Source organism: Paroedura picta, chromosome 10 (assembly GCF_049243985.1).
Source record: "Paroedura picta isolate Pp20150507F chromosome 10, Ppicta_v3.0, whole genome shotgun sequence".
In the NCBI taxonomy this organism is placed as follows: domain Eukaryota; kingdom Metazoa; phylum Chordata; class Lepidosauria; order Squamata; family Gekkonidae; genus Paroedura; species Paroedura picta.
In genome coordinates, this window is record NC_135378.1 from 26,467,960 (window position 1) to 26,571,558 (window position 103,599).

General features: G+C 45.0%; 1 protein-coding gene and 1 non-coding gene across 8 annotated transcripts; both read right to left on the reverse strand.

Annotated features, from left to right (window-relative positions):
* Positions 1-14,658: 14,658 nt before the first annotated feature.
* RBM47 (RNA binding motif protein 47) lies at positions 14,659-103,148 on the reverse strand. 7 transcript variants are annotated; one of them, XM_077301749.1, is made up of 5 exons: positions 102,973-102,993; positions 30,938-32,091; positions 25,802-26,005; positions 22,112-22,308; positions 14,659-20,457 (listed from the first exon to the last, which is right to left on the reverse strand). In XM_077301749.1, the coding sequence occupies exons 1-5, from the start codon at positions 102,984-102,986 to the stop codon at positions 20,203-20,205; spliced, it is 1,824 nt and encodes a 607-aa protein (XP_077157864.1). In that variant the 5' UTR covers positions 102,987-102,993; the 3' UTR covers positions 14,659-20,202. The 7 variants fall into 7 exon arrangements, with proteins under 7 accessions (XP_077157864.1, XP_077157863.1, XP_077157866.1 ...); XM_077301748.1 differs by having other exon boundaries at positions 25,802-26,008; XM_077301751.1 differs by lacking the exon at positions 102,973-102,993 and adding an exon at positions 101,674-102,185 and having other exon boundaries at positions 25,802-26,008.
* On the reverse strand, positions 76,694-76,765 carry TRNAC-GCA (transfer RNA cysteine (anticodon GCA)). Its single transcript has one exon. It is a non-coding gene; the product is annotated as a tRNA-Cys (tRNA).
* Positions 103,149-103,599: the final 451 nt, after the last annotated feature.

Sequence of the window (103,599 nt, forward strand, 5' to 3'; positions counted from 1 at the left end):
GAAAGCCAGAGTGGTATACAGGTTCAAAGCTACATTTGGCCATGAAACTCACTGGGTAAATTGGGCCAGTAATGTTCAGACTTACCTGTGTCCCAGGATTATTATTGGGAAAACAGAGGAGGGAGAACTTTGTGTTCCACCCTGAGCTCCTTGGAGAAAAGGAGAGATAAAAAACAATAGGCCTAATCCATTATGTCACAAATGGCACGTCCCTTCACACAATTTCAGAGCCACACTTAGCTATAATGAAGTTCACTGGATGGCCTTGGGAAGTCACTGTCTGTCACAGCCAATTCTGATTTCGCTGGCAGCCATCTTGTGTTTAAACAGCTCAAGTGGCTGGTCCACATGCTTTAGCAGCATTACAGGGGAGCTGTAAATGCACCCAAATGCACCCTGTGCCAGGCTGCCTTATCAATGTGAATGGACATTGTATTGTGTGAGAGTCCAGTCCAGGGGTAGTCAAACTGCGGCCCTCCAGATGTCCATGGACTACAATTCCCAGGAGCCCCTGCCAGCAAATGCTGGCAGCGGCTCCTGGGAATTGTAGTCCATGGACATCTGGAGGGCCGCAGTTTGACTACCCCTGGTCCAGTCGATTGCCGTCAATAAACAGACGTTTCCTGAAGAAAATCTGTTATTGAAAGTACAACAGAGCACACATGTCAACTATGTTCGTGCTGAAACTGACGCTCCTGAGCTTCATATGCCCGTATCTACCTTAGACCTGCAACAATCCCGACTCAAGTTTGGGCGTGAAAGTCCAGGTGCCATGCCTCTTTGCCCAAACTGAAAGTTGTCTCCTAACTGGCATCCCAAGGACAAGGGAGAGATGACATATTCCCACAACATTAGAGACTGGAAAAATCAGGAAACCAGAGGCCCTACATTCACACACATGCATTGTACGACCAGGACTTTAAAATGCAAGTCAGCCCCAGGTTCATAATTGACATGTATTTTGACATTATATGTATTTTGTATTTTGACATTGTAGCTATTTTCTATTTTGACATTTGACATCATTGGCATTGTATTTTGTAACTTGCCACGAGCTTCCGGGGTGTGGCGGGATATAAATTTATTTAATGATAATAATGATAATGATAATGATAATGATAATGATAATGATAATGATAATGATAATGATAATGATAAGTGTACAAATGTGCACAAAATAACAATTCTGTTTTCAGAAGCGGGGTATCAAAGCACACTTACTTTGCCCCCTGTGCTATAGTGGGCTAAAGAAAAACATTTCTGCAAGTTGCTACAGCAGGATGGGGAAGCAGGAAAAATCCTGTATTGTGAAATGTACTATTATGGATCCCTTACACACTTCCCCTTACTAAGGTAAAATGTTTCCCTCCAAAGTGTCATTCTCTTCTCTGTCTGAGCAGCTCAAGCAGTGTGATTCCTTTGTTATAAAATAATAAAGCTGACTGTCCCACTCTGTCACTGACAGTAGATTTGGCTTTAGTTCTGGAACTTTATGGGAAGATGTAAGAGTCCTTTTAATTAAACCCTGAGATGATGTTAAAATCCAACAAAAGAAAAGATTTTATTTAAGACAGAGGGAAAGGGTAGATAGAATGAGGAAGTAAAGCTTTTAAATTTAAAAATCCAGTTGTAATTCTCAGTTACTGAGTTTTCAGATAAGCTTGGCTGTTTATCAAAATTCATCTATTCTTTTTTGTGTGATTTCCACTGAACTCCTCTGGCTTTCTTTTAAATACCCCAAACTCCCTTCCTTAGAAATACCAGTTTGCTCTAATTCTTGAGGTGTCTGAAGCCAGTCCAAGGAAATCCTCAACTACATAATTTGCCATTTTAACTGGGCAGGGATCCTTCTTCTCTCCAAAGAAGATTACTCTCCTTGCCTTTGGCTTGATTTGGGAGTCTCACAACTATTACCCAAATCACTCTACGAAATATCAGTCCCAGTTCACGCAACTGTGTAGCTTTTTATTCCAGACTGTGTTCTCTGTCTAAAATTTCTCCTCAGAGTAGTCTTTTCTTAGCTAAGGCACAGATAGAACTTCTCTGGATACAGGTTCTTCCAGGATAAGAATTAACCTCTTAGCAAAACAATTCTAATACTGCTTCTCTCACAACTATTACTGGCCTATCAGAGCACTTGGAGCAACCTGCCACTCAAACACACTGCCTCAGTAAAGAATTAATCCTTCACTTCCTGGTTTCCTGTTACTTTAGCACTTGGAGCCCGGCTTTCAAGGTGCTGTTCATTACACCTACTGATAGTTAGGGTTACCAATCCTGATTTCTCAATACCTACTACTCCTCTGCATATTACACCTAATCCAATCAAGCCTGCTATTGTCATTTGCCTGTTTATATCATTTGGCATCTAAAATCAACCTATTATATAGGACGGACTTATATTCTAGTTGCATATGAAGAAATTCGTTTTTTGTTTTTGTAACTCTTTAAGATGCTACGTAGGTCTTTCTCTTTTCTACTAGTGCGAGCAGACTAACTTAGTTACTCATCTTGATCTAGTCTCCTTTGAGATAGACTACCTGTTCTAAATTACCACACAGAGTAGTTGTGAGACAGACTTGAGTTCCTTGGAAGAAGAACAGCATGCAACTGTAACTATCAACAAGATTAAATTCGTGAAGAATCGTTTTTTTGCTTAGGAACTTGGTTAGTAGTCAGATTAATCAATGTCCCTTTCTGCATGTTAAACAACCATAAATCTGGGTTTCTGTGCTCCCTCTGCCCGTCGCCAGTCTTTGCTCCTTGACAAGTCTCATTTATGCGGTGTAATAAATTCTTTCACCTTGGCAGGTAGTTTTTTCCTACTGCATTTTGAAAACATTATTATAGTTAGAATAGGAACTTCCTGATATTTTTCTAATAATCTCCTCCAGTGTCCTGATTGACTCAGTTGGAGACTTCCAACTCCTTTGAGCACGTTACCTCCCTGCCTGCTTCCAGAACAGACAGAATGAATAGAGAACAGAACAGTTAGACAGTTAGGGATCTCTCTCTCTTTCTCTCTTTCTTCACAAAGTTGTTTCTCTTCTAAATAAAATTATTATTTTTAAGCAGCCTCCTGTTGCCCTCCTCTTTTCTTAACTCTGCCAACACTCATTTTATAACTTGAGGTGTTGTGATCCTTATATAAAAACTGGCTTTAAATCTTCTATCTAAGGCCAAACTAGGATATCATTCATATGTCTCCTGAGTTAATATATAAAGTAAGGGGAGGGGTAGGAGGCCTTACTTTAACAGTAAGAAGGATATTGAACCCTTCTCACTAGAAAAGGAGGAGCATTTGAGGCTCTTTTGCATGTTCCTTTTTTCCTTTCAAAGTAAAAGACACACAGAGATCTAGACGTGATTGCAACAGACCTTTAAATGAACCGCATGACTTTTTACATCATTTCTAGTTTGGCCCTTGTTTTTGGCCCCAAAGGCAAATGTGTCTCTTACTCCCTTAGCCCCTGGCTTAATTATTACGGACTTTAGAGATTACACTTCTTTGCCCTGCAAGCTGAAGAATCTTTAGACTTTGGACTCATTTATGCTTGTTTCCTCTATTAAAGTTTTGCTTTATAACCAGCTTTAACACTGCTATCTTAAATCTAGGAATGTAGGCGGGTACCCATGGGTTGCTAAGCTGTATATTCCTTTCAAAGAGCAAATCTTCAGGGACTCCAGACCTTCTTAGACCTCTTCTAGAGTGCTTTTGTTTAAACAGGGAGAAAGCCTAGGTAGATTTACTCAGAAATCAGTCCTAGGCCTAGTCTGCACACACAGGATAATGCACTTTCAATGTGCTTTGGCAGCTGGATTTTCCTGTGTGGAACAGGAAAATCTACTTCAAAAATGCATTGAAAGTGCATTATCTATTGTGTGCAGACTAGGTCCTATTTTATTCAGTTGGACTTACTCCCAATCTTAGGGTTGCAGCCATGACGTCACATGGAAAGTAGGATCTATTGAATCTAATTACAAGGCTGCTATATATTCCTCAACCTTAATGTGGTTTTGAGGGATTTTATGGATTTGAACAAGCAAAGAAACTGATAATAACTTATTTAAAGCACAGACATCTTTTGTTTACAATTGTGTATTAAAGCCAATTAGTTTTCCTTATGTCTAATAGCAAAAGGCTAGTTCTTATGTGGATCAAAACATTCTTATATCTGGACCAGTCATGGCTATGAGTTAGGTTTCTGCAAACATGTGGGAAACTCTACCTTTACAGAAGAGTATGATTTGATTTAAAAATTGGGGAAGGACCCTCAAAACATAAGAGCAACAGAGTTTAAATGCTAATAAACATGACATTGGATGGGGATTTAGCCCTACCTTTCAATAGCTTAATTTATTACTATAAGAGTTGGCTTGTTTTGTTTCCAGCCAGCTTTTTCACCTACAAATCTCATGGCCTTTGTCTGTGCAAGTTCTATGATGCCATCAGAGCTCTTTGGTGGCCAGAAGGTGTCCTCTTCCTATTTTGCCAGTGGAAAAGCTTGATGGATCCGAGTCACTCTTTTTTTTTTTTACCACCTCAACTGTCATGGTTTTTGCTGTGTCTGTAGACTTGCCGAGGATCTAGGTTGAGGTCCAAGGTAGGATCGTAGTTTACAATGTAATTGACCAATGTATGGCTAGATCCCATCTGCCAGATCCAGTCAGTTTAAACTGAAACTGACCAATAGCATACACTGGTGGGAGGATCCATTGTTTGTTTATGTATGTAAGTTGTTTTTTTTCTGAGGAGTTTGGGTTCAGTTCAGTTCTTTGTTGTAGCATGCCCAGGTCCCAATAAAGAGCTCAAATAACTTCCGGTGTCCGTGTCCACCTCTAAACCTATGGATTTAACAGTTTTCCCCAAAGATTCCTAAGATTTGCAATGTTGGATTTGCTGGGAGTTGTCTGTTGGAGATCTTCAGCCTCCGCCCTCAGAACTACAGTTCCCATGATACTCTGGGACAAGGAACAACCAGAAACCTACACCTGTGCCATGTCCATCAATCCTCAGAGGTCCTTGGTGTTCTGAAAACGTGTGTGTGCTGTACTGTATTGTTCTGTCTGTTATGCTGTGTTGGTTTCTAGAACGAAGTAACGGCCTATACAAAGCTGCCCTTTGTTCCTCTCGTTTATGAAACAACCAACTGGCAAGCTTTCCCAGTTCCCTTTCGTCGTATTATTTCTTTCTGGTTTCATTGAAACAAACCCCTTTTAAAACTTCCTTTTCATAGCATCTTTTGTACCGCTCTGTCTTTTGCTAATGGGAAAAAGGGTTCGTTGGTTTAGGGACCGGGTTGAAAGGTAATCACAGGTGTTTGCAGTGTATGGATATCTGAATATACTGCTGAGGGAGTGTAGCAGCCTGTGAAATCTCAGCTGGATGCAGATGTTAAGATATTTCCCAAATTATTCTCTCGCTAGCCTTGCAATATTTGCAATTGAATCCCTGGCACAGAAAACGGAGTCCCAGTTTTAGAAGCATTTGGGAACCTAGAAAGATGAAATACTTGTAAAAATACATTTCTTTCCATTTATTTATATTCCATTTTTCTCCCCGTGGGAATCCCAAGTAGTTAACAGTACCTAGCTTTTTATTGGAGCCAGCTTGCTGGGAGGGCAGTCCAAAAATCTAATAAACATAAACGAACAATAAAAACAGAATTAAAAAAAACAGTAGTAGTAGTAGTAGTGGTAGTAGTAGTAGTAGGTTTTTATACCCCGTTTTTCACAATCCAAAGGAGTCTCAAAGCAGCTCACAATCATCTTCCTTTCCTCTCTCCACAACAGATACCCTGTGAGGTTTATACCCCACTTTTCATTATACCTGAAAGAGTTTCAAAGCAGCTTACAACCATCTTCCCTTCCTCTCCCCACAAGGGTCACCCTGTGAAGTAGGTGGGGCTGAGGGAGCTCTGATAGAACTGTTCTGTAAGAACAGCACTAATAGGACAGTGACTAGTCCAAGGTCACCCAGCTGGCTGCATGTGGAGGAGTGGGGAATCAAACCATGCAGATTAGAGGGTGCCACTCTTAAACACTACACCAAACTGGCTCTCAGAGGCTTTGAACTGTGGAACAGGCCCCTGTCTCTGACAGCAGAGCTTTACTTCTGCTCTAGGCTACGAGCCAGAAGGATTAGAGGCTCATACCTCTGGGCAAACCCAGGCTTTAAGTAACTATACAGTAACTGTACACACATACACCAGCCCTTCCTGCTACTGCTCAGCTGGGCAGTGGGGGAACAGGGGGGTGAGTGGTAGGGCAATCAGTGTCACCCTAGTGTGGTGATATCATTTCTGCCATGATCCAGAAGTGATATCACAAAGTTGGATGGTGTCACATTCAAGGCTATGCCTGGTGGGTGCTGACACCGCCTCTGGTCTCACACAGGCAAAGGTAATAAAATCAACTGTCATGTTCAGGTTGGTGCCAGACGCTTTTACTCTGCCTGGGAGTTTCCGGGAGGCCCAGAGGCACTCACAAGGCGGTAAAGTAATAAAGCAGAATTAGCTCCACAACAGGGCTGGGAGGGAGCCAAATGCTCTGCCCAAGGAAGCAGGGAGGCTCACTGTCCACAAACAAGGTAGGTATCAGGAAAGGCCTTTCTTTGAAAATAAGCACAGTAACAAGACACAGACAATACTCTGTTTTGCGAAGAGTCTAGGAGGACGGAGCGGTAGTTGTAAAAATTGCTTCCGCAGTTGGCTCTGTCAGCTTCTCTGCTCTGCTGACTCACGAGGAACCCTGGAGGCGAGAGACAAGTTGATTTCTGTTCCTTTGCTCCCTGCCAGAAAGAACAACGTTCATCCCCTGAGGTTTCTTTTGCTGGTTCTCCTCAGACTGGCATTCCACTGGTGCAGTTCTTGATTCCTCTATCTCCTAATTCTCAGAGAAAAAGGCACCTGGTTGATCCGACTGCCCACTCCAGCAATCTCAGTATGAGCGGCTGCAAATAAATCTGTCAGGCTGCCAACCTCCAGGTAGGACCTGGAGAGGGGATCTGATAATCATCTTCAAGTATTTAAAAGGCTGCCATGTAGAAGATGGAGCAGAGTTGTTCTCTCTTGCCCCGGAGGGACGGACCAGAACCCATGGGATGAAATTAATCCAAAAGAAATTCCGTCTCAACATCCGGAAGAAGTTCCTGACAGAGCAGTTTCTCAGTGGAACTGGCTTCCTCGGGAGGTGGTGGGTTCTCCATCTTTGGAAATTTTAAAACAGAGGCTGGATAGCCATCTGACGGAGAGGCTGATTCTGTGAAGGCTCAAGGAGGTGGCAGGTTACAATGGATGAGCAATATGAGTGTCCTACATAGTGAAGGGGGTTGGACTAGATGACCCATGAGGTCCCTCCCAACTCTATGATTCTATTATTCTATATTTGGGAAATAAGATGCTCTCCAGATACAGAGAACTTGGAGAAAATGGATGTCTTGGAAGATTTACTGTATGGCATTATATGCTGCTAAACACCTTCCTCTCCCCAAACCTTGCCCTTCCCAGGCTCCCCTGTGCCATAAAAAGCTTCAGTGGCCCATTTCTACATGTGAAGTCTCCATTAAAGGAACAGGCCATTTTTCTCCATGACTGTTGGCAATCCTAGCCAGGATCCAAAAGACCTTTGTCCACTAAGGCAGTGGTCCCCAACCTTTTTTGGGAGGGGGGAGAGGGGGACGTGACGCAAATGCGTCCCAAACGCGGCTGAGCACTGTGCCATGGGGGGGGGAGGCGTGCTTGCTGGTGCTCCGGTGCCCACACCTCCCCCCCCCCACGGCCCAGTACCAGTCCGCAGCCCGGGGGTTGGAGAACACTGCCATAAGGGGGGCAATGCATGTTCTTGAGCTTGTATTGGGCAAGATGCAGGGGAATGCGTGGGAGGGGTTGCATGGTCCAAAGCAATTGGCCATTGGAAACCGTATTGAGGATGACTCTTTTTTTACAACCTCTTCTGCAGAGGACCCAGATTTCCGCCATAGAAGAAATGCTGAGGCCCAGCTGGTCCCTTTTGCTTTGTGAAGATTTGAACTGGGAAAATGGAAAGTTATTCCTGGAAATTCTCTTCTGGAATTAAGGGGAAAGGAGGAGGATATCAAGATGAAATTTCAAGATGGAACCTCTGTTCACGTTGCTTTGTTACGGGGCAGAGATGCGGTAAATCCTTGCAGAGAGTTCACCAGCCACGGGGTTTTTGATTAGTAAAAGAAGCCATTTTCGGTTCATCATCTCCACTGCTGTGGGATGGCTGTCCTAGACCTTAGTTGATTCCCTTCCCTGGAGAAGGTTGTTAGAAGAGCCCAACACTCTTGCAAACTCCCCTTGTCCGGATCACACCTCTCACATGCACAATGAGAACAATGGGGCTGAGAATGACAACGGTTTTGTTTGGTAACAAGAACAAGAAACAGCCACCCGCATCAGAACACAGGCTCAGTTCGGCTGCCGGGATTTGTACAATTTGAATCAAAAAGGACATGGAACAACCAAAGCGCTCTCAAGACTTATTGTGCACATACACTCTTAAACCTGGCTCACAATGACCCCACAATTACATGAACATTTTGTACAGCGTGCTAAAGGAACACAACTAGAACGAGGGATGTTGCTTATGAGGACTCACAAGAGGGACTAACTTTGTAGGAAGTCAAAGGAGCTGGGGAGGTTTCTCCCAACACCCGCCCCTTCGGTTGAACGCTGGTATGGGCTTAATTTTGTTGTGTCAATAAATAGTTATGGAAACGTAAGAGTAGAACTATCCATGCGGGGGACAGATCCACAGGAGATACCCACAACATTTTGTGACACTTTGAGATACCCACAACATTTTGTGACATTTTGAGATACCCACAACATTTTGTGACCGCTTGCCAAGAATTATTTGTGCTAGGCTCAGTTGTTCAGTACTGTGCGATCCTTCTGGCTAGTTCCAAATATTTTGCTGAGATTTTTAATCTCCGAGAACATCTTTCCACATCAAACTGCTATGTCACCTATTTGCCCTAAATCATACTTTTGTACCTTCCTTCTTTCTCCATTAATCTGCAGTAAAACAGCTGAAAACACTTGGTGTACTGTGGACGAAAGGAAATATAGAAAAGGTTTCTTATAGCTTTGCATCTTTAGGTTGTGCTTCTAGTTTCTGTAAAACCCTGATGTCAACCTCTTGCTTACATTTCTGCCATATGAACAAGAAGAAGGTTATTCTTTTATACCAAATGTTTTTTTCTCTCAAGAATAGTTTGGATCTCTTCTGAATATTGCCAACATGCAGGGCTAATTTATCCATATATCACATGGAGCACCTGCTACGGACCCCGCTCTTCCAGGGACCCCATGTGGTGCCTCCCCCCCCCCCCGATCAGTGTTGTAGCCTCTCTCCTCCCCCCCTTTAAGGACACTCAGGGTGACACCCCTTTCCAATGTGGGAGGCCTTTCCACCTCTAGTCTGTCTGTTCCCACTGCTAGGGCCCCATACATTCTTAAACTAGCTCGGGTGCTATGGGCCTTAAGCCTCTCCTGCCAGCATGGGAGTGGTATATTTGATAGGCTGCTTTTCAGTGATTTGTCCTATGCTGAAATAGGGTTGCCGCCAGCTCTAGGCTGGGAAGTGCCAGAGGATTTTGGAGGTGGAGCTTGGGGAGAGACCTCAGCAGGGTAGAACGGCATAGGGTCCACCCTCCAATCAAATTGTGTTTATAGACCAAAGATAAAGTATTATAACAAGGTCAGTCTACAGAAAGATGACATCGAGATTTATAGATAAAATATCAAAATCAAAATAAAAGTAATGAAATATAGAAATAGAACCAAAAGCAGTAATTTAATTTAGAAGACCACAGATCCTTAGATTGTGATACTTTGGCCCTTACAAGCTGTATATACTGACCAGGGAACAAAACTATACAACCTGTCTCAAAATTGAAAAGTTTTCATCTACCAAGAATTTTCCAAGCCATAATATTTCTGGTAAGGCCTTAGAGGAGGTGCGTGTCTCATGGCTTAAGTGCCACTCAGCACTTAACACCCACTCAGGGCAGCTGTCCCGCCCCTGAGTGCCTCTTCCTCCAACCAGCTTGCCTGTCTGTCCAGTGGCCAGCCAAGTGCCTTCCGTCCCCCACCCGAGACCACCCCCTCCTCCTTCCACCACCCTCTGAGGCTTGGAGGCTGCAGATCCCTGCCGAGTGAGAGCTGCCCCTGCTGGTGAGTTCCCTAACAGCTGCCTGCAGCTTTTCCAGGTCCTGGGGGGAGTGGGAGGCCGTCTGCAGAGTTCTTCCACCCACCCACTCCCAATCTAGTGCCTGTTGTATTCCTAGTTCTATCAGAAAGTCTTGAAAGCTTGTTTAACAATAACCAAATAGTCCTGTACCACAACTTGCTGTGGAGCGGGCAAATTAAAAAAAAAAAAAAAACAAGCTCCCAGATTTCTCCAAGGGGACATGGGCAAATTCTTTCAGACTGTGGAATCCTCTTTTATTTGGCACCCATGTCAACCAAAGGCAAGGCTGCAAGTCTAGACAGAGTCAAGGCACTTCTGAATTTGTTTACTTCTAGAAAAGCGAGGTAGGAGGCTGGAAGCAGTGCTTGGGTGGTTTGAAACCCAAACACTGACCCTACTGACCCTACCAGCACATTTCTGACCTCAGTAGAGCTTCAAGGGTTACCAGTCCTATTGATTGACAGAGTTGGAGCCTCATTATGTAACACCAAGGTGTGGCAGTTCAGAGGCAGCCCTGAGCCTAGCAGGTGGTTTGTGTTAGCTGCCGTGTTTCTTTCATCAACACCCAAAGGCGTCAGTAGAGGGATAGGGAAGCCAATGTCTTGGGGGAAACAAAAAGCTCTGCAGCGTTTTCCCCTGAGGGAAGGAAAGCCAACAATGCCCCTGTGTTTAAGTTCTTGTAATTTTGACTTGAGGCTTCTCAGGCAACACTGTGGCAGTCCTGAAGCCTTTCCACTCTGCCGTGCAATTATGCAAACAAGGGAAGGACTTGAAGGAGGAAGTGGATTAAGGGTAACCAAGGCTCTGAACGCACATGTCAGGCTCTGGCACCCTACAGGAGTCCTTCTTTTGACCTTGCCCATTGAAAAAGGGCTGCCAGGAGGAAGACAGGATGAAAAGGCAGGCGGGGGGGGGGGCAGAAGAAAAAGAGTTGGGTTTTATCCTCTGCTTTTCTCAATCTTTTAAAGTCTCAAAGCTGCTTCCTCTTCCTGTAACAGGCACCTGTGAGGTAGGAGGGGCTGAGAGAATTCGGAGAGAACTATGACTGGCCCGAGGTCACCCAGCACCTTCATGTGGAGGAGGAATGGGGAATCAAACCTGGTTCTCCAGATTAGGGTCCACCGCTCTTAGCCATCTGTGATAAGGTAATGGACCCCCATTTAGAAGAAGAGTTAGTTTTTCTGCCTCGCTTTTCACTGCCTGAGGGAATCTCAAAGCAGCTTACAATCGTCTTCCCTTCCTCTCCCCACAACAGACACCCTGTGAAGCAGGTGGGGCTGAGAGAACTCTGATGGGACTGCTCTGTGAGAACAGCTCTAACAAGACTGTGACTAGAGTCAGTGTAAATCTGAAAGGCTCCTCCTCACAAGAATAAACAGTTGGCTTACACCATATGCCGGAGCTTAGCGTGCATTGTATTTATTAAAATGCATAGACTATATGTGAAAATGATTAGTAGTTCACAATAACTTTCATAAAATAAAAGCCAAAACTGTAATACTGTCCCAGGTAAAGCAATTCACACTGCATAAACAGGGGTGCCAGGCCCATTCACGCTGCCAGCAGGGGATAGGGGGTGCTTACCGGGAGCTCCCCGATGTGCTGACATCACACAGAAGTGAGATGTAAGGGGACGTCACTCTGGCTTTTGGGCAAAATTCTATGGTAAAATTTGCTTCAAATCATAGAGTTTTGCTCCAAGACCAGAAGAATCCCCATGACCCTGGCATGCTGATATCACTTTCTGGCATACTGACATCACAATGTTCTTCAGTGTTTCAGAGAGTTGGGGAGGGCAAGATCTGCCCCAAAAGAGGGACATCACCACTGGGATCACTAAACCTAGCAGCCCTATATATGAATTTGACCAAACCTTGGAAACCACTATTGCAAGGAACCATTGTTGCTGTAGTCAAAATTCTTATACCTTCCTGGAGTTCCTATGGGCAAGTACATAAAAAAAAAACACATGAAAAATAGCCCAATATTTCTTTAAAGATCAATTTTTGCTACCAATACTATTGATCTCTTTAGTTTTTATTTTTGAAGAGGCCTGGTTATCTGTTGGCGCAGCCTAGTTCTTTGGGCAAGGATAGCCTTCTCTCCTTGCCACAAAAGATTTAACCTAGATTTAACCTGTAGGGTAGTCATACAGTAGAGCAGGTATTAACACGTGTGCCACGGTTGGGAAGGGTCTGTAGACTGGGTTGGATCTAGACATTTCTGCGGGTTCAAGGATTTCTGCTCATTGGCTCAACTGCCCTTTAAGTGGCTACTTGTCTCTCTGTCCCCATTCCATGCTCTAGCTTGGCATCCTCTCCAGAAGGGGTGGCCAAACTGTGGCTCTCCAGATGTCCATTGTCTACAATGACCATGAGCTGAGTACTGGCAGGGGCTCTGGTAATTGTAGTCCATAGATATCTGGAGAATCCCAGTTTGGCTACCCCTGCTCTACAATTGGAGAGTACATTTTGCCAAATGTTTCATAGGAATTGTAACTACACTTGTTGGCAACAGAGAATCTCAGAGCACAATTCGCAAAACAATATAATCAAGTTAACTTTTTATCATCGGTAGTGCTCAAAATTTGAATGTCAGGGCAGAATTAAAATAACCCTCCTATTAAATGGATTTTCAAAGCATATTACAAAGAAGCCTTTTGGGAGGGGAGGGGAGGGGCGGAGGGAGCAAGCCACTAAATAGCCACGACTATATTGAAAACACACCTTCCTTTGTGGAAGGAAAAAAGATTATAATTCTTGGCTTTCCCCCTCACATATCACATGACCAGAGTGACCGTAAAAAGTTGAAAAACGAGTTTCAGGTTGGACTAAATGCCAGCTACGGGACGTTTCCTTATTCTCTGTGGCCTGTGTACTGGCAATAAGGACACGACAGAGTAACAAGGAAGTTTGCTTTCCTTGGGAGGTGGATTTAATTGACTAGCAAAGTTTAAAGCAGTGGTGATTACTGTTCAACAGAATCCTATTTGCAAAGTTTCCAGTTTCTTCTCTAAATCCCAATCACAAAAAGAACAGCAAGGAAACAAAAGGGACCAAGATGAAAAGGGAGAATCCGCATAAAGATGCCACTTTCAAACAGCCGTCTTATGTTGTGGTCTTTCTTAGTTAGAAGATCTACCTTGCAAGACAGAATGGATTCCTGTCACTTATATATAGGGTTGCCAGCTCTGGTTTGGGGAATGCCTGGAGATTTTGGGAGTGGAGCCTGGGAAGGGCTGGGTTTGGGGAGAGGTTTAGGCAAAATGCCATAAGAGGCTGCCTTCCAAAGTGGCCATTCTGTCCAGGTGAACTGATCTATATTACCGGATGATCTGTTGTAACAGTCTAAATTATGTATTGTCAGAGGCTACCACGCTCAGTTTTTGCCCAACTCTACATCAAGAGTACATTTCCCTTTAGAAGAAGAAGAAGAGTTGGTTCTTATATGCCGCTTTTCTCTACCCGGAGTCTCAGACCGGCTCACAATCGCCTTTCCTTTCTTTTCTCCACAACAGACACCCTGTGAGGGAGATGAGGCTGAGAGAGCCCTGATATCACTGCTCGGTCAGAAAAGTTTTATCAGTGCTGTGGCAAGCCCAAGGTCACCCAGCTGGCTGCATGTGGGGGAGCGTGGAATCAAACCTGGCTCACCAGATTAGAAGTCCGCACTCCTAACCAGTACACCAAGCTATAGATTAATTATATTTGTTTCCCGTCACTCCCAGGCTGGCTGGCTTGTGGCAGGTTACAGAATAAAACCCATTTAAAACTTACCTTTACAATCCCCAGCAGGGAAATAACTAAAACTCTAAGCCTTTCGAATCAGCTCAACAAGACCGCCCAACTACATGTGTGTGTGTTAATAGCATGATGGCTATGCTAAGGAGGGGGCTGCAGATCTTTGCTCTGGCCTCAACCGAATGCCTGGTGGAAGAGCTCCATCTTGCAAGCCCTTTCAGCTACAGAATGAAGCATAAAAATATTGCCTGGAGCAGGTGAGGAGGAAGAACAAGAGTCTGGTCTGGCTACCCTCTCCCTCTCCCTTCTCCCTGTACTGCAGGGATGGCCAAACTGTGGCTCTCAGGATGTGCATGGACTACAATTCCCATAAGCATGTGTTGGCAAGGGTTCATGGGAATAGTAGTCCATGAACATCTCGGGAGCCACAGTTTGGCCACCCCTGCTCTACTGCATGTAGGAAGAGGTGAGTTGGTGGGCAGGCACTAGGGAAGTCAAAACAGGTGAATCCAGAGGTAGCAAAGGGGAGGAGCCATTGGGATTTCTTTCCCCCTACTCAATCCTTGTTTGCCTAGTTTTGGCCTGAAAGATCACGTGATGTTTCCGCCAGTAATTGAAAGATCCATTCTGTAAGCCCAGGAAAAGACATTCAGAAAAGTGAGGACAAGTTCATTTAGACATTTAGAAAAGTGAGGACAAGTTCAGTCTAAGGCATGTTTTATTTACTATTTCCTAGGGAAGTACTTTTAAATGGAACAGCAACAATAAATGAAAACACAAAGAACAAAATACAGCAAAAAACACCTAAAAACAATAGCACATATCTCAACACAAGGCAAACATACGCATATCTTTTTATAGTTTGTTCTTAACCTACAAAAAAAAAAACAGAAGAAGAAGTGTTCACATTTCAAGTCATAAACTTGCCTCAGTAGTGTATAAATGAAATGGTTTTGAAACTGTCATGAAGCCAGGCCACAAATTAGGCACTTTTACTGGTACCTTGACAACTTTGATGAACCAGTTGCCAGTTGCTGTAGTCAAAATTCTTATACCTTCCTGGAGTTCCTATGGGCAAGTACATTAAAAAAACAAAACACGAAAAATAGCCCAATATTTCTTTAAAGATTAATTTTTGCTGCCAATACTATTGATCTTTTAAGATCAATTATTGTTGCAGATACTACAAATGGATGTGTAAAATACAGCAAACGCTTTAGTTTTTATTTTTGAAGAGGCCTGGTTATCTCTTGGAACAGCCTAGTTCTTTGGGCAAGATTTGGAACTAGAATTCTGCCCAGCTGAGATTTTTAAAAAGCCGTTGTAGAAAGAAGTTAGCAGCAGTGCTCTGTGCTCTGCTGTCTGCCACTGACCTCTGTTTGGCTGCATGGGCTAGACCAGTGGTTCTCAACCTTGGGGTCGCGACCCCATTTGGGATTGCTTGGCCCCTTCCCTGGGGTTGCCAGGTTGCCTGCGACTGCAGCTTCAGCAGAGGCGGGCAGCAGTGGCAGGTGGTGGCCAGTAGCTGGCGGCGTGGCGTGAGGGGGTGGGTGGTGGTGGCAGTGGCTGGTGGGCGACAGCAGCGGAGCCATGGCAATGGCCGCCTCAGTTGTGGTGCGCATGTGCGCACATGCACACACACCTGTGCCACCTGTGCACACTGCGCACATGCATGCTGCCGCCACCGCACCAGCTGCCGCTGAGTTGGGGTCATGGAGGAGGTAAGGTTGAGAACCGTTGGGCTAGACAAGAAATGTTTCAAGAGGTGGCAAGCCAAAGACAGACATCGCTTGATTCTTTTCCCCTTGTTGCTTTTCCAGAGAGGGAAGACGGTCTTCTAAGCCAGTGGCTGTTTCAAGTTGGGAACCTCTTGCCCCTCAGACAAGGGTATTGCACCCTACACTGAAACATGGGTCAGATGCCACTTTGAGGAACAGTGTGCAGAAGAGCCACAAGGGGCACGAAGAAGAGCTACACGTGGTTCTCAAGCCACAGAGTGATTTATCATTGTTGCCGATCAAGATGGGTAAGCATGTTAGTCTGTAGCAGTAGAAAAGAGCAAGAGTTCCAGAAGTACCTTAAAGACTCACAGAATGTATCATTGCCCAGTTCTTCAGTTCTTCAGTCAATGCTTACTTCTTCAGTTCTGGGGTAGATTAGTTCTGAAGAAGTAAGCAGTGACTCACAAAAACTCAGAACTGAAGAAGTGACTCATGAGTCAGGAACGCTCATTCCCTGCCACAATTTTTGTCAGCCTTTAAGTTGCTACTGAACTCTTTGACCTTTTCTGCACAAGGAATTTGGCCCGGTCCAGTACTCGTCTAGTCGTGGGGCCAATTTCCACTTCTGGATGATGTCGGGGCCAGTCCGGAACGGTACAAGGCCTGGTGCGACACAAGACATCAGTTGACCGGATGAGCACTGGGCCATGTCTAATTCCATGTGCAGAAAGGGTCTCTGTCTCTCTCTGTCTCTCTGTCTCTCTGTCTCTCTCTCATTGTTGTAACCCCTGCACCAGGGGTGGGCAAACTGTGGCGCTCCAGATGTCCATGGACTACCCATCCCTGCCCTACATCATACAAGCTGGGAACTGGTTCAGATGGAGAACGCATTCAGTCAAGTGTGTCCGATGACACAGCCCAGCTCTGGACTGATGTTTTCCACTCTACTGAGAAACAAGCCATGGCTATATTTGATAGAAATATATCCTCTCTCGTTATAACTTTATTTTTAAGGCCTTTTGGCTTGTCAGCTTCAAGCAATCTAGTTCCAGACAAATATTGCAGTAGGAACGGTGGCCCTTTGAGGTAAGGTACAGCAACAATTCCTGTATTATAGAGAGATGCCAACTCCAGGTTAGGCAATTCCTGGAGCTTCAGGATGGATGGGGAATCATGCCTAGAGCTCTCACTCCAAAGCAGCCATTTCCCCCCCCCCAGGAGAACAGCTCTGTGGAATCTGGAAATCAGTGGTCATTCGGGAAGGCCCACCTTGTGCTAGAGCATTTCAGTGTACAAAACACAGTTACCTCATTTATCATGTAAAATATACTCTCAAAAAATATTAGTCATCAGACATTCGCATTGCAGAAGGACTGCCCAATTTCTAAAATCTGAGAAACTGCATATAAACACAGCGTATGTATTTAAACATAAACTGAGTTGCCAGGCCTGGCCATTGGCGGGGGGTGAGGTGGGGATCAGGTGGCCAGATCCAGGTTGGGAAACTCCTCGGAATTTGGGGATGGAGCCTGGGGAGGACAGGACCTCAGTGGGGTACAATGCCGTGCGGTCCACCCTCCAAGGCATCCAGAGGAACTGAGGTCTGTCCTGGAGATGATCTATAATTTTGGGGGATCCCCAGGTCCCGCCAGGAGACTGGCACCCCTACTCCTGGTGCATGTCATAAAACATATGAACCACACACAATGCAAAGTTTACTGTATTTTCCGTTCACTTCACTACTAAATAAAGCCTTTAAACAGGCCACGAAACACTGCAAAAATTACTTAACATGACCAACGTTTTAAAAGAGAAGCTAGATAACAACATTGAAATAAAATGCCGGCGTTTGTGGCAAGCCACACAACCACGTACAGTAGCAGAACAGAATGACTTTAAAAATGTTTATGTGAAGCTATTTACAAGCAGTTTCTTCAAAACTCAGTGGTCTGATTTCTTCCTTTCCTGATGTGCATGCGTTACCTCCTCCTCACAGGAGGTGAGTTTGGAAAGAAAAATAAGGCAAGAGAAGAAAACCCTCAGAACTGTATTTGCTTAACCCCCTCGCCACAGTAGTTTTTTGCTTTAAATCTAACGCGACTTAAAAAAAAAAAGAAAAAAGAATAATTCTGCCACCCACAGCATATTTGGTCCTGGACTATATTAGCATACATTCATTTTAAAAAGAATAAAATAACTAGCATTTGAAACTCATTTTTATACTGGAACATGAAGCTTGTTCACATCATTAATATTCACATCTAAGTTGTGAGGCAAAGGGCGAGAGAATTCATAGGTCAAAAAGGGTCTATAAGAAACAAACAGCTTATTTCCCCCCCCCCCTTTTGCATCTTTGCACGAGTAAGTGCTTGGAGCAGGTTGCTAGCTCCTATTTCTGTCTCCCCATCTGCAGAATTACCTACTGAAAGCCACTTCCAGTTGGTCCCCTCTTAAACCAGGGCTGTGTCTATAGGCCACAATTATGCACACATGCAGAAAAAAGCCTCATGCTTGGGAAAACGGATTATTTCTTTCTTTTTAAAATTTATCATTAGGATTATATCCCTCCGCTTTTTGAAGACTATGCAGCTCTCCTTTAAAAACCAAGACCCTTAGTATTGGAAAAAACACATTTGAAAGGGGTATGCATGCCATGGTCTGAGGAAATTTCAAAAAGTCAGTGGGATTGCAGAATAAGGTTCAAGGTTCCAAGGGCCATCTATTTCTTCGTCTCTCTGGAGGATGATACACAGTCCAGAACACAAATGGAAAATGCATCTAGCTATCTGGCCTGGCCAATGTTTGCCTACCCTGCCAATAATCTAGAGACGGTTTGCTTGATGGTTAGTATTTGAAGCAGAAAAATTTACAGCCATGTAAGTTCAGTACCTCATGTAAATACAGACTATTGTCACTTTTTGACAGCTCTTCGGAATGATAAAAGTTGTGCAGCAGGTAACTAAGACTGCTATGGTCATACTTTAAGGCTGTGTCACTCCTTTTCAGAACTGTAACCCACGCTGGGTCTGAGGAATGAGGTTCAGCTCTTGACAGAAAGTTTCTATAACCTCTACCTCAGTGGCAACATTGCCTATTAAAGGGTTTTAAGATATTTTAAGAGCTCCTGACAGACTACCTGCTTTAGAAGGAAACAGCCCTAACTCCTGCTTTTGTAGACAAGCACACACTGTTGTCGAATCTCAAGTAATCAACACAATGGATTTCATTACATACATACAGACAAGTTTCACTTTGACCGTTTACGCACGGGGAACTTCACTGCCCCAGCTCTCGTGCAGGAGCACAATCGGGGCTGGATGAGGTGCACCGGGCCAAATGCTCCCCCGTATGGGTGCAGGAATTAGTGGGGCAGCCTGCCACGACTAAAACTCCAGCCCGCAGCCTGGCATGAAACCTCCAGTGCAGAAACGCTCTAAGACTGTCATGAAAGAGTGTGGCTAAATACCTCACCATTCCCAACTTAGCAAGGCATCGTTGCTTCAGGTTAACAAACTTCTTTTTCAGCTGAAAATATTCTTTCTTCTACCAAAGGAAGAACACTAAAGCATACTTCTGCAGATAGGCTTTCTGAACATCTACATAATCATAAGTAGTCACTCGTGCAGAGCTTCTACAATCCTACACTTTTACCCCAGGGCAACTATTCCTGTAATAAAACAAAAATAATCTCTCCATGAAATATAAATGATATGTTTCTCTGTGTGTTCAGAGTCTGAGAAGCAAACAGGAAAATGGCCATATGGAAATAAGAAAACAAAAAATAAGAAAATAAGAAAAGCCTTCTCTTAACATCGAGCACAATTTAAAATGGGCTAATTTGCTGGAGCTTCTTTATTAACAAATGGTGTTTATTTGTGGCTCTAGCTAACAAAGAAACCATACAAATGCTAGGACATAATGCAGAGGTCTGTTGCTTCAAAATTGCACTTTCCAGTATTACTTTTAAATAAGACACACGTTTGTGTATTTATATATATATATATATATAAATTTTAAATCTATTGCATGTATTCTTTAAATATTGAATATATTCTTCAAAATATATTGTTTAAAAACTTTTCCCTAGCTGCTCAGGTGCACTTTTTAATATTTAGTTGATATATTATTAAAGGCACTACAAAATAGATATCTCTGGAGTGCAGAACTTACTAAAAATAACCTTCATACCACAAATATATTGAAAATAATTGCTAGAAAAACCCCCACTATTCTGTATAAACCTATATAGAGGGATGGGCAATGGAAACAAGCCCTTTTTAGAAATGTAGGAACACAGGCAATATTAAACCTCTTAAAAACAGCCTAAAAAGTTAGTAAAAACTTCATACGTATAAAAGATTTCAAACATGATGATATATATTTGATATAAACTTCTTTTCCAGGTTCTGTTGTCCGTCGACTGACATCCGACCGTACTCTTCCGCAGTAGGTTCTTTCTTCTTCATAAATAGTAAAACGTTCCTTCAGCGTGACCCCCGCCCACCCCACACTGGCCAGTGGTCTCAATAGGTTGGATAGACATCATGTATCGGAACCTGGATAGTCGCAGCTGGAAATGCTTGAGGGATATAGCCCGCGTATCCACCGTAGGCGGCAGCAGCCGCGGCGGCAGCGGCAGCATTCTTCTGTAGAGTGGCTATCGTCGCTGTCGTGGCAGCCGGAGCAGCAAACGGGACATAACTTGCACCATAAATCCCAGCAGCTGGAATTCTCTGCACATTTGGAGCCATGGTGTACACAGGAGTTATGGGGCGGCCCTGGAAACAAGAGTTTTGAAAAGTCAAAACCTAAGAGGAATTCTCACTGAATGTGCTACGAAAGAACCCACACAATATTGAGTAGGAATATATTGGTTAGGAACCACGCAGCCTTAAGCCACTGGCAAATTAAGGCTTTACAAACAAACAAGCCAGAGTTGAATATCTCCCTTCTCCAATCCCCCAGCTTCACAAAGCCATGCTGCCCTATGAATCTCAGCCCTGCCCCACCCCATTTCCTAGTGTGTATTTAGGTCAGGGGTATAATTTTTAATGTATTGAGGAATGTCCTGGCAAGTGAGCTGGTGGGTGTTGAGCTCCTCTGTTCAAAGATATCCCAGACATTTATCTGTTTTTCTAATGAATGAATTAATTACTGTTATGTTATGATTATTGTTATGGTTACAGTGTTACAATGTATACCCCTGTGTTTTATGTAAACCACCCTGAATCTTACGGGAGGGCGGTATAGAAATGTAATTAGGTTTTACTATAGCATATTTCTATACCGCCCTCCCGTAAGGCTCAACGTGCTTTACATAAAACACAGGGGTATACCTTGTAACCGTAACAATAATCATAACATAACAGTAACAATAACAGTAAGAACCAGTGTTGAACAATAATATGACAACTAACAACACAAGAGAACTTTTTAAACAGAGCCCGTAGGGCAGAGGTAGTCAACCTGTGGTCCTCCAGATGTCCATGGACTACAATTCCCATGAGCCCCTGCCAGCGTTTGCCGGCAGGGGCTCATGGGAATTGTAGTCCATGGACATCTAGAGGACCACAGGTTGACTACCCCTGCCGTAGGGGGTCAGTTGGGTTCAGGATGTGGAAGGATGCCTGTGATGTCTGGGGGGGCAGCTGAATGGTGTTAAGTCTGTCAGACTCAGCCGAACGCCGGGCAGAGGAGCTCCCTTTTACAGGCCCTGTGGAATTGCAGGCTACGGTTCTCAAAAGCCCTGCCTTGCAGGTTGGGGAGGGGGTTGAGCAATGGAGATCTAGCTTTGCCCCTCATAGACCGTTTATGCACTGGAGGTTTCATGCTGGGCTGCAGGCTGGAGTTTTAGTTATGGCAGGTTGGCCCACCTATTCCTGCACCCACACGGGGGTGCATTTGGCCTGGTGCACCTCATCCACCCCCGATTTGTGCTCCTGCACAGGATCTGAGGCAGTGAAGTTCCCCGTGCATAAATGGTCATAGTAGGGAACCTCTTCCTTTGTTGGAGAGGGGCTAGTTGGCTGGCCTGTAGGGAGGCCTGTTTGAATATGGTGAGCCATCAGATGACCTCTTCCTTTCAACATAGAGTAGAATGACCTATGTCTAGGAGCAGAAGGTAGAGAGGGGATTATCTCTAAGATTTTTACAGTAAACGTATCTTTCATCATTTTGTTGAGCACCTCATCAATGTTGGCACTGAAAAGATCAGTGCCAAGCTAGTTGCATGCTAAATAAACCACTCGACTTGTAGAGAAATAATTAGCATTGCTTTTCTTAACAAGGAATGTGTTTCTCTTAACAGCAGCCTGTCAATAAGAAGTAGTCAGGCTTTCTGTGTTAGAAGAGAGCAAGCTAAGCTGACCAAGCTCCGCCAACATCCTGAATGCCCGGAAAAGCAAAGCACCACCCACATGATAAATACGTTACCTGAAAAGGAGGAGGGGTCGAAACAGCAGGTATCACCGCGGCTGCTGCAGCGGCTGCGGCCGCACTAGCCGGGTCCTGTTGGACAGCAATGGGGCTGATGATGTGCTCCATGGCATGGATTTTCCCGTCTTCTAGCATCTTTGCCGTCGGAGCTGCTTGAAACATGGAATATTGGGTGCCAATAGCCGGAATTGCCACTAGAATAAACCGGACCAAGATATTGTCAGATGACAACTGAAAGGACCAAGATGCTCTCTCTAACAGCAGACTGCATTGTCCCTATGCAAGCAGAACAGCCTAATGGGACTAAGGATGCCAGCCTCCAGGTGGGGCTTGGGGATCCCCTAGAATTACAGATGGTCTACAATGTCAGGGGTAGTCAAACTGTGGCCCTCCAGATGTCCATGGACTACAATTCCCATGAGACCCTACCAGTGAACGCTGGCAGGGGGTCATGGGAATTGTAATCCATGGACATCTGGAGGGCCACAGTTTGACTACCCCTGGTCTAGATACTATGAAGATCAGTTCCATGGAGAACATGGATGGTGGACTTTGTGGCATTGTACCCCACTGAGGTCCCTATCTTCCCCAGGCTCCAACCCCAACTCTTAAGGAGTTTCCCAACCTGTATCTGGTAACCCTATCTCCCCATTCCCTGATGGTGGCTGGGGGACTTGGCAACCTTAGGGACCACTCACAGACAAAATAGAAATCTATACCACCTTGGGGACCCCCTAAGGAATGCAGGAAAATTATAACGTTGTAAATTGCTTAATAACCCTCAAAATGTAGACAGAAAAGGACTGAAAAGGAAAAAAAAAGGACTGACAAATAGGTTTCCACCCAAGAGGCCATGAAAGCATTTCCTCCTCTGTGTCACTGTCTTCAAGAATGATCAAGAACCAAAGAATGTCCACTATTGGCTTTAGCTATCATTTAGAAAAACACGAGGATGTCTAAAATCAACAGGAGGGAACACTTTCGTGGGTGACCACTTTGGAAGTGACCAGAGAAAGCAGATGTCAAATAACATCTTCTGACACAAGAAAGCTAGAGGCTATGCTCTGAATGGGGCCCAGTAAGGTCATGCCTCAGTGCTTCAGGGGAAATTCTGATGTGGGATGCTGGGAGATCCCTCAGCAGCTGAAGGGTACTGCCTAGAGATTCTGTCTAAAAGTCAGGATAACTAATAGTCTTTCAGTTATCAAAGTGGGAAAGGAAACAGCCAGATTTGCCTTTTCTATTCAGGGTATTGCTGAGATACTATTTATAACTGAGCCTCTTGTGGCGCAGAGTGGTAAGACAGCAGACATGCAGTCTGAAAGCTCTGACCATGAGGTTGGGAGTTCAATCCCAGCAGCCGGCTCAAGGTTGACTCAGCCTTCCATCCTTCCAAGGTCAGTAAAATGAGTACCCAGCTTGCTGGGAGGTAAATGCTAATGACTGGGGAAGGCACTGGCAAACCACCCCGTATTGAGTCTGCCATGAAAACGCTAGAGGGCGTCACCCCAAGGGTCAGACATGACTCGGTGTTTGCACAGGGGATACCTTTACCTTTACTTATAACTAGAATCGACAGCATGCCTGAGTAGGAAAGAATGGGATCAAAAAAGCCATGCATTGACTAGAGCCAGAAAGATTTTTAAAGAATTTTCCAAGCAGATCCAAATGAAATTGTAAACATTCTGTCTAGATTAATTTGTTAAATATAGTACATTGTGTGTAAAAATTTCTGAGGGACCTCACAGATCAACACTTTTTTTTCGAACTATTTTGGCGAGAGACCCCAGTCACTAGCTCCTCAAAGAGTTTATTATAAAGTCAGGGTACCCTTGGGAGGATCATGTTGTGGGGTAAAATATGATTCCGGTGCCGTCAACCAGCCCAAGAATGAAATAGCCTCCAAGAACATAGAAAGAGAACTGATAGGCTCTGAGCTGGCAGTGACTGAGAACCAAGTGGGCTGTAGTGAACAGAAGAAGAAAAGCTGTATTTTTATACCCCACTTTTCTCTCCCCGAAGGAGTTCCAAAGTGGCTTACAAACACCTTTCCCTTCCTCTCTCCACAACAGACACCCTGTGAGGTAGGTCGGGCTGAGAGAGCTGTAAGAGAACAGTGAGTAACCCAAGGTCATCTAGCAGGCTGCTTGTGGAGGAGTGGGGAGTCAGACCTGATTCTCCAGATTAGAGTTTTAACCACTACACCACGCTGCCTCCATGAAAGTGTCAACTAAGTGTAGAGCAGTGACAGTGTATAGCTGAAGATCTGGAGACAGAACCTGGAGTGTGTGTGAGGGATTAGGGGAGGGGAAGGGGCCATAGCAGGTTATAATACCATAGAGTCCATCCTCCAAAGCAGCTAGATGCTCCAGGGGAACTGATCTCTTTAGCTTGGATATCAGCTGGAATTCTGGGAGATCTCCATGCCCTACTTGGGAGGTTGGCAGCTAGAGTCAGTGGGCCCATGGTAGCCCATTGACCTGCATGGCATCTATTCCACATGGGCCCTTGAACTCAGGGGATTCAACCTTTCTGGGGTCAAAGTGACTGCTGAAGGGGAAGGAAAAACAGGAGAAATCAGCAATCCTTGCATGAAGATCTGCAGTCTTTGGACCAGTAGATTGCTGGGTCCAATCGCTCTGTCCGATTATTGTCTCACCAAAAATTGCAGAAGGGGATTAAAGTGCTCGAAGTGCCTTTCCCATGAGGAAAGCAAAAGAGTTTGGGGCTTTCCAAAAGATAACTAAAGGGGGAACAAGAGAGAGGTACACCAAATTATGGATGGCGAGGAGAAAGTGGACAAGCCTTTCCATAATACCAGAATTTAAGGTATTCAATGTAAGCTGAAGGGCAATAGATTTAGCACAAACCAAAGAGAGTACATGTTCATTCAAAGTCTGAAAAGATATTTTATTAGGAGCAAGGGGTGAAGCCACTAGTCTTTTTATTGTGTTACACTGCAAGGCACACTGGTTTAAACAAGTGACACCTGAGTGTAATGGGATTTGTGATTCCTACAGCCATACAGGTGTAAGGTGGTTGTTCCACTGCTTTTGCACTTATCTTCTCAAGGAAGGCACAGGGAGCTCTCATGTCTCGCAAGAGAGCTTCCAAGGTACCACGCTTCCCCAGCAGCCAAAATATTTTTGCAGGAATCTAACACATTGCCAGGCCATTGTGCTCAAAAGGCTTAAATTAGCTGACTTTTTCAAAGGCCTGTTCTGCACTTGTTGGGATAATGTACTTTAGAAGTAGATTTTCCTGTTCCACACCGGAAAATCCAGCTGCAAAAGCACATTGATAAGTGAATTCTCTGAAGTGTATGCATGGGACAGAGATGGTGAGGTGGATCTAACCAGCTTCTCCACTCCATCTTCCCTCCATCTTGCTTCTAACAGCCTCATCTCCCTTGGTTTTGTTCATGTAGGTCCAATGATTCCCAGCAAAACCTTTTTTGTCTGGGCAAAAGGGGACCCTTCCTCTCTTTTTCTCAGCAGAAACACTGTTTGGATCCACCCCACTAGTTCTAAGCCCTTAACATGCATCTCTTCTATAAGATGTTTTCAGTTTCATTTCTAGGTTTGCGGCTGCTCATGCTGAGGAAACAGATGTTCTAGAGCACATTCAAACGAATGGTCATTTCCTTGCCTTGCTGATATTTTCCCTCTCCCCAGTGATCATACTAACCTGTGCCAGGTTTAATGGCAACTGGGCTGACCGTGGACAACTCCAGATTAGGAACCAGCTCATATCCTTTTTCTTGCTGCTTGCCTTTCCCTTCGTGATATCTGCTATATATGCCACGGCCTGCGGAATATCCCCCCAGGTAAGAACCTCTTGGGCCAGGTGCTCTGTTGCCTGCCGCACCTCGTCCTCTGCCTCTAATGCTGCCTGCTTGTAAATAAAAGAATAATAAAACTGATAAAGCACACAGTTAACTAGGGAATACACCAGATCTAAATATCTAGCAACCTTAGAAGGGGGGGGGGGTCAGGGTGGGAAGCGTGAACTGGGCCAGGGTATGGCATCTGTACGGATCACGACATCAAATGATTATGCACTTTGCATAGTTTTTGACTCTAAATCACTCCTTACTTGTTTCTGTTAACAACATTCTTGGGTTATCTGCTAAACGGGAGTTCAGCTATTTCTGGAGGAATTTCAGGAACCAGTCAATGAAGGGAAAGGTGACGAGAAATGGGAGCATAAGGAAGCTTTGGGGTCAGAAGAAGAGGTGGTTTTTATACCCCGTTTTTCTCTAGCAGAAGGAGTCTCAATGCGGCTTACAGTCACCTTCCCTTTGCTCTCGCCACAACAGACACCCTGCAAGGTAAGTGAGGCTGAGAGAGGTCTGACAGAACTGCTCTGTGAGAACAACACTATCAGGGCTGTGAGGAGCTCAAAGTCACCCAGCTGGCTGCATGTGGATGAATGGGGAATCAAATCTGGGTCTCCAGATTAGGTGCCACTGCTCTTAACCACTACGCCACACTGGCAAGGCATGAAAAGGAGGGGGGAAGCCATAGAGAGTAGTGGGGACCATGAGTTGTGGGCGCTGAAGATCACAGCATCCCAATCCCAGCCCTGATGCTTCAATCCACTGTGTGGAAATCCCATTTCTGTATGCAAATATTAGCGGTACAATCCCTCCCCTCCAAATAAAAGCTTTGCATAGAGAAATCACTGAAATGCTTGGGGTCCTCAACCAGAGACTTCTCAACCAAAACAGCATCAATAATATAAGAACTGAAAACCCATTCCAAATATGGCAACAGTGTGAATTTGTGAATCAGTTTAAATAGATGTTAACCCCCTGAATGATCTCGCCCCTCGGCTTCATGGTAGGGAAGGGGGGTGGCGATCCTGGTCCGGGAGGCTTACTCCTACAGGGCTCTCCCAGTGCCATCGATCCTGGGGGGTGAATGTGTCAGCATAAGATGGGAGTCAGTCGAGACCTTGGCCATCTGGTTAGGGTACCATTCACCCACTGCACCTCCGGATGCCCTGTTGAGCCTGCTGGAGGAGGAGGCCACCTGGGCATTGCAGTTCCCTAGATTGCTGATTCTGAAAGATTACAATGTCCATGCAGACACACCATCCCCAGGACTTGGCTCGGACTTGGTATTGGCCATGGGGACCCTAGGGTTCTTGATCTGATCTTTGGCGCAGAGGTAGAGGTGGATCTGGTGATGAGTAATCTTATCCCATGGTCAGACCACCATGCCCTGAAGGCCCAGTTGAGGATACCCCCTCCCCATTTGGGTGATGGGTATATTTTAGCCTGCTCATGAAGATGTATGGAATCTGAGGGATTCCTGAATGCTCTACAGCGGGTAGTCAACCTGTGGCCCTCCAGATGTCCATGGACTACAATTCCCATGAGCCCCTGACAGCATTTGCTGGCAGGGGCTCATGGGAATTGTAGTCCATGGACATCTGGAGGACCACAGGTTGACTACCCCTGCTCTACAGAACCCTATGCTCTCCAGTGCCTTGTTGGCAGCCTTGATGGAGGACTGGCTGTCCTGCCTTAAGGCCACTATTGATGAGATCACTCCTCAGTGCTTTCTCTTCCCTCGCCTCAAGCAGGCTCCATGGTACTCCCAGGAGCTTCATGAGAGGAAGAGGGAAGTGTGATGGCTAGAGCGAGTGTGGCGGAAAACTCATGACGAGGTGGCAAGAACATCTTATGGCATGCTTGTGAGGGTGTATGTGATGCCAGTGAAAGTGGCAAAGCATGAATTCTTTGCCACTAAAATTGCATCTTGCCTGGTGCAATTATTTAGGTTAGTGCGATCACTTACTGCCCTCGAGGAAGGGTGCCAAAATAGTAATAAATTGGACTTGAGCTCTGAGGCATTAGTGAGCTTTTATTGTGGACAAAGTCTTGTTGCTCAATCTGGACCTTCTGGCCACAATTGATACAGAATGTGAACTGGGAGCTCCTTGGCCATTGCGGGGGATAATTTTAATGGCTTGAGATGGCTCTCTTTAACCAAAGTGGAAAAGCTGTTGGGATCAGTGAGGGTGACCCCTTGCCACCTGGATCCCTGTCTAACATGGCTGCTCAAATTGGGTAACCGATGGATAGGAGACCCTTTGAGGGTGATTGTCAACCTCTCCCTAACATTGGGTGAATTCCCTGAAGGGCTAAATGAAGCAATGAAAAAAACATTGCGGGACCTGCGGGACCCAGCCAGCTACTGCCTGGTTTTGCATCTTCCCTTCCTGGGAAAGGTGGCTGAGAGGGCTGCCATGGACCAGCTCCTGGCATTCATGCAGGAAACATCGGCCCTGGACCCATACCAGTCTGGCTTCCATCCTGGCCACAGGGTGGAGACTGCACTGGTCGCTCTGGTGGATGATCTCCAGCACCAGCTGGATTGGGTAGTTTGGCTATCCTCGTGCTTTTAGATCTCTCGGGCTGCATTTGATTTAGTTGCCCATGAGCTGTTAGCCCACCACCTCGCCAGGATGGGGATCAAGGGCCGTACAGTGGCTGGTCTCCTTCATTAAGAATCGGACACAGAGGGTTGCAGTGGGGGAAGAGTTCTCTGACCCCTTTGTGCTCCCTTGTGGAGTGTCACAAGGGACAATACTCTCCCCCATGCTTTTTAACATCCATATGCACCCTGTAGCACAGCTGGTCTGGGGTTTTAAGCTGGGGTGTCACCAATATGTGGATGACACCCAGCTCTATCTCCTGATAGATGGCTGTCCGGACTTTCCCATGGAAACATTTGTCAGATGTTTGGAAGCAGTGTCTGGATGGCTCAGGCAGAGTCGTCTGAAACTCAACCCCTCCCTTGCCTGGACGGGGTGCAGCTTATGCCTGTATCTGCGACTAGGAATTTGGGGGTGATCTTTGATGACTCCTTATCTATGGAGTCTCAGATCATGAAGGTAGCACAAATTGGTTTACGTACTGGGGGGTTTATGTGGTTTTAATGTTTTTATGTAAACTGCCATGAGCCAGCTGGGCCGAGAGTGGCGGTCAATAAATATAATAATAATAAAAAATAAAAGTGGCAGAAAAATGTGACACACACAAAACAGAAATGCAAAATCATTGGTTTTATCTTTTCTGGCCTGCAAGGCAGTGAGTAATATGCTTGACGCATCAGCAAAATCCTATAGAAAGGTATTTCTACCATATTGACATAGGAAATACTTGTGTAAGCTCAAATGCATGTAGTCAACTATTTTGTGGGGGGAAAATATTAAAAACAGTATATTCCTACCATTCAAACATTGTTAATAGGAATAAGTAGTGTATACATTAGTCATCTAGATATCTGTTTTTCCCGTCCTCACAAAAAAACAGAACTGCAGCATGGGGGGGGGGGACCAAGGCAAGGAATTGCTCAATTACTTCTGTTTCCTCAGATTTTGGCATTTATGTTTTGCTTACTGTTAGGTCAGGGCAGGCCTTGGGTTTGAGTGGGTGGTTTACCACAGAATGTGCTACAACGTCAAAAAGACTGTGACCCATTTTTTTTGCAAGATTCAGGTCTGTAGCTGTGTTGGTCTGAAGCAAAGGAACAAAGTTTGAGGACAGTGGCACCTTTCACGAAAGCATAGACCAAGAATTAAACTTTGTTGGTCTTAAAGGTCTTAAACTCCAGTTTTGGTAAGCTTTGGGAAAGATGATTCAGATAATAAAATATAGGTTTAAAATATAGGTTTAAAATATAGGTTTAAACATCTCCCCTCAAAAACTGTTTTTGGACATGCTTTTTAAAATCTGTCCAGCCCTGTTATGTCCAATTTTTAAGTGATGACAAATGAAGAAGTGTTGGTTTTTATACCCCACTTTTCACTACCTAAGGAGTCTCAAAGCAGCTTACAATCACCTTCTCTTCCTCTCCCAACAACAGACAATCTGTGAAGTAGGTGGGGAGGAGAGAGCTCTGACAGGACAGCTCTGTGAGAACAGTACTGTCAGGACTGTGATGAGCTCAAGGTCATGCTGGCTGCATGTGGAGGAGCGGGGAAACAAACCTGGTTCTCCAGATTAGAAGCTGCTGCTTTTAACCATGACGCCATGCTGTACTCATCCACAGTCTCCCTACAGTATAGTTAAAATCTAAACTACCAATGTAATATTATCCAGAGTTACTCCAGTCTAAATATGTTTTCCTCAATGGGCTTAGACTGGAATAACTTGGTGAAGGATCGCAATGTGAGTCTATCCAAGTGTCACGCATATAATTAACCCCAAATACCATCTATCGTTAAGTGTGGTGTAATAGTACAGGGACAGTCAGTGTGACATATCTTTCATGTTGTGCCATTGAACTAGTGGTGGGTTTTACCTTTCTACAAGAAGTCGGAACAGATATAACATTTTAAAATTTAACTGCATATATTTTTGATTCCCGTTACTATGGATTGTCAGTTCTTATATTGCCAATGCAAACTGGCTAAGAAGTTTCAAAGGCTTCGTCTAACCAATAAGTGGCTAAAATGTGGAATTTGCTGCCAGAGGATGTTTTGATGGCCACAGGTATAAATATCTCTAAAAAGGGATTAGATCGACTCATGCAGGATAGGTCTATCACTGGCTACTAACCACCGTGACTAAAGGAAACCTCCATGTTCAATGGCAGTAAATCTCTGAGTACGAGTGCTAAGAGGCAACGTTAGGCCTAGCATCTACACCTTCTTGTTGGACCTCCAGAAGAACTGGTTCGCCACTGTGTGAGATAGGATGCTAGACTAGATGGACCACTAGTCTGATCCAGCTACACTCTTTCTACGTTCTCAATGTTCAATCTATAGCCCACTAGGCAATAACAAACATGCCCAAAGCAGTATACATACCTTTCACAAAATATTCTCGATTAGGACCAATCAGAGCATTGTACGGATAACCATAATATGCTAGTGTATAGGGATCACAAGAGTAAACATAGTTCGGTTGCTGAGTAACTTCAGTGGTACCTCCACCTTTAGCCGCTTTCTGGTACCGGGTGTACTGCTCTTTATCCACTGGCTTGGCTAGGGTAACTTCCAGACAGGACCCTTCAAGTTCAGTGCCATTGAGATTATTCATGGCATGAACTGCATCTTCTCGGCTCGTGAAATGTACAAAGGCGTAATCGCGTATTTTTTTAACCCTTTCTACACAGCCGTGGTTGAACTGGCCAAAGACTTTTTTAATCGTATCCTCTGAGGTTTCGATCATTAAATTCCTCACATACAGGATCTTTACGGTCTCCATGACATCTTCATCAACATCTATTTCAGGCTCCGCCCAATCAACTGCAATCTGGTGGCCCCAAAGCTGGATTCTCCCGGGCATGAGCTTCCGTCTTGCCATGGCTGCCGCTCTGTGGCTTTCATACTCAATGAAGGCGAATCCTCGATTCTTCATTTTGTCCGCTGCACTGGCATACACAATGACGTCTAGCACTCCTTCTGTCACTTTAGAGATCTCTTCTAAAATTTCCTCCCTTTTCTTCATCTTGGGGATTCCTCCAATGAACAGCCGGCAGTTGTCCACGCTGCAACACACCCCTAACAGCCTGCCTGGACGGATTTCATAGTTGTTCAGCTCTCTGACGGCACGTTTGGCTTCATGTTTCTGAGTGTACATGACAAAGGCATACCCACGATTTTTCCCATCAAAATCCATCATCAGGCGCATTTCGTAGATTCGGCCTACGGATTCAAACACAGGGACGAGTTCATCTTCATAAACGTCACGGGGAATTTTGCCGACAAAGACTTCACACCCACGAGGAGGATGCAGCCCTTCCCAGCTTGGAGGCGGGCCGCCATATTTGCGCTGCCCATTCTCTTGGACCATGGTATATCCCGTACGCTCTATTAGTGCCAGCAATGCAGCCTCATTAGGTGCGCCAGCGACGCCTTCTGGCACTTTGTTTGTTGGCATGTTGGCAGAATCGTTACTCATTCTAGCCGCGGAATCCTCAGCTGTCATTATGTCCAAATCATTCAAAGTGTGGGGATACCTAAACAAAGACAATAGGAAAGGATTATGTTAATAACATGGCATTCGACAAGATAGGAATCTTTCTATAAAGGAAGCTGTCTCAATATTAGAATGTAATTTGCTGTTGTTCGGTGCGAAGTCGTGTCCGACCCATTGCGACCCCATGGACAATGATCCTCCAGGCCTTCCTGTCCTCTACCATTCCCCAGAGTCCATTGGAGTCCATTACTAAGAATGTAATTAGTAAGGTAAATTCCACAAACTCTTTCCTGAACTCGGCTGTTTCATGAACTTAGGAACTAGATGTCTGCAAAATCTCTCAAAAAGCATGGTTCTGAACACAAATGGAAAAAACAGAGAAGATCGTATCATTTACATGACCTCAGTTTATACCCCCTATACCCACTCCCACACCTCTCCATTGCAACACTGTCAATTGCTCCCTGGTCAGCATCTTCACTCAGGACCAATGAAGTTGGAAGCCGGTTAGTTTTTATTTAGTTTCCTGGTTGTTACTCTTTTGATGATAACTGCTTTTATTATTTGTATTGTATTGTATTTTTAACAGTGCTGTTAGCCATCCCAAGATGCAAGCATGGCGCGGGATGTAAATTTAATAATAAACAGTTCCGCAGGGCCTGCAAAAGAGAGCTCCTGCGCCAGGCATTTGGTTGAGGTCAACCCAAGCCATTGCTTCCAATTGGCCCCCAAGCCCCCCCCCTCCTGCTATGACTGCTGTAAATCTACACAACTCACTGGGTCTCAGAAAGAGTGGAGCTGAGGCTCCTTTGCAGTTCCATTATTCTCTCATGTTATTGTTATTATCATGTTAATGGTTATTGTTGTTATAATGTTATAATGTTATAATGTTATTGTTATCACCAGTTACCATAAGTTATTTGTATTTTTTTCCTGTTTCCTGTAAACTGCCCTGAGCCTTCAGGGTATATAAATATAACAAACAAATAAATAAAAATAAAATAAAATGTGAATACTGGCATTTCTAATATACAAAAAGGCAGATTTGCTTACTATTTTATTTATGCAACCATCCCCATCAATTAAATATCCGTACTGCTCCGTTCTTTCCCCTAGAGATGTTAAATTTCACTACAAATTTAGCATGCGGTGAGAGAAAAAAATGCACCAGGAGATTTTGGGAACAGTTTCTTTCCAGAATTTCATACATTTGAGTCACCAAAGGTGGCGGGAACAAGAGCTGTATGTGGTCTTATCAAAGCTATCCTTCAGATAAGAATAATTTCAAATCAATGGGCTTAGCCTGGATCACTCTGCATAGAACTGCACTGTATGATATCCGAAGGGCAAAGAGAAACAATGTGCATTATGGTAAAGGTAAAGGTATCCCCTGTGCAAGCACCGAGGCATGTCTGACCCTTCGAGTGATGCCCTCTAGCGTTTTCATGGCAGACTCAATACGGGGTGATTTGCCAGTGCCTTCCCCAGTCATTACCGTTTACCCCCCAGCAAGCTGGGCACTCATTTTACCGACCTCGGAAGGATGGAAGGCTGAGTCAACCTTGAGCCGGCTGCTGGGATTGAACTCCCAGCCTCATGGGCAGAGCTTTCAGACTGCTTCCTTACCACTCTGCGCCACAAGAGACTACGTGCATTATGGTACAGTTGCATTTTTCTACAGTACTCTGACAATGTGCCAAAAAAGGAAAAAGAAATAAAAAGAGTTTTCAGCCAGCATTACCAAGCCATATCCCAGCCTTCTTTTCCAGCACTGAAAAGCAGCATCAAGCGATTCAGTGACAAAACCAGCACTGGCAGGCGTGCATTGCAGCAATGGGGCTGTACCACCAGAAGAAGCAACAGGGCATTGGAAAAGATCAGATTTCAAATGATTCAACCATCCCTCCATCCATTGAATTTGTTGCCTGGATATCTTTCTTAGAGGGTTATGCTCCAATACACTCCTCTACCCTTCTAGTCATATGCCCTAGGTCAGACTTTTTCAAACACGGTTTCATGATGGCCCCAGAAGGGTTTTTAAAAATGTATCTTAAATGTTATTTATTTACTTATTTGTTTACTTGTTTGTTTGTTTATTTATTATTAAGCTTATACCTTACCCCTCTCAACAAGTTGGCTCGGGGCATCTTACAAATAAAAGGCAACTAGCGTTTACAATAATAAAGACAATAAAAACACTGAAATCAACATTCCCCCCTAATTAAAACATAACAATCAAACCCCATGAGTGATAGGACCGTATATGGTCATGTTGACTTCCTTTCCCCCAATGATGGGCCTGGAGGGGGTGGGGAAGGGAGGGGCACTGGCCACACAAATCCTTGCTGGCAGAGGCTTCTTGCACACGGTAGCAACTGGAGTTCAGAGAGGTAAGTACTCTCATTTTAACTTAATGGCAGGGGAGGTGCCTTCCTTATGCCTTCCTCCTTACTGCCTGTTCACAGTTTAAACTGGAGACCCTGGTTGTCCCTAACTCACCCAGAGGGGCCATGTGTTCAGATCCTGGAGGCTAAAATTCTTGCTTTGAAAGAAACAAAAAATGCCATGCAGTATTTTCAAGCAAGCTTATCAGAATGCGCCATTTGGGGATGGCGAGGCAGAGAAGAGAGACCGATTGAATGTCTAATACATCAACACAAAGACATTACGCAAACTCCAGGGCCAATCTCAGTTGACCGCTGTTTCCTCAAGGTCATTTTCCTTGGAGCAATTTTGCTTTCAAAACATAATTTGTACCACTAGATGTAGTACATTAACACAGAAGGACGTTTAACATTCATGAACATCTCAACCTTGTGCTCAGAATACTCAAGTCTGCCCTGCAGTATTTTTTCTTTTTTTTTTTTGGCAGCTGCTGGTGAAGTTTTCCCATCTAGCTAGAGTGCCAATAAAAAGGCAGTTGACAAAAGAGGGTATGTAATGTTGACACAGCAGAGCATTTGTGTATGACCTTCCCATTTTATTTGGTTAAGATTATTTCTGTACAGTATTTATGATGCTGAAACTTCGATGGAGCGCTTAAAACATTCTAATTATATATATATATATATATATATATGTATGTATGTATGTATGTATGTATGTATGTATGTATGTATGTATGTATGTATGTATGTATGTATGTATGTATATTCATTAACTCCCATCCATTCAAGAAGAAGAAGAAGAAGAAGAGTTGGTTCTTATATGCCGCTTTTCTCTACCTGAAGGAGGCTCAAAGTGGCTTACAGTTGCCTTCCCTTTCGTCTCCCCACAACAGACACCCTGTGAGGGAGGTGAGGCTGAGAGAGCCCTGATATCACTGCTCGGTCAGAACAGTTTTATCAGTGCTTTGGCGAACCCAAGGTCATCCAGCTGGCTGCATGTGGGGGAGCGCAGAATTGAACCTAGCATGCCAGTTTAGAAGTCCGCACTCCTAACCACTACACCAAACTGGCTTGGAAGGAAACCCTTCCAAGGCTGTCAAGAAACCTCAGGGTTTCATGGGACCTTGGTTGAGAATGCCTGACTTAGAAAGGCAACTAGAGTGTTGTGAGGTGGGAGAAGCTGGAGAGTTTTCTAAGATGTTGATAAGAAACAACAAAGAGCTATGATGGAGTCTTCACAATTGCATTTCATTTGTTCGAGGGACACCAGTCTCTCGGTGGGACCTGGGGATCTCCTGGAATCACAGCTCATCTCCAAACTACAGGCTACAGAGCTCAGTTCCCCATAAAATGGATGCTTTGGAGGGTGAATGGTATGGCATCATATTTCACTGAGGTTCTCATCCTTCTCAGGCTCCAACCCCAAATCTCCTGGAATGCAGCCGGGGGGGGGGGAATATGACCTAGGAACCCTAATTTGATCCCACCAGAAATAAACATGGGGGGGGGGAGAGGAAATAGTTTTTTCAACTCGTACTATACAAAGATCATAATACTGGGCCACAGCATATCAGTCCTGACTGAAACTATAAGCCACACCAATGGGACTATAGCAGGAGACCCTTGGCTGGCAGTCCCTTACTGCTGCTCCTCAGGGTGGCAGCAGGAAGAAATCATAGCCCAGATTTCCAGTGGGATCCTAGAAAAATGCCCCGTGGCAACGCTGGCACTTCAGAGTTTGCCCCAGGAATACTGCTATACCATTAGGGCAGGCTTTCTCAACCAGGACTTCATGAAACCTTGGGGTTTCCTGATAGCCCTGGAAGGGTTTCCTGAATGGGTGGGAGTTAATTTTTAATATATTTTAAAAATCTGTTAAACGTTTATCAGGTGACATGACCATACCCCCTCCCAAAGTGGCCAATAACGGGCCTGGAAGGGATGGGAAAGGGAAGGGGCCCTGGGTGGGCATGTACACAACTCTGCTTCCCAACCATGTTCTACATGATAGTGCCACTTCTGGGGTTGCCTGAAGAATGTTTCTGGGGTTTCTCAACAGTAAAGTAGTTGAGAAAGGCTACATTAGAACAACAGCAGTTTGCTTTTACCCACCCTGTCCTCTTGCCAATTGCCAGCACAGCTGGCAACCCTACTGACACATGCTGCAATGCATGTATGAATGCTTCTCTCAGCCCTGGTTTAAGGATTTGTGGGGCTCCTAGCACCAGAGCCAGTTTAAGGCCTTAGCAGAGCACAACTGGTGCTATTATGGGTGCTGTAATGGTGGGGACAGTTGGAACTGTGGGAGCAACTGACTTCTTCTTTTGTCTGCAAGCTGCATAAGGATGAAGACCCCCTAACACAGGGGTAGTCAACCTGTGGTCCTCCAGATGGTCATGGACTACAATTTCCACGAGCCCCTGCCAGCAAGTGCTGGCAGGGGCTCGTGGGAATTGTAGTCCATGAACATCTGGAGGACCACAGGTTGACTACCCCTGCCCTAACATACATGCAATGTTTTCTCTCTCAAATTTGGAATCAAAGTTTTACAGTAAAACTACTGCATTTTTTCTTTCCATGGCTGTCCCAACCTGTTTGTTTTTGCATCACCTGGTCTAGGATAAAAGTGTCAAGCAGATGGGATTTTAACACCAACTACCTGGCCTCCTTTCCAGGAGGGTGACAGGTTCCAGCCTCCTGTCGAAGTGTAACCAAGATAAGAAACAAGAACTGCTGGGAACAACAGTCACCTGTAAACAGGCTTGCTTGGGTTAGATGTATTTAAAGAACAGAACGGGAATGCGTCGGTCTAGACGAGAGGCAGCACGAAGCTTTGGCTAAAATGCCAGAAACTGAGGGAGGGTTGTCAAGGTACAGCAGAGGCCTTGGATATTTTTGTACCAACACTGGGGAAAAACACACCCAACAACAATATACCCTTGACCAAAGAATGGAACATTCCTTCTATCTGGGATGGTTGTCTTCTTCTGACCAAAGAATGGTACATTCCTTCTATCTGGGATGGTTGTCTTCTTCTGACCAAAGAATGGTACATTCCTTCTATCTGGGATGGTCGTCCTCTTCCACTGAGCATGCAGCTTCGGGAGGGATGCACATGGAACAGTGAGGGAGGTAGGGGATACTTGTCTAGCCAGCCAGCCAGATCAGCAGAATCAAGGCTGGCGATCAATGGGGTGACAGATGTCGCAGCCGGATTGACCTCACATCCCAATAACAAGAATATGACAGTTCTAATGCCCTCCATTTTAGACTGGTACTCATCCCTCCACTCAACAGACGGAGATCGATGGTCAGAAAACAGCACTCCCTTTTGAATCTTTTGCGCATATGCTACTGCTTCATACTAAAGCCTTCCCTCTTCCTGCGTCCATAGTGTTAAAATTGCTCACACATTTCTGATAAGGTTGTTGTTATTTAAATAGTCACAAGTGATGATTCTGATACTCCAGGTAATAGTTGGCTCAAAAAGAGATGCCTATCTCCCTCATGGGGAGAAAGAGCCACATCATTTTGCTGAGGGCTGGACATTAGGACCCTCCCAAGCTGCCATTTCCTTCAGGGAAACTGATCTCTGTAGTCTGGAGACTGTTTACAACTCCAGGAGAACTCCAGATCCTATCTGGAGGTTGGCAATAACAAAAAGCAAGCTTTCAGGTCCTCCAGAATTGTTCGTAAAACTGAGTTCATCCTACCCAAACTTGCTCTTCAGTTGGATGTTTCTGTTTTTATTGTTTGCTTCTTCTTCTCAGAAAGTCTAGGAAGAAGTCTCACACCAGCACAATTTGTACCGTTTGGCTCTTAACACAGTATATTTACTGATTAGGAACTTAAGGTCACGGTCTGAGATTTCTCAATTCTCCACCCCCACTCTTTTTTAAAATATGCAACCTGATGATGTATTCTGGAGTATTTGAAAACTTGTACCCCGTATCTTGTGACTTGGGTTGGTCCTAATAAAAGAAATAACATGACTTTTGGTTTGGGGACGAATATAGCTATGCGAACACCTTCCTTTCATGAAAAGTATAACATGTTCACAATAAGAGGGTCCCCACGGTCAATCACTGGCATCTTCAGGTAAAGGATCTCAGGTGACAGGTGTTGGAAGGGCTTTGCTCTGCCTGAGATCTTAATAACTGCTGATAGAATAAATATTGAGATAGATCTGACGCATATTCATGTGTCTGAGGTAAAATTTCTTTCCAGGCCCATATATATTTGAAGGCACAACATGAGGAAGAGTGGGTTAGTCAAACTGCGGCCCTCCAGATGTCCATGGACTCCAATTCCCAGGAGCCCCTGCCAGCATTTGCTGGCAGGGGCTCCTGGGAATTGGAGTCCATGGACATCTGGAGGGCCGCAGTTTGACTACCCCTGAGGAAGACTGTATAAACATGCAATATTATGCTGAATGTGTATCTTACATAGTATCTATTAATTGAGTATTGGAAAACCATGGGGGCAACCCAAACCTTTGCTGATTCTAATATAAGGTCAGAGATCAAAGCTCTTTCCAAAGTGGTTTACTTTCTACATGCAAGTAAACGTAAGAACTCTGAAATTCGAAAGCAAGTGAGAGTGCACGTTTTCATTTTATATTAAGTTTCTCATCTGGGAAATCCCATCTGTCATATGCTTTAAGAAGCAGGTGGCTATCTTTGAATTCCCTTTCATTGTTATATATTAATAATCCAGACTTGTAATAAGTTTTCAGAAGTTAAAATTCTGTGCACATTAAATTATGTTCACAGAAGTGAAAATCTACACAAACACAATGCAAGAACAGAAATGTGATGCAAGTTGGCATCTCAATATTTAGAACATTTTAAGGCAAATAATTTAATTTCCTGTTGCATAGGAATAATGGAATAATACTTAAAAACAACAACACAGAGTAACGTCACCATCTTAGGGTCATCATCTTAAGGCAGCCTTTCCCAACTTTATTACCATTGAGACACCCCTGAAACATTCTTCGGTCTTCAAGTAACCCAAGAAGTGGTGTGATCATGCAGAAAATGGTTGGGAAGCCTGGCCGTGTACGTGCCCACCTGGGGCCTCCCCCCCCCCCGGCCCATCATTGGCCATTCTTTTTTTGGAGGGGAGGCTGACATGACCATATATGGTCATATCACTTGATAGATGTTTAACAAATTAAAAATATATTAAAAATTAACTCCCATCCATTTGGGAAATGCTTCCAGAGCCATCAAGAAACCCCAGGGTTTTATGAAACTCTGGTAGAGAAAGCCTGTTTTAGGGTCACCAACTCTGGTCTAAGAAATTATGGAGACATGGGGATAGTAGCTGTGGAGGGGGGAACTTGTGGAAGGATTTCACCCAAAATGTGTGGTTTACCATAGAATCGGCCTTCTGAAGGTACCATTTTCTTTTGGGGGACTATTCTTTGTACTCCGGCAATCAGCTGCAATCCTAGAACTCCGGTCCTCACTTGGAGATTGACAATCCTGCATAGTCTACAAATTATCAAAAGCTACAGAATTTACATCTATTCTATTGTTATAAGATTATTTTTTATGCAACTATGTTTTTATATATATGCTGTGAACCGCCGCAAGCCCATTCACTGGGAACGGTGGTATAGAATTCAAATAATAAACAAACAAACAGGGTACTGTAATTGGTTATGTTAGATCTTAAAATCAAAACAAGTCCCCACAAGGACAACTGAAGGCTCACTTGGTACCACTTACTCCCAGTTCACTGCTTGAGTGTGTGTTGATTAGTAGCTGAAGTATGGTTTGACCTCAGTGCTCTGAGGAAGAGGTCAATGCCTGCTTCAATAACTATTATGCCTCAGTTTTATTTTCCCATAATCTCCCATATAGGACTCTACAAACACTCAGCTCACCAGAGGCCCTGTTCCTTCATGTTTCTGGTGATGATGAGAGGTAGGGCGTTCCCAACCTTAACGGCAAAGTCGCAGACCCTTCAGCCTTTCCTCAGAGGGAAGGTCTTCAACCTATCTGGACATAGAACCCACCTAATGGGAAGCATGGGGCCAACTGAGGTGCAAGTACATGACAATAATCACAGAACAATAATGCGATAGGAGGAGGAGCTTGAGTTATGACCTCACCAATGGGGGGGCTGACATTGAGTATAGGTGACCTGACTAATGGTGTGTATGTGTGTATGTGTGTGTGTGTACAGAGTTGCTACCTCTAGGTTGAGAACTTCCTGGATAATTGTGAATGGAGCCTAGGGACTTGGGTTGCCAGTTCTGGGATGGGAAATACCTGGAGATTTTGGGGGTAGAGCTGGGACAGGGTGGGATTTGGGGTGATGAGGGACCTCAGTGGAGTCTAATGCTATGTAATTTGCTCTCCAAAGCAACCATTTTCTCCAGGGGAAACTGATCTCTGTCACCTGGAGATAAGCTATAATTCCAGGGGATCCCTATGGGACAATGGGGTTTGTGGAGAGATCTCAGTGGGATATAGTGCCATAGAGTCCAACCTACAAAGCAGTCATTTTCTCCACAGAAATGGACTTCTGTAGTTTAGAGATCAGCTGTACTCAGGTATGACAGCAAAAAAAAGATAAAGAAAGTGATGAGGACCCCTGAACTACCCTGTGTACCACTACATTCTGTGCTGCCACCATTAAGATCTGCAAAAAAATTCACAAAGAGCTAATTTTTATTTGCATTTTTATAATAGTCTTAACTTTGTACATTTTATATAAATTAGTTCTGTGTTTTTTATGATGGCTTTATATCTGCTTTTGTTGACTTTACTCTGGTGTAAGTTGCACTGTGCTTCCTGGCAATGGAAGGTAGTGACCATTTCTGCACAAGGAATCTGTTCCTGGACAGCCTTTGAATGCTGGTCTGTTTTAGAGCCCCCTCCACATGACTTTGCCTGCATCCCGAGGCTGTCAAGGAGCTGAGTCGAGTTTTGGCCATTTTTAACTTGCGATTTTGTGAATTGCCAAAACTGCATTTACCACCCTCAAACGTATGTCCCATTGGTGAGCAACCTGTTAGCAACCAAGGGCAAGCCCTTATGGAGGGGGAAAGGTGCAATAGTCTCTGCAGCATTGTGCTGCCCTCGCACCCGGCCTCCCCTCTCCATTTCCTGCAGCCTTCTCACAACTCAGGCAGGCAAAACACAGCCCCTTTTCTGTTTTCTGGAGGTGGGGAATGAGGTGGAAAAGGGGGTGGTGGGTGATCAAGCATCCTTCTCCCAATCATACAGGGGTTTGAGCACCTTGTTTTTAAGCCAACCATTAAAACTAAATGTGTTTTTGGGCTCCAGGGAACATGTTCAGCATCTCAGAAATCTACCCAGACAGAAATAAAGTCCCAAAGAACAGGAATGCCCCCCCAAAAAAGTGTGTGTGTGTGTGAAATGCTGTATCGTTCTGGTGTTTCTCCATAGCAATGTTTTGCCCCTCCGTGAAGAAATGGTCAGTGTATTAATATGGATGCAATGATGGAACAAGCATCTGAATTTCAAACATATTTAGCACAGGCACAGGCAATTAATTCCACTCATTGCTCCAAAAGCCTTCGCTATAGTTCTTTTTAAAATCTTTCTTTCATAACAAACCAGCAAACAAAAGAGCAAGAAAGGGAAAAACCCTAAAAATCCAACAATTCATAAAAAAGGAAACACACCCCCACACATAGTAGAAACAAAAATATGGCAACAGTGTTGGCAGATCTACATGAACCAGAGCCCAGGCCTTCTCAGCCTTGGCTCCAGCCTGGTGGAATGAGTTAACAGCCGAGATCCGGGCCCTGATGGAACTACTTAAGTTTCTCAGGGCCTGAAAAATGGGACTCTTCCACCAGGTTTATGGCTGAGGCCAGAACAAGTAAATAAAATCGTTCCCCTCTCCACAACATCCCACCACTGAATACATATCAAAAAGTAGGAAAATGAGCATGGGGTATTTATTTTTTTATTGTATTTCAGACTGAATTTTAATATGCCGTGAACCATCCCAAGCCTATTCGCAGAGAGGTGGTCTATACATTTAATAAATAAATATCTTTTGTTGGGGATCAAATCTGTCAGACCATCTGCTAACATTATATTGCTAATACTGGTTTATAATATAACACATTAGGCTGATGATTTGTTTGTTTGTTTGTTATTCGATTTATAGACTGCTGTTCCCCAATTGGGCTCATGACAGTTTACATCATAAAACACTAAAAGACAATAAAACCCCAATAAAATCTTCCCAACTTAACATCATACAAGTAGCAGCGGTCATAATTCCAGTCCGATTCCCCTTTGTTCAGTCGATCTGATAGATCTTAATATTGGAGGGAATCCTCAATTGGACTATTGGGAGACTGCCCTGGCCTCAACCATACACCTAGCAGAAGAGCTCTATTTTACAGGCTCTGCCGAAAGCTGGTAACTCTGGCAGGGTCCTTAGCTCTTCCGGGAGCTCATTCCACCAGGTTGGGGCCAGGACCGAAAAGGCCCTGGCCCGGGTCGAGGCCAAGTGAATATCCCATGGGCCCCGGACAACCAGCAAATTCATACCCGCAGAGTGCTCTGCGGGGGGGGGGGGGCATAAGCAACCAAGCGTTCCCACAGGTAAATGGGACCCAGGCCACATATGGCCTTAAAGGTCAATACCAAAACCTTGAACTTGACTTGGAAACAGACTGGTAGCCAGTTCAGATGACAAACCACCGGCTGAATATGGGCCATCAGAGGTGTTCTAGTGAGGACCCTTTTATTTGGATCACAGTCTTGCTTGCTCAGACATGGGGACTGTTCCAGCCCAAAGCAGCCAACACTGCGGCGTGCAGGGGGGGGGGGTGCCGGTGCGCCAGTTGGCGCACGCACGCATGCACACATGCACACACACATGCACTGACTGGTGCACTGGCGTCCCCCCTGTGCCACAGTGCCCCCCCCCCCCGTGCCACAATGCTGGCTGCTTTGGGCTGGAATGGCCCAGCCCTAGATGGAACCTCTCTCCAAGTGAGTGCACTTAGAATGGCAACAGATTCAGGTTGGTAGCTGTGTTGGCCTGAAGCAACATAGTGTGCATGCACACAAAAGCTTCTATCCAGAACTAAACTGTGTTGTTCTTAAAGGTGACACTGGACTCTGTTCTTAGGATGGCCATGTTAGCATTCAGATTACTTCCACCCTCCAGCACCTTCCCCCATTAACTTTCTGGTCTCTTTCATAACAGCCACCTTACACTGCTGAAACTTTAAACATCAGCTAGTTACTCATTAAGCTCAGGTGCCAGTGGCCACCTAGCACATGCCATGCTGTTTTAACTGCCCAGCATTGCCAATGTGCAAAAGGGGAGGGCACGGGAAAATAATAATCAGAGTTGTGAATTTATCGCATCTGCAGCACCGAGTTGCAACGTACAGCAATTTTTGCCTGATCTCTGATCTGTGAAGTTTGTACAAACCTTTGAACCTCTGGCTGAAATTGAGAAATCCAGTTAGTAGCTCTGCTGAACAAGTACCATATTAGGTTCCCTCTGCCTGTGTTAATGCAAAATTTTAAAAAATGTTTAACTAGGAAAGGGGACCTTTGAAAGGTGTGCTTGTATTTTGGATAAACCCTGGCACAAATGACGGCGCAAATTCACACCCTGTTGAAAAAAGTGAAAATCACCCTGATTTTTGAAATTAGTATTTCAGCAACACCCTGAAGGGAGAGAGCCACATGAAATAGTTATAGGGTTGTCTAAATTAACAATAAACTGTGAAAACTCTTCCTTTAGTTGAATTTTGCCAATATATCTCCACCCAGGCATTCAATGCTCTGGTAACAGGCAACACTCGAGACTTGAGATTGTGAGACGATAACAAACAAACAAGCATTAAATATCTAGGGAAAATCCTTACAAGTCCATTCCCTGACTGGTCTTTCCGTAACAAGAATCTATTGGTTCTAATTCAGTTAAGCATTTCTCTCTCCAATGAAACTTAATCATTCTACATGTTTTTCTTAAACTTGTAATGGTTGCCCATTATACGGCTTGACATCTATAGGACAACCTTGACAAATAAAGGAGCCATTTTGTAGAAGTAGTAAGAAGAAGCAGAGCTAACTAGCTTTTCGTGTACCTAAGCCATCCTTTACTATTAGTGACAGCTTGTACCAGGTGAGGACAGAGAATTAGAATTTAAGAATTTGTATCAACTTTAAGTCACATTTGCATCATTTTCTGTCGTATATGATGCCAATATATACAGGTTAAATGATGGGTAGTGGAGGGGGAACAAGATTGAACCTGTTAAGAATTGAACAAATCTTTCCTACAATTTTTTAACAGAACATGGGCCTGTCTCATGCTTAAGCAGAGTTGTAATGAGTTTTTCACTACATGAAACTTCCTGTACAATACACCCCTTTGGAGGATCTTTAAAAGCACATAAATTATTTGAACTCTGACATCTCATTTTTCTAACCAAAAATGTTCATATTCTACTTAAACATGGCAATAAAAAAACATTTTTTTGTGCAGAACAATCAAAACTTTTGTGTAGAACAGCCAATAGTTTGCTTCATTGTACAAAGTCCCCAAATCTAAGTATTCCCATTGTTTCAGATCTCAATGCCAAATGAACTGTCATCTCCCTGAAGAATGACCTACTCCACAAGGTCGGCAGAACGAGATCCAAGAAAAAACACAAAAGGTAAATTAATCTCGTTTTGCATGGCTGGCTTAAAATAATGACAAAACTCTTCCATACCAAATGTTTTGGTCTTCCAACTAGAACACATTTTCAATTCTAGGCTTAATTAATGTGCTTAAGGATGTCCAGTGTTATGGGCGGGGGCCTACTATGAAATCTGCATGCATTGCTTAAAATGAAAAATTAGACATTTCTGTATCATAGCCAAAGGTATTCAAGGTATTGCTTCTATACTTAACACACTGAGAACATTAAAAAAACTAAGACACAAATGTATGTTCAAAATTATTTAATGAAAAACAAGCAAAAGCCTCCAGAAATGCATAAAAGTCCTCTTACCTTTCTAGTCTTGCGATCACAATTGGTTAGTTCTGCACCTTTGCTTAAATAACCTTTCCTCCCAATCACGAGGTCTGTGCAACTCGGTTATACAGTACACACATATCTCTTTATTGGTCAAATGAGCGTTGACTATTTAAATTCCATGGAAGCAATTTGCTAAGGGCACCTCAAAGTAGTTTGAGGGGTGGGACAGAAGCGAAGGAGATGTTGAGACTGCCCAAGCGCAGAAAGTTTGTCCTGGCAGTTCGGGGGGGGGGGGGGAATTAATCGAAAGCCCCATCTGTAACGAATGGATTTTTTGTGGGGCCAGTTTGGAGCTTAAGAGAAAGAACAGGAGACAGACACTTTGGCATTTTGCACAGGGAGTGAGGATTCAAAAGCCGAAAAGGTTTAATGCAGCCTCGACTGGGCAGAAAGGGGGAATGAATCATATACAAACAACTTCTTCCCAGCACAAGGCGTTGTGCAAATAGTTTGGGCGACTCAAAACAGATAAGATAAGGAAGAAGGCGAATTCTGCTTAACAGTGGGGTTTTTTTTTTGTCTATGTATCAAGTTCTATTTTTATGCTGCAGGATACTCTTGATGATCAATAACAAAACAGTGACAGTGTATTTCAAAAAGCCAAGACAGAAAGTCAGGCCGAAGAATCCAGGAAGGACAGAGAAAGCTCACAGGTGCTTGCTAATTCTGCAGCAAACAAGGAATCAGGGAGAAAGGGAGAAACGTATTGATACCATAGTAAAAACCCAAAGGAGGCAGTGAAACATGATTCATAACCTTAATATGATCTGTACTTAACATGAGGCCCCAGAAGCACTCAGGCAAAGTAAATACCACACCTTTGTGAGCAGTTAAAGGTAACGCAAACCAAGCCAAGAAACTCCTCGGTGATTGAACTTGTAAGCACAGCGGGCTAAACACAGCTAATGTGGGATAACGAAAAGCTTGTTTTGGGATAGGGTCTGTCTGAGCGTCTGCATCCTTCTACACAAACAAGAGTAAATGGGAACACGATAGCGGGAGGTGTCGGCAAGTAATTTTTCTTTCCATAAACAGACAAGAGCCATTGCTTTGATTGATTGATTGATTGATTTATCTCCTGCCCCTCCCACGAGTAGGCTCGGGACGGCTCACAGAATAAAATGGGCCCGATGCCCACACTAAAACAGTAAAATAAAAAAACAACCCCCCCCCGCCCCATGTTAACTATAAAACAATGTACAACAGCAAGATGGCGGGAAGAATCACACAGCCTCCCAGTAACTCCCCCTGCTGTCTGTATCCGGCCAACAATATTATATTCAGGCTGTCAGGTGTATTTGCTATGCCTCTAAGCACGGCAGGTGACATGGGTGGGACCCACAGATCGAGGCCTGGGCCTCCCCTTCCTGGGCATTTATATCACCACGGAAACTATTTTTCAAAAGCCTGGAAGGCAAGAGTCATGCATGCCACCACAGTGCTGCAGAGGACAAGTAGTAGAGTTGCCAACCTCCAGGCTCCCTTAGAGAAAATGGCTGCCTTGGAACATGGACTCTATGGCATTATACCCCTTTGAATCATCTCCCCTAACCCTGCCCTTCTCAGATATTTCCCAGAGACTTCCCAATCTGGTGCGGGCAAGCCATAACAGACAGGATTCAATTACACTAGCCCAGCCTTTTCCAACCTTTTGACCATGGAGGGGCCCCAGAAATAATTGTTCAGGTTTTGAGGAGCCCTGGAAGTTATGTCAGCTGGCCACAGTTCCCTACCATGCCCCCCAGAAGACCTGTCACTGGAAGTGACATCACCACCGTTAACAGGCACACTCGAGGAAGACTGGGTGGGGGGAGGCAGGAGATGGTTTAGGGTAGGAGTAGGCATACAACCTCTGTCCCCTCCCAGGCACAGACACCATAAGAGAACTCACTCACGCTTGGGAAGGAGGAGGGAGAACAATGGAAATGACCGGTTCCCTCGCTTGTGGCCGAGTCCATCAAGATAGGAGGGGAAAAGCTGTGGACCTCCTCCAGAACTCCTGTGGACCCCTGAGGGTCCACGGTCCCCTGGTTGGGAGGAATCTGCACTACACATAAAGAAGGCTTTCCTCAGGCACAGATTCATGGCGTGAGCCACTGTTCTAGCTTCGTCTGCAATTTTGGGCTTGCCTTCCTAAGATACTGTAGGGTATGAGACAAAAATAGTGTAGCTGGAGGGCATTGTGGTTTTGAAACAAATGATGTTAGCCATGCATTTGCGTCCGACTCTTGGCGATCCTATGGCTCAGCTGCCCCCACATCTTTCCATCTTGCAGTGCTTCTTTTAGTTGTATAATGCTATGGCATTATATTATACAAACTCCTCTATGAGATGTAAATAAGGGGAATGGATCACCCCAATGAACTCTAGGGAGGAGGGGTTGACGCGATGTCATAACCCCAGGTTTTCTTCCAGCCTTAATCAAATGCCTGGTGGAAGAGTTCCGTCTTGCAAGCCCCGAAATCTCCATCAGAGCCTGCAGCTCTTCTGGGAGCTCATTCCACCAGGTAGGGGCCAGGATGGAAAAAGCCCTGGCCCTGGTCAAGGCCAAGTGCACCTTCCGGGACAACCAGCAAGTTCATAACCACAGAGCTAAGAGCCCTGCGGTGGGCATAAGCAGGTAAGCAGTCCTGCAGGTAGGTAGGACCTAAGCCGCGTATAGCCTTAAAGGTCAAAACCAATATATTGAACTTGATCGGGAAGCAAACTAGCAACCAGTACAGCTGTCTCAGCAATGGCTTGACATGGGTCCTTCAAGATAATCCAGTGAGGATCCGAGCGGCTGCATTCTGTAAAGGTAAAGGCAAAGGTAACCCCTGTGCAAGCACCGGGTCATGTCTGACTTTTGGGGTGACGCCCTTTAGCATTTTCATGGCAGACTCAATACAGGGTGGTTTGCCAGTGCCTTCCCCAGTCATTACTGTTTACCCCCCAGCAAGCTGGGTACTCATTTTACCAACCTTGGAAGGATGGAAGGCTGAGTCAACCTTGAGCCGGCTGGTGGGATCGAACTCCCAGCCTCATGGGCAGAGCTTTCAGACCCCATGTCTGCTGCCTTACCACTCTGTGCCACAAGAGGCTCTTTCTGTACCAGTTGCAATTTCCAGGCTGCATTCTGTACCAGTTGCAATTTCCAGGTCAAAGACAAGGGTAGGCCCACGTAGAGTGAGTTACAGAACTCTAATCATGTTCACCTTTTATTGTTGCAAATGCCAGAGGGCATAACAGGAACTGGACACGGGATGCTGCCTTATACTAAATCAGACCACTCAAAGTCAGTGCTGTCTATTCATGTTGGCATAGCGGCCTACTACAGAGTTAATCTCTAATTTTGTGGTTGTGGTGCTACAACTTATTTTTTTTTTAAATAAGTGTTCTTAAATCAGGCTATAGTCTCTGCCAAGGGATTTCCCCATCAGGACTAGAGCATCTTCCTGTCCCAGAGATCTTATGGATATCAGTGATCCATCTAGGAAGAAACAAAATCTGTGTAATACCTTTTCGGGGGGTTGACCTGAGGGACACAAATAAAACGAATAACATGGGTTTTGTTTGTTGTCCTGGATTTTGTGTGGGCCAGTATAGCTGTTTCCAATTTTTTCCATCTGGGAAGACAACGGTTAACACTAGCATAGAAGCACAAATTGTGTTCCTTTTGATTCTGGACAAAAATGCTCTAAATAAGGGTAGTCAACCTGTGGTCCTCCAGATGTCCACCTCTACTTGTGATCCTCCAGATGTTCATGGATTACAATTCCCATGAGCCCCTGCCAACATTTGCTGGCAGGGGCTCATGGGAATTGTAATCCATGAACATCTGGAGGATCACAAGTTGACTACCCCTGCTCTAATGAGCAGTGGTGTGTCATCTGGGGTAAAACTATCTTGTCCTCTGAATTGCATTTTTATCAGTACAACATACAATTATTTAAATCTTAGTTTTATCTATTTTCATTTACACCTGCCTTGAACACTGAACACACAAAACAGCTTTTTAATTCTCTTCATCTCTATTTTATCCTCTCACCCCCCCAGTTAGGCCAAGATCACCCATTGAAATTTAAAGGCACGGGTCAGCCTGTTAGTGAAGCATTTGCTGAACTATATCAACACAGGAATACAAAAAGAATTCTTTGGAAGGTACTTTTCAAGAATGGTAAGAAATAAGCATTTGTTTTCCCAGTAGGAGCCATATTTTTACCCCTCAAAGAGAGAAAGCAAACATTGTATGGTTCTTCTATTAAAATGAACACTCAAGATTTTATATTCACTATCAGTGTATTTATTTACAGAGACAAAAATAGAAAAGAGGTGCTTTTTAGGTGAGAGTTCAAACCATTTTCTCTGGAGTAACTAGGGTTGCCAGGTGCTCCCTGATTGCCAGATCTAGATTGGAAATCCCCTGGAAGTTTGGGGACAGAGCCTGGGGAGAACAGGGACCCCAGTGGGGTACAATGCCATAGAGCAGGGGTAGTCAACCTGTGGTCCTCCAGATGTCTATGGACTACAATTTCCATGACCCCCTGCCAGCAAACGCTGGCAGGGGCTCGTGGGAATTGTAGTCCATGGACATCTGGAGGACCACAGGTTGACTACCCCTGCCATAGAGTCCACCCTCCAAAGCCCCCAGTTTCTGCAGAAGAATGTATCTCTTTAGGCTGGAGATGGGCTGTAATTCCAGGGGATCTCCAGGTCCCACCTGGAAGCTGGCATTCCTAGGAGTAACTCTCCATAACTTTGTAAAAAGCAATTGCAGTGATGCCTTTGAGGATCACAACCTTAGGCTTGTAGTGGATTTCAGTTCTTTTTCACTTTACTTTGTAATCCACACCTACAGTTCCAGAGTAAAGATCAAGAATTTTTCCAGGCTGTTAATTCATATTTGGAGAAACCCACTCTTTGGCTAAATCACAAAACAGCCAAATTAAGGTGGTGTGTGTGGAAACCTGCTCTGTGACTGTTGACTTAGAAGTCAAATGAGACATTTTGTCCTCCTCTTCAAAACTACTTAGCAGATCACCGAACCCCTCCGGAGAGTTCAAGGGTCAAAACAAGCAGCGATCCCTTTTTGGACTCGGCAAAGTGAATCTTGCAAGGAAGCAGGGATGGAATGCCAAGCTTGTTTTGCAGGTAGCAGAGCCTAACACAGCATTTAAATCTTCTCTGAACTGAAGCGGGAATTTTGCACAGCCTGCCTCTCGCTCAGTGGCAAAGGGGCTGTTTCCAGCTGGACTTCCCATAAGTGCAGCAGTATTTGTCTGGTTGCTACGGCAAAAGCTTCTTGCAGTAACGTTCAATCAAAGCTTCTTGCAGTAACGTATAATCCAAGGAGAGAGGGCGAGGCAGACCCCACCTCTTCATTTTGCTGGCTACAGCCCCAGTTCAGTCTGTGTTGGGCACACCTTCCTCTTCCTCCCTCTAACCAATGCTAATGGCACAGGGCCTGGTCCCTTGACTGAGGTTTCCCCCAGATATGTGCGCGATCTGATTTTGAAAGCTCCAGTTTGATCAAAATAAGTCGAGAACTAAGCATGTTTAGATTTGGATTCACTGGTAATGTGAGGAGTGCGTACCTCCTTTTCCCCGCCCAGTGTCAGGGCCAGTTTATCTACGTAGCACATGCTGCGGGTGCCATGCTTGCAGGGGCCCTGAGTGGTGCCCCTCCAAGGGATCATGGTCATAGTCTCTCTCCTCTCTCTCCTTTTCCCTCTTTAAGGACACTCGGCGTGACAGTCCTTTCCAATCCTTCCACCCCCAGTCTGGCTGCTCCCACTGCAACTGTACTCTGCTAGAGCCCCACGAATCCTTAAACGGGCTCTGGAGTTAGACTTCGTGAATCCTTAAACCACTCCTGCCCAGTGCTGTTCCTGGGGAAGGGGCACCCAGCCTCGGTGGAGGGTATGAGGTCTGCAGTGAGAAAAGGGGAAAATCAGCAACAAACCACTCCTCCCCAATTTTCCAGTGGAACCAAACCCTAGTTTGTAAAAAGAAAAAAACCTACGCATCAATCCAACATTAATCAGGCAACTATTGACACTTTGAACATGATATTTCCTAGAAGTGATGATAAAATGATAAGAAAAGGGGGGTTAGCATCCATGAACCATGTGGCAGCTTGTGTAGTTGTCATCTTTGGGGCATTTGACAGGATAGACGCACACACCCTTCTAGGAAGAGCCAGCTTGGTGTAGTGGTTAAGAGTATGATCACCTACTTAGAATGCGGTTATCTAAAGAGAACCAGTTTGGTTAAGTGGTGAGGAGTGTGGACTTCTAATCTAGCAAGCTGGGTTTGATTCTCCACTCCTCCCCCACATGCAGCCAGCTGGGAGACCTTGGGCTCGCCACGGCACTGATAAAACTGTTCTGACCGAGCAGTGATATCAGCGCTCTCTCAGCCTCACCCACCCCACAGGGTGTCTGTTGTGGGGAGAGGAAAGGGAAGGCGATTGTAAGCCGCTTTGAGACTCCTTCAGGTAGAGAAAAGTGGCATATAAGAAACAACTCTTGTTCTCTTTTCCCCCAAAATTCTTGTTGGGGAAAAGAGAAGTCTTTATGTCTGTTATTCACATGCAGTGAGAAGAAATATCAATTGCTTCAGAACTTTTCTTCCATTTTGAAGACCGAGATGTAAAGGGCCCATTTATTTTTCCCAATGGAAATAATAGGATAACAACAACAACAACAACAACAAAAACAATTATTATTATTATTTAATGTATATCCCGCCTCCCCCCTGGAGGCTTGAGCCTCTTGTGGCACAGAGTGGTAAGGAAGCAGACATGCAGTCTGAAGCTCTGCCCATGAGGTTGGGAGTTCAATCCCAGCAGCCGGCTCAAGGTTGACTCAGCCTTCCATCCTTCCGAGGTGGGTAAAATGAGTACCCAGCTTGCTGGGGGGTAAACGGTAATGACTGGGGAAGGCACTGGCAAACCACCCCGTATTGAGTCTGCCATGAAAACGCTAGAGGGCGTCACCCCAAGGGTCAGATATGACCTGGTGTTTGCACAGGGGATACCTTTACCTTTAATGAAAATAAAATTATAAAGCGTTCTTGGGCCATCCCATTCTAAACCATGGGCTGGATCTGGCCCAAATCTCCCACGTGCGCTGGAGCTCCTGGACAAGCAGAAATGCCAGAAAAGGACTGTGGTGTCCACAGGCATGCCGTCTAACTTCATGTATCTCCACTCACATTTCTGCTTGTGCAAAATCTTACACAACCAGTTCCTTGGAACTATACTGGAAAAGGAAGAAAAAGCTAGGTGCAGAACGAGTTCTTGTACAAACAGAACTGTGGTAAGTCCATTTATGTTTCTGCTTGCGCCTTGCTGGATCCAAGACAGGGTGCGGAAAGCATTTCTCGGGGCTCTTTTAATTGGCAATTGGGCGGAACTACGAAGGTGACCACGGGGGGGAGGGAGTCTTGGGCAGATCACGCTATTGTTAAATCCATAGACCAAGGGGGAAACAGGCACTGGATGTGACCTAAGCTCTTTATTAGGACCCCACCATGGTAACAGGAAGAGAGCAAGACCGAACGAACAAACCCACAACCAACCCCGACTTCTATACAAAAGCCCCACAATAGATCTTCCCACCACTGCACGCTATTGGTCAGTTTCACTTTGAACTGACTGGATCCCTCAGACAGGATCAATCTGCTCATTGGTCACTTACAAGTGCAGGCTTACAATCGTGCCTCAGACTTGGTCCTCGGAAGAACTACGGACGCAACAGCTATAACATGCAATTTCCCAAGAATGCTCCAATTTTTGATCCACAGCTTTTCACACGGGCTTTGTATTCTTTTTTCAACGCTGAATAGAAGCTCTGACAAGCATGGTCCAGGCAAGTCCAATCCTGTCAGATCTTGGAAACTAAACTAAGGCGGACCATGACTAGTATTTGGATGGGAGACCACCAAGGGGGGTAGTTCCTCCAAGGAACCTTAGGGGTCATGGCATGGAGGCAGGCAATGGCAAACCTTGGCTACCAGACAATCCTTGGGTCTTCTGGCTACACTACATACACCATATGGTAAAGGTAAAAGGTAAAGGTATCCCTGTGCAAGCACCGAGTCATGTCTGACCCTTGGGGTGACGCCCTCTAGCATTTTCTTGGCAGACTCAATACGGGGTGGTTTGAACTCCCAGCCTTATGGACAGAGCTTCAGACTGCATTTCTGCTGCCTTATCACTCTGCGCCACAAGAGGCTCTACACCATATGATAACTAATAAATAAATAAATCTGAATAGAAGCAGTGTTTTTAAGCTTTCAGGAGTGGGGAGGGACCTCAGTGGAGTGCAATGCTATTTAGTCCACCCTACAAAACAGCCCTTTTCTCCAGGGGAACTGATCTCTTTAGTCTGGCAATGAGCTATAATTCCCGGGGATCCCCAGGTCCCACCTGGCATCCCACATTCTAGGCCACATTAGACTGAAAAACACGAGGTATGCAAGAAGTTAGAGGACAGCTGATTACAAGGAAGGGAAACTTGGAAGAGAATAAGGCCAAAGCGGAAAGTCAAATTTCTGGAATAAACAGCAATTCAAAACATTCCAGCTCTCTCCTCTCCCCCGTCCAACAATATACAGAGCTGCTTGTCAACAGTATAGCCTCAATTCTTTGGACAGCTTTCTCTAGACAGAACAACATGGCTTCAACATGCAACTGGTTAGGCCACTTGTATAAGGAGAGTCTGTGCACAAGTGGAAGAAGGAACAGTTTCCAAGAAAAAGAGTTTCCCACGCCTCAAACTGACAATTTGATTTATTATTATTATTATTATTATTATTATTATTATTATTATTATTATTATTATTATTATTATTATTATTTCTTGTACATTTCCCATCCTTTCTCTTTGGATTCAGGGCGGGGTACATAATAATAAAACATACAAAACAGATAAATATCAAATATTTAAAAGTCTAAAACATCTAAAAACAGTCGTATCATTCATTGCCTGTTCTGATAAGTACCATGGATAGGGAGGAGGGAGGTGTGACTTGGAGATCCCTTGAATTACAGCTCATCTCCAGGCAACACAGATAAGTTCCCCTGGAGAAAATGGCTGCTTTGGAGGGTGGACCCCATAGCATTATGCTCCACTGACGTCCCTCCCCGTCCCCAATCCCACCCCCAAAGTCTCCCAATCCAGAGCTGGCAACTCTATTGGTGGACCAGCCGTTTTACAAGTGGAAACGTTCAAAGTCCCGCAGGGCTCTGATCTCAGGGTGGAGCCTGCTAATGGCTCACTAGATGATGGATTTGCCAGAGCGAGGATGATGCGTTTGCTCAGCTCCCAAGCAGTTATCTTGGGCTCAACCAGCTGCTCTCTGCCCATGGCTCTGTCAGGCAAACCCTTTAAACAAACAGGAAAAGCGGACCACAAGGAAATACTGTGCCGCAATATGATGTATCAGTCAAGACTTGACACTTACAAATTGATATCCATTTTCTCCTCCTCCCTACCCATAATGAAAGTCAAATCAGAATATATGGAAGGCTCCCAGGAAGTTAGGGCCTAGATGAGAGCAGTCCCAAACATGGCTGCTTCTGTCTCACAGCTCTGGGTTGGGAAATACTTGGAGATGGTGGGGGTGGAGCTGGGAATAGGAGGGGTTTGGGGTGGGGAGAGACCTCAGTGGAGTATAATGCTATGGAGTCCATCCTCCAGAGCAGCCATTTTCTCCAAGGGAACTGATCTCTGTCTCCTGGAGAGGAGCTGTAATTCCAGGGGATCCCCAGGTCCCACCTGGGGACTGGCATCTCTACCTTGGGACTACAGCCTAAGGACTCTTGTGTTCTGCTCACAATAGAAAACTACCCCACATTCACTATTCTGGGTTCTGAGCCTGAACTATCTACCTCTGCCATCAGATCACTAACATAACTAAAATCCTTGTTTTCCACAACACGTTGCAGAAAGATGGACAGACAAGAAAGTGTTCCAGATGATGCCAAAATTAACATGTAAAAAGTCACCGGTTTGGAGGAGAAAGTCAACATCTTCATTTGTGGAGCACACACTTTGGATTTACCCCTCCGCATCTTTAGCTGCAGGGTCTCTTGGAGCAAGATTAGGAAAGGCCTGAGACACTGGAGAACTACAGTCAGTCAGGGTCAGTTATTACAGCTATAGGGACCAACTCCTTCAAAAAACAGTTATTTTTGTTGAGATGATCTAGGAAGTCATTCTTTTCCAGCCCTAAAGCAGTCAGATTAAAAACCCTTTCGGTGAAGTTTCCCAAGGCAGATCTTTGTTCTCTTTCATGTTTCATTTCCTCACATGCCATTTCTGTTAAGGTGGAATCTGGCATTCCCCTGCAGTACTTCTCTAGTCTCAAGAACTTGTCCTCCCTAAAAAGTGCTGCTTCTGGATGCTGTGAAGATGCCTCCATGCTTGAGAGGACCTAATGCAGTTTCACAGGGCCTGCAAAAGGGAGCTCCTCCACCAGGCATTTGGTTGAGGTCAATCAAATCTAAACAACATCTACTTGGGTCCCTGAACTTCCCTCCCTTGAACCCATGCAATGGATATGACCAACCCTGGGCCTGTAAGATTGTTAGCTACGTTAAAATGTTATTTCTCTGTTTATTGTTGTTATTATTGTTATCTCTTATTCGCTATAATAACTGTTTGATGTATTGCTCTGTTTAGTTCCAGCTGAACTGCCCTGAGCCTTAGGGGAAGGGTATACAAATGCAATAAATAAACAATGTAACTGAATGGATAGAGCAAAAGAGCAGAGGCTCAGCTGACTACCGTTAAAGATATGTCTGCCCATAACTCTGCCATTTTGATATATTTATTTCCTTTGCTATGTTTTCCAGCCGTTAAGAGCAGCCAACTTTAATCTGGAGAACTGGGTTTGATTCTCCATTGCTCCATGTGCAGCCAGCTGGTTGACCTTGGGCCAGTCACAGTTCTAGGGTATTTTCACAGAGCAGCTCTGTGGGAGCTCTGTCAGCCCCATCTATCTCACAGGGTATCTGTTGTGGGGAGAGGAAGGAAAAGGTGTTTGTGAGCAGCTGGGTATAAAAAGCAGGGTACAAAAAAAACAGTTCCTCTCTTGTTCTTGTTCTTCCCCTGGAATTGAAATGGTAACTTAAGAAACTACGCTTGTTATCCCTGTTTGATTCTGGAATCTGTTAAACATTTTCATTATGCTGTATGTTAATTTACTGCCCACATGTTGTAAATATAGACTGGTAACTCCCATTGCATTGTATCTGAGGAGGTGTGTGTGCACATGAAAGCTTAAACCTTCCATTAAACTTTGTTGGTCTTAAAGGACTGAACTTTGGCAGAGTGTGGGTAGGTGGGCAGAAAGGGCTGTGTTGGTGCTTGGCTCTTGTGGTGCTTTCTTGCATGCCCAGGGAAATGCCAATCACCACTTTGGGATCAGGAAGTGAATTTCCTCCAGACTGGCCCAGGTTTCTGTTTTTTGGGGGTACATCATCTGGGCATGGAATTGAGGCTACTGTGGGTGGACAGGTAGTTGTGAATTTCCTGTATTCTGCAGGGGGTTGGACTAGATGACCCTGGAGGTCCCTTCCAACTCTGTGATTCTAAGGTGCCATTGGACTCTGACTTTATTCTGCTCTCCGTTAAACCACTCTGGCTTCATAAGCCTTCCTAGTGGAATTTTTCTAGTTGTGCAAAGCAATGTGTTGAAATGAAACTTAAAGGTTCCTTGCTAATGAAACATTTCCCCACCCCTTTCACACATGCGGAACAAGACTTTTTGGGTATACTTTCGATGCACTTCAGCAAGAATTTGCAAATGGATTCTGCTGTTTCACACTTTAAAATCCAGTTGCAAAGTTCATAGAAAGGGGAAGTGCGTCCTCATATGTGAAAGCAGAGTCAGCTCAGCTGCAGAAGTAACACCACCAAGCAGCTGCTTGGAGTGAAAATATTTTCAGAGGAAGCAACACATAGTCTGAGAGTTGTGTAGTCTTGTCCCTTTTATGTTTCTCAGCATCTTGAGGCCCGCTTCTTAGACAGTGGACAGCAGTGTGGGCTAGAGCAGCATTAACTTCCACAACCATGAGGTGCCAAAAATCACAAGGGGCATTTTTTTTTTAAACCTCTGTAGCATAGTCCCTTAAGAGGACAATGACTTACATTGGCCCTCAAGCTAGATTTCATTTTTTCTTTTTCTTTTAATTCCTTGGCTTGGACATCACCTTCACTCCAAACAAGAACCTGTGCTGTTTTTGTAACACACCAGGTCTTTCTTTACATAAACCTCTCCTCTAAGCCCTACGAAGCATGCTTCATCGGTCTCATAGTATTTTTCCCCCAGAGGGATTTAATTGGTCTGCCCACAGAAATTCATGAATCCTACTGGACCCCAGAAGGCTCTGGGGGATTTTAGGCTCCCAAATACATACTGAGGAAGCCATGGGAGTGTGGAATAAGAATATCCTTGAAGTTATCAGCAAGGCCACCCCTAAAAGACCACTCCCATCTAGGGATGTGTGTTCGGATCTCCTCAAACCAATGATATACCAGAAAAATACCTTATCAGTATCTTGGGGATATATTTCACCATCCCAAATGATTCTGGGTTTAATTCCTGAAAAAAAACCCTGGATATATTCAGGAATTACCAATAGATCCAAGGGTTGGGGCATTCTAGAATTCAAAATATAAATAAAAAATAAAATAAAAGAGTAGATCCAAAACCAGCTATTTGTCAGGCTTTTACTAGAGTTGGCTTCTGGTATCTAATACCAATCACTAATTCAGGGCACTTTTTCTTTATCTCAGACTATTTATTTATTTTTATTTATAATCACATTTATATCCCGCTACTCCCACAGATGTGGCTCATGGCGGGTAACAACAGACAACCCACAACAAGATCCTACTGAAACAATGATAAAATCTGTCTAACCCACCCTCTGGTGATGAAAATTTCCCCCTCTCCCCTGTACCCCAGACCCTGAGATACAGTGCCTCGGGGGATCGTTCCAGCGTGGACCCGTCTAGCCAGCGTGGGGGCCAGATCTAACCGCCCCAGCCTCAGCCTAAGACCTCGCCGAAGAGCTCCGCCTTGCAGGTCCTGTGGAACTGTCACTGATGAAATTTTGAAAGTACCAACAGAACCGGGGGTGCTTTGGCAAGTTGTCTTTTTCAAAATAAAAGAAAAGATGTATTCACTGAAGATTTTGTGGCAGCATCTATTCCAGTGCTTTTCTCTTCTTTGCATTTTCCAACTGAATGGCTGTCAGTGGGATAACGCCATAACTAGAAGAAGAGTTGGTTCTTATATGCCGCTTTTCTCTGACCGAAGGAGGCTCAAAGTGGCTTACAGTTGCCTTCCCTTCCTCTCCCCACAACAGACACCCTGTGAGGGAGGTGAGGCTGAGAGAGCCCTGATGTTCCTGCCCGGTCAGAACAGCTTTATCAGTGCTGTGGTGAGCCCAAGGTCACCCAGCTGGCTGCATGTGGGGGAGTGCAGAATCGAACCCGGCTCACCAGATTAGAAGTCCACAGTCCTAACCACGACACCAACCTGGCTCTCTCCAAACTAGGCCTGAGCTCATCCACTGACAATGCACATTTGGGAAACAACCAATGCAGCCTATGCCTATTGCTTCCCACACTGCTGATGGCTGGAAAATTAACGGCACTTCAATCCCTGGCAAAACACAGAATTCCTCTCAACAGTAGGGCCATTGTCATCCTCTGATAACAACTATGTACCGCGAGAGCCAGAGCTTCCGGCTGCCCACGGAGTCTGACACGCATGCTCTCTGCTTGGACCCGAGAGTTGGATATTGCGCTCTGCCCTGATAGCCTGAACCAATATTCTACTCCTCTTCATCGTAAATCCTGATAAAACGCCAGCCCTACACAAGGAGAACCTATCCCCTGGTTCCAGAAACCTCACCCAGTTTGTAAACTCCTCTCTCTCTCTCTCTCTCTTGCCCCCACCATTCACTCCACCCTCAGTGCTGGGTGGAGTGATTTAGTGCAGAGCAATCACTTGCATTTTCCAGGAATTGTACAGTTATACTATGGCCTCATAGGCCTGAGAACTACAAACATGTTCTTCTCTCACTTCTTCAAATTAGGGATGCCATCCTCCAGGTGGGACCTGGGGATCCCCTAGTTTTACAGCTCTTCTCCAGCTGACAGAGATCAGTTCTCCTGGAGAAAATGGCTGCTTGGGAGGGTGGACTCCATTGAGGTCCCTCCCCACGCTGAATCTCGCCCACTCCTGGATCCACCCTCAAAGTCTCCAGATATCTGCCAACCCAGAGCTGCCACCCTATCTCCAATTTACCTCTGATTTTGCCCATATGGGGGAAATTTTATATATTTTTGCAAAACACATCCAAACCTTTTAGGAGAAGGTTGCTTGCAGTTTCCTCTGTGTGACACTGAGGGTAGGACTGGAAGGACCATCGGCCTGATCCAACATGGCTTCTCTTATGTTCTTATTTTGCAACTCTCCACACTGCTTTTGCGTTATGGTGCCATCTCACCACACCCAACAAAACCCCACTCTAACCAAGACATGGAAATCATTGACACAGCGAGGATACCACATAGATATGTCACTGTTGACAGGCCCAGTTCAAAAAGTTTTTCATGAACTATAGTGGCCATTTTGCTCCTGCCACACAATACACCAACTGCAGTCATGCACATATACCAGGGGTGGCCAAACTGTGGGTCTTCAGATGTCCATGGATGACAATTCTCATCATGGGTGGCCAAAACTGTGGCTCTCCAGATGTCCATGGATGACAATTCCCATAATGGGAATTGCAGTCCATGGACATCTGGAGAGCCCCACTTTGGCCACCCCTGCCATATACAATGGAAGAAGAAATCCTTTTTTAAAAAATTGCCCTGGCCACAAAATTCACGCAGAGTACGTACTCCACACACTCTTAGAGATAGTTTTGCAATTCAAATATGTGTAGTCTTCCTAATCTCTCTGCACCTCAACTTCAGCCCAGTTCTGCTCTTGCTTTGTTCTTCTACTGCATCTAATGCCAGTTCTCCATTTTGCATTAGCTGTATTTCTGCGGAACAAAGTTGGAGTCCAGTCACCCCTTTAAGACCAGCAAAGTTTTATTCCTGAGTACCAGGAGCCATTGGAGTCAAACGTTGTCCTGCTACTTCAGACCAGCATGGCTGCCCTCCTGAATCTGTCTTTTTATGGCTACCGAAAGAGCTCCTCCCATTTCAATCCACTTCTGCAGGCAGTTCGGGGGAATTTACACCTTGCATCACAATTGGGCCGTTATGTTTGTGTCCCAACGTCCTGTAGTGCTTCCACAAGTGAAGCCAGCGATTTTGGCTGTCTGTTCAGAAAGTCGCACTTTTACTGGCTATTCCCACTTTCAACAACCGACATGGGCACCAGATACAATACGTGAAACTTCTCGAGTTACAATGAAAACATAGTATTTAATATATAGTAACTTTTGGTCCTTGAAGACATCAGTTTTAAAGCCAAGGCAACAAATGGAGCAATTGCCATATGGAAAATAGTCCAAAGGCTATTTTCCATGTGGGAATCGCAGCTGGTGCGTGCTGCCATTATGAGTCTCAGGTGCTCTGCCTTCAAGGCTGGAGTGAACTTGACCCGGAGCTTCTGAAGAGAGGTTAGGGAGTACCAAATGACCCTTTTCTAACCTACTGCTCTAAGTGGGCTAGTCTTTTTTTTTTTCTTTCTTTTTTTTTACCAGATCTAGGTAGTGGAATATACGCTGGACATTCCTTTGGATCACCAGTTCAAGAACCAGCATGGGTCCCACTTCTCAACTGCTCTCCACCAAGGAGATGGCGTCAACAATTACCCCTCTGTGCACAACACAACACAAATGCACACATTCTTTCTGATCACTCCCTCCTTTAACTCCAACTTTGTCTTGCTCTTAGTTCATTCTTCTGCCTCCTCTGATGTTCATCCTTCAATCTGGCCTCCACCTAGTCCACAACTTTCCATGCCCCCAGCTGTTCTGGCGACCATTTGGTTTGTTCCAAGTGCCTCAATCATATATCATATTTATACCCATCTGCTTTTAGTACAATGAAGAAGAGGAGGAGTTGGTTTTTATACCCAGTTTTTCACTGCCCAAAGGGGTCTCAAAGCGGTTTACAATCACCGTCCCTTCCTTTCCCCACAACAGATACCCTGTCAGGTAGGTGAAGCTGAGAGAGACAGCCTCTAACAGGACTGTGACGGGTCCAGGGTCACCCAGCGGGCTGCATGTGGAGGAACGGGGAATCAAACCTTGCTCTCCGGATTAGAAGCCGCTGCTCTTAACCACTACACCATGCTGGCTCTCAGCACGCTGGATTAAAAACGTGGGAATCACACCAGAAAAACACACACACTCTTCAGTTCTTTTCGTTCTTCCCTAGGGTCAGAATAATAGCCTGACCGAAAGCAACTGAGTGAATGTTCGGCCACGAAGGTTCCATTGCGAAGTCTCGCTGCTTCATGTTTCTTTCTAAGGCCTCTTTGTTCATTAAGTAATAGGAAGTCCAGGTTTGCCAGTAAGTATGCCAGACTGAACGCCAGCCAACACTGTTTGACAGTGTTCTTATATAACTTTAAAAAAGAGTAATATCCACCAGTTTTTAAAGTGTCAACGTATAGTGTATATCTACCACTGTCCATTCTTACAAAACTACAACTCTGACATGAGACACTCAATTATATGCTCTCAAGAAGGGAAGCCCCTTAGAAGTTGGTGGTAAACCGGCAGCTGGATTTATGTATTTCTTTTCAGCAAAAGCTGAGCAACGTCTGATGTGCAGAAGCATAAACAGGAGGACTCACCTGACATAGAAGATAGTTTAAAATGAAACTGAACTTGGCAGGGATCTATTCAATAGCTTGGGGCATTCTGTCCTTTGACTGTACTGACTCTGTTTGAACAGGAGGTGCATTAATTAACACAATAAACTAAAACCTAGCAGGGCACCGTAAATATTTCTGACACCTCAGCTTGCCATCTTGATGAAGATGACTGTGCCTATACTTTTGAACCAGCAGGTGTGCAAAGCTGCTAGGATCTTAATATTATTTCCTTGGGCGGTTTAAACGGTTCTAACACTTCCAGTTCTTGTATTTTAGCACGTAAGAAACTCAGCTGTTGTGTTTAAAAGATCTGGCAGTCCTGGAAATCATGTCTTCTCTCCAGTCAAACTCAGAGTAAAATACTGTGCAGAGTTTTTCTGGTCTAAGCTCACCAATTTCAGTGGGTTTAGACTGGAGGAACTTTACATCGGATTGCAACACTGGCGTACCCAGGCCAATTCCGCACACAATGGTTACTGCACTTCCAATGCGCTTTTGAAATAGAATTTCCTATTCCACCCTGGAAAATCCAGCTGCAAAAGCACATTGAAAGCGCATTATCCTTCAGGGGCAGAATGAGCCCTAGCCTATCTGGTGGGTAGGCAGAGTTGGGTGACATGGGGGTGTGGGACAGGTTGGTGGGTGGGGCTTGGTGACACTGGGGTAGGAGGTAGTGACCAGGCAGGCTCTGCAGCTGCAAACACACACCTGGCCACCTCGCCATGAGTTTCTGGCAGCAGTCAGTGATGGCTTGGAGCAGAGCAGCATGTGCCCTGGGTGCCACTTGATGGAGGCACCACTGTGCATCCCTCCAGTTGCTGGGGAGATGCTGGGCCCTGTCAAGGTACCATGGGTGGTGGGAGCCATGATATCCCAAGCAGCCCTGAGCTTCCAGTTAGAATTCCAAGGACAGGTTTTGACCTATAATGACTTGAACAGCCTGATCCAGGGTGTTCCCTGGACCACTCACATTCTCCCCTTCTTTCGCACCACCACACTATCTGAAACAACAAGTGGGTGGTGGCAGGTCATAACACTTTCTCAGTCATAACACTTTGCCTTTGAAACATCCTCCTCCAAATGTCTGCAAGGTTCTCTTGCCAACGACTACCCAAAGGCTGTCCAAAGTCAGTATCTTTTGCCAGATCACATACAAATGTATTGAGCAAAGGTTGGAAAAGTGCCAGAAGGTCACTGTATGTTGAGGCGGTTAAAGGTAGGAAACTAGGTTATTAGGGGTTATATTGTAAGGAGAGAGGGGGAGGAACGGCAGGTAGAGAAGGGATGATATGTTAGAACAGGGGTTGTCAAACTGTGGCCCTCCAGATGTCCATGGACTACAATTCCCATGAGCCCCTGGGCATCTGGAGGGCCGCAGTTTGACTACCCCTGCGTTAGAAGGTGGTAAGATAGGTAGATAGTTGATGGGTTAAAAAACAGGAACGATTGGGAGGGAGACTGAGTTATGAGGTAAATTGAGTTATTGTTAATTGAGTTAATATCCTAGATAATTAAATCTGACAGGATAGATTGATCATCCAGTATAACCGCCCAAACAGATTGGTTGTTTTGGCCTTACTGGTTCAGTTGGTTCTGTTGGGGGGAAACAACACTCTGAGGGCAGGATATGGGGTGGGGTTAAAGGGGGACCTGAAGGGGCTAGGGATCCCATGCTACTGGGGTCACAGCAAATATGGTGGTGGGAGGAGACTAGGCAATAGAAAGTCTGTGAGAGGCTATGGCCCTGATCCATGGGGGGAAGGCACTGCGCAGGGCCTCTGGAAGCGCGGGGACCTTAGTATGTGCAATCTGGTTACTTGGATAAACTGGCCCTACTGCTCCCAGGAATCCCCTGAGCAAGAGCTGGCAATTCTCTAGAGCAGGGGTAGTCAACCTGTGGTCCTCCAGATGTCCATGGACTACAGTTCTCATGAGCCCCTGCCAGCAGATGCTGGCAGGGGCTCATGGGAATTGTAGTCCATGAACATCTGGAGGACCACAGGTTGACTACCCCTGCTCTAGAGAGAAGATTATGAAAGTTCTCTCCTGCAAGTTCCGTTGCCAAACCCGTTAACGTGAGAGACAGCAGAGTCTCGAATCAAGCAGATATACGAGGTTGCATGCACATAAAAATGATGATTAAAAACAAGTATTTCCCCCCCTCCCCCAAACACACACTTTCTCCACAGCCACACTCCACGCCAACAAAACATTTTACTGTCCGAATCATTTCACTCTAGCATGTGTGCTACCTCTGTACCTCTCGTGTATTTGTACAGGTGTAACCGATTGGAACTTGGTAAACAAGGATACCGATGACGACTACCATGGCATGAAATCCTTCTCACTCATATCCTTAACTGGTTTGGCTGTGGGAGGCTAACAGAAGCATATAGGCACATATTTTTACCAAGCAAAGTGCAAGAGACTTCTGTCCATTCCCCCCCAATCAACTGCACTTCCTAAACAGATTTCTTCTAATTCCGTGGAGCTCCGTTTTAAATGGAATTCTCCGTCCAAAGCTCATTTCAATGCCGTCACACTAAAATATAGGAAGCATTTAGCTGCTTTGCAAATTCAATAGACCCTGTGCTGTTCTTCTAAGCTTAAACACCGATTCTGTCAATGCAAGCACTTTTTAAGAAGAGAGACTTCCGGTGAATTCCAAAGTTCTTTCATTACACTTCTTCAAAATAATTTCTGACTCCAATAATATTTTACACATATTTGAGGACAAGTGGTGTTGAAATTCATGATCGTGTCTTCCGAGTTGAACACGATAAAGATTAAGGAAATATCCAAATGTACTGAATCCAGCAAACGTTTAACATAAAATCAGGAAGTTCTACCAAGAAACTCAAAGCACAATTGTGGATTTTCATGCTACAATTATCACGAAGGCTTTGTGGTCAGGGCCCAAAATAACCACCAAAAATTCTGGCCTCTCTGCTGAGAAATGGAGAGACTGGCTCCTAATGTCTATAGCCACTTATCTGATATGATTTTAGTTTGGGGAAACCAGATCGTTTTGTCTGTTAATCTAATTGTTATTTTAAGATGTTGTTTACCCACCCTGGGCTGTATTGGAAAATATATATAGAAAAATATAGATTTTAAAAATTTATTTATGCACTTAATTGTATCAAAGTACACTGCTGTGATACTAAGAAGGGTGAAAGGTCCAGAATATGATCCTATGTTTAATTGGAAGGACATCTCCGTTAATTGAATACTTCCTTCCGGTGAGTGTGAAAGAGACTGCAGCCTCAATTATAATTCTGAATCCTCTAATTTTCTGTTATGGTGACCAGCATGAAAACAATGGCATCACATGGCCAGTCACAGCATTGTTACCACTCTTGCGGTATTAAACCGTGTCCCTTGTGAACCAAGAGATAAGATCTCTAAACTTTAAAGACCACGAGAGAACTGGCTGTGTAAGTGAGCCAACCCCAACATTGGTGTAGCCAGTGTGGAACAGTGGATAAGAGTGCTTCACTTGGAACAGGGAGATCTAGATTTAAATCTCAGGTAAGCCATAATGCTTCCTGGTTGCTTAACACTGCCCGTATCCTTTTAGCCCAACTCATTTCGCAGAATTGTAAGAAGGGCAGGGAGTGTGGGGGTGCCCCGACCTTGAGCTCTTATGAAGAGGGGCAGAATTAAACTGCAATAAAGCCCAGCATATTGTGAAATGAATATACAGCTGTAAATTGAGGTAGACAGAAATAAGCATAACATTGTTTTGCTGTATCAAGAGGCACAAATCACAGTTTCCGTTTTTTAATTGCTGTCATTTGGGAACCTGTGTTTTCCAATAAAATTTTGCCTTAAAAGCAGGCCTGGTTTATCCATGTAGCACATGCTATGGGCCCTGTGCTTCCAGGGACCTCCAGAAGTGCCTTCCTGCCCCATGGATCAGGGCCATAGCCTCTCTCCTCCCCCTTTCCCCCTCCCCCCCCCACTGTCCACAATTGTACTCTGCTAGGGCCCCGCAAATCCCTCAACTGGTTCTGGTGCTAGGGGCTCCACAAATCCTTAAACCACTCCTGCTTAGAAGACTTTCAGTTATACCAGGGGTAGTCAAACTGCGGCCCTCCAGATGTCCATGGACTACAATTCCCAGGAGCCCCCTGCCAGCATTTGCTGGCAGGGGGCTCCTGGGAATTGTAGTCCATGGACATCTGGAGGGCCGCAGTTGACTACCCCTGAGTTATACGGTTATCAGACTGCAGTTGTACTGGTCTTCAATCCTTAGGTTCGAGCGACTGATAGGACATACTCTGTTGCTCAAGCAAGATTTGTAAAAAAAAAAATCCCATACAACTTTTCTGCAGGTTATGTCTAAATGACATCACCGTAAAGACAGTTAAATTAGGATATTGTCGATCAGATTTACATAAAGGGGAAACCAAATAAATCTGACGTGCTATTCAAAGCGACCCTTCAAAAAAGTACTGCTTTCAAGAAACTGTCATCCGGTTCTTCCCAGGCATCACAAACTCTGAATCTGACATTATAACGCAAAATACACAAAAACACATTTCACTTTTACAGCTAAACTTCGCATGACCTGCCTGTTCTGCAGGACAGGGTGAAAATACAGCTGCCAATGGCACAACCAGGAGAGTTTGTTACAAGACGATTACCATCTTGATCCCACTATAGGTAAAAAGTTGTTATATAACATTCCCATGTTGAATATGGGGAGAGGTTACCGATCCCTATGTAAAAACTCCATAGACATTGACTCAAATTGTCCGTAGTGCAATTCTTCCTCGGACTACTCTTAAAATGGTGGAACTCTCTTAAAAAAAAAAAACTACCCTTGGAACCAGGGGGACAAAACCCTAGATGTGTTTGTGTGTAATATGGGGGCATAAATTGAGGCATACAGGAAGCATACAGAAAGCGGTGTTTGTTTCTCAAGCAGAATGAACATTTTTGAAAAACTTTGTACAGGAGATACATTTTTACCCAGGCTCCTGTTAAGGAGACACCTATTTTTACATTGCAAGTCAAAGCTCAAGGGCTGATTTTGAAGCATCGATTCCCCCCCCCCCAAAAAAAAACACTGGCAGTTCATTGAGAATCTTTCTAAAGTGTAAAGACCCCAGGTTCAACTATGAATGTCAGTATGGATCGGTGCCTGAATTCATATTTTGCAAATTGTTCATAAGCCCCCCCCCCCACACACACCTGATTAAGAGAAACCTTTGCAAGTAGTTTCATTTCCTGGTCCAGCTGTACCATCTGAACCCCTTTCTCAAGCCTCTGGACAAACATGAAAACCGAAATATTAAAAGGGTACCTGGCGTTCACTCTCTTTCCGTGAGCCTTCTTTCTTCTCCCTCTCTTTCCCCTCCCACGGGTAGCTTGGTAATGGAATGCCCTTCAAATCTATGGCTGACTGCTTTTGGTAAATGTTTTACAAGACGCTAAACAACCTTTCGTCCCACCCTCCATACAAACACGATGGAGAAAGCAGAGCAGATTGGTAACAAAGAAACCAGGTACAGCATTCAGGGAACCCAACTGCTGCAGTGGCACCAGATTCCGAATTTCCCTCCCAGTACCCCCCTCCCTGCTCCCTAATATTTTTTCTGCGGAAGGGCGGAAAGGAACCCTTGCAATATCAAAGATGATTGTGACGCATGTATCACGATAACGTTCCCCTTTTATTGTTCAGTCTGTCAACTGTCTACAAGCCTAGGCTTGTCAGGTTGGGAAAAAATGACAAGGAGCGGCAAATAACGAACGGTATATTTGACTTCTGAATAAATTTTTCAGTGCGGAGACGGAGACATTTCATTGACAGCTGGGTCTTTTTTAGAGTGGGCAAAACACAGCGAATCCAATTGAAAGATGGAAAAAACCCAGATGTACGCAGGGTGGGTGGGTCACAAGATGTTCAACACAAACACACACACACTCACTCACACACACAAAACCGATATCAACCGCTTTCTGGTAAGGAAGTGAACCTCTTTCTAACCTCACTTCTCCCCATCTACTGAAAGTTAAAGTTCTACTAGTGTCAAACTGGAGTTTTTGCATTCCGTTTAAGTTAACAATTACAGAAGGATGAGAGGAGCAACCAGAGGGGCCTCTCCGTGGTCAAGGCACTTCCAGTACTACTAAAATGTAGTGTCCTGAGAGCGGAAAATTTGGCCCATGCAAGTATGCAAGGCATTATTATAGGAATCGATGGCTTAATTTCATTTCTACCCCACCTTTCTCTCCAGTGGACAGCCAAAACAACTTGCATCATTCTCTTTGCCTCCATTTGATCTTCACAACAACCCTGCAATGTAGGTTAGGCACAATGGCTCAAGATTACCCAGCAAGCTTTCCCAGCATGAGGGGGAGATTAGAACCTGGGTCTCCTAGAATCTAGCGTGAAACTCTAATCATTACACCACCACACTGGATGATTGGTGGTGGTGGTCAAAATGGACTGGATTGACTGTGGGAATGCACAAAAATGAGTACCAGAACAGGAAGGAAGTAGGAATGCCATCCTCCAGGGGGGACCTGGGGATTCTCTGGAATTATAGCTTATCACCAGGTGGCAGAGATCAGTTCCCCTGGAGAAAATGGCTGCTCTGGAGGGTAGACTCTATAGCATTCTTCTCCACTGAGGTCTCTCCCCATCCCAAATCCTGCCCACTCCTGGCTCCACCCACAAAGTTTCCAGGTATTTCCCAGCCCAGAGCTACCCCCTCTATAAGGAAGAGGGGAAAATGAAATTCAACTGGAAAATCTGGTGCTGCACATGGGTTTCTCCACTTATGCACTCTGGAAATCAAGGCTAAGAGGCAGCTTTCCAGAACAGTGCCAGGGCCTGGCTGGAAGCAGCTGGGTCCAAATCTAGAAATAGTTAGTGTGGGTTCTCCAATCTAGTCACATGCCAGAACTGGGGGACTGAAGTGGAGCTAGAGACAGGGCTTGAAGCATGTAGGATTTCGGCAAGGGGAAAAGCCAGTCTCACAGCATTCATGTCATGCCTGGGGACTTCCAAGCTTCATACAGTCCGCCAATGACAGAATGCACAGGGCTCCAAGTTCTGAGCGTACACAGTTCTAGGTTCCAGATTCAGGCCATACAATTCTGGGTTCAAGGCCTGGAGGTTTTGAAATGCTTGCAGGTCAGACCCACAAGGATTTGTGGGGAACATCTCCTCCCCCCCTTACTATTTCCTTTTTCCTTTCCCTGAGACAATGTAGAGTGGTGGTATAGCAGTTGAGAACACCGGCTTCTAATCTGGCAAGCCGGGTTTGATTCCCCACTCCTCCACATGCATCCAGCTGGGTGACCCTGGGCTTGTCACAGTCTTGATAGTGCTGTTCTCTTTCAATTTTATCTACCTTGCAGGGTGCCTGCTGTGGGGAGAGGACGGGGAAGGCGATTGTCAGCCGCTTTGAGACTCCTTCAGGCAATGAAAAGCAGGGTATAAGAACCAACTCATCTTCTCCAGAAGGCCCCCACAGCACCTTCTTCTTTCCTGCTTCCATTTTCCCCAACCTCCAGTCAAACTACGTTTATTCAGCTCCCTGTCTTCAGCTTTCCCTTCTTCCCTCCCCCTGGCAGCATTTGCCCACTAAGTCACAAAGTGGCTTACACACACCCTACGTCGCGTAGGAAGCCAGCACCGCGGTGCAGAGTGGAGGGGCAGTGGCGATGGCAGCATGCCAGCTGGTGGCTGCATGCAGGAGCAGAGCTCTGTGCCTGCGTGTGGCCGCCAGCTGGTGCACCACCACCACCGCTGCCCCTCATGCTTAACAAAAACGGAGTCAGGCACATGCGTTGGTGGGCACTTAGCAGTGGCGGCATCTGCTGGGGCCATTGGGAAGCAGGGAGGGCAGGAGTCACGCATTGGGGTCCCTGGGTCAAGAGGCTTCCTTGTGAGCAGCGGGCAGCAAATGGAGAGGGAAGGGCGGGTGCAAATGCGAGTGCAGCACAATGCTAAGGACACTATCACATGATTCCCCCTCCATACAGTCTTATCCCTGGTTGCTGATTTGGTGCTCATGGATGGGACATGCGATAGAGGGTGGTAAATCCACTTTCCTGGATTTACTGCATCATGCTTTAAAAATGGCTGAATCTCAACCCAACTATTGGTCAGCATTAGGATGTTGGCAACGTCGTGAGAAGGAGACTCTAAAAGCCGTCAACATTCGAAGGCTGTCCAGGAAAATATTCCTCATGTGGAAATGGTTTATATTACTGCAGTTGTCTGAAACAGGATTTATTGAGCCACATTTTTTCCCTATCCCTTTCTCACAAGTGACATAGCTGCTTATATAACATCACCATATTTCAGGGGGAAATGCCTAGAGAATTCTTAAGCAGAGATGAAAATTCTTAAGGCTAACAGTGGTCAGGTGCAATTACCTGTGTAAATTAGAGCTTGCAAAAGAATTGCCTCTAGCAGATTGACACCCGGAAGTGGGAGAGACATGAGATCCCAATAGGATAAGGAAAAGAAATGAGGCAAATACTTGTTTATAAACATTTGTATGCTGCCTCTCCAGACTATCAATCTAGTATATTTCTGGCTTTGGATGGGGAGAGTTACAGCCTTATCTTTGAGCAAAACGTGTTTCAGAGCCTTCTGTGGTTTACCATGAGAAATTGTGACTCAAGGTAGATCACATTTAAAACAGAGAAGCCAAACGAAACAAACCTCACAACCTATAAAATCAATCATTAAGTCAAGTTGCCTTTATTGACATAAGAAAAAACACAGTAACATAATAAATCAACAAGAGAACTCTAGGGGCCATTTCGCACGGCTTCAAAGTAGCAGAATGGTTGCTATTTGGAAACGCTACTAATTTGACATAACCCACGACGTCGTAGACAATCTGCAACAATCCTGAAACCAATCAGCAAAAAGCGCTTCGTTGTGGCGCTTTCAGGGGAATCCAGAAAAGTGGATTCACCCTCCGGATAGCGATACACTCCTGCAACCAATCTGCAACAGTATCGCTAAAGATCTGTGCGTTACCATTGTTGCTGGTTCTTCAAAGTCCCTCCCCCTGGCTCTCTCCTCCAAACTTCCGGCGAAGCGATCGCCATTTTTTTTTCTCCGAGCGAGCGGGGATAAACGCACCGGCGTGCCTCTTTCTGTTTAGAGGCTTCCCTGGCTTCAGTCCTTCACCTTTAATCACTAAGCACAAACAACTGAAAAGCCCGTTTGCTGAAATAAAGTCCCTTTATTTTTTACAAATAAATTCAGCCGAAAATCGTGCCCGTGAGAGGGGGGGGGGATTTTTTTTTTTATCACTCGAGGCAGCGTGCAAATGATCATACAATCAAACGACAGCTCACATTAGGCAGCTGGATGGGTCTCTCCGTAGCAACGAATCTACCTAGATTCATTGCTATGGGTCGTTTTTTTTTTTTTTAAAAACCTTTCTTAAAGGGAAAGGGGCTGTTTGGGAGCATGCTAACGGCTGCCCATTGGCTGCTTGACGGCCAGGGGCGGGACGAGCTTGGCAATAGCGCTTCCTTTCTAGCGATTTCTGCCGAGACCGGAAGCCTGTGGGAAACGCTAAAAAACGCAACTGATTCCACTACAAAGGCAGGTATGCATAACGACGAATTCCACTATTTTAAATGGCGATTTTTCATTCCGCAAACAATTTGCAACAAAGATCCCTGTGCGAAAAGGCCCTAGAATTCAGACATCAAATTATATAACTAACTCAGATCGAATAATTATAGCATCATAAAAGAACTTTGCTACAATTTCTGTTAATAATAAGACAATCGGGGGATTCTGCTGAATGTATTAAAATAGGGTTTAAAAATTTAGAATGAAGAAACTGATAAAAGGGACACTGAAGAACACGAGAAAAGAGTGTAAACAAGGTCCTTGTTTATTGTGACTCAAGGCAAAGCACAGTTAAAACAGGGAAGCCAAATGAAACAAAACCCCACAACCTATAAAATCAATGATCAATAAAACATGACCAATAAAAAGCAAGTCATAATATAAAAGTGGTTTAAAACAAAGTAGTATAAAATGATGTTAGTAAAACAGTGCCCCCATAGATTAGGAACAGACCAACTGAAAAGGATAAAACCTCTTTTTAGTTAAATCCTAAGATAAATGTTTTGTCTCAGTGACTAAAAGAGAGTAAAGTAGTTTCCAGTTGACCCCCAAGGGGAAGGGGCCAAATGCAAAGCTTCACCACCAAAAAGACCATCCACCACATGACATAAATTAATCATAGAATCATAGAGTTGGAATGGGCCATACAGGCCATCTAGTCCAACCCCCTGCTCAACGCAGGATCAGCGCTAAGCATCCTAAAGCATTCAAGAAAAGTGTGTATCCAACCTTTGCTTGATGACTGCCAGTGAGGGGGAGCTTACCACCTCCTTAGGCAGCCTATTCCACTGCTGAACTACTCTGACTGTGAAATTTGTTTCCTGATATCTAGCCTATATTGTTGTACTCGTAGTTTAAACCCATTACTACATGTCCTTTCCTCCAGCCAATGGAAACAGCATCCTGCCCTCCTCCGTGACAACCTTTCAGATACTTAAAGAGGGCTTCCTTCACAACTTCCACGAATACAGCTTCAGAGTCTGATTGTGAACATGATTTTACAATGCAATCCTAAACACAGTTACACCTTTCTACACCTACTGAACTTAGAAGGCTGTATGCATGTTTAAGGTTGCATGATGTTTGCCACCAAAACAAATCTAATGCTCAATTTCAATTATCACACGGAGGTTTACACCTGAAAATTTTAGATGATATATTTCCAACATTTCAGTCAGCTTCTCTTTCACAGGACTGCTGCAAGCTTTCTTGCAACCCCTCCCCAGAGATCTGTTAGCCCATTTAAGACCTAAAGGTTTCCCAGGCAAAAGAACGCTTCTTGTCAGTTCCAAACTTCCCCTTTCTCTCGCTTACACAAGTAACAAAATAAGCAATTTTGTTATGAACGAGCCAATGACAGAAAGAAGGCCTGACTCACTTTTCCCTTGGCTCCGAGCAAAGGTTTTTCCAAGGTCAGCTTAGCACATGAATGTTTACTGATCACACAGGGAGGGAGGCCTCAGAAATTAAATGTGTATTAGATCCAAAATGCATGTTATTAAAGGTGCTACCAAATAATATTAGTGTACAGTGAACTTGACAAGTATATGGCAACAGTTGCAAGGATTCAATGATGGGAAAAAGAAACTCCACCCGATCTTATGGACTATTCCAGGGGTAGTCAAACTGCGGCCCTCCAGATGTCCATGGACTACAATTCCCAGGAGCCCCCTGCCAGCGAACGCTGGCAGGGGGCTCCTGGGAACTGTAGTCCATGGACATCTGGAGGGCCGCAGTTTGACTACGGCTGGACTATTCAAACAAAATGGCTGGAAATGTGGCAAGGGCAAAACTTATATCTTTGACTTACATCAGACTATTCAGGGGTGGCCAAACTGTGGCTCTCCAGATGTCCATGGACTACAATTCCCATGAGCCCCTGCCAGCACATGCCAGGACATCTGGAGAGCCACAGTTTGGCCATCCCTGAACTATATTGATCAGTAAAATGAGTTGGAAAGAAATACCTGAGTTATAAACCGTCAACCATAAATGTATACAAATGGAAAACGATCAGAATGCAGTATTTGGTATGAGATGTGATATGGGGATGTAATATTATGAGTCTTTTCTTCCCTCTTCTTCTTTTTCTTGTAAGCTGTCTTCTAGAAAAAATACTCTTTTTCTTTCGTATATTATAAAATAGCAGCCTGATGCTTTTAAGAAATAGTAATTCTGTAACGCGTAGTACAATATTTTAAAATAAAAACAACTATATTTTTAAAAAGAGACTCTGAAATGCTTGGAGTAGCCCTTTTCAGCGTAGTTGGGTAATCCCAGAATACTTTAGCAAGACGCAGAATTAATTGGGATGGGGAGGGGCAACTTGCAAATGTTCACAACTCTATAGCCTGGTCTTTTAAAACAGATGACAGGTGTGTGACAAATATTAACCATTTCAGGGATGAAATCCTATAGCAGGACACATCTGAACCAGAGCAGAGAATCTGGCTGGCTTTTCATTATTCACCACCGGCTGACGGAGTATGTTGAAGGATGTAAATGATTGTTCCACGACTCTATGGGGTATAGAAGCTTTTGGCAGAGAATCCTTTGCCCTTTACAAATATGGCTTGGAATATCACCACCATTCTTCATATCTTGTCTGGCTCAATCTACCCCTTTTAGGGTTGCTAGCTCTGGATCAGGAAATACCTGCAGACGTTGGGGTTGGATGAGATTGGGGTGGGGTGGGAGACCTGAGTGGAGTATAATGCTATAGAGCAGTGGTTCTCAACCTGGGGGTCGGGACCCCTTTGGGGGTTGAATGACCCTTTCACAGGGGTCGTGGCAGGGCAAGCAGCTTGGGTGCGGGGGCACCCCCACTGTTGCCGCTCCTCCTGCAGGCCCCCGTGCTTGGCTGTCTGCCACTCCAGCAGCGCCCCCAGAAAAAAAAATTATATACACTCATGAATGATGGATCTTCACATCACTGGTCAGTTGGGTTTAGTTTCTGTGAAAGAACACTTGCATAATTTTATGGTTTTATGATTCCACAACATGAGGAACTGTATTAAAGGGTCGTGGCATTAGGAAGGTTGAGAACCACCCATTATGCACGGGGGGAATAGCGCACATTTGGGGTGGAATGGCAGCGACTAAAATCACCGATAACGCATGGAGCCGGCTGCAACCGGCCACAGATTTGGTGCATGCCGCCGAAAAAGCACCGTTAGCGAAACGTCCCGTGCATAAGCGGTTTGCTTCGCTTCTTCCCCCTCCACGTTTTCCATGTGACCCGCAATCGCCGTTTCGGCGGCCGTGCATAATGGGCCATATAGAGTCTACCCTCCAAAGCTGCCATTTTCCTCAGGGGAACTGATCTCTGTGTTGCCTGGAGATGAGCTATAATTCCAGGAGGTCCGCAGGTTCCACCTGGGAACTAGCATCCCTAACCCTCCTTGAACGTTACAAATGCCCTTTTCTGACATTCTTGAATTTTAAACAGGATAATGCTCAAACCCCCATCACAACAGAAGCATCCAGCAATTCATTGCTATACTGCAGCCATCATGGTGTTGTGGTTAACAGCACCATCCCCTAATATGGAGAGCCAGGTTTGATTCCTGACTCCTTCATGTGAAGCCAGCTGGGTGACCTTGGCCCAGTCACAGCTGGATGATGGTTCTCTCAGAGCTCTCTCAGACCCACCTGCCTCACAGGGTACCTATTTTGGGGAGAGGATGGGAAGGTGGCTGTCAGCCACTTTGAGAGACATGAGGCCTTGGGTCAGGCACAGTTCTCTCAGAGCTCTCTCAGCCCCACCTGCCTCACAGGGTGTCGATTGTGGGGAGAGCAAGGGAAGACGAATGTAAGCCGCTTTGAGACTCCTTCAGGAAATGAAAAGCAGGATATAAAAAACAGCGCTTCTTATCCTTACATTCTTCTGACTCAGAAATCTCAAACAGAACAAGATCTACCCCTTTTACTGGCCATCACTGCAGTTAAACCGTTAACAACAGCTCCTGAGTGTACAATGTTCATTAACAGCCAGTGTTGGACTTTAACACATAACTATGATTCAAAACTCCGAGGCCTCTCTCAAAAGACATTCAAACACTCTTGATTCCATCTTCGAGGACAATTAGAATCTGTGCCTCTGACTTGCCTGCAATTGTGGGCTATGCACAACCTCTCTTCCTTTGCAGCTGCCCAGCTTGCTCTCACATGTGCTGCAGTGTTACACCGTCAAGCCACATGGGGTCACATGGAGAGCAGTGGGAAAGCCCGACTTGCAGAAGGCCTGAGCAGCAGAGGTGAGGAAGATCCTTTCGGTTTCCTGGAGGGATGTGGAGCGTGCCAACGCAGCTGCAGTTTGAAAGTTACAGTAGTTACGCCGGGTCTTGCTCTAACATGATTACAGCAACAAACTCAGATGGATTTGAATTGTCGAAGGCGTTCACGGCCAGAGTCAACTGGTTGCGGTGGGTTTTACAGGCCGTACAACCTTGAAAATTCACAACAACCAGTGAAATAGATATCCCAGGGAAAACGTTTAATGAGAACAGATCTCCTAAGGATTTTCTAATCAATAAATCAGTGGAGTGAAGGTGGCTTATTTAGCTCAGTGCTGTGGTATAAGGTAGGTTTAAGTTCAAACAGGCTTCCAGAATGCATGAAGCTGCTTTGTACTGAAGCTACTTAATACTGGTCTACCAAGATCCCTATTATTTACTCAGAAGACAAGCAGCAACTCTTTGAGGATTCAGGTAAAAATCTCCTGCGTCACTTTCCCCCTGATAATTGGCAATGCCAGGGATCGAACCTGGAACCTTCTGCTTTGCAAGCCGATGCTCTACCACTGAACCACAGCCCCTCCCCAAAACTGTAAGCAACTCTTTCCAACAGTTCACAGATGTTCCCTAGTCGTGTCAGTTCAGCCGTAAAACAAACTGCTTTTTCAGAATCAGTAAATGCACCAACGCACATCCACCTTGCGCAAACATGGATACATTTGTGTGGAAGAAAGAGCACATGCACATTAGTGATCCTTGGCCCCAAAGAAGTATGACTGGCCTCAACCAGAGCCAGGGCCTTTTCGGTCCTGGCCCCAACCTGGTGGAATGAGCTTGCGGAGGAACTAAAGGCCCTGACAGAACTAGGTTAGTTCCACAGGGCCTGTAAGACAGAGCTCTCCTGCCAGTCATTTGGCTGGGGCCAATGAGCAGCAAGATGACTTCGGCTGTTTTGGAGGGTGGACTCCATAGCATTCTACTCCACTGAGGTCTCTCCCCACCCCAAATCCCGCCCACTTCTGGCTCCACCCACAAAAATCTTCAGGTATTTTCCAACTCAGAGTTGGCAACACTAGCTCCAAAGATTATTTGACAAGGGTGCTGCAGGCCATGTGGAAATGAACCCCGGAAAACTGCTAGGGAAGACTGCTTGAGCCTTATTATCAGATACATTACAGGTGAGGTTAAGCCACTGTCCATGTTTTAAAAGAGGCAGAGAAGGAAGTCCTCCCCAAACAACACAAACTTTTATTACTGTTTACGAAAGTAGCTTTGACTAGATTCTCTCATTAAAACTTCCCACGTGAAAAGAGACCTTGCAGAACTAATAAGAACACCCGGTGAGAGGGGGTACCCAGCGAGTGAATCAAGCATGCCATAGAACTGGTTTTTATCCTACACAAAAGAACCTGTCCTAAAGGCATCATTTACTCCTCCACACAGAGTTGCTCCTGGGAATCATTTTGTTTTCTTTCCAGAAGTTCAGCACCTCAGGTCAGGTGTATCCTAGAGTGCTCCCTGCTAAGGTGGCCAGTTCTGGGTTGGATATCCCTGGAGGCTTTGGGCATGGATTCCTGAGAAAGGTGGGGTTTGGGGAGGAGAAGGACTTCAGTGGAGTCTAATGCTACAGAGTCCACCTTCCAAAGCAGCCATTTTCTCCAGGGGAACTGATCTCTGTTGCCTGGAGTTCAGTTGCAACAGCAGGAGATCTCCAGCTACCACCTGGAGGTTGGCAAGCCTATCTCACTCAAATATGCACAGTTGAGTGAGACAGAACTATGTTAACTTCACATGCATTTTAGAGCAGGACGCTCTTCGGATAGGTCTCCGCATCTGGACACACACAGGAATCACAAAACCCCTCCGGGGTCAGCCCCCTGCTGGTTAGAAGCAGAGCCACACATGAGCAGAACAATGTACTTGGAGAACCCGACCCAGGTCCCAGAATTCAGTAGCTTAAAACTCCCACACGAGGGCAAAGCTAGGAATGTACGTAAGTGCTGACTTGCTGCAACTGACTTGAGATAACCCCATGAACTAGGCTTTGAAAACATGAGAAGCAGAGGTGGATGGCGGCAGAATCTTCATTTAAAATAGAATAATAGAATCCAAGAATTGGAAGGGGCCATACAGGCCATCTAGTCCAACCCCCCTGCTCAATGCAGGTTCAGCCTAAAGCATCCAAAATAAACATCTGTCCAGCATGCTTGAAGACTGCCAGCAAGTGCAGTCCTGATATCTAGCCAATATTGTTCTACCCATAGGAGAGGACCTCTTTACTGTGGGTCCTCTCCTCTGCTGCCGACAATAACTTTCCCTGCTCTCCTCTAAGTGACAACCTTTCAAAAAGATGGCAACCATGTTCCCTCTCAACCGCCTCTTCTCCAGGCTGAACATTCCCAAGTCCCTCAGCCTTTCCTCACAGGGCATGGTCTTCCTCATTGTGGCCTACCGTCCAAGTGCAGATCCTGCTTAGCTTTCAAGATCTGATGACATTGGGCTATCTCAATCTCATCCCGCATTCCAGATGTGAGGAAAAAGCAGGATGAGGTTTCAACACCAGCAAAAGTCTCTGGTCTGCTTGTTCTTTATAGCCCTGTTGCTTTTTCCCTCGACATGGCTTATAAATTCCAGAAACTGTGCTGTATTTGGGGAAAGCATTTGGGGAGGCGCACTGCAGGGAACTAAACAACATGCTCAGAGAAAGAGGAGCCCCATACTTGTTGTCTGCAAACTCCTTTGACTCTTTAAACCGCCAAGCGAAGAATAGGGACTTGCAATGTCCAGTTTGGCTGAGAGATGAAGACAAAAACAAAGCGAAGACTCTAGAGCTGTTAGAAACCCAGTTTCTGAAGTAGGGTTTTAAAAAAAGGACACCGCTCCACCGTGTGACATGGAAATACTCATGTTTAGTGTGGCAGAGCATCTCTGTGCAGGAACCAGAAGGAATGTCCAGCCACATATTTGTCTAACTTAGCGCCTTACAGTGCTAAAAGATGGCCAGGGGAGTTAAATTTAGCTTGGACCAGCCCAAATGGACTCTGGGGAATGGTAGAGGACAGGAAGGCCTGGAGGATCATTGTCCATGGGGTCACGATGGGTCGGACACGACTTCACACCTAACAACAACAGCAGCCCAATTAGTTGGCAAATTTAGGGCTGCCAACTCCAGGTTGGGAAATTTCTGGAGATTTGGGGGGGGCAGCTTGGGAACTCTGGGGGGGATGGGGTTGGTGGTGGGGAAGGACCTCAGTGGGACTTCAATGGGGTGTCATGCCACAGAGTCCCTCCTCCAAAGAAGCCGTTTGCTACCAGGAAATGTTTTAATCCCTGAAGTCTGGAGATTTGCTTCTACACGCCTTTTCCCTCTATGTGTCAAAAAACAATTCTATGCACCCCTTCACACGTGCTAAATAAACTCAGCGGCTGTTTGCAAGTAGATTTTGTCATTTTGTCACCTCGTAAAACTGCCCAGTGATAACATCTAGGGAAATGCAGCCAATTATGACTGGACAACTGTTTAATGCTGATGATTTTAAATGTTTTATTACTGTTTTAAAGTTATTTTACTTTTATGGGAATCATTTTGATCTATTATAATGTATGTATTGCTATATGTTGTTCAATGCCCTGAGCTGGCAATGAGAAGGTGGTATAGAAATTATAATTGTATTACTATAGAATAATAATTATTATAATTATTGTATAACAACATAATTACTATAATAAATTATTATAATTATTATATTATTATAATAAAATTATTATAATATAATAATTCAATTTCTTACCTGCTGCTCTCAAAACCTGTCTCATGGTGGGTTACAGTAAAAGATAAAAACACACATAAATGAACAAATTCCATATTCTGGTGGCAAGAAAAAAAGGAAAAAGAAACCCAACCCAGTTTCCTCCCTTACCTTCCTCCCCACCCACTGCCTCAGGGAATAAGGGCTTGTTATTCCAGATGTGAGTTGTTCTTGATCTAATAGTCTTAACCAGGGGTAGTCAAACTGCAGCCCTCCAGATGTCCATGGACTACAGTTCCCAGGAGCCCCTGCCAGCGAACGCTGGCAGGGGCTCCTGGGAATTGTAGTCCATGGACATCTGGAGGGCCGCAGTTTGACTACCCCTGGTCTTAACTATGGAGGGGCCTCTAGATATACTGTGCCCTGGCCTCAACCTCAATACAGTAAAATCCACTTGCAAAGTGGATTGAAAGTGGATTGGAAGTGTGTTGTTTCCCATGCAAATGCCCCATGGCTTATATATTGTAACAGCAATTTCGGCTTTTCCCTGATGGTCCAGCCTGAAACAATCCTGTCAGAACTTAGAAGCTAAACAGAGTCAACCACGGCTGTCCCTGGACGAGAGACCACCAAGGAAAACTGGAGATGCTATGTGGAGGCAAGTAATGGAAAGCCACCCCTGGCTCATCCCTTAGAATCATAGAGTTGGAAGAGGCCATACAGGCCATCTAGTCCAACCCCTGCTCAATGCAGGAGCACCCTGGGGGTGCCACGAGTTGGTTGCAACTAGAGAGAACACAACTGCTATTATTGTATCACAGCAAACTAGGGCTGTGGCTAGTGTGGTGGCCAGTGTGGTGTAGTGGTGAAGAGTGGCAAACTCTAATCTGGAGAACTTGGTTTCATTCCCTACTTCTCCTCCACATGCAGCCTGCTGGGTGAACATGGACCAATCCCAGTTCTCTCAAAGCTCCCTCAGCTTCACCTCCCTCACAGGGTGTCTGTTGTGGGGAGAGGAAGAATAGGTGATTGTAAGCCCGTTTGAGACACACAAGGCCTGCTGGGTGACCTTGGGCTAACCCCAGGTCTCTTAGAGTTCCCTCAGCCCCATTTTCCTCATGGGATGTCTGTGGTGGAAGAGGAAGGGTAGGCTGCTTTGGAACTCCTTCAGGTCGTGAAAACCAAAGCATTAAAAAAATCAGCTCTTCTTGTGGTGCTAGAAACTTGGCATCACGTTGACCTGCCCATTGACATGAACACAATCTTAAAGGCAGCAGTATCTCCTAGCTAGAGAGACAGATACTAAACTCCCACTTCCCATGAGCCTGACCAAAAAATCATGACTGACATTTCTACAATGTGAAACTTGTCAGTGCTGGTGATGAATACAGAGTACTTGACTGAACAGCCAGCTTTCAAGGCCTGTGGTCTGTGGGAAGAACATCTGGAAAGCAGTGGGCAATTCTGACCAAGTTTCTGATGGCAGGCAACAAAACCAGCCCAAGCAAAAAAAGAAAGATGTCCTGGATAAACAGAACTGAACAAAGATAAGCCCAAACTTGTATTCATACAGAAAATAGCACCCCTCCATCTCCAAAGAATGGGGACAGTTTATCAAGAAAAACTGGGTTAGTACCTCCCCCCCCCCTGAGTGGGTGCCACAAGATGGATGAAAACATTCACGGTGTCTAACAGGTTTCACTCGCACGGTTCTCAAGAGCTTGCCTGGCTACTGAAAGTTTTCAGGTTATTCTAAAAGAACTTTGTTTACTTTGGGGTTAAAAGAAATGGGTAAGAGGATTATACATTAATGCAGGGGTAGTCAACCTGTGGTCCTCCAGATGTCAATGTACTACCATTCCCATGAGCCCCTGCCAGCATTTGCTGGCAGGGGCTCATGGGAATTGTAGTCTATGAATATCTGGAGGACCACAGGTTGACTACCCCTGCATTAATGCATAAAGTAGCTGTAGCCAGAACACAACTGCTACTGTTCAGTATCCAAACAGCAATGTCTACCCACTAAATGGTGCTGGAAGTTAATCCATTGGTTAAACTGGAACGCCTTCATTCTATGAGTTGGGAAATTCAGGTGGGTCAGAGAGTTCCCATGTTGCAGTCTTTGGGAAGAGCCTGCTGTGCAGAAATAAGGGCACCATGCCTTTCTGCCTCTCTTGACATGCAGCAAAGAGGTGAGATCACTCAGGGTTGAAGAGGGCTCCTCCATGACTCTTGGCTGAAGCCTGGCACTTCTGAGGTTCTAACCTTGCCTCCCTTCTTCCTGTCACATGACTCTGATGGCAGATGGTCAGCAGGACCAAGTTGAACTGTTGAAGATCAATAGTCTAGAGCAGGGGTGGCCAAACTGTGGCTCTCCAGATGTCCATGGACTACAATTCCCATGAGCCTCTACCAGCATAATGTCCATGGACATCAGGAGAGCCACAGTTTGGCCACCCCTGCACTCGAGAATCCCTCGTTCAAGAGCTGTCATCTGAATCAAGAGACAGGTTCCCTTTCTTTAACGAAAGGGCCATTTTACCTAAAATGCAAAACCTACGTTTCTTCCACACCTAGTAACATTCCACCAGAGTTGCTCAAACAATTTTGGATTAGCCCACATTCCAGAATAATCCCCTTTAAATTGTTCTGTGATTAAAATGTTTTCTGGACTCCAGGCTGGTTTACGAGCTCTCTTTCTCCTCCATCTGTACAACCAGAAGTAACGTGTATCCATCTTGCAGGAATGTTGTGAGCACCGCTACTAAGAACCACTAGTCTTCATAATGTCCATCAGTCCCCCAAATACCAGTCATTCGATTCCCCTAAAGGAATTAAAGAGTAGCCATTCACAAACACAGGGCTGACCACTGTGGCCTGGCTAATTCTTCTAGGTTTAGAGGCAATGCTTGGGGAGGTCTGAAATAAGATTCCCAGGTCAATTGGTGCTGTTGGCGAGAGATGGGGAGGGGGGGGGGGACTTTCCAGAACTGACACAATGTCACTTGGAAGTGATGTCAGAGATTCTGGGAATAACACTCTGGCTTTTGGGCAAAATTATACGGTAGAAGTTACTTCACATGCCCAAACCCAAGAGGTCAACCTCCCCAATGACTCCGAAGTGCTGACTAATTCTGGGTATAAGCTTTCGTGTGCGTTCACTGCTCAGATATCAAGTGAGCATAGATTGCCAACCCCAGGTTTGGAAATACCTGGAGATTTGAGGGTGGAACCTGGAAAAATAGGGTTTAGAGAGCAGGCACCATGGCAGGATACAATGCCATGCAAGCTGGCTTCCCAATCAGCCATTGTCTCCAGGAGAAGTGGAATAAAGGTCTTAAACAGGGGTAGTCAAACTGTGGCCCTCCAGATGTCCATGGACTACAATTTCCATGAGCCTCTGCCAACAAACACTGACAGGGACTCATGGAAATTGTAGTCCATGGACACCCAGAGGGCTGCAGTTTGACTACCCCTGGTCTTAAAGTATCAATGATTTACGAGATCAGTTGTAATTCCAGAGAATCTCCATCCCCCAGATGAAGGGTGGCAACCCTGACAACTTCTACTTGCTGCATTCTCAGTTTTCCCAAGTACAGCAGAAATGATTAACAAATTCAATACTAATTCAATCTCAGATGCAGGAGAAAAAAAAATTTTTTTTAGCAGACTTTGACTAACAAACTAAAACATCACATGTTTATAATCCTGCGGCAATGGCAGCTTCTGCTCAGTTATTTCCTACTTCCTTCTAGAACATGAACAATGGCTGGGGGGGGGGGAGGAGGAGGAAGAGGAACAGTGGCAGAGAACAACCAAAAGACCACAAGGATTCAAACTGAGCTTCAAATGAGTCAGGAGATCGGCAGCCGAAAGGAACTGCATCTCTTCCTCCCCCCAACTGGACCAGCCCTTTCAAAAGAACCATCCATCTACACAGTGAGCCTCTCCCCAATTCTAAGCAGAATTAGGGGGCTACTCTTCAGCGTAAACACTTCAACGTACGTAACTTTAGGGTGGCCAGTCTCCAGGGGATGGCTGGGGATATCCCGGGATACCAACCGACCTCAGAGAAGAAGCAGAGAGCTGTTTTTGGTACCTAGTTTTCCGTTAACTGAAGGAATCTCAAAGTGGCTTACAATTCCCTTCTCAGCCTCTGCCCACAATTGACACCTTGTAGGTGGGGCTGAGAGAGCTCTGAGAGAACTGTGACTGGCCTAAGATCCCCAGCTGGCTGCATAGGGAGGAGTGGGGAGTCAATCCAAGTTCTCCAGGTTAGAGGCTGCCGCTCTTAACCACTACACCCAACTGGATCTTGATCCCAAATCAATGCCCTTGGAGAACATGGTTGATTTGAAGGGTCAACTCCATGGCATTGTGTGCTGCTAAAGCCCCTCCCCTCCCCAAACCAAGTCCTTCTCAAAGCAGAGCCAGCAATGCTAGCCTACCTCACAGGGTGGCTATGAGGAAACAGAGGAGAGGAGAACAATGTCAGCCGCCTTGGGTCTCCATCAGAGAGGCCAGAGGGGCATACCTAGGGCTGCCAACCTCCAGGGGGTGGCTGCAGATCACCTGGGATTACAACTGACCTCCAGGTGACAGAGATCAGTTCACCTGGAGAAAATGGCTGCTTTGGAAGGGGGACAGTAGGGCATCACATCCCCATTAAAACTCCTCTCCTCCCCAAATCCCATCACCTTCAGGCTTCAGAAGATTCAGGTATTTCCCAACCTGGGGCTGGCAACTCTAGGCATAAAGAAAGCAAAAGAGCTCAGATATGGGATAGCTCGGTCATGGTAGTTATTCTGTAGTCCCTGCAGACTACAGAAGTTGGGCAGCATTCTGACCTCTTCACTTCTAAAATGACGAGATTGCATAGCTTGGCTCAGCTGCCTTCGATCCAACTTCACACACTCCCACACCACTCTCCAGTCCTTCTGCATGGATGCAAAGAGTGTTAGGTCCAGCTGAAGCTATTATGGTGCCCATGTGGAGGAAGTCTGTGCAGGGGGGAGAGATTTCTGGCAAGAGGACAGCTGGTTTCCATGAGAAAACAGAATCAATTTTAATTGCACAGTCCCCAGTAAATCAGAAGGTACAAAGCCACACACTCTGAAATGACTGCTTGCAGTATCTCTGTATGAGTTGTGCTCTGGCCTTCCTTCTTCCCAATCAACATGTGCTACACCCAGACCCTTAGCCACCGAGGAGGGGGGCTGACATGGGGTAGTTCCCCCCAGTTCGCCCTGTGCCCCTTTACCAAACAACCCCCTTATCACTAAGTTGGAACTGACAGGGCAAGCACCCGGCCCAAGGAGGCATGGCCAAGCACAGACTGGGCCTGCCAGTCAGGCAGCTCCTCCTCCCTCCTTCCTTCCCCCTGCCCACTTACTTGCAGGGGACTGGATCACTGGGTCAGTCCAGGATGCAACTGAGTTACCTGGTTTCACAGAAGAGTTAAGCAAAGAACAGACACAGAAAGAAAACAGGAAACAAGGGGATCTGCTGAGTTTAGCAATGCAGAACAGCGAAGCCCATTCCCAGAGACAAGTGTGCGGGAGAAAAAAAGAAGTCAGAAGACAACATCGCATCCAGAAGCCTGGAAGACACCACCAGGTGCAAAGGCAGGAGTTATGGAAAGAACAGACCAGGAAGGAATAAAGACACGATCATTCAGAAAACCTAAATCATTTCCTCATCATCCCTCAGAATAATGCCCTTTCTGTGAAGACTGCGAAATGAATTGTTGGAGGCTTTCATGGCCAGAGTCAACTGGTTGTTGTGGGTTTTCCGGACTCTGTGGCCTGGTAGTTTTAGTCCCTGCTGTACTGCCAGGAACTGGGGACGGCATCTTCAGAGGCAGGACACGGCAAGACAGTTATTTCACTGTGCCAACAATTCCCATCCTGCCATGTCCAATCTCTGACGATGCCAGTAGGCTAAAACTATCAGACCCCGGCCACCCAGGCCAGAAAACCCACAACAGCCACACTGAGAAATCTTAGTCATTCATCATAAGAGGAAAGATCAAGGAAGACTTTTTGAAAGATGGAAACATTATCACAAGCTCTTGCTTCGTCATTTTAAGCAAACATCCATTTCTCTATAGGAACAGGACTGGAATTAAAAAACTTTGCATCATGGTACAGTTTCGTAGCTCACTTGTTCTTTTAATTGACTCAATGTGTCGTGGAGCTGCAGGAAGGTCTTCTTTCTGCGACCACAGGTAGTACACGGAAGCACTTTAGACCAGGGGTAGTCAAACTGTGGCCCTCCAGAGGTCCATGGACTACAATTCCCATGAGCCCCTGCCAGCGAATGCTGGCAGGGGCTCGTGGGAATTGTAGTCCATGGACCTCTGGAGGGCTGCAGTTTGACTACTCCTGCTTTAGACAAAACCCCAGTTCAGAGTTCAATTTCTGCACACTGCCCCACTTTGAGTCCTTCTTTGCATAGCTCGTTCCGACAACAGCAGCTAAAACCACCAGTTTTAGCAGCAAAAAAGTGCAAAGAGTTCCTTAACCTAAACATATTTTTGGTATTCTTTATAAAAAGGTGCTAGTACCTGTATCAAGAAGGTAGCACCAATTTCCACAAATTCCCAACCACCCCCAGGGCTTGGGAGACTCCCTGAAACAGGTGCCGGTATTCGGTAACAGTGAGTGCCACCACAAAAAAGCCTGGGATTTGTGTCGTTTGCAGAAATGCACTATGAACAGAGGGAGGTTTGACAAGTACAGAACACAAAGTCAAAAACAAAAGGAGTCTTGTGGCACCTTAGAGCTTTACTGGAAGCATAAAGCTTTTTTGGCCAGTTCTACTGCATTCAGAGCCCAACGGATGCTAAAAGAGGGATGGCAAACTTCTGCATTCTTCAGGAACTGCATTAACAGGGACCAAACGGGCCAGAAATATTATTTTGCTACACAAAGGGGCTCCGTTGCAAATGGGCTCACAGCATAATCAAGTCACTGTAGTGAGGGAACACGCGCACATTCACAGAAGAATGCTACATTAAAATCTCTCCTTTGGTTACTCCTTGCCAATGAAACTGGTTTTGGTTTTTTTAACCATCCTAGCTCCCTTAAAAATTGGTTTGGGCATGACTTCGGCCCCTGGGGCTGCCAGATAGCTTATTCCTCTTCTAGAATAGAGCACTGGCCAGGATTTAGTCAAAAGCTACCCCCCTCCGCGCAAAATACCCACAAAAAAGACTGTGCTACTGTAGAATTCACTATGGGGACAGGAACCTGCCTGTATCCAAAGCACAATTTGTATGCTACGTGTCATTACGCGTACACAGGTGTTGCGTAAGTAAGAAACAAACCTAATGCAGGACTTCGGCAAGGACATGCTTGTGTTTGTTCAGGTTTAGTACTCTGCCAGAGATTAGCAAGAAGGAAAAGTGGCCAGGAGGAGAGAGCCAGAAGTTGTGCTAAAGAGAGCTCTCATAGCTTTCTTGTCCCAAACTTAATGGGTACAGTGGTCCTTCTGAATTCACTTGCTGATATTTTTCCAAAAGCCAATATACTCTTCTGCCTCACCTTGTAAGGTTAACGCATTTTACAACACAACACAGTTCTGCGCTCAGATGGAAATCTGCCCTCTCTCTCTCTCTCTCTCTCTCTCTCTCTCTCTCTCCTTTGCTTATTCAGAACACAATTCTATGTCCCCAACATTTGCTTTCTGGAAATTCTTTGGTGTATTACTGCATAGCAGAGTAGTGTGACAAGGATAAAGAGATTAGAAGTATTTTCGTTTAACTCCTTCGGCCTCAGAGCTGGCAAAAGACAATGGATTTATTGACGGGCATAAGAAATCCTTTACTAAAATGAAAAGGGTATGCAATTCAGAGGAAGAAAGGGCAGTAAAGCCGTGCGACAGTAAAGCGAATCTGACCCAAAAGCCAAGCAGCACACACTGACCTCAGTAAATAAAGTCGGGGACACAAACCGAAAGACCTACACGGTTTGTGCTGTTAAATTATTAGGAACTTTCAGTGCTGGGGCGGGAACAGAGAGCGATGCAAATTTCCAGCAGCTGTTCCTATGTCTTTATAGCAGCCTGCACCATTGTGGCAATTGTATTTACAGCACAGTACATCACAGGAGTGTAAGGGGGAGGGGTTGGTAACAGTATGATAGACATATTAGTCACATTCACCCTCTGTCCTAAAAATGGGACCTTCGAGTTGTTCTTCCATATTGTAATATGTCAAAATATTCTTATATGAATTTGAATGATAAAAAAAATGCTAGATAAAATAAATCTGGGCATGCTATGTGTTATGTAGGCAATACAAGCTGGGCTAACAAGGGCTACTATGTAAATCAAGGATTGTAAAGCAACCAATCAGACACTCTAGTTGTATGAACTTATACCTAAAGAGAGCCATCCTGTCCTGAGGCTGTCCAGGGGCTGGCTTGTGTTTTGCCCAGATTTGCCTCGGGATAAGAGAAATCACAAAAAGTGAGCAACCTGTGAGCAACCAGAGGCAAGCCCATATGGAGGGGGAAAGGTACAATAGTCTCTGCAGCATTGTCCTGCCCTCGCACCTGCCCTCGCCTCTCCATTTCCTGCTCCGAGCATTTTGTTAAAATGGCACAGTCTGCTACATTGTCAAAGGTAAAATAAAATCTTCTGCAATGCGGCCACGGTCTTTTTGGGATCAGGCAGGCAAAACACAGCCCCGTTTCTGTTTTCTGGAGGTGGGGAATGAGCTAGTAAAGAGGGGGGGGGGGGTAGGTGGATGATTGAGCAGCCTTCTCCCAATCATACAGGAGTCTGAGCACTTTGTTTTTAAGCCAGCCATTTACACAAAATGACTTTTGGGGCATCAGTTACCATGTCCAGCCTTCTCACAACACACGCAGGCAAAAACAGACTTTGTGTTTTCTGGAGGTGGGAAATAAGCTGGGAAAGGGGGGGGGGGGTGATCGAGCAGCCTTCTTCCGATCATACAGGGGCTTGAGCACTTTGTTTTTAAGCCAACCATTTACACAAAATGACTTTGGGCTCCAGGGACCATCTTCAGCATCTCAGAAATCCACCCAAACATAAATAGAGTCCAAAAGAACATGAATTCCCAAAGGGGGGGGGGGGATGATGCATCTTCCTGGTGTTTCTCCATAGCAAGTCAGAAGTGTTGATTTCTATTAAAAATGCGTCTATGTTTACTGCATAGCAACACAGAAGTGCCTTTAAAAAAATAATAATTTGGGGGCTGGGGGAGAGGGAAGTTTGAGAGAACTGCTGTGCTGTGATTGGTGGCTTGCTGTGATTGACAAGGAGCAGAGGGAGATGTCAGGAGGCAAAAAGCCATGATGGGGCAGAGGGAAAAATGTGGGACTGGTCTCCCATGAGGAGGGCTGCAAACGTGAGGTTTACCATTCTGCGTTGGCAAGCAGGAGGCCACATGCGTTTTACCCCTCTGTGCAGAAACGGTCAATATATATGGAGGCCAAGACGCACTCTTATTTCTTGTGATGATACTTTCCTATACTGCCTTTCTGCAACTGCATTCAGTTCCTGCATCACATCTTCCTGCACTTGCCAATTGCATTTCATCTACTTGTACCAGTGAACTACTACTGTGCACTCTCTTGGCTTCTCCAAGTCTACATATACAGATAAGAGGTTCCACTAGGGTTGCCAATCTTCAGGTGGTGGGATCTAGGCAATAGAGATCAGTTCACCTTGAGAAAATGGCCGCCTTTGGACTTCATAGCCTCATATCCTGTTAAAGTCCTTCTGCTCCCTCAAGCTCTAATCTCCTCAAGTTACACCCCCAAAATCTCCCGGTATTTCCCAACTCAGAGCTGGCAATCCTCGGTTTCACCCAGTTCTTGGAGGAATGAGAATATACAGGCATTAAAAATGCCATAAACGCAGAGTATTTCCCAACATGCCTTAGGGGTTCCCTCAACTGAATCAACCTTCTCTGTGCCTCCATTTGGATGCCGACGGTAACCACCCACAACGTACTTACTTGGCTGATAGAGAAGACTGAATCTAAGTCCCTCTAAACTTGCCTTATTCTTCCCCCCTTCCCCGACCCCTTATCATTAGCCATTATGAGCTCTATTGCTAATGTCAATAATAGCCGTAAATGCAGTCAGCATAAAGACTTAGACAAAAGATCATGATTTCCTATATGGGACAGGAGCCCCGTCCATCCTGATTGTGAATCACAAAGCAAGACAGAGTATTTTAAGGCTTCAGAGTCTAAGTCACCAATTACTCCCTAGGACAGGGGTAGTCAACCTGTGGTCCTCCAGATATTCATGGACTAAAATTCCCATGAGACCTCTGCCAGGATATTGTATGCTTCCCATGTTGCCAAGACTTAATGGTATATGGTCAGGGAAACAGAGACCCCCCCCATTTTGACCTCCCCCCATCCCCATTAACAAGGCTTATTCCAGCTAGGAAAAGAAATGCAAATCTCATGCAAGAAGGGCAATTTGAGTCCTATCCATTCTGACTAAAACACTTCTTTGGCATGATAATCACTAAATAAAGGCTGGTCCTGATATTTAATGCTGAAATATTCAATACTTAATTTTTACAAAACTGCTCTTGCTCCAGGTCATACCAATTATTTTACTGAGAATTTCAGCACTGTATAGATTTGCCTCCACTGGGTGAGTGTGTGTGTGTGTGTGTGTGTGTGTGGCAACCCTCTCAGCCCCCCTGGAGGTATGGCATCCAGTCAGTGGGAAGGATCACAAACAGGGAGGGGTTGGAAGGTCACACAAGATGTTGGCGATGTATTTGGGCTGGAAGATGTTCAGAGGAAGAGGAGGAGGGGACCCTGGGCATGCTCTACCTGGGGCCCTCATGAAACCTGGAACCAGCTCTGCCGGTATTTTTATCTGAACCAATTTCCACGCATTAATGAAGCAACCAGAACAGACTCTAGATTTGTGCCGTTTTCAATGTTGAACTTTCATCAGTGGTTGTTTCCTCCTACAATTATTAATTATTATTATTATTATTGGATTTATTTCCCGCCTCTCCCAATAGGCTCGAGGCGGGTCACATCAATCTTAACCCCATTAAAATTCCCATTAAAAGATTAAAACTACCAATATGATGGCAGAAGCCCCATCCCTCATCACTATCAGTATGAGATGGAGAGAAGAAAATGGGAGGGAGCGATGTTCACTTCCAACTCCCGGGGGGGGGGGAGCAATGTCCCTAATCTGCCGTCCCTAGCCTCAACCATAGACCTGGTGGAAGAGCTCCATTTTTCAGGTCCTGCGGTGCCCTCTGCAAGTATGTGAAACTTATCCTAACAAGTTTCCATTATTTCAATATTCAATATTCATCCTACTCAAAGTTGTAGTATAAACTCTACTGATAGAGTGAGCCTTCAGCCCGCAAGTATTGGAGAGCTTTGTCAAGAGACAACCACTGATGAAAGTTCAACATTGAAAACGGCACAAATCTAGAGTCCATTCTGGTTGCTTCATTAATGATTAAAATAGAGACAAGGCACAATTTGATGTTGGATTTAATATATTATTAAGGAATATTGTATAAATATTATATGTTATATACTGATTTTGATAGCCTGGGATAGGTTCTCTCCTTTTTCTGTTAGTGCACAATTATTGCTCAGATAGGCATTTCACTGACAGTTTTTAATGATGTTCAACTAAATGTTTTAATACGTCAAGAGTTCTGGCTGGTTTCAGTTTGCATATTTAATTGCAAATTGCTGTGAGCGACGAGGAAAGGGAGCATAGCAATCTAGTCAATAACTAAATATATCTAAACTGGTCTTCCTTTATTCGGTTCACATTGTACAGCCTCACAGAGGGAAGTTGAAAAGTACCCAGTTTCTAGAAATGTTGTTTTGAAATGCATTTCCACCATTCACGGAGGTTGTTGGGAGCTATCGGAAACCCCCTGTCTCCCTGCAATGGTACAGAGACAAGCTGTTTGCAAGGCTACAAATTCTGAACTCCAGTTCATGCAGAGGCCAATCAGATCCCACTTTGCATTGTCAGGATGACAATGGTTCATCACCCCCATTGTCTAATAGGTGGGAAAAGGGAACTTGTTCTCCATTTTTTGGTACCATTTAAACCTGTCATGTACCTGGGACTCTACATGGAAAAACACTTTGGAAAGGTATTCAGTGCTTTTGAATAGTCCTTTAATGCAGACTAGAAGGCAGGAAAGCTTGGTGGGGAAAAATAGCATTTGACTAGCTGGCGCTCTCAGATATATGCAAAGCCAAATTTTTATTTCTGGAACAGGATCCAACCTCTTCCTATATTTGCAGTCTGCCTTTCTCACTGAAAACTCAAAGCAGATTGTTCAGTGAAAGAAGATGCCACCCATATGAGAAGGCCTCTAAGAAGTAACACAGGCCAGGATTACAGAAATCTGAACAGGCACGGAATATTAGACAAAAATGGTATTACATGCAGTCACAGAAAGGCAAGGCATACAGCAAACAGATAATATACAGTGATTTATGCACTTGATAGCTGACATTTTGGCATTCTGAACTCATAGTGCCTGCCTACATCCCCAGGGAATGGATCTCAGAATGGATCTCAGGCAGTTGTACAGATCAGGGATTCCCAACCAAGGAGCCCTGAGCCTCTGGCCCTCACAGAGTGGTGTAGTGGTTAGGATTGTGGACTTCTAATCTGGCGAGCCCAGTTTGATTCCGCACTCCCCCACATGCAGCCAGCTGGGTGACCTTGGGCTCACCACAGCCCTGATAAAGCTGTTCTAACCGAGCAGGAATATCAGGGCTCTCTCAGCCTCACCTTCCTCTCAGGGGGTCTGTTCCGGGAAGAGGAAAGGGAAGGCGAATGTAAGCCGCTTTGAGACTCCTTCTGATAGAGAAAAGCGGCATATAAGAACCAACTCTTCTTCTTCTTCGGTAGGTGAGGCTGAGAGAGCCCTGATATTACTGCTCGGTCAGAGGAGGCAGCAAAAGAGAAGCATGAGGAAATTTCTAGGAGCGTGAAGGTGTTTGTGATTTTTTAAAATGAGGAAAACAGTGCACAAATCAAAGGCTCCCTGAGCCTTCGGGGAGGGCGGTATATAAAAATAAATAAATAAATAAATAAATAAATAAATAAACAAGCAAACAAACAAACAAACAAACAAACAAACAAATAAATAAATAAAGAATGCAAAAGCAAAGACACAGAGAAAGGAATGCAGGGGGGAGGAAGTAGTCAACAAAGGTGGGGAGATAGACAAGGCCAGGGAACAGATGCCTTGAGCTGGATGGTCCAGACTGGCCCAATATCATTTGATCTTGGAAGCTAAACAGGTCAGTCCTGGTTACTATGTGGAAGGGGAGACTACCACAGAAGTCCAGGGTTGCTACCCAGAGGCAGGCAATGACGAACCACCTCTGTTTGTGCCTAGCTTTGAAAAACCCTATAAGTTGGCTACAATTAGACAGCATTTCCCACCATTAGGCAACAGATCCGATGCAGAGAAAGGAGGCTGTGGTAGTGTGAGGTGTAGAAAAGACAATCAGGTGTAGCAACACAGAAACATGGTAGGGAAACGACCAAGATTGGTACACAGACAAAAGAAACTGTGCACTATGCAGATCCACAAAGAACAGGTGGGAGGGGTGGGAACCTCGGGCTTCTCTCCTCCTCCATCCCCCTCCTCAAGGGAAAGGGGAACAAAAACCTCCAGAAGACAGGTGGCACATACTCCAAATAAGTGGGCACTACTTCTGCCTGACTTCACTGTGGGCTGCACTTGCCCTGCTGTCTGATGCCCACAGAAAAATCTGCCCATAGAAACTATTAAAAATTCCTAATTCACAGTGATTATAAATATAAGGAGGTCCCTCCCACTGAAGCCAATGCAGCCTTGAGGTACTTAACTTGATTTAATTGTCTCCTTAGCCTCATCAGCTCTTAATACCCCAAAAGGAAATGTAGAGGTGGGGACATTTGTGGGGAAGAATCTGGAGAAAAGTGATACTTAATCAGATCCTCACCCGCAATCGCTCTAAACCAGAGGTGGCCGAACTGCGGGTCTCCAGATGTCCATGGACTATAATTACCATGGGCCTCTGTCAGCATGATGCTGGCAGGGGCTCATGGCAATTGTAGTCCAAGGACATCTGGAGACCCGCAGTTTGGCCACCCCTGCAAACTATTTCCCCCTACTGGAGGTTGAAATTCACTGTGGGGGAAGAGTGGAAGAAGTCCTTTATATCAGTGGTCCCCAACCTGCGGTCAGCGGCCCGGTGTCGGGCCGCGAAGGCCAGGGCGCCGGGCCGCGGTTCCCTCTCCCTGCCCCTCCCTGCAGTAAAAAACTTCCCAGGCCGCAAGCTTGAGGCCCGGGAAGCTTCTTACTGCGGGAGGGGGGGGAGAGGGAATCAGGGCCGCGCATGCGCACTGCGCGGCCGAAATCGGCATGAGCGGCACTGCCGCGCATGCACGGAACTGCCAGGCATGCGCGATTTCGGCCACACAGCGCGCATGCGCGCTGTGTGGGCGGGGCAGTTGCCCTGCCGGTCCCCAGCCGAAAAAAGGTTGGGGACCACTGCTTTATATGATCTCCTGCATGGCCACGAGACAAAGGACTATGGGCAGTTTTAATATAACATTCAGTTTGGCACTTTAATGTTTTAAAGTTTAGCTGCTGAGTTTGGTTTAATTAATTGAATGTTTATTGCATACTGGAATTTTATATGCATTTTGTCATTCTGTAATCTGCCCTCAGGTTTTGAATTAATTAATTAATTAATTAATTAATTAATATTGGTGAGAGTCATGAGATTGAAAAATCTGAAGAAATAAACCACAGATTATTATTTCCACTATGTAGTAAACCTGGATTATTTTATGCCCATTTGGTACCCCATATTCATTGCACAGCATTAAAATCCTGAATTCTTAGCAATAAAATGCACCAGTCATTTAGTGGAAAACATTCAAAATCACTTTTTAATACACTGTTTTCATATAATCTGCCTTAACTCTCTACAATCATTTTTACATGGGAAAGCTGGTTAAAGAAGGTGTTCCATGTAAGTAGGCGAAAACTCGTGAAACTAAAAATAACTTATTAGTCAGCTTATATATTTCTGATGCTAACAGTTCATAAAATAAACACATTTGGGCTTATGAATTCTACGTTTGTTTCTTTGAAGCCTCCTCTGAAAGTGATATATAAGGACAGCACAGGAGCACACGAAAACAATGTATTACAGAAAAGAACCAATGATCTGTGTGTGGCCAATATCTATGTATCTATGGCTGCAGAGTGGTAAGGCAGCAAAAATGCTGTCTGAAGCTCTGCCCATGAGGCTGGGAGTTCGATCCCAGCAGCTGGCTCAAGGTTGACTCAGCCTTCTAGCCTTCCGAGATCGGTAAAATGAGTACCCAGCTTGCTGGGGGGTAAACGGTCATGACTGGGGAAGGCACTGGCAAACCACCCCGTATTGAGTCTGCCATGAAAACGCTAGAGGGCATCACCCCAAGGGTCAGACATGACCCGGTGCTTGCACAGGGGATACCTTTACTTTTTATGGCTTTATTCACAGAATCTATGTATCCATCCATGGGGAGCTGATCTCTATAGTCCAATTCCAGGAGATTTCCAGACCACATCTGGAGGTTGGTGACTCCTGGTCAGGAATGTTCCTTGAGGTTTGGAGTTGGGGCCTCAAGAGTCCAAGGGTGGGCGGGAGCTTTTGCCATGGAGCCGGCCCCCAGGAAGGCCACAGTGCAGATGTGCATCCTAGTGCCTGATGTATTCCTGGGTTCAACGGGCTTTGCCTCTAACTTAAAATATTTTAACATTGCTTTTCCACCTGACCACGGTCCTTGACATAGCACATGCAAAACATGCAAAAACAACTGAGCCGCTAACATGTAAAGATATTTAAAAGTTCAATAAATGCACATGCCTTTCAAGTCTATTTCACTTTCAGTACTAGATGTTAAAATAACCTTTTCCCCCTCAATCATCTCAGAGAAGTAAGCAAGAAGCGGAAGTGATCAGTATTTACTGAAATATTGGCAGTGGCCTAAAGATTTCTGTTGACTAGGACGGAAGCACCATGAGCCGTGGAACTCTTGTAGAAATGCAAGGAGAGCTAGGGCTGTGACTAGCCCAAGGTCACCCAGCTGGCTGCATGTGCGGGAGGAGTAAGGAATCAAACCCAGGTCACCAAATTAGAAGCTGTAGCTCTTCACCACCACACCACGGTGCCCATGTTGGTGTGGTCTTGTACCTGCCTTCCCCCCTCTTTCCATGGCTAAAGTTAGCCTGGAAGGAAGGCATTTCCAGTCTGAAAGCTGACATGGAGGAAGGGAACAACCTCAGCATCAATCCATATTGCCCTACTGGTACTTCTGCAGCTGAAATACATGCATGGAGGTTGCAGATTCACCTAAAATCATGTGTGACTTGCTCCTATTTAAAGTATAGTATCAGCAGTACAGATTTGGGAATCGTGTGAGAATCTTCCCCTCTTCCCTGGAATGAAATTTGCTTCCAGATAGGGTTGCCAGGTCCCTTCTGCTCACCGTCCGGGGACAGGGGGTAGAGCTGCCGGATCCTGATTAGGGCTGAGTGCTTCGGTGCGGTTCGACCTCCTTGGTGGCCGAACCGCACCAAAGCGCTCAGCCCTAATCCTGATAGCTAACCTCCTGGATATTTGGGGATGGAGCCGGCAGAAGACAGGGACCTCCGTAGGATACAATGCCTCAGAGTCCATCCTCCAAAGCAGCCATCTTCTCCAGGAGATCTGATATTTGTAGTCTGGAGACGAGCTGTAATTCCAGAGGATCCCCAAGTCCTGCCAGGACGCTGCCATCCCTACCTCCATTCCAATGCAATATGCCAACCACAAAAACTATCCTAACAGAAGAAGCCATGGCCTTCAGCTTGCAAGACCTCAGCAAGGCTGCGAATGATAGGATGTATTGGAAGTCCTTACTTCATAGGGCTGCTGTAAGTCAGTAGCTCCCTGACCTTGTACTAAAGGAAAATATTTTTGGATAGACATTTGGGAAAGAACCATGGACTGTTGTTCTTCTATGATAACAAGCAGCGCAACTAATGTATGTTCAGAACTGGGCACTGGCTGATGAAAATGAGAGAACTTGCAGAACTGGCTAAACTTCCTTCACGGATTAGAGAATTTAATTCCAACCTCGTCTTTTATTATTAATTGGAAACCTCTTACAGACTTCTTGCAATATAGAGATAAAAATGACTTGATGACTTGTGGCTTTAGAGATGAAGGACGCTAATTGCGGTAATGACGACAAAGTTATTCAGGTATAAAGGTTTCATCTGTGTTAATGATCCAAGGTATGGAAGGCTGGAAACTCAACATTTGCTGTAATGAGACTGATATGACTGTTCTTTGCGCTTTCATTTTCTATCTTTTCCCTTCCAATGCTCTTTCTTCTCTTTCTTCCCCTCTTTTTTTATCTATTACTAAAAACTGTTTCGAACAGCAACCAAACATGTTCCCACATACATCCTGCCCAATGAAACATAGAAAAGGGCAATACACTTGATTTCATTTGTAAAATCTTTGCATCCAATCCTATACAGGTGCCACGAATGGCTCAAAGTAGTAAAACGAACTGTAAACCCGCCTTGCTTGTGTAGGGAAAGGTGTCCTGGGCAGGTTGTTAAACTCAGCATTTGCTAGAAAAAGGAAAGACTGAAAGGCTTGGATTAGAAATTAACGCAAACCTTCACAAGGGAAGGATCTAGATTTCCTACCTCCAGTGCCTCATCCCCAAGTCAAAACCCAAAGAGCTGTTGGATGTTTGGATGTTGATAAGAGAACACAGCAGCCTGGAGAATCTTTTTTCTCTGCCCTCAGCAAAAATGGAGCAATCCACAAGAACAGGAATCCAATAAATAACTCTCCCCCCCCCCCATGCTATACAATGGTAACTCTTCCATTCAGATTATCAGAGTATGTGGGGTGGGGGGCAGTTGGGGAGAAACACATGGGAACTAGTTGGAATGTTAGAAAACTGGCTAAGCAGGAGTGCTGCTTAAATTGTGTGTGTGTGTGTGTGTGTGGGGGGGGGGTCAGCCTTAAGCCACTCGCAGTTCCACCATAAACAAAGGAGATGTAAACCCCAGAAGAAGAATACTGATAAAAAATGTTTACTGACACATGGTAGACTCTATCTAGTCTATCACAGACAAAATGAATGTGTAAAACCAACACTCACAGATAAGATTAGGCTGACACACCGAGGCCATTGTTCAGTTATCTTGATTATTATCATTGACAATGGGAGGGCTTACTATATCTTCTCTCTCTTCTTCTTCTTCTTTTAAAGGAGTAATGGTTTTTGAGCAAAGAGAAAAAATACATACAACAGAACTTCCCTTAAAAGCTCCCTCGATTGTCCTTGGGAAAGAAGAAGTCATGTTTTACTGAACACTGTGTCACCACAAGCATTCAGGTTTTCACTGTATACTTCGTCTAGCAGGGGTAGTCAAACTGCGGCCCTCCAGATGTCCATGGACTACAATTCCCATGAGCCCCTGCCAGCATTTGCTGGCAGGGGCTCATGGGAATTGTAGTCCATGGACATCTGGAGGGCCGCAGTTTGACTCTAGCTAGATAAGGATGGCAGTTTCCCTGGAGAATATGGCATCGTTCAATCCCTGCTCTCCTCAGGCTCACTTCCCAAATCTCCAGGAATTTCCTAGAGTTGACAACCCTATCTTGTGGGGAGGGGGATAAGATGATTGTATACACACCCTCCCCATGTGACAGATGTCAAACTACAAAGTATGGTAAAAACAGACTTCAGATATAAACAGTCCTCACTTAACATGTGCATGTACTTAATAGAGATTTAGTTGGGCAGCAGCAGCAGAAGTGTTGGTTTTTATACCCTGCTTTTCCCCACCCAAGGGCACCTCAAAGCAGCTTGCAATTGCCTTCCCTTCTTCTCCCCACAACAGATACTCTGTGAGGTAGGTGGGGCTGAAAGAGCTCTGACAGGATTTCTCTTTGAGAACAACACTATCAAGGCTGTGACTAGCCCAAGGTCACCCAGCTGGCTGCATGTGTGGGAGGAGTAAGGAATCAAACCCAGGTCACCAAATTAAAAGCTGTAGTTCTTCACCACCACACCACGGTGCCCATGTTGGTGTGGTCTTGTACCTGCCTTCCTCCCTCTATCCATGGCTAAAGTTAGCCTGGAAGGAAGGCATTTCCAGTCTGAAAGCTGACATGGAGCAAGGGAACAACCTCAGCATCAATCCATATTGCCCTACTGCTACTTCTGCAGCTGAAATACATGCATGGAGGTTGCAGATTCACCTAAAATCATGTGTGACTTGCTCCTATTTAAAGTATAGCATCTGCAGTACAGATTTGGGAATCAGAGTCCAATGGGCCAATGAAACTTAACACAATAAAGCTGAAGTCACAGATGTCTCACATAATATAGCTCCAGAGGTAATTTATTTAAAATCTCTCCATCCTGCATTTCAGTTTAAGAAAACGTCACAGCAGAACCCAGAATGTAAAGCAGTCTGTGGCCATAGACTGATGGCTCATGAGATACTTCTAACATCTGAATTATGGGAAGCACCAAGACACAAGCTGGTGGTTGTTGGCTAAAACTACCACCTTTTCCCAACAATCAAACATATATATTTTTTAATGAAGATTAATAGCTATTCTGGTTCCAGCAATTAGTAGAACAAATGGTTAAAAATCCTGGAGGGGTTTGTGAGGGTATTTTTTGTTTTGGAAGCATGCAGCTCAGGAATCTATGCATCTCAGTTTTCAATCTCCTGCTCAGACGACCTTTGAAAAACAACGTCCCTTAGGGTGTCATTGGGCACATTTTGGGTTCATTTTCAAAGACCACATTTCTCCACCCGAAACCTGGTTTTCCCTCCAAGACATTTGCTACACACTCAGACATTACTTTGAGCTTCCCCATTAACAAGGCTGACTTTCCAGTCATCTGCGAGTAAAAACAAACCAACAAACCAGCTACATGTATACAGCTTCACAAACAGAGGCGTGTGTTAAATTAGGCACTTGGATCCCTAAGTTTTAACTTTCTTGGCTCCAGGTCTTATTATTGGATGCGTACAGCAGATGGGGTCGACCTCATACCTGTCCAAACACTCCACTGAGCAACGCTTGAAGCCTGATTCCAATTTCAGTGGTTGGAGGGAGGACTACTTAAGGGAAAGGAAAGCTCCTTCTCAGATGTCTGCATCTGCCCCACCATTCATTGTTATGACCCCACTAAGCTGCTGCAAACTGACCATGATGGCATGAGGGGAGATATCCATAACTTCCAACATACAGCGTGATGTTATTTATTTGCTTCATACATTGCCCGCCTCTGTCCATTGAGACTGAAGGTGGTTTACATGAGAATAAGACCTTTAAAGTTCAGGCTATATATATATATATATCGTACCAGAATGCATGCGCTTGAATAGAGATTTCACCCAAGTGATCAAGCATCTACACTTTAAATCAAGGTTTTCCAGATGGTTTGTGCTGCTGCAGTTCTACCTCTGTTAATTTATGCAAATATGTGGGGGGAAACATGAAAAATCTAGAAGTTTTATTTTTTTTTCCCCCTCCCAAATATCTTTAGAAAGCAACATAATTTGAGATGTAACGCTTGCTGGCTGTTCAACAAGACTCCAGTAGGTTCTCTAAAAATTCCCACAACCAGCATATTTCTGCCCTTATCTGCTTTTCCACAGTGTACATTGTACCCGGTTTGAAACCAGGCTCTGCTTCATACCACAAATGACCTTTCACCCTTGCAATCCGGCACCTGCAGCCCTTGCGTGCATGCTTCGGAAAAATAAGAGGAGGTTGCAGATTCTCTGGGAAGTGGCCAGAACGCCTAGCTAACTTGCTACATGTTTGTTGCAGGAGCACAAATAGTTTTGTTTCCCCTTAAAAATGATGTACGCTCAATGTTTTAAAGCACACAGTGTGTGGCTGTCTAAGATAACGTGGAGGGAGGGGAGAATCAAGGAGAGGTTTTAGAAGTCACGACTGTTAGATTCAAAACACCTCCGACAGCCAGATTCTGTGCAGAGGTCAACCCAGTAGGGCTTCGGGAAGCCCAACAAAGTGAGTTAGAATAAAAGGCAAACTCGGATACACAGAAACGTCCTTTACCTTCTCCCAATCGTGTTCTCAGTTTTGGAGTGGGAAGCAAGTTACAGTTTTCCAAGGACCAACAAAGTAAAAGTCCGACAAACAAAGTAACAGCCCCCAAATGATGCATTTTTCTTTAAAAGGTGCCACTAGGCTCCTTTTTATCTATACGAACAGATTCTGAACTTGGAAACCTGGTTGCTCATTTCCAGTTCCAGTCCTGAACTGCACTGAGAATGTCCCATATGTCATGTGTGTATATACATCTATATAAATATATACATAGTAATGTAACATATATTTAAAACGTGCACAATATTTTATACAACTAATATAGCTACAGATTCTGTTAATTTCAACAAATTGTTGAAATTAACAATTGCTCCCATCTACCTTCAAGAAGAGAAACAGACCATAATGGATTGTTTCACTTACAAATTATTAAGCTTTATAAATCACACAAGTCAACCTCATCCGCCAGGTTTCTTTCTTCAAAGAATCGCAAAAACTTTTGGAAACTCACTGGTGCTCTCCAGAAGATACAGTTTAAGAAGGCAGAACCCAAAACAGAAAGCCTGCACAGGCAAAAGTTACCTACCTGGATTGCACATCTGAAGTCAGCCCCCAGATTTAGCAGTATTCGAAGAAGACGGAAGGATTTCTGGTCTGCAACCTAATGCATCTTCAAGCTTTTTTTTTTTTTTGGTGGCACTGGCCTGCTCAAATGAGAAGTGTTGAGCAACTCCCTCCAATGCTACTCTCTGCAAGAAATCTCTTTCAGCCTTAACCCCCTCGGCTCAGTCTTGGCCTTTGGGAGTTTTCTGAAGACTGAAAATGTGCCCAGAGATAAACTTACAATTAGTGGAGCCAGCTGAGCAAAAATCCAGCCTTCTCATTGGCCCAGACCTCACATTCCAAAAGTGCTAAAATGGTGCTAATCAGAGGCAATCTCTTAGACTAAATTCCTGACTAGACATATTGCATTAAAGTTAAGCTATTCCGCTTGCAGGAGTGACGTTTCCCTGCCTACTGGCTGGAGGAGTGCAGGGCGAGGGGTCCTCAGGCTAAACCGGTGAGGCTCAGGAAAATGTTATGCGCCTGTCCCTCTTCTCCCCCACCCCTCCCGCACACCAGTTCTTTTCCCTCACAGTAGCAAGGCTGTCTCTTGTCTACTCCCAGCCCACAAACTCACCAAACCAGATTTTTTACTCACAACAAAAAAACAACTTCCCGTAAATCAGAACTGAAATATTACCCTCTTCGCTGAGCCCTTGCTGGCGAAAGACCAGTTGAACATTCCTCTTGTTTTGGCAAAGGTAAATATACCTTAATTTTAAAAGAGGAGGGGGAAACAAAAAAACCTGAACCTGCTGAGACCACATTGGAAGACAAGAGGAAAGAAAATTATGTACTGATGGAGTACCGATGCTGGGTGGTTTGGGGTTTTGTTTTGTTAGCTATACAGGATTGCTGACTCACCCTCTTAAGTCCCACAGGTTGCCAGAGAAACCAATTATTAACTAGTTTTAAACCTTCTCCACTCACCTGCCCGTAGAGTTACACCTTTGGGGGATGTTTTTACTAGCCTTGCTCTTGTGTTTTTAACGGCAGTCTGATTTCCAGCGCATTTCCAGCCGAGGTGACTTTTACCATCTACACCAACCCAGGCTATTTGACATGGGGACGATTAATCCAGGCTAATGACCACGTTCCATTTTGACAATCTCACTTTCTCCCCTCCCTGCCGTGCCCAGGGTGTACGCTCAATGACTTTTTGCAATTCCTAAACCGTCTTTATCATGAAAGGTATTGCAAAACGGATGCATATTTACTCAGATGCAGGCCCGACTGAGTGCCGTAGGGCAAATGTAAGGTATAAAGGACTAGAGTTACTCACCAAGGCCACACCATCGCTGGAATTGATGGGGAAAATATGATCCTCCGTGATGAAAGTGACCCTGTTTCTATCCCATTTTCACCAGCATGCTTGCTAAAAGAAGTTATCTTTTTTATTTAAAAAAAGGAACAAAAATAGAAACTAGCGGAGAAGCGATAGGGGCAAGCCTTTTTTCAACCTCCCTGGCTGGCAGTTACCGGGAGCCCCCAGATAAATCAAACAACGCAAGTGATCAGCCCATCCCACCCAGCCCCTGCCTTGGAGACTCAAGCAATCCGATCACTTTAAGCGAAACACAACCCTGTTTGCACAATAGGCAATCAGGCTTCAGCAATCTTATTCAGAACGTGTGACTACACACACACACACACACACACACACACAAAAACAACCCCTAAAAGAGGAAGGACCCACCCTCAAAGCCTTTTCTGAAAATTCCAATTCCTCCTTGCATTATTATGCAACTGGGGAGGGGTAAAAGTTATGGCCTCTTCTTTTTTGAATGGCTGTATTGGCCAGGATCCAAAGAGTTACTTTGAGCAAGCCCAAGGATTTAAACATGCCTCCTTGGATTCTTGTTCCTTCTTCAAACAATGCTCCAGGCTTTCCACCATCATGCCCGAGTCT

What these genes read in the sequence shown, in the direction of transcription:
- RBM47 (XM_077301748.1), bottom strand. An exon ending in TCGAGAATATTTTGTGAAAG is followed by an intron (nt 26,009 to 30,937) that starts GTATGTATACTG and finishes TTTATTTACAAG; the next exon opens with CAGGCAGCATTAGAGGCAGA. An exon ending in TGCCATTAAACCTGGCACAG is followed by an intron (nt 22,309 to 25,801) that starts GTTAGTATGATC and finishes GGTTTATTCTAG; the next exon opens with TGGCAATTCCGGCTATTGGC.